At 56.8% G+C, this 137,773-nt stretch overlaps 5 protein-coding genes across 6 annotated transcripts; 2 read left to right on the top strand and 3 right to left on the bottom strand.

Annotated features, from left to right (window-relative positions):
• The first annotated feature begins 20,002 nt into the window (after window positions 1-20,002).
• Window positions 20,003-34,832, top strand: NELFCD (negative elongation factor complex member C/D). Its single transcript, XM_051835062.2, has 15 exons — window positions 20,003-20,149; window positions 27,484-27,602; window positions 27,808-27,917; window positions 28,601-28,710; window positions 29,434-29,541; window positions 29,901-30,053; window positions 30,411-30,541; window positions 31,823-31,988; window positions 32,144-32,278; window positions 32,572-32,711; window positions 33,276-33,390; window positions 33,676-33,771; window positions 33,841-33,981; window positions 34,245-34,374; window positions 34,453-34,832. The coding sequence occupies exons 1-15, from the start codon at window positions 20,063-20,065 to the stop codon at window positions 34,485-34,487; spliced, it is 1,776 nt and encodes a 591-aa protein (XP_051691022.1). The 5' UTR covers window positions 20,003-20,062; the 3' UTR covers window positions 34,488-34,832.
• A 50-nt stretch (window positions 34,833-34,882) lies between these two features.
• On the bottom strand, window positions 34,883-42,688 carry CTSZ (cathepsin Z). Its single transcript, XM_070051373.1, has 6 exons — window positions 42,393-42,688; window positions 41,946-42,109; window positions 38,002-38,181; window positions 36,248-36,398; window positions 35,824-35,986; window positions 34,883-35,335 (listed from the first exon to the last, which is right to left on the bottom strand). Exons 1-6 carry the CDS (start codon window positions 42,539-42,541, stop codon window positions 35,225-35,227), a joined length of 918 nt encoding a protein of 305 aa, XP_069907474.1. The 5' UTR covers window positions 42,542-42,688; the 3' UTR covers window positions 34,883-35,224.
• Window positions 42,689-54,980: 12,292 nt separating this feature from the next.
• TUBB1 (tubulin beta 1 class VI) lies at window positions 54,981-61,573 on the top strand. Of its 2 annotated transcripts, XM_070051372.1 has the most exons (5): window positions 54,981-55,220; window positions 56,093-56,301; window positions 58,219-58,327; window positions 58,675-58,785; window positions 58,879-61,573. In XM_070051372.1, the coding sequence occupies exons 4-5, from the start codon at window positions 58,725-58,727 to the stop codon at window positions 59,955-59,957; spliced, it is 1,140 nt and encodes a 379-aa protein (XP_069907473.1). In that variant the 5' UTR covers window positions 54,981-55,220; window positions 56,093-56,301; window positions 58,219-58,327; window positions 58,675-58,724; the 3' UTR covers window positions 59,958-61,573. The 2 variants fall into 2 exon arrangements, with proteins under 2 accessions (XP_069907473.1, XP_002721854.1); XM_002721808.5 differs by lacking the exon at window positions 56,093-56,301.
• Window positions 61,574-63,510: 1,937 nt separating this feature from the next.
• Window positions 63,511-66,515, bottom strand: ATP5F1E (ATP synthase F1 subunit epsilon). Its single transcript, XM_017337822.3, has 3 exons — window positions 66,286-66,515; window positions 64,720-64,845; window positions 63,511-63,662 (listed from the first exon to the last, which is right to left on the bottom strand). The coding sequence occupies exons 1-2, from the start codon at window positions 66,315-66,317 to the stop codon at window positions 64,722-64,724; spliced, it is 156 nt and encodes a 51-aa protein (XP_017193311.1). The 5' UTR covers window positions 66,318-66,515; the 3' UTR covers window positions 63,511-63,662; window positions 64,720-64,721.
• A 1,367-nt stretch (window positions 66,516-67,882) lies between these two features.
• On the bottom strand, window positions 67,883-77,199 carry PRELID3B (PRELI domain containing 3B). Its single transcript, XM_051835064.2, has 6 exons — window positions 77,041-77,199; window positions 73,112-73,280; window positions 72,037-72,126; window positions 70,769-70,839; window positions 70,548-70,650; window positions 67,883-68,444 (listed from the first exon to the last, which is right to left on the bottom strand). The coding sequence occupies exons 1-6, from the start codon at window positions 77,070-77,072 to the stop codon at window positions 68,325-68,327; spliced, it is 585 nt and encodes a 194-aa protein (XP_051691024.1). The 5' UTR covers window positions 77,073-77,199; the 3' UTR covers window positions 67,883-68,324.
• Window positions 77,200-137,773: the final 60,574 nt, after the last annotated feature.

The raw sequence follows: 137,773 nt of genomic DNA, 5'->3' as shown, positions 1-137,773 counted from the left end.
CATGCTTGCATCCCAGGGATAAATTCCACTTGGTCATGGCGAGTGGTCTTGTTCACATGGTACTAAATCCAGTTTACTTCTATCTTCTTGAAAACCTTTGTTCATCAAGCACATTGGCTGAAAATTTTTTTTTCTTGCATGGTTCTTTTTTAAAGGTTTATTTATGTATTTATTTGAAAGGCAGAGTTAGAGAAAGAGAGAGAGAGAGAGAGAGAGAGATCAAGCTTCCATCCTCTGGCTCATTCCACAAATGGCCACAACAGCCGGGGCTGGGCCAGTCCAAAGCCAGGAACCAGGAGCTTCTTCCAGGTCTCCCTCAAGGGAGCAGGGGCCCAAGCTCTTGGCCCGTCCTCTGCTGCCTTCCCAGGCCATTAGCAGGGAGCTGGGTTGGAAGTGGAGCAGCTGGGTCTGAAACCAGCACCAGAGGGGATGCCAGCAGCAGAGGTGGCATCTTAACCTGTCAGCCACAACGTCAGCCCCTCTTGGAGTATATTCTTGTCTGGCCTAGGTCTCGGGGTAGTGCTGGCCTCATTAAGTGCATTTAGAAGTGCTAACTCCTCTTCAGTTTCTGGGAAGAGCTTGAGACAGACTGATATCAGTTCATTACGTGTTTCGTAGAGTCCAGCACTGAAGGTATCCGGTCCTGGGTTTTCTTCGAAGGCAGACATTTATTACTGATCCAGTCTCCTTCCTTGTTTTTGGTCTGTTCAGATCTTCTCTTTTGATGGTTGTGCCTTAACAGGCGTGTTTTTGGGAATTTATCCATTTCCTTAGGGTACTTGGCTGGTGGGCAGTCAGTCTTTGATGATCCCTGGTTCTTTCTACGTAGTCGGTTGCCATGTCTTATCCTTGATTTCTGATTTTACTGATTTGCGATTTCTTTTTTCTTAGTCTGGCTAAAGGTTTGTCAATTTTGTTTTTTCAAAACCCCGACTTGCGGTTCCACTGATCTTTCGTGGTGTTCCCTGGCCTCGTGTTTCTTTGGCCTATGATCTTCGTTATCTCCACCCTTCTACTAACTTTGGAATTAGTTTATTTTCTAGGTGCAATGCTAGGTTGTTTATATGACTGGGTTGTTTTTTTTTTTTAGTTTTTACTTATTTTCATTTTATTTGAAAGGTAGAGAGACAAACAGAGACATGCAGAGAGAGAGAGAGAGATCTTCCATCTACTGGTCTGCTTCCCAAATGTCCACAGTAGCTAGGGATGGACCAGGCCAAAGCTAGGACCCTGGAACCCAATCTGGTCTCCCGTGTGGGTAGCAGGTACCCAACTACTGGAGCCGTCACCTGCTGCCTCCTGGGGTGCACAGAAGGAGAGCCAGGACCCGGGCCTCCCTCTCCATGTGGGATACGGGTGTCCGGTAGCACCTTAGGCGCTGAGCCAAGCGCCCGCCCCTCCTTTTTGGTGTAGGCATCCGCTGCTGTCAGCTTCACCGTCAGAACTGCTTCTGCCGCGTCCAGGGTTGCGATGGGTCCCGTTCCCATTCTCATTCCTCTCAGCACATTTCTAGATTGCTCCTTCGATCCGTTTATTGCTTAGCAGTGTGTGTTTAATTTCCATACACTTGAGAATTTTCTGGAATTCCTCTGATTGTTGTTTTTGGCTTCATACCATTGTGCTTGGAAAATACACTTGTTATGTTTAAGTCTTCTTGAATTTGTGAAGGTTACCCCGGGCGTGTTTTCTATTGCCGTGTGATAGAGGGTTCTGTATACGCATGTAGGTGGAGCCTTTAAATGTTAATATGAATAAAACCACAACAGCCTGAAGCATATCAAAGTCATGTTGGCACGACACTGAACAGATTGGAGTAGTGACTGTAGTAACAGTAACCCAGAGCCTGGGGCCGGCGCTGTGGCATAGCAGGTAAAGCCACTGCCTGTGACGCCGGCATCCCACATGGGCCCCGGATTGAGTCCTGGCTGCTCCGCTTCGGATCCAGCTCCGTGCTAATGTGTCTGGGAAGGCAGTGGAGGATGCGCCAGCTGTAAGCCAGGAGCCTAGACTCCATCCAGGTCTCCCACACGGGCGGCAGGGACCCAGGTACCTCGGCCATTACTGCTGCCCCCAGAGTGGGCCTTAGCAAGAAGCTGGAGTGGAGGTCAGCCCAGCACTCGCTGTGGGCTGCACTGCCCAGCTTCTGGGCCGGTGCCTGCGCCCAAGCAGTTACCGTCCTTTCCTGCGCTCACTGTGTATTTGAACAAACGGACAATGGGAGGAAGTTCCTTTCCCAGGAAGCATTCCAGGTGATCAATGGAAAAGGAAGGCTGCGAGGAGCCGTGGGCCACCTTCATCTCCCGGTGACGTAACGAACACAGACATGGAGCTGACGGGACTGTTCACAGCCGGAGAAGAGAAAGCAGACGCTAGTCACAGTTTGCCAAATGGATGTGCGCGGCACTGCCCACGAAGCCATCGCATCACCAAAAGTAGACTTGGACCTGATGACGCCTCCAGGCCCAAGCACCGGTGTTGCCAGCAAGACCGAGCAGAGAGAGATGTGGTAGCCACACCTGAGTGCCGTCCCCACCGTCCGGGTGGTGAGAGACGTTCCGATTTAGGGAAGAGGGAAGAAGGCTCAGGTAGCGGCAAGCTCGCTCGGAGACCTGGAGTCTGACTTCACTTTTCTTTAAGGCTAAAAGCATTTGTGAGAGAATTCAAGACCGAACCACCAGTGAGGAGCTGCCTGTTGGATGGTGGTAAGGGAAGGCTGTTGCTCCTTTCAGCTGAGATATGGTGTTGGGATACGTAAGAGTACGTATCTTAGAAGTGCACCTTCTGGGCAAGATACGCCAGGCCCTCAGAGGTGGTGGTGCTGCAGGGGTGCAGGAGAGGCGCAGGCGACCTTCAAGGAGCAGGCGAGAGGCTGCGATCACCCGCAAGGCTCGGATTTTCTACCAATCTACCCAAAGTGCAGCTTCCACGGTCAAACGGTCTAATTCTCGCGATGCAGCCCTGGCTGACGTAGTGCGCAACACCACCGTGCATCCGCCTCCTCTCGTTCCAGCCGGATCCGCGCTGCAGGATGCGGCTGCTCCAACGTCCCGCTCCCGCACCAGCTCTGTCTCAGCAGCTGCTCATCGGCGCTGCTGGAAGAGCACTCCACTCACAGGGCGGCTTCTTAACAACACAAATTCTCTCACGTTCCTCGGGGTTCCGGCAGCTGGGGAGGCCAAGACCAAGGCTATGGTGGTGTCTGGTGAGGGCCTGCAGGCTGTCCTCACATGGGGGACCAGAAAGGAAGGGCTTTGGGTCTCTTGTAAGAGCACTCATTCCTTGGGGCCGGCGCTGTGGCGTAGCAGGTAAAGCCGCCGTCTGCAGTGTCAGCATCCCATACGGGCACTGGTTCAAATCCCGGCTGCTCCACTTCCGATCCAGCTCTCTGCTATGGCCTTAGAAAGCAGTGGAAGATGGCCCAAGTCCTTGGGCCCCTGCACCCACATGAGAGACCAGGAAGAAGCTCCTGGCTCCTGGCTTCAGATGGGCCCTGCTCTGGCTGTTGTGGCCATCTGGGGATTGAACCAGTGGATGGAAGACATTTCTGTCTCTGCCACAGCCTCTGCCTATGTGTGTGTCTGTGTGTGTGTGTGTGTGTGGTGGGGCAGGACACAGACATCCAGACCATGGAAGGGTTCTTTGAATTGCAAACTTCAGTAACCTTTATTCAAAAGAGAGAATCACCTGTCTCACACAGCTCATTTTACAGGTGCTGAAACCTGAGATTAAAGACCCAAGGGTTCCCTCCCATCTCTCTCTGAAACAGGCCTCCCCCGGGGGTCCCCAACATCACAGGCCTCCCTCTGGGGTCCCCAACATCACAGGCCTCCCTCGGGGGTCCCCAACATCACAGGCCTCCCCCTGGGGTCCCCAACATCACAGGCCTCCCTCGGGGGTCCCCAACATCACACGCCTCCCCCGGGGGTCCCAAACATCACAGGCCTCCCTCTGGGGTCCCCAACATCACAGGCCTCCCTCTGGGGTCCCCAACATCATAGGCCTCTCTCTGGGGTCCCCAACATCGCATCCCTACCACTAAAGCTGCATCCTTGTCAGTGCCTGGCCCCCTCCACTGGCCACCCCGCCTCTGTGAGATGTCAGCTGGGCCTTCCTCACACCTGGGAGGTTGACGAAAACACAAACAATGCCACCCAGGCACCAACCGACTGAAAAGCAAATATAAAACTCCATAAAATACAGAAAATAGGAAAAAATTCTCTATCTAAAGACATTGAAAATATCCAAAGGCAGACAGGACCTGGAAGACAGTCTAATAACAAACAGGACTGGAAGGGGCAAAACTGTGCATTTGTAGGTTTTGTCCCCGCGCTGACAGCCCAGTCCCACAACCGTGCAAACCAAAGACTCATTGATCACTGTTCCGCTGGGAGAGCAGTGGGCAGTGTAAGATTTATTTATTATTCACCTACTGAAGATAGAAGTAGACAGAGTGTGCGATCTTCCATTCACTGTTTTCTTCCCTAAAAGACTGAACAGCCAGGGCTGGGCCAGGCCAAACCCAGGAGCCCGAACTCCACCCAAGCTCCCCTACGGGGACAGGGAGTCCTTGAGCCAGCAGCAGCCGCTCTCCCAGGTGCGTCAGCAGGAAGCCGGGTCAGGCATCCCCAGCAGCACAGGCCTGTCCAAGCAGTGGGGAATGTCATCGGAGATCCCATCAGGGCCCAGGAGCAGCAGACCTAGGTCAGATGCAGAGCCTGCCCCTCCCCTGATGACAAACAAGCTCCACTCGTGGGGGACGACGGGAGGGGAGCGGGGAGTTGGCCTGTGTTTTCCTGTCCTGCTGACTGCATCCCCAGCGGGCGCAGGCTGGGGCAGGACATGAAGCCTCAGGCCAGAAACACCAAGGACAGACCCTCATGCCCGCAGATGCCGGAACCTGGGTGGGGACAGAGACATGGGACAGGCCCAGCCTCACGGCAGCCCTCAGCAAATCTCAGAGGCCAAAGGGCAGAGAGAAACCTGAAGACAACAAAGGTCCTGGGTGCTGACGTGCGGCAGACAGAGGCTGTGCAGGGAAGGTGACCCCCGTCAGACCAGGCAGGGGCTGGCGTGTGCCATAGCAGGTAAAGCCGACACTGGGATGCCAGCACCCTTATGTGTCCCCTACCTGTCCATCCCAACCACTAAAGCTGCATCCTTGTAGCCCCTGGCCCCTGTCCCACTGCCACCCCCACCTCCGTGAGAGACAGCGGGGCCCTCCTCACTCCTGGGTGCAGAACTCCTCTCTGGCACACCCTGGCGGGAGAATCCGGATTCCTGCTGTGCCACACTGGCTCTCTATCCCCCGGGGTGATCCTGCAGTGTCCCACATACAAACACCAGGTGGATCCCACCCTCTCCTAGTGGACACTGGCCTTGTGTGAAGCCTTCCTGTGTGCTGTGAGGTTTTGTGACAGAAATCCTGGCAGATACAGCCATTGATTGGCACAATGCTCTTTGTCACACAAACTCCTTGAAAGGAAACGCTGAGTCCAAGGTCATACATGGTTTCCATTCCAGCTTGACTCCTTCACACTCAGAAATGGCTGAGGGTGACTTCAGGTGTGTGCGTGACAAGAGAACCAGGGGATCAGGAATTGAATGCATTAGGACGCAGCCTCCAAGGTCCCACAGCATCAACACTGCCATCAGAGACAGCCCATGGGGTCAGGGTCCTGGCAGGGTGGCTTGACCTTGACCTCCCACATCAGAGCACCCTGTCCAGTCCTGGCTCTCTGCTTCTGATCCAGCTCCCTGCTACTGAGCCTGGGAAGGGGTGGGGATGGCCCAAGTCCCTGGCCCCTGCCACCCACATGGGAGACCCGGATAGAGTTCCCAGGTTGCTGGGTTCATGGTCTCACTACCCCACTTCCAACCCAGGTCCCTGCTAATGTGCCTGGGAAAGCAATGGAAGTCAGACCACGATCCTGGGCCCCGGCCACCCATGTGGAAACCCAGATGGAGTTCCCACCTTGGCCTGGCCTGGCCCAGCCACTGCAGCCACTGGGGGAGTGAACCAGCAGATGGTTGGCATCTCTGTGTCTCTCTCTCTCTCTCTCTCTCTAACTCTGCCTTTCAAATAAATAAATGACTTCTAAAGAGGAGAAAATGTGAAGGTATAGAACTGCTTCTGAAACACACTGTGCTACATAGGAAATAAATAGTTCATCTTTAAACAGATCAATCGAATCTGAATCTGGTTAAACTCTAGATCAACACGTAAATGTGAAGCTAACATTATAGGCAGAGGAAATTGTTACAACATCCCATGGCCGATAAGATACATGGGACTCATGAAGGGACTTCAAAGAGTTTCAGAAAAATACAATGTAAGATGTCTATTTTAGTGCAAAAAAATTTTGGAATCCATTCATACCAGGAGTTTTCAAAAAGTTCATGAAAAATGCATATTGTTAAGCAACTATGCATCCCGGGGTCCAGCACTTGGGTCATCTTCCAGTGCTTTCCCAGGCCATATAGAGGGCCAGATCAGAAGTGGAGCCACTGAGACAGGAACTGGTGCCCAGAGGAGATGCAGAGGGTTAGACCACTATGCCACAGCTCCAGCCAAACAACGCGGACATCTTACTCTGCATCTAAGTGCCGGGCCAAATGCCCACCCTGTCTCCTGTTCTTAGGTTCCATGTTATTCTCTCCCACAGAGGAACCAGGGCTCCTAGGAAAAATGACCCTGTGGCCCCTGACAAATATAAAACTGCATAAAATAAAGAAAGAATGAAAAAAAACTCTGTCCGAGCCTCCCCCACGGGGACAGGGAGTCCTTGAGCCAGCAGCGGCCGCTCTCCCAGGTGCGTCAGCAGGAAGCCGGCTCAGGCATCCCCAGCAGCACAGGCCTGTCCAAGCAGTGGGGAATGTCATTGGAGATCCCATCAGGGCCCAGGAGCAGCAGACCTAGGTCAGATGCAGAGCCTGCCCCTCCCCTGGCTGACAAACAAGCTCCACTCGTGGGGGACGACGGGAGGGGAGCTGGAGTTGGCCTGTGTTTTCCTGTCCTGCTGACTGCATCCCCAGCGGGCGCAGGCTGGGGCAGGACATGAAGCCTCAGGCCAGAAACACCAAGGACAGACCCTCATGCCCGCAGATGCCGGAACCTGGGTGGGGACAGAGACATGGGACAGGCCCAGCCTCACGGCAGCCCTCAGCAGATCTCAGAGGCCAAAGGGCAGAGAGAAACCTGAAGACAACAAAGGTCCTGGGTGCTGACGTGCGGCAGACAGAGGCTGTGCAGGGAAGGTGACCCCCATCAGACCAGGCAGGGGCTGGCGTGTGCCGTAGCAGGTAAAGCCAGCACTGGGACGCCGGCACCCTTATGTGTCCCCTACCTGTCCATCCCAACCACTAAAGCTGCATCCTTGTAGCCCCTGGCCCCTGTCCCACTGCCACCCCCACCTCCGTGAGAGACAGCGGGGCCCTCCTCACTCCTGGGGACAGAACTCCCCTCCGCCACCCGCCCCGGGAATCCTATACCCACTCTGCCACACCTGCTCCCTCCAGGCAGGAGGTCTCATGCAGTATCCCGTGCACTCAAGACAAGGTGGATCCCACCCTCTCCTAGTGGACACTGGCCTTGTGTGAAGCCTTCCCGTGTGCTGTGTGGTTTTGTGACAGAAATCCTGGCAGATACAGCCATTGATTGGCACAATGCTCTTTGTCACACAAATTCCTTGAATGGAAACGCTGAGTCCAAGGTCATACATGGTTTCCATTCCAGCTTGACTCCTTCACACTCAGAAATGGCTGAGGGTGATTTCAGGTGTGTGCGTGACAAGAGAACCAGGGGATCAGGAATTGAATGCATTAGGACGCAGCCTCCAAGGTCCCACAGCATCAACACTGCCATCAGAGACAGCCCATGGGGTCAGGGTCCTGGCAGGGTGGCTTGACCTTGACCTCCCACATCAGAGCACCCTGTCCAGTCCTGGCTCTCTGCTTCTGATCCAGCTCCCTGCTACTGAGCCTGGGAAGGGGTGGGGATGGCCCAAGTCCCTGGCCCCTGCCACCCACATGGGAGACCCGGATAGAGTTCCCAGGTTGCTGGGTTCATGGTCTCACTACCCCACTTCCAACCCAGGTCCCTGCTAATGTGCCTGGGAAAGCAATGGAAGTCAGACCACGATCCTGGGCCCCGGCCACCCATGTGGAACCCCAGATGGAGTTCCCACCTTGGCCTGGCCTGGCCCAGCCACTGCAGCCACTGGGGGAGTGAACCAGCAGATGGTTGGCATCTCTGTGTGTGTGTCTCTCTCTTTCTCTCTCTCTCATCTCCCTCTTTGTAACTCTGCCTTTCAAATAAATAAATGACTTCTAAAGAGGAGAAAATGTGAAGGTATAGAACTGTTTCTGAAACACACAGTGCTACATAGGAAATAAATAGTTCATCTTTAAACAGATCAATCGAATCTGAATCTGGTTAAACTTCTAGATCAACACGTAAATGTGAAGCTAACATTATAGGCAGAGGAAATTGTTACAACATCCCATGGCCGATAAGATACATGGGACACATGAAGGGACTTCAAAGAGTTTCAGAAAAATACAATGTAAGATGTCTATTTTAGTGCAAAAAAATTTTGGAATCCATTCATACCAGGAGTTTTCAAAAAGTTCATGAAAAATGCATATTGTTAAGCAACTATGCATGAATTTTAACGCCAATACAAACTGATCTTTTAACTACATGTTTTATACTTTATTATTATATTTGAAGGCAGAGTGTCAGAAAGAGGGGGAGACAGAGAGAGAGAAAGAGAAATAGAGAGAGACAGAGAGAGAGAGAGATCTTAGATGTGCTGGTTCACTCTCCGAATGGCCACATCAGCTGGGGCTGGGTGCTGACGCCAGGAGCCAGGAGTGGCATCCAGGTCTCCCTGTGAGTGCAGGGTCCCGGCGCTGCGCCGTCTTCTGCTGGGTTTCCAGGCCCATCAGCAGGGAGCGGGGCTGCAAGAGGAGCAGCAGGACTCGAGCTGGGGCTCTGGCAGGATGGGGGCGCTGGGGCAGCTCTTAGCCCACTGTGCCACACTCAGCACCAATGTTCCACCAACTAGGAACACCCTTGTACGTGCATAAATGTGTGTCCCTGATGACATATGTCCTCTCTGTATAATTCCTTCACCATGGTGTGTGGGTACAAAGCCCAAATCAGAGGGGGCCCAGGATCATTGAGCAAAGCCAGTGGCCCTATCTTCGTTGGGTTTTTATTTAAAAGGTGCAGCTCCCAGCTGCCAATTCCCTCCACAGAAGCCCACAACAGCCACGACTGGGCCAGGTGAAGCCAGAATCCAGAAACCTAATCTTGTTTCCCACATTGGCTGGCAGGAACCCAACTCCTTGAGCCATCACCACTGCCTCCCAGAGTCTGCACTGGCTGGAAGCTGGAGCCAAGGAATGAACCCAGGCTCTCAATGTGGGCATCATGTTTTATTTTTTTTAAAGATGTTTATGCATTTGTTTGAGATTAGAGTTACAGACAGAGAGGGAAAAACAGAGAGAAAACTTCGATCTACTGGTACACTCCCTAAGTGGGCCCAATGGCCAGCACTGGCCTGGGCAAAGCCAGGAGCTTCTTCCAGGACTCCTCATGCATCCCGGGGTCCAGCACTTGGGTCGGCTTCCACTGCTTTTCCAGGCCATAGAGAGTGCTGGATCAGAAGAGGAGCCGCTGAGACAGGAACTGGTGCCCAGAGGAGATGCAGAGGCTTAGCCCACTACCCCACAGTCCAGTCCCCAATAAGGACATCTTCCTCTGCATTAAGTGCTAGGACAAATGCCCACCCTGTCCCCTGTTCTTAGGTTCCAAAAGTTGTTCACTCCCACAGAGGAACCAGGGCTCCTAGGAAAAATGACCCTCTGGCCCCTGACAAATATAAAACTGCATAAAATAAAGAAAGAATGAAAAAAAACTCCATCCGAGCCTCCTTCACGGGGACAGGGAGTCCTTGAGCCAGCAGCGGCCGCTCTCCCAGGTGCGTCAGCAGGAAGCCGGGTCAGGCATCCCCAGCAGCACAGGCCTGTCCAAGCAGTGGGGAATGTCATCGGAGATCCCATCAGGGCCCAGGAGCAGCAGACCTAGGTCAGATGCAGAGCCTGCCCCTCCCCTGATGACAAACAAGCTCCACTCGTGGGGGACGACGGGAGGGGAGCGGGGAGTTGGCCTGTGTTTTCCTGTCCTGCTGACTGCATCCCCAGCGGGCGCAGGCTGGGGCAGGACATGAAGCCTCAGGCCAGAAACACCAAGGACAGACCCTCATGCCCGCAGATGCCGGAACCTGGGTGGGGACAGAGACATGGGACAGGCCCAGCCTCACGGCAGCCCTCAGCAGATCTCAGAGGCCAAAGGGCAGAGAGAAACCTGAAGACAACAAAGGTCCTGGGTGCTGACGTGCGGCAGACAGAGGCTGTGCAGGGAAGGTGACCCCCATCAGACCAGGCAGGGGCTGGCGTGTGCCGTAGCAGGTAAAGCCGGCACTGGGACGTGGGCACCTTTATGGGTGCCAGTCTGTCCCTGCTGCTCCACTTCTGATCCAGCTCCCTGCTGATGGCCTGGGAAAGCAGTGGAAGATGGCGCATGAGCTTGGGCCCCTGCCACCCATATGGAAAACCCGGAAGAAGCTCCTGGGTTTGGCCTGGTCCAGACCTGACCATTAAAGTTATATGGTGAGTGGACCAGTGGATGAAAGACCCCTCTGTCTCTGTAACTCTTTCATATAAATCTGGAAAAAGAAAAATAAATAGATCCTCAGAAAAGCACAGGAGTGTCCGGAGTACACACTGTAGGTAGGTCATCAGTACGGTCATGGGGAACACATATCATGAAAACCTTATGCATGGATTTCAAAGGGCTTTTTCGCACCCAAATAAACTTATCTTTTAATCCCGTTTTCCTCAAACATTTTTAAGTACCCTTGTATTATCTACAATGTTCAATTTTTAACCAAAAATTTTTAGAATGTGCCTAATGCCTCCCACAAAAAACCAACCAACCAAACAAACAAAAAAATGGAAATCAAGACTGTCAGTAAAAATGGAATGTGATTGAATGCAGATGTTCTAGTTAGTCAAAGATGACGTCCAAGATATTAAGAAGACATTCAAAGAATTAAAGCAAACCGGGGGGCCACCTGAAGGCTCAGTGGGTTAAGTTGCCGCTTGCTAGTGGGATATGCCATACTGGAGTGGGGTTCAGGTCCCACTTCCTGCCTGCCTTCCGTTCCTGCCAGTGCCTCCAGGAAGGCACCAGATGATGGCTCAAGTGCCTGGGTCCTTGTCACGCCTGTGGGAGAACTCCAGGATGGGGTTCCTGGCTCCTAGCTTTGGCCTGGCCCAGACCCGACTGTCGCAGCCTTTTGGGGAAGTGTACCAGCAGATGGAAGATTCTCTGTCTCTCCTCTTCTCTCTTTTGCTCTGCCTCTCAAATAAATCTTTTCAAAAACAATAAGATATGGTGTAAATGAATAAGTATGGAATTATGATAGGAATATGGAAACTAACTTCTGGATATCCTAAAGCTCTAAAGTAGAGTAACTGAAATGAAAATGCCCCTAGCTGGGCTCAGTCCCATATCTGAGATGACTAACATGAATTCTAGGTTCAAAAAAGAGAAGCACTGGTGAAAGCTGTGGGGCAGGCACGGCTGATTAGGTATTTGATGACGGGGGCTGGCCACTGCTTGCGACACCTCATTCCGCGTCGAGTGCGGGCTCCAGTCCTTTTGATCAAGCTTGCTGATGTGCCAGGGAAGATTATCTGAACTGATAGTTACCGAAGCTTTGTTATTGTTACAATCTTGTGTGTGTTTGAAACTTTCCCTAATAATCTGAACAATCCACTCAGATGTGGAAATGTCCAGGACGGACTCCAGGTAAGTTTGTTACAGCGGCTTAATCACGTCATCATGCACCTGTCCACCCGCCACAGTGTCCCAGGCACCCTCTGCTTCCCTGTGATGTGCCACAGTGCTACCAACATCCACTTTCAGGATGGCAAAATGCCTGTTACAGATTCCCGAGACCACCATATGCCCCTCTGCCCTGGGGACGAGGCTACTGCTGTTGGCTCCAGTAGAAGGACAATTCCTCTCCCGTTCGGCCCAGCTGGGCTATAGACCTCCCCCCAGAACCAATCACTCCTCTGAGGGGCTGCTTCAGACAGTTTGTAGAGGGGCTGGTACAGTAGCACAGCGTATTAAGTCTCCACCTGCAGTGCCGGCATCCCATATGGGCACCAATTTGTGTCTCGGCTGCTCCACTTCCAATCCAGCTCCCTGGTTTGGCCTGAAAAAGCAGTAGAAGATGTCTCAAGTCCTCAGGCCCCTGCACCTACATGGGAGACCAGGAAGAATCTCCTGGCTCCTGGCTTCAGATTGGCTCAACACTGGCTGTGGTGGCCATTTGAAGAGTGAACCAGCAGATGGAAAACCTCTCTCTCTCTCTGTCCCTCCCTCTCTAACTCTGCCTCTTAAAGAAATACATTTTTAAATCTTTTAAAAAATAGTTTGTAGAGAAAGACTGAAATACAAATTTATTGCAGTGCAAAAAGATTTGAAACTCATGCAAATTTTTTTAAAGATTTATTTTATTTATTTGAAAGAGTTACTGAGAGAGGTAGAGACAGAGAGAGGTCTTCCATCTGCTGGTTCACTCCCCAGATGGCCACAATGGCCACAGCTGAGCTGATCTGAAGCCAGGAGCCAGGAGCTTCTTCTGGGTCTCCCATGTGACTGCAGGGGCACAAGGACCTGGGCCATCTTCCCCTGCTTTCCCAGGCCACAGCAGAGCTGGATGGGAAGTGGAGCAGCCGGGACTCGAACCAGCACCACATGGGATGCCAGCACTGTAGGCCAGGGCTTTAACCTGTTGCACCACAGCACCGGCCCCCACAAATTTTTTATATTATGCATTTTCCATAAGCTTTTAAGGCCAAGATTTTTTAAAAATTTTACACCAAAATCCACATCCTTTTGATTCCATTTTCCTTAAACTTTCTGAAGCACTCTTGTGTCTATGAAAAACACTGATAATGTCAGTTCCACTTAAAAACCCAGGGCTAGAAACATGGGAGACGGTTCCCTAAAGAAACCAGGGGGCTCTACGGCCATCCCACCGCGAACACGCCCAATCTCTCTGACCTCGGGAGCTAAGCAGGGTCAGGCCTGGTTAGTGCTTGGATGGGAGAAGCCACAGGGCTCAAGAGAAGGGGTGCGGACTGTGACGGAAACCACCGGTGACCTCACGGCTCCCATCCCCGTCCAGACGAGTCTGGAGCGGACACCTGACCGGCGATGCCACAGCGACAGCCACAGCCCTTGCCTGGGGACTCCTTAGTTTGGAGTTGCGCAGGAATCAGTCTTACCTTCATATCACAGCCGTGCGAGCCAGCGGCTGCAGGTGGAAACCGTGAGGCCAACCCCTTGGGGCCGGGGTGACACCGCCAGAACGGGGCAGAGTGCTAGCTTCCTGTCTGACCCTCCGGATCGAGTCCTGGCCGTGGTCAGGTCAAGCTCCGGCCTGCACAGACACCAGCGAAACTTTGGTTCCAACCACTGCACCCTCTCAGGCCAGGTTCTTCCCAGACAGACCACGGATGACTTTCCACGTGCAGATGATCAAGTAATTGTGCCAGAAGAAACGGCTAAGCAAAGGCAGGTGTGGGTCCTCGCACAGAGAACAACAGAGACTTCGGAGGGGGTCTCGCCCTGAGCCAGGCCCCCCCACCCTCCTGCCCTCATGGGCCATCGGCTAAGAGCTGCCCAGAGGGGCCCGAGGGAGTCGGACTGAAGGCTCTCACAGGTACAAGCCAGTTGAGGCCAAGGGCTCAGAGTCTGGGAGAGGGATGCCTGGGCCGGTCAGCAGTTGCAAGGGAGCCTGGTTGGAAGACCATGGCACCCGCTGCGGGGAGACAGGCCAAGAGAGGGGCCGTGTAGACAGTTGGGAGTCGCTGGAGCTCTGTGGACAAGTCTGGGACCAAAGACCCGGAGAGGGGGGGGTCCCAGTTAACGGCCCCTCCCCCACTTTGTGCTTTCCTCCCGGAGCCCCCCACCTGCTTCTGCAGGGGGAGGGGCAGGAAACCCCCTTGAAACACCCCAGAGCCCTCTGCTCCTCCCCACGGGTCGGCGACAGGACAAAGTGCTTAACCAGAGCCCAGCCTGCCGGTGTTCACTGGGAAGCCAGCTGGCCCGGGGGAAGAGAAAGTCAAATCCAGCAGCTCCAGCCACGGCAGCTGACCTGTCCCACCTACGGGGAGAGGGGGACAGAGGCAAGCCCGTGAAGGTCACAGGCTCTCGGGAAACCTGAGGCCCATCGCAGGACACCCCCCCGCCTCGCTAAGGCCTCATCACGGCCGTTCTGTTGTCCAGGACATCATGTCCAGCAATCAGGAAAAAATTACAAGGCATTCCAAAAAGCAAACCGAACAACCAAAAAAAAAAAACACAGCTTTTATTTAAAAAAATATTCCAAAGGCAGAGTGACAGAGAAAGGGAGAGAAATCTTCCATCCACTGGTTCACTCCCCAAATTCCTGCAGCACTGGAGGCCTGGCTATGCCAGAGCCAAAGACCAGGAACCCCACCTGGGTCTCCCACGTGGGTAGCAGGAACCCGACTACTTGAGCCAAGATCCCCCGCCTCCTAGGCGCGTGAGCAGGAAGTGCGTCAGAAGCGGGGACGCTGGGGCTTGAACTCGCGCTCCGACGTAGGTTATAGGTACTCAAGCAGCAGTTTAATCACTGCACCACAATGCCCACCTCGTCTTTTGTTTTTAAAGATGCGTTTGTTTACCTTAAAGGTAGAGTGACACACACGGGAAGAGAAAGCTTCCATCGCTTGGTTTGCTCCCCAAAGGCCCACAACAGCCACAGGTGGGCCAGGCTGAAGCCAGGAGCCAGGAACTCAACCGCTTCCACGTGGGTAGCGAGAATGCAAGTACTCGGGACGTAACCTGCTGCCTCCCAGGCACGTCATCAGGGAGCTGGGTCTGAAACACGGGGTGGCCTGACCTTGAACCAGGCATTCTCGTATAGGATGTGGGCCCCCAAGATGCAGTGCAACCCGCTGGGCTACAACGCCTGCCCCCGAAGCAGGCCTGGAGCAAGGCTCAGACTCAGACAGGGCAGAGAGGGTGGACTATCGGACTGGGGATGGAAAGCAACCATGATTAGCGCGCGCGCGACCCACGCTGCTGGGTCGATTAGGCAGCACGCAGGGACGGACGGCAAATGCAGGCAGAGGAAAATCCTCAGAAAGAACTACAAAGAAGTTGGCTTGAGCTCCAGGCCACCCTGATGGGCTCCGCAGGCTGGACACACGTCTCAGCTGCGCTCAGTCCTGTTGGCGGGAACTGATCAGAAACTCCGCGGCTTTACATTTCCCGGATCCTAATGGTAGACACTCTAAGTGACTTAGGGTCTCCTCTTTCAATGAAAATGTCAGCTCGTCCCTCCTGTTTGGATTCGTAAGGATGCCTGATGGCAGAACTAGCGTAAGAAAGAAGGGGAGGTACCAGGAGGCTGTGGGGACAAGGACAGTGGGCGGGGACGGGGGAGCCGGGCTCAGAAGAGCTGTCCAGACTCGGTTTCCCCTGAGTGCTCCTTGGCTGTGAGCCCCCTGCCCGGCACGTGGATCCCCTGTGTTTCTCCAGCACTGGAAGAGAGTGCGGCCATCAGCAGCCCCCGCGTTTATCTGTCCCCGCTCAGATCACCCCGTCCACCTGCGTGAGCTGGAATCACGGCTCACCCAGGCTGGATGAGATGCCCACCCCCGGATGAAGACCACGTGGCCCAGGGAAGTGGGGCTGCCCATGGCACGAGGTGACCGCTGGGAACCCACCGCGGGCACAAGGGTTCTCATGGATGGAAGAGGCCTGCTCAGACGCAGCTTCTCCTGTGTCCTTGGCAGCTCGGTGGAGAATGAAAAGCTGAAAGTTTCATTTTAAACAGGACCCGAGTCACTCAGCAGTGTTCACCAACAGGGCTCGGGAAGTGGAGAAAGCAGTGGGGATTATGAATTTCCATCAATCAAGTTGTATGTGGAGGTGAGAAATGTTGGATTTACAAAATTGCAGAGTAAAATAACTGAAAATGCTACAAGTGGGCTTTTTCTAGCAATTTCTTAGAATCGTGGGGAGCATGTGACCACTTGTTCAGAGCAGGTTTAGCAAAAAGAAGAATTAATTGGAAGAACCCAGAGCTGGGATCTTGTTGCTACAACGGTCGAGGGTCCAGCCAGTCTTCGCTGGGGCCGGCATTGTGGCGCAGCGGGTTAAGCCTCTGCCTGTGACGTCGGCATCCCAAATGTGGGCCTGGCTGGAGTCCTGGCTGCTCCACTTCCAATCCAGTTCGCTGTTAATGAGCCTGGGAAGCAGTGGGAGATGGCCCCTGCCACCCGCGTGGGAGGCCCAGATGGAGGTCCTCCGGCCCCCATGCCCACGTGGAAGACATGGCAGCCGTGACCCCACAGCTGTGACTCGGGGAGCCACCTGACCCCTCACCTTGGCCACTTCCTTTATCTGACCCCCAGCTCCAGCCCCACCTGGCTGCGGTACCCGACATGTCTCAATCCCCCACTTGGGGCAGGCGTCCACCCCAGAGGGCCCTGGTGAGGAAGGGGCGGTTCCAGGAAGAGAGCAGGGGCGGGCAATTATCGGAGAGGGCAGGGGCCCTCTCTCAGCCCACGTGCGGAACCAGCAGTGAGTGTCCTGTCGCAGAGCCCTCCCACAGCACAGCATCTGGGGGTGGCTCGTCCAGCTGCCTCACGTCCTTCCGTGGACCCTGACTCAGAAGACGGTCCATTGAACGGTCAACCTTGAACTCCAAACAACTGAAGTGAGAGAGAACAGAAATGAACCAGCTCATCCAACAAGGAAGGGCAGACGTCACCGGGGCTCCGGGATGACCTGTGAGCCCCCCCCCCCACCTTCCCACCTCTCCCTCCGCTCCACCCCTAGCCTCCTCCCCCTCTCCTCCTGCAGTCGCCATCTGTATTCACGCCACCAAACACAGGCCCCCGGGATCCATGTCCTACCCTCCCCACCACTTAGAAGCAAGAGGGCTTTCTCCAATTTGAGTTTGAACGGGGAGGGGGGGAGGATTATCACAGAAAATCTAGAACAAACACTAACAGAAAAAACCCAGGTACCCGTCACCCGTATCCAACACGTGAGCAGTCATGTGTGCTCTGTGCCTGCACCCCCTCCACGGAGAATTAAGAGCCCCAGATACCTCATCCCTTCATCTGCCCCCCCCCACATTTTACAGGGATTCTAAAGACATAATCAGGCATCGTTATCATGCCAAATATCTCAATATCATCAACATGTTCAGCCAATGTTCACGCTTCTGCAGTTGTCTAAAAGATGGAAAAGTTGGGTTTGCATCCGGGTACAAACAAGCTTCCTCGTGGCATTTGATAGGTGTCTCAGATCTACAAATTCCTCCTCAAAATGTTTGCCCCTTGTAGTTCATTGTTAAAATTATTTTGAGAAACAGGGCCGTGGGGTTGGCACTGTGGCGAAGCAGGCTGAGCTGCTGCCTGCGATGTCAGCGTCCATGCGGGCACCAGTTTGGGTCCCGGCTGCTCCACTTCTGATCCAGCTCCCTGCTAATGCGCCTGGGAGAGCGGCAGAGGATGGCCCAGGCCCTTGGGCCTCTGCACCCACATGGGAGACCCAGATGAATCTCCTGACTCGTGGTTTCAGCATGGCCCATCTGGGGAGTGAAGCCGCAGATGTGAGATCTCTCTCTCTGCCTTTCAAATAAATGAAATTAATCTTTTTTTTTTTTTTTTTTTTGGACAGGCAGAGTGGACAGTGAGAGAGAGAGACAGAGAGAAAGGTCTTCCTTTGCCGTTGGTTCACTGCCTCCAATGGCCGCTCCGGCAGGTGCGCTGCAGCCAGAGCACCGTGCTGATCCGAAGCCAGGAGCCAGGTGCTTCCTCCTGGTCTCCCATGGGGTGCAGGGCCCAATCTTTAAAACACACAAGCAGACGGGGCCACCTGCTCTGGGCTCCCCACATCTCTGCTGTCTCTGTGTCACCTCTGCCCCGGCTGCCCCCAAGTCGGGAGGTGTAGTTCACAGCCATAGGTGCCTCCTGTGGCCTCAGACCAGGGGAGCAGGGCTCAGCCTCAGAACTGAGGAAGAGGAGCAACTGGGACAGAATCCGGCGCCCGACCGGGACTAGAACTCAGGGTGCCGGCGCCGCAGGCGGAGGATTAGCCTGGTGAGCCTCGGCGCTGGCCAGAATACACATTCTTAATTATGCCTAACTTGTGTACCCAACCTTTGCCATTCCGAGGTCTCCAAGTCTTCGGCTCTGTTTGGTCTAAGACGACTGTGGAAGCTCCGGCTCTCAGGGTTGCTACGTGCATGGCCATCTGTTCTCTTCTGCTTTCAATGTACTTGTGCCTCTGCGTCGCTGATGTGTCTGTTACAGACAGCATATTGCTGCTTTTTCACCCAGCCTGGCGCTCTCTGCCCTTTGAGAGTCTGTTCACATTCAATGGAATTCCTGGCTGGGTTCATGCTGTCATCTTGCTACTTGTTTTTTATTTTGTTCTCCCTTATTTCTGTACTTAATGTTAAATGTGTCTTTGTGGGGCCGGGGCTATGGGGGGGAACCACGGCCTGCAGTGCCCGCATCCCATATGGGCACCAGTTCATGTCCTGGCTGCTCCACTTCTGATCCAGCTCTCTGCTGTGGCCTGGGAAAGCAGTAGAAGATGGCCCAAGTCCTTGGGCCCTGCACCCACATGGGAGTCCCAGGAGAAGCTCCTGGCTCCTGCCTTTGCACCCAACTGGGGGTGGTGGTGTCAGCAGATGGAACCTCCCCCTGCCATGTAACTCTTTCAAATAAATAAATAAATCTTAAAAAAAAAAAACAACAAAAACAAAAACAGGACATCAGGATATCAAGATCTAAGAGGCAAGAACTACAGAGCCAGGGCTGGCGCCCCAGTGCAGCAGGTAAAGCCGCCGCCTGCAGTGCTGGCATCCCATATGGGCACCAGATGCACCGAATATGGACCTGCCGCTTCCCACCTCCAACAGCCTGCAAGACCTCGCCATGGAGCACTCTGCTGGCACCCCTGGTCCAGCACATCCCAGTGGGAACTTGTTCTCATCCCTTCCAGAAGCTGCCCCACCCCCCGTCTCCACGGCAGCCGCCCCGAGGCACGAGGGTGAGTAGCAACAGCATCTTCCCTGCCCTGCGCCTTGCTCCCCACCCCGGCTGCTGTACCCCAAATCCACAGCAGCCCCCAGCCCCTTCTCAGCCCACCTGCAGTCCCACCTCCTCAGCCTTCTGCGACGTCTCCTAACTATGGAAAATGGGTTGGCTGGCGCCGCGGCTCACTAGGCTAATCCTCCGCCTGTGGCACTGGCACACCCGGTTCTAGTCCCGGTCGGGGCGCCGGATTCTGTCCTGGTTGCCCCTCTTCCAGGCCAGCTCTCTGCTGTGGCCCGGGAGTGCAGTGGAGGATGGCCCAAGTGCTTGGGCCCTGCACCCCAGGGGAGACCAGGAGAAGCACCTGGCTCCTGCCTTCGGATCAGCACGGTGAGCCGGCTCCCGGTGCTGACCCCGGCTTCCCGCCAGGGAAGACCCCCGGAGGCAGCGGTCACCGCTCCAGCACTGGGAGGCCTGGATGGAGCTCCAGCTCCCGCCGCCTGGGCCCAGCCCCGGCTGTCATCAGCACCTGGGGAGTGGACAAGCGGTCGTCACATCAATTGCATTTGAGGACTCTTAGCCAACGATTAGAGTAATTCACTTTGGGGCCCAGCTGCCCGACGAGGAAACGGGTGCTCCCGGGACCGCGAGCTGAGGCGGAGCCCAGGGGCCAGCTGGAAACTTCCAGCCGCAGTCAAGGCCTCCAGGCCCGGTCCAGGCAGGGTTCCTGGACCGACCCCCGGCGGCCGCTCGGCCCCGGGCGCGCACGCCGGCCAGGCCCCGCCCCCGCCGAGGCCCCGCCCCCGCCCGGGCCCAGGCGCGCGGCCGCGGGGGCGGGGCCGGGGCCGCGCGTGCGCGCAGGCGCCGGCGCCGCGCTGGCTCGCGGGAGAGCATGGCGGGGGCCGGGCCGGGCGCCATCATGGACGAGGACTACTTCGGGAGTGCTGCCGAGTGGGGCGACGAGGCGGACGGCGGCCAGGTGAGGCGGGGCCCCGGGCGCCCCCGACGAGGGTCGTGCGTCTGCGCCGCCGCCGCGCCCGCGCGTGCGGGGAGTGCGCGCGCCCGGCCGCGCGGCCGCGGTGTCCGAGCCGCGCGCGTCGCCACCGGCCCCGCCCGCCCCGCCGCCGGCCGCGGGCCTCCGCCCCTCGCTCGCTGGACGCCGGGTGGGGGACCCGGGGCCGGCCCGGCGCCGCGGCTTCCTGCCGTGGGGGGCGCGCGGGGCCGGGCGGGCTCCGGGGCTGGCGGCCCCGAAACGCCGACGTGCGGGGGTCGGGCCCGGAGGCTCGCGTTTTTATCAGAAATAAAGCTGCGGACCGCCGGCCAGCGTCACGAGTCCAAGGCGGGACTGGGGCTTTCCGTCCTGTGTGTCGGTGATCCGCGACCCAGCCCCGCGTCGGCTCTTCGGGCTGACCGAGAGGACTCTGGCCTTGCCCGCCCGGGGCCGGGGTGCGAGGGCGGCCGCCCCCTCCCCGGCGGGGGCCTCAGACCCCTCCCAGGCCTGCTGGACGCGCGTTCGTGGAAGATGGAGTTCCAAGATCAGTTTATTGTGCTGCAGAAATAAATGTGGGGTCACCCAACAGCTTTCCATAATGCTTGTCAAGAGCCTTTTTTTTTTTTTTTAGGAATCTGCTTATTTGAGAGTCGGAGTTGAGAGAGAGAGAGATCCATCCGCTGGTTCACTCCCCACATGGCTGTAATGGCTGCAATGGCCAGAGCTGGGCCAGGCGGAAGCCAGGAGCCAGGAGCTCCACCAGGTCTCCCAGGCGGGTGCAGGGCCCAAGCACCTGGCCCGTCTTCCGCTGCTTTCCCAGGTGCATTAGCAGGGAGCTGGATCGGAAGTGGAGCAGCCGGGACTCCAACCCGGCACTGCAGACCCTGGCTTAACCTGCTGTGCCACAGCCTTTGTTTCTGAAAAAGATTATTGGGCTGGCGCCGTCCCGGCTGCTCCACTTCTGATCAGCTCTCTGCTGTGGCCTGGGAAAGCAGTGGAGGATGCCCGCGTCCTGGGCCCCTGCCCTAAATGGGAGACCCCGAAGAAGCTCCTGGACTTTGGCTTCGAATCGTCACAGCTTCGGCCATTGTGGCCATCTGGGGAGTGAACCAGCGGATGGAAGACCTCTCTCTCTCTCTCTCTCTCTCTCTCTGTAACTCAGACTTTCAAATAAATAAATAAATCTTAAAAAAAAGATTATTTATTTGAAAGACCAGTGACACACACAGAGGGAGAGGGGTCTTCCATCCGCTGGTTCACTCCCCAGACAACTACAACGAAGCCAGGAGGCAGGCTGTCTGTGCAGGTCCCCCACATGGTAGCAAGGGCCCAGTGTTTGGGCCGTCACCTGCTGCCTCCCAGGCGCTAGCTTGGGGCTGACGTTCTGTAGAAGCAGAGCAGCTGGCCTTCGCCTGCCCTCAGCGTGGGAGGCCGGCCTAGCCTGCCGTGCCACACCCTGGCCCCTCTAACTTTCTGAAGACCTCGAGTACATGAATTTCCAGAACGGCTCGCACCAAAAGAAACCTAACCCTGGCGTTCCGTTTGCTGCAGACTTTGTGGAGCCGCTGTGTGCGTGGGATCTGCAGAACTGGTGCTTGGAGGGGATGAAGTGGGTTTACTTCTGGGACAGCAGGGTGGTGGCAAGCAGCGGCCCAGCGCTGAGTGGGAAGAGGCAGGGAGAACTCGGCCCGAAGTCCCTTGGTGCTTGGCTGGCCGTGGCGGAGCGGTGGTGGTGAGGGCTGCGGGGCGGGTCCTGGAGGGCTTTACAGAGCCCTGTCCAGTGGGGCTCATCCCGGCGTTCCGGACCGGGAGTGACGAGAGCGGGTCGGACGTTGTGTTCCTCCACAGCGTCTGGGGCTTGGAGTGGAGCAGGTTGGGTCAGAGGGAGCTCATGGAGAGCAGGGGCTGGGGGCTTTGATGCATCGTCCTCCCGCACGCCCCAGATCTCACCTTACAAATGCAGAGGTGAGAGGTCATGGCCTCGGGACCTGTGCAGGGTCACACAGCTGGGGAAGGAAGGAGTGGGATCCAAACCCTGTCCCTTGTCTCCATCGTCACTCCGTCACACTGCTGACGGCTCAGAGGGCCAGGTAGCGGGGCGTGGGTGTGAGTTAGCCCAGGTCCAGGTAGGGGGGCGTGGGTGTGAGTTGGCTCAGCTCCAGGTAGGGGGGTGTGGGTGTGAGTTGACTCAGCTCCAGGTAGGGGGGCATGGGTGTGAGTTAGCTCAGCTCCAGGTAGGGGGACGTGGGTGTGAGTTGGCCCAGGTCCAGGTAGGGGGGCGTGGGTGTGAGTTGGCCCAGGTCCAGGTAGGGGGGCGTGGGTGTGAGTTAGCCCAGGTCCAGGTAGGGGGGCGTGGGTGTGAGTTAGCCCAGGTCCAGGTAGGGGGGCGTGGGTGTGAGTTAGCTCAGCTCCAGGTAGGGGGGCGTGGGTGTGAGTTAGCTCAGCTCCAGGTAGGGGGACGTGGGTGTGAGTTGGCCCAGGTCCAGGTAGGGGGGCGTGGGTGTGAGTTGGCCCAGGTCCAGGTAGGGGGGCGTGGGTGTGAGTTAGCCCAGGTCCAGGTAGGGGGGCGTGGGTGTGAGTTAGCTCAGGTCCAGGTAGGGGGGCGTGGGTGTGAGTTAGCCCAGGTCCAGGTAGGGGGGCGTGGGTATGAGTTCGCTCAGGTCCAGGTAGGGGGGCGTGGGTGTGAGTTAGCCCAGGTCCAGGTAGGGGGGCGTGGGTGTGAGTTGGCCCAGGTCCAGGTAGGGGGGCGTGGGTGTGAGTTGGCCCAGGTCCAGGTAGGGGGGCGTGGGTGTGAGGTGGCCCAGGTCCAGGTAGGGGGGGCGTGGGTGTGAGGTGGCCCAGGTCCAGGTAGGGGGGGCGTGGGTGTGAGTTGGCCCAGGTCCAGGTAGGGGGGCGTGGGTGTGAGTTAGCCCAGGTCCAGGTAGGGGGGCGTGGGTGTGAGTTAGCTCAGGCCCAGGTAGGGGGGCGTGGGTGTGAGTTAGCTCAGCTCCAGGTAGGGGGACGTGGGTGTGAGTTGACTCAGCTCCAGGTAGGGGGGCGTGGGTGTGAGTTGGCCCAGGTCCAGGTAGGGGGGCGTGGGTGTGAGTTGGCTCAGCTCCAGGTAGGGGGGCGTGGGTGTGAGTTAGCCCAGGTCCAGGTAGGGGGGCGTGGGTGTAAGTTCGCTCAGGTCCAGGTAGGGGGGCGTGGGTGTGAGTTAGCTAAGGTCCAGGTAGGGGGGTGTGGGTGTGAGTTAGCCCAGGTCCAGGTAGGGGGGCATGGGTGTGAGTTAGCTCAGGCCCAGGTAGGGGGGCGTGGGTGTGAGTTAGCTCAGCTCCAGGTAGGGGGACGTGGGTGTGAGTTGGCTCAGCTCCAGGTAGGGGGGCGTGGGTGTGAGTTAGCCCAGGTCCAGGTAGGGGGGCGTGGGTGTGAGTTAGCCCAGGTCCAGGTAGGGGGGCGTGGGTATGAGTTCGCTCAGGTCCAGGTAGGGGGGTGTGGGTGTGAGTTAGCCCAGGTCCAGGTAGGGGGGCGTGGGTGTGAGTTGGCCCAGGTCCAGGTAGGGGGGCGTGGGTGTGAGTTGGCCCAGGTCCAGGTAGGGGGGCGTGGGTGTGAGGTGGCCCAGGTCCAGGTAGGGGGGGCGTGGGTGTGAGTTGGCCCAGGTCCAGGTAGGGGGGGCGTGGGTATGAGTTAGCCCAGGTCCAGGTAGGGGGGCGTGGGTGTGAGTTGGCCCAGGTCCAGGTAGGGGGGCGTGGGTGTGAGTTAGCCCAGGTCCAAGTAGGGGGGGCGTGGATCTGAGTTAGCCCAGGTCCAGGTAGGGGGGCGTGGGTGTGAGTTATTTGGCGGAACGCGCTGTCGCACCTCTGCAGACGTGGTAGCGGCCTCCCAGCGGCCTGGTGTGTGCTGGTGTCAGGCACAGCTCGGGGCCGCTGGGCCCAGTGCCTTCGCTCTGTGGAACGAGCACCGGAGTGTCTTGCCCGGCTTACGAAGTTGGGAGAGGCAGAGCCAGGCTGAGACCCCACTGGCGGGAGGACTTTAGGATCCTCACTTAGCCCCTTGACCCTGGTGGGCTCTCCAGATGTTTACCCGTGGCACTGCTAGGAGGAGGGAGGGAGAGAGGTGGCAGAAGTGTGGCACGAGCTGCACGTGGCGATGGTGAGCCCAGGTCTGTCCACTTGGTGCCCGATGGATGACATGTTGGGAGGCCCCTGTAACGCGAGGCCTGGGCGGCAGACGCTTCGAGCTGCTGAGTGCACGGTTGGGGTGAGCGGGATGGGCAAGCTTATGCCGGAGCTCGGATGGTGTTTTCCGAGGGAGATGGGAAACGGTAGGCAGGAGCGAGCCGTTGGATTTGTTGTCATGAAGTGGCTGTGGATCAGGGTGGGAATGACTGGGAGGAAGCAGTGAGACAGGTGGGGGGGCGTTGCTACTGCGGGCATGCAGGTCGGTGTGGAAGGCAGAGGCGGACTGCACGGGTCCACGAGAGCTGGGCTTGACGGGGCTTCGGGATGGGACGTGGGGGTGGGGTGAGAGGAGCCCTGGAGGGTGCCTCCCTGGGTGCCGGTGACAGACGGATGATGGGATCCTTCGGTAACGTGGGCGGTGGGAGAAGGCAAGGCCAGTGTTGGACGTAAGGAGTTGGGGGTTCGTGTGGACATCGCAGTGGGAATGAGGCCAGACTGAGCGCTCCAGTCGAGAGCTGAGAGAGGCGGGCTGAGTGGTGGAGGGAGCCAGCAAGTGGGCGGCCCCAGGGCGGACGGGGTGGGGGAAGCGAGAGCCTTGGCTTGGAGCCCAAGTGCACGCACACGCACACGCATGTTGGGGTCTTGGCTCCCCAGTTTTCATGGTGAGCACTACCGTGGAGTGTTAGTGCAGAGCAGGGAGCAAGTATTTCCCGGCTTCTCACCTCTGCTCTCACAGGGGAAGGCCGTCGTGGACAGTTCGTAATCGAACTTTGAGGCCGTGGGCCAGTAAAACTTCATTTACAAAACTACGAGGCCGGCAGCTCTGGCCCTGGGCCGGTTCTTAGCCGCAGTGTGGCAGGAAGGTGCTCGCTCCCGCTGGTCTCTGAGTCCTTGGGTGGAAACAGCCAGGTCTTGTTGAGCGTTTCCTTAGGTTCTCTAGGAAGTGGGGGCAGCGTTGGGCACAAAGTCAGTGTACCCAGGCCTTTGCTTGCGGTTAGGGTGCCAGCGTGGGGACTTACAGACCTGGGCTCCTTCAGCCCCCGTCATCGCGTGGCGGTCAGCAGGTGAGGACGCCTGCCTGGCCCGTGGGCTCAGTGACCTGCCTGAGCTTGCTTCCACCCAGAGGGGACACTGGAACCCCGTCGGGCCTGCTGACCTGAGACCCTTCCCAACAAGGACAAGGACAAGCTAGGATCTTCCCTTCCCAGCAGCACACTGGTGCCTTCAACAATGGCTTCCACTGATGTTGGGAAGCACTTGTATGAAGCAATAGTGCTGTGGATCGGCGAGTTAAGCTGCCACCTGCAGCACCAGCATCCCATATGGGCATGGGTTGGAGTCCTGGCTGCTCCTCTTCTGATCCAGCTCTCTGCTGTGGCCTGGGAAAGCAGTAGAAGATGGCCCAAGTGCTTGGACCCCTGCACCCACGTGGGAGACCTCCTGGCTCCTGGCTTCAGATTGGCCCAGCTCTGGCTGTTGCAGCCATTTAGAGAGTGAACCAGCAGATAGAAGATCTCTCTCTTTCTCTCTCTCTCTAACCTTGCCTTTCAAATAAATAAATAAACCTTTAAAAAGAGTAGTAGTGGGGGCCGGCGCTGTGGCGCAGCAGGTAAAGCCACCGCCTGCAGCACCAGCGTCCCATATGGGTGCCAGTTCAAGTCCTTGCTGCTCTACTTCTGATCCAGCTCTTTGCTATGGCCTGGGAAAACAGTAGAAAATGGCCTGAGTACTTGGGCCCCTGCACCTGCATGGAAGACCCTGAGGAAGCTCCTGGCTTCTGGCTTCAGATCTGCTCAGCTTCAGCCGTTGTGGCCACTTGGAAAGTGAGCCAGTGGAAGGAAGACGTCTCTGTCTGTCTCTGTCTCTCTCTGACTCTCGCTTCTGTCTCTCTGTAACTCTGCCTTTCAAATAAATAAATAAATCTTTTTTTTCTTTTCTTACCCATGTCCTAAAGCATAAGTCGCCTTGTTCCTTATTTCAGCTTCTTGGCTAAGCAGGAGAGCCTGGTCACACTACATGTAATCTCAGGGCCTCGAGGACACCAGGACAGGTGCGTTGTCATCAGCGTGGTGACAAGCAGTGGCACCTGACACCAGAGATCTGCAGCTCTCTCATGGTTTTGTTGTGGGAGAGGTGGGGCCTAAATTCCCATTCCAGGTCCTTGCCTGTTACCCAGGGAAGCCACATATCTAGGTACCACCACATATTTGGTACACAAAGCGATAACGTTTATTTAAACGGTGAGAAAGCACGCACATGGGCAGGCCTAATTCAGGATTAGAGTGGGCCAGGAGGGGAGAAGTAGAGGGACAGTGCCTCAGCATCCTGTCTGCTTGTCTGGAGAGAGAGAGAGAGAGAGAGAGAGAGAGAACACTCAATAAATAAATATTTTTTTAAAAAATAGTGAAAAGATCGTAACGGCTAGCATCTGTTTAGCTTTTACTGAATTTCGGGGGTTACGCTTGGCTCTTCAAAACTCAGCTTGTGGAGTTCCCAGGATCCTCACAGCTGAAAGGGGCTTGCCATTGTCATCTTTATTAAGCAGGAGGAAGTAGACACTCGGGAGTTGGTGACGGGTGACTGTGGCCGGTGGTTTGCCAGGGTGGGGCGGCCTCACAGACCCACTCGGTGTGACTGCAGATGCCCCCCCCACACACACTTTTTTTTTTTTTAAAGATTTATTATTTATTTGAAAAGCAGGAGTGTGAGGGAGAGAGAAATAGAGACCTTCTGTCTGCTGTTTGAGTTCCCCCATACCCACAACAGCTAGGGCTGGGCCAGGAGCCAGGAACTCCATCCTTCGGTTGGCAACAGCTCACATACTTGAGCCATCATCCTCTGTTTTCCCAGGCGAATTAGCAGGAAGCTGGATCAGAAGCAGAGCAGCTGGGGCTCGAGCCGGTGCTCCGAGAGGGAAGCTGGTGTTGCGGGCGGTGGCTTGACCCGCGCCGCACACAGCGCCGGCTCCCCGGTGCCGCCTTCTCAGCTGCGCGCTGCCTGTCCAGCCCAGTCCTTGAGGTTGTCTGAGACTCACAGGAAGTAAAGCGTGGCATACGTTTGGGAAAGGCAGCGTCCGCAGAGTGAGCCGTGGGCCGCCAGGGGTGACCGGCAGCGCCCACAGCGCCCACAGACTGCAGGGCTGACGGCTGTGTCCTGGCGTCCCAGCCGCAGGAGGACGACTCCGGGGAGGGCGAGGACGACGCCGAGGTGCAGCAGGAGTGCCTGCACAAGTTCTCCACCCGGGACTACATCATGGAGCCCTCCATCTTCAACACCCTGAAGAGGCAGGTGCCCCGCGGGGCGGTGGGCGCGGGGTCCTCCCGTGCCAGTTGTGTAAGCTGCCCAGAAGGTGCCATGGCGAGTAAGGGGCTGTGAAGCCTGGGGGGCGCCCTGCCTGCACCACTCGTGCCCTGCCCCCCTTTGGCGCGGCGCTGTGTGCCCGGCCGCCTGCTCCACGCTCAGCGCCATGACCGCCGCGTTGCCTCCCAGGTATTTCCAGGCTGGGGGGTCTCCGGAGAACGTCATCCAGCTCCTGTCTGAGAACTACACGGCCGTGGCCCAGACGGTGAACCTGCTGGCCGAGTGGCTCATCCAGACAGGTGCTTCGCTGGGCCCGTGGGCACCCGTGGGCCGGTGTGGGGAGGGCCTGCTCTGGTCCTGGTCGGTAAGGCTTGCTTGAGTAAGAGCTGAACTTTTGGCCCATTTTTGTCTGCTGGACTCACCTTTGAGTCCATAACTGAGCTTTATAGAGCCTGCAAACGTGTTCTCACGGGGCGCTTGTCCCAAGCGTGTTGTAGAACTGGGGTCGCGCAGCGCGTCAGGGTGCTGCTCCCAGGCGGTCCGCTGCGGCGAGCAGTGACTAGTCCCTGGCCGTGGTCGTGGCTTTAGCTGCTGCGATCAGAGTGGACCCGCACTGTCACTCCACTGAGCGGGGCGCCGGTGCCATCGCTGAAGCACGCCCCGTCCAGGGGCTCGGCGACTCACCGCTGTGCCAGGGGTCAGATCCGAGTGTGCGCCTCGTGCCTGGCGTCTGGTCTCTCCTGCCGGGCGGGGCTGTTTATCCAACCTCCTCCCTGTCCGGTTTGGCCATTTGTCCTTGTCCTTGGGCACTCCTGGGGATGTTCCAGCCCCTTCGGTGCAGACGCGCCCTCGACTGTCCGTCCCGTGCCGCCGTCGGCTCTCACCGTCGAGTGTAGTTCATCACCGCCGGAGCAGTCCGAAGCCTGCCGAGACCGAGTGGTCAGAGCAGCTGCAACACGCGAGCTGCTGCCGCCTCTTGCAGGTGTCGAGCCGCTGCAGGTTCAGGAAACTGTGGAAAATCACTTGAAGAGTTTGCTCATCAAACATTTCGACCCCCGCAAAGCAGACTCCATTTTCACTGAAGAAGGGGAGGTGAGTGAGTGGTGCTTTTATTTTGTCTAACGCCAGTTCCTCGGGCCTTTGGCTAATCCACGCGCACAGTGCCGTGTGGCCCGTTGTGTGAGCTCCGTGAGCTGAGCACCAGAGCCGGCGTGGGAGGCAGACTGGCACATGGTCAGAACGGGCGCCGGCAGGGCAGGGAGTGGGGAGCGGCCGGGCACAGCAGTGGGAGACGCGCTGGAGTGCACCCCCAAGGGGCAGGCACTGAGGATGGAGAGACCGCGGTGAGGGGAGGCAGACGTGGTGTGAGCCGCGAAGGCCGGAGAGCAGGAGGAAGTTGTGGGCGGGGCCTGGGGCTGCGGTCAGCCCACGCCTCATCAGACAGCCTCCTCCAGAGCTGCTGTGCGCTGCCCGCGGCCAGAAGCAGCCACGGGGCCTGGCGCTGGCCCAGCAGAGTGGCAGGATCTGAGTGCAGCCCCCAGCGCGTGAGCCACACAGCAGGTAGCTGGGACATTTTTCACAACATGTGATGGGCAGAGTCACCTGTGCTGTGTCCGTGCCAAGGGCATGCAGCCGGTGTGGCACCTGCGTGGCGCACGTGTCCAGGGGCCTCCTGCACGCAGCACCCGAGTGGCCGTGACTGGCCCTGGGCCATGTCTCGCTGGGGGCTGCTCCACTGGAGTGTCCGTGACTGCTCGGATTAGGTGGTCGCCGCTCCGGCTAGCGCTGGGCCTCTCGTCCTCTGTCCACCGGCAGACCCCGGCCTGGCTGGAGCAGATGATCGCGCACACCACGTGGAGAGATCTCTTTTACAAACTGGCTGAAGCCCATCCGGACTGCCTGATGCTTAACTTCACCGTCAAGGTAGGGAGAGTTCTGGAGTTAGGGAAGGGTCAGCCGCCCCTGCAGAGGCCGGGCCTAGGCTGCGCCTCCGACCCCGTGGAGGGAGGAGTGGGCAGGGGTGTGTGATGTGTGCTCTGAGCAGCCCTGAACGAGCCTCGCGGGTCCCTGTGCTTGATAACTCGAGGCAGGGGGCCGAGCCTGGGCCATGAGCCGGGTCACGGTGAAAGGGGAAGGGGTGTGGGGCCTGAGGCCAGGGCCTGCCCGTTCTGCTCACCACAGACAGAGACGAGCCTCCCCTGGGTGCCACGTGTGGGCGCCACGTGTGGGCACCACGTGTGGGCACCACGGCCGCACCTTGACCTCTTGTGTGTGCGTGGTAGCTCATTTCCGACGCAGGCTACCAAGGGGAGATCACCAGCGTGTCCACAGCGTGCCAGCAGCTGGAAGTGTTCTCCAGGGTGCTCCGCACCTCTCTAGCTACGATCTTAGACGGAGGAGAAGAAAACCTTGAGAAGAACCTCCCTGAGTTTGCTGTGAGTCCTTTACTGCAGGAGCCCCAGATCAGGGCCCTCGTGTTTCAGGCATGAACGCTGCCTCCCTTCGGGCAGGGTGGGGGACGTCCGCCCGCAGGCTGTACAGGCCCCGGGAAATCGTTTGTTCTGGCCCTGCCAAGGCAGTGGCAGGTGGCACCCGAAATTCAGTACATCTAGAGCAGGCAGATTTTTAAATTAAAAACTTCGTATGGCCACGGATGAGGTTGTAAATACAGATGGTACAGGCCCCACAGCACCCCCCCCGCCCCGGCCCCCGAGAGCCTGCAGGCAGCAGGTGCCCCGGCGTGCGCTTGCCAGGGCTGCGCGGTGATGCCCACGCGCTCTCCAACCTTGCAGAAGATGGTGTGCCACGGGGAGCACACCTACCTGTTCGCCCAGGCCATGATGTCCGTGCTGGCGCAGGAGGAGCAGGGCGGCGCTGCCGTGCGCCGGATCGCGCAGGAGGTGCAACGCTTCGCCCAGGAGAAGTGAGGCTGCGTCTCTGCCTGTTCTGCCCCTCCCCACTGTGCCCCTCAGCCCCCTCCCCCCCCAAAACTCCCCCCCCAGCGCGAGACGCGCAGCCCGAGCGTCCGCTGCTCCTGTCCTGACGCCTGGCCGAGCTGCTCTGTAGCCAGTGGAGCTGGAGGCGTCGGGAGCTCGGGCTGCCGGCCGTGGTGTGGGTGAACATGTGTGACGTCTCGACTATTTTTCGGTTCCCTGGGTTTCGGGACCTGCGTGTTCAGATGTTGGGATTCATAATTGCAAATCATGTTGCAGTCTTAAAATAATTATTCAGAAATGTAATTGTTAGGTTGTAGCCCTGAACCAATTAGCTCTTACTAGCTTTATGTTCTACTGCTAATGGACTTTTTTTTTTTTTTTAAAGATTTTAAAAATTTATTTGAAAGGCAGAGAGAGAGAGAGAAGTCTTCCATCCACTGGTTCACTCCCCAAATGGCCACAGTGGCCAGAGCTGGGCTGATCTGAAACCAGGAGCCAGGAGCTTCTTCCAGGTCTCCCACGCGGGTGCAGGGGCCCAAGGACCTGGGCCATCTTCTGCTGCTTTCCCAGGCCACAGCAGAGAGCTGGACTGGAAGTGGAGTGGTCAGGACTCGAACCAGTGCCCATATGGGATGCTGGCACTGCAGGTGCTGGCTTTACCCACTATGCCACAGCACCAGCCCCTACGAGTAGACTCTTACTAGGGTATTTAAAGTGTGTGTGACCCCTTTTACCACTGCGAGGGCTTACTTGAGTCATCCTTTCCCTGTTTTCTCTCCGTGTGGGTCGTCCCAACGCCGGTGAATGACAGAATTGTGAAAGAACAGCGGTCCCAGCAGGGCAGAGCACTCAACACAAGAGAGGGGCCGGCGCCGCGGCTCACTAGGCTAATCCTCTGCCTGCAGCGCTGGCACCCCGGGTTCTAGTTCTGGTCGGGGCGCCGAATTCTGTCCCGGTTGCCCCTCTTCCAGGCCAGCTCTCTGCTGTGGCCTGGGAGTGCAGTGGAGGATGGCCCAAGTGCTTGGGCCCTGCACCCCATGGGAGACCAGGAGAAGCACCTGGCTCCTGGCTTCGGATCAGCGCGGTGCGCCGGCCGCCGGCCGCAACACACCAGCCGCGGCAGCCATTGGAGGGTGAACCAACGGCAAAGGAAGACCTTTCTCTCTGTCTTTCTCTCTCACTGTCCACTCTGCCTGTCAAAAAAATAAGAAAAAAAAGAGGGACAGAGCCGCCCCTGAGTGCCCGGGGCCGTGTGTGTTTCCCTGCAGGGGCCACGATGCCAGTCAGATCACGCTGGCCTTGGGCACAGCTGCGTCCTACCCGCGGGCCTGCCAGGCCCTCGGCGCCATGCTGTCCAAGGGGGCGCTGAACCCCGCGGACATCACTGTGCTCTTCAAGATGTTCACCAGCATGGACCCCCCTCCCGTCGAGCTGGTAAGCCGCGGCGCCCCAGCCCCGAGTTCTGCCTCCCCTAAGGGGGTGAATGGGACGCTTCTTCCCGGCCCTCTCGCACTCTGCCGCACAGGGCCCGCGGGATGGCTGGGGCAGGGCCCCTCACTGCCGCCGTCCCGCCCCCGCCTGCTCCTCAGATCCGGGTGCCCGCCTTCCTGGACCTGTTCATGCAGTCTCTCTTCAAGCCCGGGGCCAGGATCAACCAGGACCACAAGCACAAGTACATCCAGATCTTGGCTTACGCCGCGAGTGTGGTGGAGACGTGGAAGAAGGTACTGCCGGGCCGGGCTGTGTGCTCCGCCCCCGGGGAAACTGGGCTGCGGGATCCCTGAGCCCGCTCGTGTCACAACGTCGGCGGTGTGCTAGGACAGTGCCGGCGGGGTGTCTCCGCACGGATTTCCCCAGCCACAGGCGAGCGCCAGGCTCCCTGCGTTCGGGTTTTGAGCCCTGCTGAGGCCCGGCTTCAGGCGGGGCAGGTGATTCGCAGAGGAGCGGCCGGAGGCACCCGCGGGGGGCAGGGCCTGGGCGCCGCCGCATCCCGCGTCCCCCGCCTTTGCGTTCGCAGAACAAGCGGGTGAGCATCAACAAGGACGAGCTGAAGTCCACGTCGAAGGCCGTGGAGACCGTGCACAACCTGTGCTGCAACGAGAACAAGGGGGCCTCCGAGCTCGTGGCGGAGCTGAGCACGCTGTACCAGTGCATCCGGTGCGCCGGGCTGGCGGCCGCGGGTCCCCGCGCTTCCCGCGGAAGCCTCCGAGACGCTCCTTTCGTGCTTTCCTCCTCTTTCTTGCGTGCACGGGACCTGCTGACGGCGTTAGCAGCCTCGTGCCGTTCAGGTGTTCGGTGAATCTCACCGAACATGGGAGGGCCAGCGGGGTGGTGCACCAGCGGGAAGGAAAGGGAGTCTACAGTGCACGGCAGACCGACGGCGGGCTGCGGGCGTGGGGACAGCCTGCGCCCACGCCCGTGACGGTGTCCTGCCGGCAGCCATCCTCTCGGGCCTCGGGGCCTCCCCGCCGCTGTGTGCCGGGGGCGGGAGGGGGCTCGCCGAGGGCTCTGCGTGGCCGTCTCCTCTGCAGTCAGAGGCGGGGGGCGCGCTGCAGCCGGCGGGCTGGGTCGCTGCGAGCTGACTGCTGGCAGAGCACCCTGGAGGGGGACCGGGGGCAGCTGCAGGCTGTGCGTCCTGAACTCCCCAACCCAGGCACGCCCTCCGCGTGGGTGTCGGGTTGTTCTCTGCCCACAGGAAGCTTCTGCCTTGTTTGCTTATAGGTTTCCCGTGGTAGCCATGGGTGTGCTGAAGTGGGTGGACTGGACCGTGTCAGAACCAAGGTACTTCCAGCTGCAGACCGACCACACGCCGGTGCACCTGGCGCTGCTGGACGAGGTGAGGGGCTGAGGGCGGCCGCCAGGGCTCCAGGGGGTTCAGAGCTGCTCCCACCTGCCCTGCGCGGTCCAGCGTCATGGCCGCACAGCCCTCTCAGTTCCCTTCAGGTGTCACTGCGGGCTCAGGAGTGGCACGGAGCTGGCCCGCCCTGGCTCCGGCACCCGGCGCCTCCGTCGCGGCGATGAGCCCTTTGGCCACTGTGGCGGAGACGGTGGCTCCCTGTGCTCAGGGCGAGCCCGGAGCGCGGCCACGGCGCTGAGCGCAGCTCCCCCGGTCTGTTCGCAGATCAGCACCTGCCACCAGCTCCTGCACCCCCAGGTGCTGCAGCTGCTCGTGAAGCTGTTTGAGACCGAGCACTCCCAGCTGGACGTCATGGAGCAGGTGAGCGAGCCCGGGCGCCGGGCTGGGCGAGGGCCCCGTGCTCACCGCCCCTCTGCCCCTCCCCCGTAGCTCGAGTTGAAGAAGACGCTGCTGGACAGGATGGTGCACCTGCTGAGCCGGGGTTACGTGCTCCCCGTCGTCAGCTACATCCGCAAGTGTCTGGAGAAGCTGGACACGGACATCTCTCTCATCCGCTATTTCGTCACTGAGGTCAGCAGCGCACCGCCGTTCCCGCTTCCTGCTCTACGCGGGCTGCGGCCTCGGGCTCAGCCTAGCGCGTTCTGTGCCCGACCGGGGACTGCTCTCTGACAGTCACGGGGATGGCAATGGCGGACGGCCGTGACCAGAGCCGTGCCTGCCTGTCTTCGTGGTGGAGAGGGGAGTTGGCACCAGGGAAGGGGGGGGCCCTCTCCACGCTGCCTGCCGTGGGTGCCGGCGCCCGCGGGCGTACGTCCTCATGCGTGTCCTCACAGGTGCTGGAGGTCATCGCCCCTCCCTACACCTCGGACTTTGTGCAGCTCTTCCTCCCCATCCTGGAGAACGACAGCATCGCGGGCACCATCAAGACGGAGGGCGAGCACGACCCTGTGACGGAGTTCATAGGTGAGCGCGGCCACGGCCCCTGCCGCCAGCGGCTCCGCTCTCGCCTGCCCTTCCTAACGCGGCCTCTCCCTGTCACAGCGCACTGCAAATCCAACTTCATCATGGTGAACTGACTGCCGGGAGCACCGCCAGAGCCAGAGAACATTCCGGGGGGCTGGCCGGGGAGGACCCTCGCGTCCTGGGAGGGGCGTCCTGGGGAGGAGGTGGACAGCTTGGTAACGACAGAAAAGTGGAAAACGGCTCCTGAGCGCTCCTTCCTTTGTCCTGAGCCCAGCGTAGGACGAGGCCCCGGTCCCTGTGGGGTGGAGCCAGCTCTCAGCCCCAGGGTCTGGGAACTCAGAAACCAGGGTGATTCCTTGAACTACTTTTGAGGTTGACTTTTCTCCCAGGAACCCCGTTTGTCGATGCTGTAACTGTTTTAATTTGCTAGAATAATAAATCAGTTTTTAAAAAGCCGACATGGGGGGGTGGTGTTCTTGGGTAAATGAGGCACACACAGGCTCGGTCCTCGTGTGAAACTGGGTATTTTATTTGTCACATGGCAGTTGGGAAGTCCCCGATGAGTGGACTGTTCCACCTCTGAAATGCCCAGTGCGAGACACCAGGCCCTCTCTCCGAGACCTGGCGCCCCGCAGTGTCCTGTCGCGGGACGGGGCTACCAGGTGGCTGGCTGTCCCATGCAGGTACCTCCTGCCACGCCCAGCTCCGCTCAGTGCGCGGCCAGTGCCTCTTTCGAGGTGTTCAGGCCTCCCAGCCACCCCAGTCCTCACCGGGCGCTCGTCACGACGGGGTCCCCTCTGTAGGGCTCACGCCTCACTGCCCTGGAAACCGCCGCTCCCGACGCACGGCCCTAAACGATGGGGTCCCCAAAGGTGCAGGTCTCCTCGATGGCCAGGTTGTAGCTGGCGCCACGGCCGCCCTTGTAGCTGCTGGTCACTATCCTCATCCAGCCCCTCTCGCCCTGCAGGGGGGGGTCGGCCGTCAGCCCCTGCTCCTCGGCCACCCCTCCCCCTTCCCTGGGCCCAGTCAGAGCTCTGTGAAGTACCTGACCTGGTTAATGTTCAACAGGGCCCTCTCTGCCAAGAGCTAATCAATGCCACAAAACACGTTGCCTCTCCTGCTGGTGACGGTCTGCACAAACGCCCCGGTGACCACTTCCCAGTTGCACGGGTCCCAGACTATTACTGGTTAATAGCTGGCAGTTCACTTACCGTCCCTGAATTTCTGACCAAATCAAAAGCATTTTAGAAAAACCTGCACCGTACGAAGGAGATGGGTGTAACAGGAGAAGCAGCTCCCACCCCGCCCTCGGGGCACTTGGCAATGTCCGGGTGGCTTCAGTGGGCGTCTGGGGCCGACTGCACCACAGGGCGCTGGTCCCCGGGGTCTCGTGCCAGGGCTGGAGCATGAAAGCTGAAAGGGGCGGGAGCCGGGGCCCGACAGCCTTACCCACGGTTCACCCCAGGAGTTGCGGACAATCCAGTACTCGGTCCCGTCGCTGACGCCCCAGCCGGCCACGGAGATGATGTGGTTGATGAAGGGCTTGTCGGAGTACTCGCTGTAGATGCCGCCGCTGTAGTTGGCCATCTTTTCCGTGGCCATTATGCCGCAGCTGCGAGCGAGCAGTCGCGTGAGCCCTGGGCTGGAGGACTCACACGCTCTGAGCCCATCATGAGCCCGCCAGCCTCCATGACCCCTCGGCGAGTTCCATGCACGCCAGCCTGGGGGCTCCCGAGGGGCACAGCAGTGACCGGTGGCACTTGTGGGAGGGGAGGTGGTGTGGCAGCTGTTGTGAGCACAGCTGGCCCCCAGGAGCGAGCAGAGGACACAGGCAGCGTGCACCTCCGGGGACCCTGGCTCCGGCTCTGCTCACCTGATGGGGCCGTTCGCGTAGATTTCAGCCATCATCTTCTCTCTCCCCGAGAGGGAGCCGTAGTCGCCCACTCTCCAGAGGGTGTAGTTCTGCACGGGGTGACACTCCTTGAACTCCGTGCACGTTCCACACAGGTTGAACTTGTCACACTCTAGGGCAGAGCAGGGAGAGCTGGCAGGAAGCTGCAGCCCACAAAGCCGCGAGCCCGGGCCCCTCCAGCTCCCAGGCAGCACTCGGCTCTTAGCTGCTGGCTATGAGAAGCTCCTCCCCAGGGCCTTGGCAGAAAATCTGACACATGCTAATTAGCGCATAGTAGGCGCGAAGAAGTTCAGCCTTCCTTCTCCTTTAAAGGCTAGGGGAAGGACGTTTCCACGTTACAGCTAAAACTTGAGTGTAATCAACCCCTTCACATTAACAAGAATTCTACTGGGGCCGCTGCCTGGGCCGTCGGCATCCCACATGCCAGCCAGTGCCGGCCTCGCTGCTCCACTTCTGATCCAGCTCCCTGCGAGTGGCCTAGGAAGGCAGCGGAAGATGGCCTAAGTGCTTGAGCCCCTGCACCCACGTGGGAGACCCGGAAGAAGCTCCTGGCTGCGGCCTGGCCCAGCCCCAGCCATTGCCACCATATGTGGAGTGAACCAGCGGACAGATCTGTCTCTGGAACTCGAAAAAGTAAATAAAATCTTAAAAAAAAATTCCACTGCCAGCTAGTGAATAAATGGGCCAATATGTTGAGTTTTTTTAAAAATAGCATTTTCGGGGGGGCAGTGCTGTGGCACAGCAGGTTAAAGCCCCAGCATGCAGTGTCAGCCTCCCGTATGGGCACTGGTTTGAGTCCTGACTGCTCCACTTCCGATCCAGCTCTCTGTTAATGTGCCTGGAAAACAGCGGGAGGAGGGCCCAAGTTCTTGGCCCTGCACCCATGTGGGAGACTCAGAGGAAGCTCCTGGCTCCTGATCGGCTCAGCTCTGGCTGTTGCAGCCATTTGGGGAGTGAACCAGTGGATAGAAGATCTCTCTGTAATTCTGTCTTTCAAATAAATATTAAAAAAAAAAAAAAGGCATTTCCAGAGCTGGTGCTGTGGTGTAGTAGATTAAGTATCCGCCTGTAGTGCCTGCATCCCATATGGGCACCAGTTCAAGTCCCGTCTGCTCCACTTCTGATCCAGCTCCCTGCTATGGCCTGGGAAAGCAGTAGAAGATGGCCCAAGTGCTTGGGCCCCTGCACCCATGTGGGAGACCTGGAAGAAGCTCCTGGCTCCTGGCTTCGGATCGGCACAGCTCTGGCCTCTGCGGCCACTTGGGCAGTGAACCAGCAGATGGAAGACCTCTCCCACTCTCTGTATCTCTGTCTCTCAAATAATTAAGTAAATCTTATTAAAAAAGAAGAACTTTTGTCCTTGGATACCAAATGCCCAGTGCCCGGCACAACCAGAAAATGGTGTGCCTGTGGCCAAGCTTGCTGATTCAAAGATAACATGTTTATTGCACATCGGCAGGTTTCAGATGCGCTCCGTCTTTCAGGTTGGGTCAGATCAGAAGGGCTTGGCCTCAGCCCAACAGGGTCAGTTTGGGGTTCAGGTGGTGGGGGGAGTTCCACAGCACCTGAGTCGGTGGTCAGCCCGGGCACCCCGGAGTGCAGCCAGGTGTCCTGGCACGGGCAGCCCGGGCGCCCCGGAGTGCAGCCGGTGTCCCGGCACGGGCAGCCCGGGCGCCCCGGAGTGCAGCCGGTGTCCCGGCACGGGCAGCACGCACCTTGGTCCTTGGCCTGGTAGTTGTTGCAGGTCTCGTCGGGGATGCCGTGGCGGTGGGCGTACTCCCACACCGGCAGGTCGTTGCCCCCCTCGCAGGAGCCAGCGTTCCCACAGTCTAGGACGTGCTGCACCGACAGCAGGGTGGAGGGCCACGCACCCTTCCTCTTGATGTTGATGCGATCTGCCAGGGCCAGCGGCACCCGGTCAGCGGCCACCCGGGCCAGCGGCACCCGGTCAGCGGCCACCCCCGCCCACAAACTGCTCCGATCCCACAAGGGTCCACCCAGGACCACTTCCTAGGAGTAGATGTGACCCCACCTGCTCAAGGTACACAAACCCAAGTCCCAAGGTCCCGCCTTGCTTCCTTCCCCAAGAGCTGCACCCCCGCCCCGCCTCCCCCCACTCCCGCTCTCACTAACAAGTTCCGGCTAAGCAAACTGGCCGTCTGCATACTAAGCCCCGCATCTACTGGAACCCCAACACGGGGCCCTGCAGCCCCCACCCACCAATCTCTCCACCGTTCTCGGCTCCCCCAGGATCTCCTGTCCCCTAAGCTTCTGTCCCTTCCCACCTGCTCTGTCCAGGTCCCTGTCTCCGCCCAGCCATCACCTGCCCCCCCCCCACCCCCCTCGGAGCACCTCTGCCTGGGCACCCCCAGCCCTGCCAGTGCAGGGACTTCCTGCCGCTTCCCCTCTCCCCTCCCGCAGGGGCACCCGGTGACAGCGGCCATGGCGCAGTGGCAATGTCCAACTGGTCCAGGGCTGGCCTCTCTCTCCACACATCAGTCACCGCGTTGTGACGCGAGGGATGTCAGAGTCGGCCATGACTCCAGGATGCTCTCACAAGAAACCGGCTGGCCCGGGGAGCCGTGCAGGCAAGGCCACGCCGTTCGGCCCCAGCGTCCGAGCCTGGAGGCGCCTGGCACCCACGCGAGAGGGGAACGGGCAGCCGGAGGTCGGGGTGAGTTTAGGCGACAGAGCAGCCCCTGGGACCAGAGGCTCGGAGTCAGGAGGTGGCAGAGATGGAGGAGAAAGGGCCAGGGAGGTGGAGGCAGGTGAGCGTGGGCCAGGCGCCGGCCGTGTCACAAGGCAAAGCCATGAAGCACAGCCAAGGAGACCCGGAGCTGACCACTGCCCCCACGCCCCAGCAGCTCCTGGCGGGACCAGGGCCCGTGCGGTGGGAGGGGTGGGGAGAGGGAAGTGGAAGCAGCTGCCTCCCCTGGGTTTGGCGGGGGCGGGTGGGAGGAGCAGGGCCAAAGACTCCTGGCTCGATTGTTCAAGGCAGAGAGTTCTCTGAGCGGGTGAAGGGTGGGCTCCCGCACACCGGGGGGCCTTGGGCACAGCTGCGTCAGGGGGCATGTGCCCCGGCCCCTGGTAGTCCACTCGTACGGGCTCGGTCTGCCCCGAGGAAGAGGAAGCAGGGCCTTGGCTGCTGCTGTAGAAGATGCCAGCGGGGCCGGCGCTGTGGCATAGCAGGTAAAGCCGCCACCTGCAGTGCTGGCATCCCATACCGGCTCCAGTTGAGACCTGGCCACCCCACTTCTGGTCCAGCTCTCTGCTGTGGCCTGGGAAAGCAGTAGAAGATGGCCCAAGTCCTTGGGCCCTTGCACCCACATGGGAGACCAGGAAGAAGCTCCTGGCTCCTGGCTTTGGATCGGCACAACTCCAGCCATTGCAGCCATCTGAGGAGTGAACCAGCAGATGGAAGACCTCTTTCTCTCTCTCTCTCTCTGTAACTGACTTTCAAATAAATAAATAAATCTTAAAAAAAAAAAAAAAAAAAGCCGCTGGAAGTCTAAGGAGCAAGAATGCTGGTGGGTGTCTGCTGGGTTGGCCAAGCCCAGAGCTGATCGAGTTCCTGGCCATCCCCTCCCTACCCAGCCGCCTCTTAGAAATGCAAAACCCAGACTGGCTCAGAGGCCTCCCAAGCCTTCTAGTTCCTCTAGTTCCTCTCCCCACCCTGGCTCTGCCCCCTTTCACTTCTCCTCCCAGGAGGGTTCCCAGAGCCTCCTGCAGTCGGCCGCAGCCCGCTGGTTCCCAGGCCCTGGTGAGAGACAGCGGAGACTCCGGACCCCAACCCCTCACAGTGTCCTCCTAAAGAGAGGCCGTGGCCCACTCCCGGATGTCACTCACACCTTGGTCCAGGCTCCTCCCCCCGGAAGGCCAGGGCCAGGCAGCCAGGGTGTGGGTGGGCCTGGAGACAGAGGATCAAACGGGATGACACACAACAAGTGCCTACCGCGAAGCTTTGGCAAGTGGCAGCAGCCCCATGTTGCCAGCCCTTTTAACCCAGGCCGCACCTACAACAGGGCTGACCACCAAGATACCAAAGCCAGGAGAGAAAGCCTCAGCTCCCAGGCTCTCCCGGGGCCAAAGTCCCAGCCCCTCCCCCAGTGCCACTCCAGGCTCCCCCACACACACCCCTCCATCGCCGCAGGTGGGCCTGGGGCTGGTTGCGGCCCTCTCTGGTAGCTCCCTCTCCAAGCAGGTGCAGAGCCTGCTCGCAGCGTGGGCCTCCCTCTCCCTGGCAGGCAGCCAGAGGTTAAGGTTCGGTGAGAGAACCAGCTGCGCAGGGACCAGACAGTGGGTCAGGAGGGGCCCCGCAGGCACCCTGACTCCGCCCTCTCGGCCCAGGGCAGGGCTCATCCCCAGGGGAACTGCTGCGGTTTCACTTCCGCGTCCCGGAAGCAGACTGAGGCTCAGTGATTTCTGCACCCCTCGATCGGCCCCAGTGGCTGAGGTCACATGCTCTGCGGGAGGGGCGCTGCCAGCCACTTGTCACTGCGCTTCAGCCCTGGTCCTGTCTGTCACCCAGGGGACACCTCGGAGATGACCCGGCCTGTGTCCATCAGCGGTCCAGCATGGGGCTGCAGGACCTGGAGCCTGGCTGGGCAGGCCTGCAGTGATGGACGGACTCTCCCTGCTCACAGTCAAGTGCAGCTGTCCGCCTGCCATGGCGCTGGCCTGTGGGTGCCAACTACGGAGCCCCAGGCCCAGGGCTACCACCTGCCATGGCGCTGGTCTGAGGGTGCCAACCACGCAGCCCCACGCCCAGGGCCACCACTTGCCATGGCGCTGGCCTGTGGGTGCCAACTACGGAGCCCCAGGCCCAGGACCAGCACCTGCCATGGTGCTGGTCTGAGGGTGCCAACCACGCAGCCCCATGCCCAGGGCCCCCATGGCGCTGGTCTGAGGGTGCCAACCACGCAGCCCCACGCCCAGGGCCCCCATGGCGCTGGTCTGAGGGTGCCAACCACGCAGCCCCATGCCCAGGGCCCCCATGGCGCTGGTCTGAGGGTGCCAACCACGCAGCCCCACGCCCAGGGCTACCATCTGCCATGGCGCTGGTCTGAGGGTGCCAACCACGCAGCCCCACGCCCAGGGCCACCACCTGCCATGGCGCTGGTCTGAGGGTGCCAACCACGCAGCCCCACGCCCAGGGCTACCACCTACCGTGGCGCTGGTCTGAGGGTGCCAACCACGGAGCTCCAGGCCCAGGGCTACCACCTGCCATGGCGCTGGTCTGAGGGTGCCAACCACGCAGCCCCACGCCCAGGGCCCCCATGGCACTGGTCTGAGGGTGCCAACCACGCAGCCCCAGGCCCAGGGCCGCCCACCTGCCATGGCACTGGTCTGAGGGTGTCAACCGCGCAGCCCCAGGCCCAGGGCCCCCATGGCACTAGTCTGAGGGTGCCAACCACGGAGCCCCACGCCCAGGGCTACCACCTGCCATGGTGCTGGTCTGAGGGTGCCAACCACGCAGCCCCAGGCCCAGGGCCGCCCACCTGCCATGGCGCTGGTCTGAGGGTGCCAACCGCTCAGCCCCAGGCCCAGGGCCCCCATGGCACTGGTCTGAGGGTGCCAACCACGGAGCCCCACGCCCAGGGCCCCCATGGCACTGGTCTGAGGGTACCAACCACGGAGCCCCAGGCCCAGGGCCGCCCACCTGCCATGGCGCTGGTGCTGCCGTGGGCCCAACAGGAGCCGCAGTACTGCGGGATGTGCTGGTTCCTGGTGACGCTGGCGTAGTTGACACCGTCCACGTTGCGCCAGTCCCAGTTCTTGGGCAGATCCGACGGGGACAGGTACTCATATGGCCGGGGGTATGTCCTGGGGAGAGACCACCACCACCACCAAAATCAGCGCCGGGGCTCCTGGGGCACAGCACCGGCTCTCAGCTAGAGGCCGTCGGGACACCTAGGGCGCAGGGCACCCCCAGAAGGAGGGGACCAGAGCGCTGGCAAAGGCCGGGGAGGCAGAACCTGCCCGGTCTATCACGGCTCCCCTGACCTCAAAGGGGGACCCCCAGACGGAAGGGGCTGGGCCCGACCTTCCCAGGTCTAGAGGGGTAGCGCCCCGGTTCCTGGACCCTGCGGCCCCAGGGGAGGCCCACCTGCGTCCCAGCCGCGACAGCTGGTCCCCCCGCAGCGGCCTGTGGCAGGTCTGGCCCGGCCGGAAGTAGAGGGCGGCCCGCGCCGCGCCGGCCAGCAGCAGCAGCAGCCGCAGCAGCAGCAGGGTCCGCACCGGCCCAGACGACGCCATGCTCACGCCCCGGTCCCGGCTCCGTCGCGCTCCGGCTCCTGGCTCCTGGGTGCCGCCGTGGACTCCAGACGCCGCTCGGGCTCCCGCGCCGCCGGCCTCCGCCCCGCACCCCAGCCCTTAAGGTGGCGGCAGCGCCCGGCCCTCCCCCGGGGCGGGGCCGTCCCGCCGCGGCGGCTCCCGCCCGGCCCCGCCCGGTGACCCCGGCGCCCGGCTCCGCCCACCCAGCCCCCCTCCCTGGCCCGGGGTGCCCGAGCTCAGGGTCACGCTGGAAGTCACGGGCCGAGCCTCGCGCCGCCGCCCGCTCACCTGAGCGCGGGGTCAGGGGACCCTCCGGGTGGCCCGGAGCCCAGGTCTTCCCCAGAGGCGGGGAGCAGGGTCCCCACAGAACCGTGCCCCGCCGGGCCTGCTGACAGCCACTTCCACAAAGCGCAGGCGGCGACGGTGGGCGGAGCGCCTTCTAGGAGAGACCCCGGGAGGGTCACTGGCTTGGGCGCATCAGTCACCAGCGCTGTGTCTCTGGAGAATCTCACGAGGCTTCCAGCTCACAAGACCTCACGGCCCACGAACTAGGAACCGAAAACAGAAGCAGGGGGCTCCCCGGGCCCGCCTGGCCTCCCGCTCGCCCCTTGAGCGGCGCCTCCCCTGTGGTGTGTGGAAAGGGCCGGTCATCTTGGCCTGGGGTCTCCTGAGGCCTTGGCTTTGGGGTCCTGGGTTCTGCTGGTGCCCAGCGGGCCACCGCGACCAGCTGTCCCCACCCCCTTGCTCCCCGAGCCGGGAAGCCATAAGCAAAGTGAGCTCTGCCTGGCAGCCCAGAAATTCCCATCTCTGAAAAGCAGTCCCGGGCAGTGTGAGGTTTTTCTTCTTGGGAAGTCCCTCCCTGGAGCCCTCAGCCTCCCGTGCTCATCAGAAGCTGTGTGGGGTGGGACGAGGCTCCCCCGGGGTCCTGCCAGGCCTCCGGCTGCCCATTCAGCCCAGCTCGTACCCTGGCCGTGGCCTTGCAGCCTTTGTCTGCAGGGGCTTCCCAGCTCGCGCGTTGGCTCCCTGCCCGTGTCCAGGAGCGGAGGGGACAGGGTCCCCTGTAGGAGGAGGAAGGGCCAGTCACAGCGGTCACTTGGCTCGGAGCATCCACTGAAGGGACTGGCTGAGGACCCCGCTTACTAGGGGGCAGACCCTGCGAGGGCTGATACCAAAGCCAGGCGCTCGCGAGCGGGGAGCGTTCGCCCCGGGCTGGGCGGGCCGCCGCCCTCTGTGCAATGGGTGAGAATTTGCCTCAGTGCTAAGTTCTTCCAGGTCGTGGTGTTGGCAGGCCCGGCTTCTCTGAGGACACGCTTTAGTTTTCCTTCCTTCTTCTTTCTTAAATGATTTATTTATTTAAAGAGTGACAGAGAGGGACACACACACCCACACTTCAATCCATTGGTTCACTCCCCAGCTGGCCACAGTGGCTCAGGCTGGGCCAGGCTAAAGCCAGGAGCCTGGAACTCCATCAGGGTCTCCCACGCGGATGGGAGGGGCCCAAGGACTCGGGCCATCCTCTGCTGATTTCCCAGGCGCATTAGCAGGGAGCTGGAGCGGAAGTGGAGCAGCCGGGACTTGAACCGGTGCTGGCGGCACAGGCAGTGGTTTAACCCGCTGCACTGGAGCCCTGATGCTGCCTCGAGAGTCTTAGAACAGAGCTATGTGTGTAGAAGTTTTCATGACAGGCGACACGACCTGTGACCCCTGCAGTCACACACAGGGCTCCCAGCTCCAGACAAGGGGCCCACATGCTCACTTGGCCCTGGGCCCTATAAGCTGTGTGGCCGATGGGTAATAAGAGCCTGACCTGCCTGATGGGGAGCGGGCGGCCGGCAGGGCTCCCGAGGTCGGGTCACAAGGCACAGATTAGCCGCCTCCCTGGGGAGCGGTCTCAGGCAGGTAAGGGCTGGACACCGGGAAGCATGCCCCCCTAACCCGGGGGGCTGGGAAAGCAGGACCTGGAGAGGGGCCGGGCCGCCCGCCCTCCGTGTGAAACCGTGACGTTCAACCAAGAATGAGCAAGTGAAATCCGCCCGCCTCCAGCAGACCCCAGGCCCTTCAGTTCCAGGCTTGTCCCCCCGGCAGACCACTGGCTGTGTGGCCTCCAGGGCTTCCCAGCCCTGTTCAGGGCCCCTTTAGCTCCCATCCTGCTGCTGCGCCAGGTGCGGGGCTTGGCCTCAGCTCCTCCGGAGGGCGCGTGGAGGAAGTGCGAAGGTTGCTGGCGGCGGGGAAGCACGGGGCACCCTTCAAAAGCCTGCTGGCCTGGGCGCTCACGAAGGTGGAGCTTGTCCCCAGGGCTGTCTTCTCATTAGACTCACCTGCTCGGCAGCCTGGGGACCTGCCCGGTGTGTTCCTCCTGACAGGTGTCAGTGAGGTCATGTGCTGGGTGGTGACTCACCCGCTCGTCTGAGCCCCAGACGGGCAGGCTCAGCCCAGGCCCTGGAGCCCTTCTGCCCGAGAGGCCCCCCTGGCCTGAACTCCAGCCTGGCCAAGCCCCAGCCAGCGTGGCAGCTGTCTGGGGAGTGACCCAGCGGATGGGAGGTCATCCACCTCTCTCTCTCCCCTTCTCTGTGACTCTACCTCTCATAAAGGAGTAAATGCATCTTCTTTAATGAAAAGCAAGCAAGCAGGCACAGTGAGGCCGTGTGTTTCCTCTCGAAGATGACAGGTCGTCCCTGCTCCTGGAGGGCAGGGGACTGAGCCAACGACATTCCGGGGGAGCCTGCAGACTCCTTGGATCCTTGGCACAACTTCGTCAGGTGGGGCGGGGGAGTAGGCACTGTCACCCCATTTTACAGGGATGCAGGGACTCCACAGGAGCCAAGAGGCCTGAGTTAGCCTCGGCTCCCAGGAGGCCGGCTTGAATCTAGTAGTCTCTCTCTTTTAAATCCCAGCGTGCCCTGGCAAACATACAACCCAAGGCCACAGACACAAAAACCTATTCATTTCTAAAAATAAGGTTGGTCTTGCCCCTCGGCCTGATAAAGAGCAGGGGCCACCGTGTTCGGCGGCGAGGCTGGAGCGGGCCCACCTTCCCCACCTGGGGCGGCGAGGGCCCTCGCTCGCTGGGAATGGCTTCCAAACCCCTTCTCCCTTCCTGCTTTGTGCCGCATTGTCTGGCTCCCGCCTCAGCGAGAGGCACACATTTCCTATTATTGCACATTCCCGAGTCAGCCACATCCTGGATACCAGCGTTTGTTTGGAGGGAGTGGACAGCGCGCGGGGGGCCAGTCTGGCTTTGCGGGCACTTGGTTTCCTCGCCGGCTGCAGGGCCTCCCCCTCGTCCACTCGGTCAATGGGTCAGGAGCTCGTGGGAGCTCCCGGATGCCTGCGCTGCAAGGGCCTCCCCGTTGAGTGGCTCGGGCGTGCCGCTCGCCCCACCCTGGCCTGGCTGCACCGTGGCCGGCTGCACGCTCTTGCTTGGCTGTGGCCGTGGCCGTGGCTCCCTGGGGTCCCATTCGTGAGGTTGGCCTTGTCAGCATTAGCTGTGGAATACACGGCTGCAGCCTGGGGTGCGGCACGCACGGCACACACCCTGCCCCCTGCTGCCGTCACCCTGTGAATTCACCAGCAGGGTCTCACCGAAGGGGGGGCTTCATCGTCCCCTCTGAAGTCAGGCCGTCAGCACGTGTTGAGGCCTCTGCTCCCAGCCTGGGTGCACAGCAAGGAGCCAGGTCCCTGCCTGCAGGGAGCTGAGGCTCTGTCCCGGGTGCCGCGGCTCTGCAGAGCCTGGTCTAGAACCGCCCTCGAGGGCAGCCGGCGAGGCCCTGCAAGGAAGCCTCACGGGGAAGGACGGGGCTGTGCTGAGGCCCCAGCGTGAGCACACGGTCAGACGTGGGGACCCAGAGGAAGCCCACGGAGGCCACAGCTGAGCTGGGCAGACCACCCCCACCCCAGCCCACAGCTGCAGGGAGCCCGGTGCTCCCAGCACCGCCACAGTGGGGCCCCACGTCCCCGCCCGTCATTGCCTCTTCCCCCACCAACTGGCCGGAAGCTGTCCTGGCCTCTTCCACCTGCCTCCCCGCTGCCCTGCCCGGTGGCCTCTCGGCCATGTCTTACTGGTGTGTGCGTTTTTGGAGGCACCCGGAACACACCTGCCATCTAAGAGGTCCTGGTTTTGTTAGGTAGGAAGTCAGTTATGAGCTTACGTGTGTGTGACATAAAGGCCTAAAGAGAAGACGTCTGTGTCCAGCATCTGCATCTGCATCTCAAAGTCACCCTGACAATGCTTCAGGGGCAGCCCGGCCTTCGCATCCTGCCCCGCCCCCTCCTACCTGATAACCTGCCAGGTGGGGGCCCCGCCCCTTCTGCCTGACAGTCTCCCACAGTCTCCCGGTGCAGCCCAGTGTCTGCATCTCAAACACCCTGCTCTGATCCCCATTCTCCAGGGGGGCCTGCTCACCCTTCCTCTGAACCCAGGATGGCGCCAGCTAGGCTTCCTCCTGTCTGATACCTTCAGGGGAAAACTCAGATAGGGGCTTCTTAATATTTACAGCCATAAAGTCCTTTGTTTCAGGAGGAGGTGTGTGAAGACAAACACCCATCTCCTTAAACCCCCGGCCTCAACGGGACTGCGCGCTCAGCCCTCTGCCTCTCTGCTGAGCCCACCTGGCCTGGCCAGGTGTACTCTCTCCACTCAACCATGGAACCTCTACCCCCCAGTCTCTCAGGCTCTGTCTGGAGAGGTGTCCATCCATCCTTACGGATGTCCCTTCCCTAATAAACCTTGCTATTTTACCTCCCACTACTCTCTGTCTCACGCCTGAATTCTTTCTTGCGCGAAGACAAGAACCCTGCAGTTTCTCCGGTAACAGTTTTACCAGGAGAGTGGTGGGGGAGATCGCTAGGAGAGGGGTGTGTGCTCTCACAGGGCCCTCGAAGGCCAGGGAGGGAGTTGCCGAAGACAGAGGTGGGGAGGGGGCGGGGCCAGGAGGAGGGGAGGGTGATGTGAGTGCTGGGGCTCCCGCGATGCTGCTCGGCCCCCACCTGCTCTTGGCAACTCGCCGGGCCCCGGGATCTGCCATGCTGTTTCGGTTCTGACCTGAATAGGCTTCCATCTCTGCTCCTAACAAACAGGGTGAACCCCCCCAGCTCCAGAGGGGTGGCGCTCTGTAGGCTACATGAGGGGGCCAGGGAGAGAGCAGGAGGGTGGGAGGCTGCTGTCACCCCCAGGTCCCTGGAGGGCAGGGCCCACGTCTTATTTCCTTCTTTCCTCCCTCCCTTCTTTCCTTCCTTTCAGGTTTATTTATTTACTTGAAAGTCAGAGTTACACAGAGAGAGGAGAGGCAGAGAGAGAGAGAGAGAGGTCTTCCATCTGCTGGTTCACTCTCCAGATGGCCGCAATGGCCAGAGCTGTGCCAATCAGAAGCCAGGAGCCAGGAGCCAGGAGCCTCTTCCGGGTCCTCCACGTGGGTGCAGGGGCCCAAGGACTTGGGCCGTCCTCCACTACTTTCCCAGGCCATAGCAGAGAACCCACATTTCTTTTAAAGATTTATTTATTTATTTCAAAGTCAGAGAGAGAGAGAGAAACAGATCTTCCATCTGCTGGTTCATTCCCCAGATGGCTGGAATGACCTGGGCTGGGCCAGGCCAAAGCCAAGAGCTAGGTTTGTTCGGAAAATGGCGCCATTTTATCTGTGGCGCGATCTACACCTGATTTACATCCTGGGCCGCCATTGCTGGAAGCCTGGTGGCCACATGGCCCAACTACCTGTGTCAGCTCCACCCCCATCCTAATGGGATTCGCTGCCCGCCCCCTGGCAAAGTTTTAAAAGGGCCCCTTCCTGATCACGTGCTCTCTGGGCTCCTCTCCTCTGCTCTCCTCTCCTCCTCTCGTCTCTCTTGGCTTCTCTCTTCTCTCTCTCCAGCCTCCTCTCCTCTCTCACTCCCCTCTCTCCTCTTTCTTACTCTCCTTCTCCCTCCTCACCTCTTCCCTCTGGTCTGCTGGGTTTTCCCCAATAAACCCTTTCCCTTACTCCGGTGTTTGGTGTGTTTTGTGATGGCCTAACAGAAATACATAACAAGGTTCCTCTGGGTCTCCCACGTGGGTGCAGGAGTCCAAGGACCTGGGCCATCTTCCACTGCTTTCCCTGGCCAGAGCAGGGAGCTGGATCGGAAGTGGAGCAGCCGGGACTTGAACTGGTGCCCATGTGGGATGCCGGCGCTGCAGGTGGCCCCTTAACCCAGTACTCAGTACCCCTTAACTCAGTACTCCTATCTTTCTGAGATCCATTAAGCCCCCTGGACAGTACTCAGCCAGGATTTGTTGGACAAGCGGACGGATTTCAGAGACTCGCACGGGAGTGGTGTTGTGCACAGAAGTTTACATTTCTGTTTGATTTCTGCTCCAGGTGCTGTCTGTGCCACAGAGCAGCGCTCGTCAGAAGCTGCCCACTCAGGGGGGTGGGAAAGACGCAGCCCATGTGTCCGTCCCCTGCAGGGCCGCAGCCGTGGGAAGCAAGGGCTGGCGTGCGTGTGTGCGTGTGTGCGTGTGTGTGCGTGTCTCCTCCCGCACAGCGGAGATGCCACAGCCCGGGGTGCCGAAGCAGTGGGAGGCGTTCCCACGGCTGGGCTGCAGGCTGGGCCCTGGGAGCCCGCGTGCTGTGGCGCCACGAGCGTTTCACCTGTAGGGGAAGCAGCTCGGAAGTGCTCCGTGGAGCCGCGGAACCTGGCTCCTCTCCTCTGGCCATTCTGCCTCCCAGAACTGGCTTTCCCGGTGAGAGGCAAGAAAGGGGAGCTCGGCTCCCCCGCGCACACGCCGACTCACTCGTGAGGGCCCCCCGGGGGTCACTTTCTTGCTGAGACATTTGGGAGAATTTCGGCTCCTGAATCACAAGCACACACTGGAGCCAGCAGTCTTCTCGGACTTGCTCAAGGAACTCCAAGAGGCAAGTGGAAAACCGGGGACGGACCAAGTCAATGCCTCTCAGTACTCTGCTTTCCCCCTAATTATGCTTCGTTTGCCACACGGAGCTCCTGCTGACTGTGGGAACGGCTGGGGCAGCACCGGGGAGGTCTGGAAGCTGCTGGCTGCTGACCCTGGGTTTTCTTATCTTCCTCGCCCTGGCCCCGCACTAGCCGCCGGTGTCATCCGGGAAAAGGCGTGCTGCCCAGAAGCTGCGTGCGCACCGAGGTCGTGGAGCCGCCGGGGGAGCTGGCGTCTCGGGCAGTGGGCCTCCTGCTGCCCTCTGCCCGCCTGGGCAAGTCTTGCCGCAGCTGTGCGCCGGCACCCAGTCGTTGCTAACCCGCCTCTGGGAGTCACGGATCTGTCGAACGGGCGGCTGCGGGTAACCCACCCCCACTGCAGGTCAGGGCCCGGCGTCCCCGTTGTCCTGGCAGGGGAACAGAGTTCAAGTGATAGCAGCTTCTCCAAGGGGGCACCAGGCACCTGTGCCCCGGAGAGGGTCACTTCCCTTGGCACGGCCCGTGCGCCACGGCCCTGGCACGCACTACACCGGCAGTCGGAGGGGGGGCTCTTTCCTTGGAAGAGGACGGGAGAGCTGGGTCCACACGGGCTGCGTCTCCCACCCCTTGGTCTGCCCGGCTGTTTTGGTGCCGATGGCCCGCTGGGCCGGTAGCCACTCCAGCCAGGGGTGGGGAACAGCTGGACCTGTCCACACAGAGAGCCCCGTTGTCACTTCCCTCCCTAGACTTGTCGCTTGTCGCCCTCTTGTACAGATGAAAAAAATCCAGGTTCCGGGAGGAGCTGGGCCCGCCGGGCGCCCAGGCTCGGCTCGGCCCCTCCCCTGCCCCAGAACCTGCCAGCTCTCCCGTGTCTGCCCCCACCCCCCCCCCCAGCCCCACGGCCAAAGCTCAGCACCCGAGACTGAGTAAACAGTGCTGGCGATACAGGAATCAAAGCAAACAGGACTTCTCTTTTCTCCCCCCTTTGCCAACTGCCCCATTAACAGAAAAACCTTTTAAGCTCCCATCTGGAGCCCTGGCTGTTTCCTCTCCCTAAGCAAACTGAGATGACCAAGAGGAATTTGCCCTGGGGAGGGAGCTCGGCACACAGGGAGCCTAGCCTGCCCCTGCGGCAAAGGCGAATTCAGAAAGAGCAGAAAGGCCCCCGGCCCAGCCCAGGGGACCCCTGGCGGGAGGCTGTGGCCCGCCTGGCTGCGCCACCTTCCCGGAATAGCTCCCTGCGGTTGGAATCCACAGCCGCCCCCAGTGACCAGGTTTCACAGTTCGCACTTTCAGCCTAGACCACCTCCTAGGGAACGGAGGAGGAGTCCTTGGGCGCCACGTCCCTGCCCTAGCACGAGACGGCCACGCGCGCGAACCCACGCCTCACTGGCTGGAAGGAGACTTGCTGTTCTGAGCATCGCTGCCCAAGTGCGCCCAGCTGTTGGCGTGCACTTAACAAACATTTACCGAGGCCCTGCGTGGTTTCAGGCACGCTGGGGACTCAAAGGTGACGTGACACCGGCAGCTCCTGGCTGGCGGGGAGATAAGGCATGCGTCTAAGTAGTGGGCAAACAGGGCCCAGCGTGCCCGCAGTGGCAGTGGCCGTGGCCGTGGCCGCGGTGTCTCCGGCAAGGGAGCTAGCTCCCTTTGCACTTCGCAAGTGTCTGAGAATGGAGGGCTCAGGAGCACAGGCCTTGGCCCCGGAGGGAGGCTGGACAGGGCCACCACGTGTCTGGCTGCCGACGGTGCTTTCTGTACGTGCCAGGGCGCTGCAGCGAGCCGCCGGCATCTCCCAGTACCAGTACCAGGAGCTTTTGGTGCAGAACAAGTCTTCTTAAGTGCACACACGGCTTTTCCCTCCCTTCCTTTCTTTGAAAGACGGTGTGACCGAGGGAAAGGAGACAGGCAGAGAGGTCCTCCATCCGCTGGTCCACCCCTCAAATGGCTGCAACGGCTGGGCTGGGCCAGGCCGAAGCCAGGCGCCAGGAGCTTCCTCCTCCAGGTCTCCCACGCAGATCAGGGGCCAAAGCTCTTGGGCCGCCCCCACCCCCACCCCGCTTTCCCAGGCCCATCTGCAGGGAGGTGGATCGGGCGGGCAGCCGGGGTTCTGTTATGCGAGGCCGGGGTCCCTGGGGCAGCAGCTCACATGGTGAAACAGCGGAGAAAATGAGAAAATCTTACTACCTCAGGTCTTTGCTTCCACGTGGACAGGACAGAGATGTAGAAGCAAGATTTGTTAGAGCCAGGGACCTCCGGCCAGAGCGGCACGGAGGGGGCTGCAAGAGGAAAAACCCGAAGGAGCCGGTGGTGCTGGGGTTTTTAAGCACAATTTTGGGGAAGAAAAAAACACTTGACATTCAGTTCCAAGGTGGGGACAAAACCCATCAAAATCTTCTGTCTGGCCACCAAGAGCCACCAGAAGGGTGCGGGCCTGATTTGGTTTACAGTAAACAGGGGGCTCAGGAGGAATTACCCTCCCTTGCGGTTCTCCTAAGATTGGAAGCTTTTCTTTTCTTTTTTTAAGATGGTTCACTCCCCAATTGGCTGCAACGGCCGGAGCTGTGCTGATCTGAAGCCAGGAGCCTCCTCCGGGTCTCCCACGCGAGTGCAGGGGCTTGGGCCATCTTCCACTGCTTTCCCAGGCCGTAGCAGAGAGCTGGATGGGAAGTGGAGCAGCTGGGTCTTGAACTGGCGCCCATATGGGATGCTGGCACTTCAGGCCAGGGCGTTAACCCGCTGCACCACAGAGCCAGCCCCAATTGGAAGCTTTCAAGGCGTGGGTAGGCAGGCACTTCGACCTTGCTAAAGATTTTTTTTTTTTAAGATTTATTTATTTGAAACTCAGAGTTACAGAGAGGCAGAGGCAGAGGCAGAGGCAGAGGGAGAGGCAGGGGGGGGGGGGGGAGAGAGAGAGAGAGAGAGAGAGAGAGAGAGGTCGGTTTTCCCTCCACTGGTTCACTCCCCAATCGGCTGCAATGGCCGGAGCTGAGCCAGTCTGAAGCCGGGAGCCAGGAGCTTCTTCCGGGTCTCCCACACAGGTTCAGGGTCCCAGGGACTTGGGCCATCTTCCATTGCTTTCCCAGGCCACAGCAGAGAGCTGGAATGAAGTGGAGCAGATGGGACTCGAACCAGTGCCCATATGGGATGTCAGCAGTGCAGGCCGGGGCTTTAACCGGCTGCGTCACAGCACCGGCCCCAGATTTTAACCTTTTATGCACCAAAATAAACGTATCTTTAAATTCCATTTTCCTCGAACGTTTTGAAGCCCCCCTGTCCTATACATATCCCCTGAAAACAAGGTCTTTGGCTTACGTAACCACATACCACACTCCAGGTCAGGACACAGGACCAGGTCCCGATATTCAGTCTGAATTTAGATTTTGATGACTGTCCTAGCAAGTCCTTTGGGGCAGCCCTTTTCCTGGTCCCAGATCTGGCCTGGGGGCACGGGGCACGCTGCGGGCGCTCGACAATGGCGGCAAGGAGCCCCCAGCCCCCAGCCCTGTCCTCCGTCCCCATCTCTGGATTCCCTTCTGCTTAACCCCCTCCGGACGCAGCCCCAGGCCCCCCCCCGCCATGCCGTCAGTAGCCCTCCTGCCCTGTTCCTCACCTCACACCTTGGGCCCCACCAGGCCCGATGGGGAGTACACCGAGGTGGGGCGTCAGGATCGGGGCACGGCGGAGGCAGAGACCCCTCATGGACCACGGGGAGCCAGGGTGTCAGGGTTTGACTCCTCCACGGCAGCCAGGGTCGCTGGTGTGGTCAGAGGCGGGAGAGCGGGGGCTCTGAGCCAGGTCGGCCCTGCCTCTGGGTCCACACCCTGTGGGGTGGTAGTCAGAGCCAGAGGGGCTTTTCCCAAATAAGCCAGTTCAAGGGAGGGTGCTATGCCTGCATCCACCTGTCATTCCTGCCGCCCAGCCCAAGGCACACCTGGCCGGTGGTCCCTGTCTGCGACTGCTCCATGGAGGGACCTGCCGTGGAGACTCTGAGGAGCGGCTACAGAAGCGGGTGCTCCCGGGCTGCCCTTGTCCCCAGGGCCGTCAGGAGTGAGACCTCTTCCTGTCCCCGCCCCCGCCCCCCGAGCTCCAGGGGCACAAAGCAGCCCTTCACCGGCTCTGCTGTCTCACAAGCCCACACTCCTGCTGCTTCTCCATCCTCTCCCGCCTTCTGTGGAAGCCGGTCTTCCAATTCCTGGGGGAGGGGTACTGGCCCTAGAGCCACCACCTGCTGGTCGCTGCCCGCCCCCCTCCCCCCGGCAGGGACGCTGAGCGGGCGTCGGGCAGGCAGCCCCCCACTCAGAGGTGATGCAGTCTGGGGCTGGTTTTGGACCTTTGCTGGGAGCTCAGGGGGCTGAGGACCAGCAGGCAAGAGAGCCGGCTTCCGAGTGCTGGGCTGTGCCGTCGGGGTTCCCCTTGGCGCTTGGAGACTTGGACGGGGAAATTCTGACAAACAGCAAATCACAGGCACCGTGAGAAGAGCAATGGGGCAACAGGGCAGAGGGCCGGAGGGCGCTGGGGGCACCGGAGCCCTGCAGGTGCGGGGCGGGGAGGCGGACGGTGGCAGGGCAGCCTGCAGAAGAGCAGGGGTGGCGCGTGAGGGTGGGGACCCAGCGTCCCGGTGCGTCATTCCCCAGCTCCCTCGTGGCACACGGCTCAGAGCAACAGCGTGGAAGAGGCACTGGGAGTGTAGTTGGGGTCAGGTTGGGAGAATCCTGGCTGGAAGTCGAGCTGGGGAGTGTGGATTTTCTCTCTCTCTCCCTCTCTCTCTATTAATTTATGTGAAAGGCAGAGTTACAGAGAGACAGAGAGAGAGAGAGATCTCCCAACCGCTGGCTCACTCCCCAAATGGCCACAATGGCTGGGGCTGGGTTAGATCAAAGCCAGGAGCCTGGAGCTCCACCTGCCTCTCCCACGTGGGCGCAGGGCCCCAGCACCTGGGCCATCGTCCGCTGCCTTCTCAGGTTGCATTAGTAGGGAGCCGGAGCGGGAGCAGGAGCGGGAGCGGGAGCGGAGCAGCCAGGACTTGAACTGGTGCTCGCGAATGGGACGCTGGAGCCGCAGGCGGCGGCCTAACCTGCTGCACCCCCACAGCCACAAGCGTTTGTCTCTTGTGGTTTCTCCGGCTCCTAAGGATCTGTCACCTTCACACGTGGGCCAAGTTCATAAAGCGACCTTTTCTTAATATTTTATTATCATAAATATCAGTTGTTTTCCTGTTAATGCTTGCAGGTTAAAAATAAACACTGGCCAGCCGTGTTCCCCCAGTCACCCCAGGCCGCGGGTGACTTTAGGTCCACACCTAAGGGCTGAGGACAGGCCCAGTGATGGGATGGCAGAGCCCGTGGGGTGGGGGTGGTCTCCCTGGGAGCCGAGAGCCCTGGGGCAGCGCCCAGGGGCCGGCAGGGCAAGGCCTGCGAATGGCGCCAGCCCTGCGCTCACACCCCAGGAAATGAGTGGGCAACATTGTGGGCTGGGAGAGGAAAGCACACCCCCTTCCACATCGGTGATAAGGGGAGAACAGAGCAGCGCTGGGGCCGGGCTCTGGGCTGGACACACCCTCAAGGCCTCTCTGGGAAGGTGGCCTGGTCAGCTGGTCCACGCCTGTGACGACCAGGGTCGTGCGGGGCTCACAGCGGTGACCGGCGGCTCTCCCAGCCTCAGGAGTCCTTGCAGATCCTCCGCTTGGCGCAAGGCAAGGATGCGTGAAATCGTCCACATCCAGATTGGCCAGTGTGGCAACCAGATCGGAGCCAAGGTGAGTGAAGCCGGCCGGGGCTAAGTGCCTCGTTCTTAAACAATGTCTTTGGAGAGACTGTAGTTACCTGTGGGTGATGCACACGCCCCCCGTTTACTGTCGCCAAATCTGTGATGAGCCTCCCGGACCTAACAACAGAGCAGCTTCCCGAAGCTTCGCTGGCAGAGGTCTCCCAGGGGAGGGAGGCGCCGTCTCGCCCTCTCCTCCCTTCTTTATGGTGTAAAGTACAACAATGAGAATAATGACAACTCCTGTTTTATTTCACCTGTGATGGAGACTGAAGAGGGAAACCTAACAAAGTTTTTGTGTGCAATGACAGAAACAATTCGAAAATGTCCTCTGGAATATAAGTGGTATTTCTCTCCTCCGGTTTACATTTTCCGTAGAGAACCTTGGACTCGCTTGCTAACACCTTAAGAAAACAGGTGCCTGCGCACAAGTCTCCCACCTTAGTTCTGGGGTCAGCAGCGGTGCTGGAAGGCACCTGTCTAACTGTGTTCTTGTTGTCGACAAGTTTTACTGGCATGGGTTGCATTAAAAGCCAGGGTGTGAAATGCCTGCCTTGAGACCTTAGTTTGGGGTAAGCTGGCGGCGCCGTGGGTTAAGTCGCTGCTCGGGACACCGGCAGTGCTGGTTGGAGTACCTGTTGCTGTTTCCAATCCAGCTCCCTGCTCACAGGCCTGGGACGCAGCAGACGATGGCTGAAGTGCTTTGTGCCTGCCACCCACGTGGGAGACCTGGCCGGGGTTCCTGGCCCCTGGGTTTTGGTCTGGGCCGGCCTTGGCTGTTGCGGGCACTGGGGGAATGAACCAGGGGATGGAAGGTCTCTCTCTGTGCCTCTTCCACCCTCTCTGTCATGCTGCCTTTCACAGAGATAAATATGTTTTAAGAGAGGAACCTTGGGATATCCAAGAGAGGAAACAGTCCAGGTGTCCGGCAACAGACAAAGGGAACAAAACACGCGCTGCCCACACACCTGGACACTGTGCAGCCTGAAAGAGGGATTTGAAACGTTTCTCCGTGAAGTGTACACAGAATGTACCTTCTGAACCATTCTTAGGTGCACACGCAGCAGCACTAGGCAAGTACTGCGCATCCCACCCCAAAGCGTTTCCATCTTTCTAAAGCGAAGCTCTGCACCTGAGTGCCAAGGCCTCATCCCCACCCCACCCGGCCCCCAGCCCCGGGCCCTTCCCCCTCTCTAGGAAGCTGGTCGCTGTCAGCGCAGCCGCGCAGGCTTCCCTCTGCGGCTCACCCCAGCGGAGGACACCCCACTGCGCTGGGGGCCGCCTTTGGCTTATCCACCCGTGCCCCGGGGACACTCGGGTTGCTTCCTCCGCCCGGCTATCGCGGGGACACTGCCGTGACAGGAACGGAGACGTGCTCAGGCCGGGACGGAGAACCCTGGGTCACCCTTCCGGCCCGCAGTGACAATAAGGCCCACAATTAGCCCCCGGAGCAGGGGAGGCCCCAGCCCCCCGGCCCCACCCCCACTCTGCAGTCAGAAGATAGCGTGGAGAGCGAGTGCACGGGCCAGATAGGGTGTCGCCAGCTGTGGCAGGGTCGGGGCCACACTTCAGACAGACGTGACGTGCAGCGTCTGACAGCCTGGGTTTCTCTTCCCCTCCCTGGACAGCGCTGGTGGGGGGCTACGAAACAGAGGCCAAGGCCGGAGCGGGGCTGTCGCACAGGAGGCTGGGAAAGCACACGCGCAAGCGTGTTAACCGCGCTTCCATCTGCGCTCCCCCGGGGTGAGCAGAGGGGCTGCCGGCACTGCCTCCACACGGTGTCTCTTCACAACCACACGTGATCGCCACGCAGGAACACAGCGTGCAGTTCTGAATCCTGCGTCCACCTGATCATCAAAAATACACACTGCCGGGGCTGGCGTGGTGGGGGAGCAGGTTGAGCCGCGGCCTGCGATATCGGAGTGCCATTTCCAGTCCTGGCTGCTCCGCTTTGATCCAGCTTCCTGCCTTTGGGAAGATGATGGGAGGTGGCTCAAGTACTTGGGCCCTGCCACCCACCAGGGAGGCCCAGCTGGGAGTGCCCGGCTCCTGGCTTCAGCCTGGCTGAGCCTGGGGCACTGCAACTATCAGGGGGAGTGAACCAGCAGATGGAAAAAATCTGTCATTCTGCTGTTGAAATACCCACATAAATAAATCTTAAAAAAAAAAAAAAACAAACAAGAAAAACACAAACAAAAAAACCCAGAAAACCCCCATATCACTTAAAATTGTGCACAGAAGTACTAATTATACATTTTTGGGAAGAAGTTCATGAAAAGAAATCCCCAAAGTGAAATGGGATATTACTGTGGAATTGGGTAAGAATTCAGTTTGTGTTCTTTTAATAGGATCCACACCCTGCTAGCCTGGAGCACTACAAGGAGAGATGAGCTACACCACAGCGTTAATACAGGCAATGGGTTGGTTTTCACAGGAACAAAATCTAATTTGAAATCTTACAAGTTCGACATTTTATTTATTTTTGTTTATAAAGATTTATTTATTTATTTGAAAGTCAGAGTTACACAGAGAGAGGAGGAGAGGCAGAGAGAGACAGAGAAGAAAGAGAGAGAGGTCTTCCATCCGCTGGTTCACTCCCCAACTGGCTGCAGCAATTGGAGTGGAGCTGAGCTGATCTGAAGCCAGGAGCCAGGAGCTTCATCCTGGTCTCCCACGTGGGTGCAGGGGCCCGAGGACTTGGGCCATCTTCCACGGCTTTCCCAGGCCACAGCAGAGAGCTGGATCGGAAGCGGAGCAGCCGGGTCTCGAACAGGCGCCCATATGGGATGCCAGCTCTGCAGGCGGCGGCTTTACCTGCTATGCCACAGCGCCGGCCCCCTTGACATTTTATTTAAGGTGTTTGGGGGGTTTGGAATGCTGCCACCTGGTCAACACTGAATCACGCTGTGGAGTAGTCGTTTACGCAGGGCCGGGCCCCGGCGCCCCCACTCTCGGCCTCCCCAGCACCGACCTCCTGCCTCTGCTTTCAGTTCTGGGAGGTGATCGGCGAGGAGCACGGCATCGACGCAGCGGGGAGCGACTGCGGGGCCTCTGCCTTGCAGCTGGAGAGACTCAGCGTGTACTACAATGAAGCCTACGGTAGGGCAGCGCCAGCAGCCTGGGGCTTGGGCAGGCAGAGGGCACAGGCTCACAGGACAGCAAGACGCCAAAGCCACGGTGGCGTGCACAGCGGAGCAGCAGAGCCCGAGAGGCAGGGCCGGGGCAGAGGCGCTGAGCGGGCCAGCAGGGCAAGCACAGCAGAGCCATTTCCCACAGGCAGGCGCAGGGTCTGTCGGGGGCGACTCAGCAAGCAAAGCAGCCGGGGACGGGGGATGGGGGCTCTGTTCTCCTTTTTATCTGACCAGCGTCACAAGGATCTATTCTGATGAAACATTAACTTCTGGAAAAACAAGAGTTTGCTGACTTCTTCCTATTTTTCTACACAGGTAGGAAATACGTGCCCCGAGCAGTCCTGGTGGACCTGGAGCCGGGGACGATGGACAGCATCCGGTCAAGCAGGCTGGGGGCCCTCTTTCAGCCGGACAGTTTTGTGCACGGTAGGTTTTTCCGGAAGGTTCCGGCAGGCAGAGCTGAGGATGCCTCCTGCTGGTGCCCTTCTCGCCTCACCTCTCACCTCCTCCTTGCCACAGGGAACTCTGGGGCTGGCAACAACTGGGCCAAGGGCCACTACACCGAGGGAGCTGAGCTGATGGAGACCGTCATGGACGTGGTGAGGAGCGAGAGCGAGAACTGCGACTGTCTGCAGGGCTTCCAGATCGTCCACTCCCTGGGCGGGGGCACGGGCTCGGGCATGGGCACCCTGCTCATGAACAAGATCCGCGAGGAGTACCCCGACCGCATCCTCAACTCCTTCAGCGTCATGCCCTCGCCCAAGGTCTCGGACACGGTGGTGGAGCCCTACAACGCCGTGCTGTCCATCCACCAGCTCATCGAGAACACGGACGCCTGCTTCTGCATCGACAACGAGGCCCTCTACGACATCTGCTTCCGCACGCTCAAGCTGACCACGCCCACCTACAGCGACCTCAACCACCTGGTGTCCCTGACCATGAGTGGCATCACCACCTCCCTGCGCTTCCCCGGCCAGCTCAACGCCGACCTGCGCAAGCTGGCCGTGAACATGGTGCCCTTCCCGCGCCTGCACTTCTTCATGCCGGGCTTTGCTCCGCTCACAGCCCAGGGCAGCCAGCAGTACCGGGCCCTGTCCGTGGCCGAGCTCACCCAGCAGATGTTTGACGCCCGCAACACCATGGCTGCCTGCGACCCCCGCCGGGGCCGCTACCTGACGGTGGCCTGCATCTTCCGTGGCAAGATGTCCACCAAGGAGGTGGACCAGCAGCTGCTGTCCGTGCAGACCAGGCACAGCAGCTGCTTCGTGGAGTGGATCCCCAACAACGTCAAGGTGGCCGTCTGCGACATCCCGCCCCGCGGGCTGAACATGGCCGCCACCTTCATAGGCAACAACACGGCCATCCAGGAGCTCTTCGGCAGGGTGTCCGAGCACTTCTCGGCCATGTTCAAGAGGAAAGCCTTCGTGCACTGGTACACGAGTGAAGGGATGGATGTGAGCGAGTTTGGGGAAGCCGAAAGCAACATCCACGACCTGGTGTCTGAGTACCAGCAATTCCAGGACGCCACGGCGGCCCTGGAGGACGAGGCCGAGCAGGAGGCCGAGGTGGAACGAGATGCGGAGGACCCTCAGCCGTGAGGGAGCACCTCGGGGGTCCTGTCGGGCCCGCCCTGCACTGCAGCACGCCGACGCACCTGCTCTGGCACGGGCACTGCCGCGGGAGGGGGCGGGGGAAGGGCTGATGGGCACTCGGTCTCCTGCTGACATCTGCTAACCAGAGTTTGATATTCAGTGCACACTTGATTAACTTCTCATTGTCAAGTGAATTTCTGAGGGTACTGCAAAAAGTTCACGGAGAAATGGAATTCAAAGATAAGTTTGATGCAAAAAAAAAAAAAAAAAAAAAAACAAACCCACACTGAAATCCAGGCGTAGCTTCTTTAATGACACTCATCTCCCAGGAGCTCTCTCAGGCCCTTGCCTGGCTCCTGTGCCAGGCGCCCAGGCCGCGGTGTGGGTCTGCAGGGAGCCGGGGCGGTCCGTGGATGTCCTCCCTCGGTGCCCCGGGGCTGCCGACACCCTACCCCCTCCCTCTCCTTGGCAAACACTCCCGGGCCCCTCGCCTTGTCTTTGTTGGTCCCCACCAAGGCCAGCGACGACCAGGACCAGCACGTGGGGAGCCACAGGGTCAAATCCTGTCCCTGTGAACAGCTATGGCCCCCTCCCCACCCCAACCGAAGTCCCTGACCAAAAAAAATACAGAACAAGACAGGCCAGCCAGGAGCACTCCAGCCCGGTCTGTGCTTCTGCATGGCCCCCTTCAAGCCTGCGCTCTACGGGTTTCTGGCGAGCATGCGACTCCCAGGACCATTCACGGCCACCGTCGGTTTGGCTTTTCACTTCCATTCAGCGATCACCTCCCCCCCCGGCCCCGGCGGCCACTGCCACGCGGGAACAGGGCAGTGGCTGCGCTGTCCTCCTCAGTCCAGGGCACGTGTCGGGAGTTTGTGGAGTCCAGGTCAATTTGTAGAAGTTGCCATGAATGTTAGCGTGACGACGCAGCTTTAACCATCCGTGACCTTAATCGGCTCACGCAAGACAGAACCAAACACCCAAGGGCAGTCAAATCCCCCGCCACCCCTCAGTTTGCCTGTTCCGCCCTGCGGCACTGCCACCCTGGCCGGTGCCGTGGGGGTCTTGGTGGCCTCCTGGCATTGCGGCCGAGTCCTCTGGGATTCACCGGCCACCAGCGCTGGGAGGACGCTCCCTCGCCGCGGGAAGCTGGCTCTCTTCTGCACGTGCGCCATGGCCATCAGCTGTCACGCATCCAGAGACTGCTCTGCACAGGCGCACAAGTGACTAAAACACACAGCAAGGATGAGCCTCGCCGTCGGCATCACCAACGAGCCTGCGACGTACAAATTAGACACAACGCGCTGCTTCTGGCCCTTCCTAGAGAGAGATTGTGGAAACTCGGCTGTCACACTCGGGCTCGGAGCTGGGGCTCCCGAGATGCTAAGAGGCCTTACAGGCCTGAGGCTGCAGAGCTCACAGCCCCGCTCAGACCAACGAGGGGACTGGACGCCAGGAAAGGCGACGCGAGCCTTTACCAAAGAGCTGCTGCCGGTTCCCAGGGCTGCAAAGATGTGTGCTCGCAATGGTCATCGTTAAAGTGCAGAAAACCCACTTTAAATGGCTAAATCGCTTTATTTCAGGCTAAATAAAGTCCTCTTCTTGGCGCCTCGCCACCCAGACTGATGAATTTTAGTTACTGCATCTCACCATCCTACTCTTTCGTACGGTAGATTTACAACACCAGCGGACGGGACGGGAAGCCAACGGAAGCCTGTCCCTGCTGATACTGGCGAGGTTACTGCTAGTGGCAGGGCTGCCACGGCGACATCGGTCTCAGACCGAGAGAGCTGGCCTGACCCCTTCACTCCGCACACAGGACCCCACGTGAACGGAGCCATTACCCAACACCAGAAACACGTCACCCCGCTAGTCAGGGACGGGGCGATCACCCAACACTGAGCACTCCCCAGCCGGTGAGACCCCCACAGCGGGCAGCTGCCCAGCAGTGCCGGTGCAGGGCGTCCCCCATGCGGGCTGTTTTCCGGTCACGAGATGAGACTTTGCTGGATGACAAATCTGCTGTCACAGCCTCCGCGTCACAGGCCCTGCCCCTCTATCTCCGCCTCATTGCCAGCCGCTCCCGAGCCCACAGCCTGGCGAGCTGCTGGGTTCTAAGTGAGGCAGCCTTCGCCTGTCAGTCACTTTGTACGTGTGGCACTGACGAGGCCCCGCAGCCCTGGGTCGCGCGTGTCCCGGGACCATCACCCGGGGGCCCGGCACTGAGCTGAGCTGCCCTGGCTTCCAAACAGCAGGACAAAGGCCCAGGCGGACCCCAGGGGCCCTCACCCCGCCCCGTCCGAGGCACTCCATCTGCTGCTTCCCTGTGTCCTGTATTGAGAACTGAGCAAAACCCACAGGTCAAGTGTGGAGGGCAGGAAGTCGTCCCTAGAAGCCAAGAACAAAGACACATTCTTGGGCTCGCGCTCGGCATTGCCCAGCGGCCCTGAGGAGCTGTAGGGCGCTCGTGCGCCACGGTGAGAGACAGTCTAGCATCCGTGTTTAAGCCTGCTGTCCTAAACGTCTTCATTTTTCCAAGCACTTAACTGCACAACGGTGTTTCACTCGGCCAACCACTTCCAAGTTTTAAAGACAGCGAAAGCAAAACACTTGCAGGAATTCTTCACCCCTAAGAATTTAATGAAGGAGGCCGGCGCCGCGGCTCACTAGGCTAATCCTCCGCCTTGCAGCGCCGGCACACCGGGTTCTAGTCCCGATTGGGGCGCCGGATCCTGTCCCGGTTGCCCCTCTTCCAGGCCAGGGAGTGCAGTGGAGGATGGCCCAAGTGCTTGGGCCCTGCACCCCATGGGAGACCAGGAGAAGCACCTGGCTCCTGGCTTCGGATCAGCGCGGTGCGCCGGCCGCGGCGGCCATTGGAGGGTGAACCAACAGCAAAAAAAGGAAGACCTTTCTCTCTCTCTCTCTCACTGTCCACTCTGCCTGTCAAAAAAAAAAAAAAAAAAAAAAAGAATAATAAAAAAAACCACAAAACGCTTGCAACGAGCGTGGCCCAGACCCGCAGTCAGGAATCCGCGATTTCATTCCAGCTCGGCCATCGGCTGCACGGCCAGCCACGGAACGGCTCTGCCTCACCGCCTAGGAGGGACGCTCCGGAATCTGCACTCATCCGCGGACAGCGACGCGGGACACAGCGGTGCTCAGATCGGGCCCAGGGTCCACAGCCCGCCGCAGGTTCCAAGGGGACGACAGACAGAGGTGCTGTACCTGTGCCTGGAGGACTTCCCCACGGGTCACCAGCTAGGCAGTGCCACGCGGGATGCCACTGCCTGGACACGGACGGTGGGGCTGCCGGGGCGACCATGCACCGTGCCACCAACGGAGGGTTCAGCACCGAGGGCAGCGGCGCCTGGAGGACCAGGCAGCGTCCCGGACACGACGCCCCCGCCCGGGCTCCGACCAAGGTCTCCTGCGTCCCTTTGGTCCCTCCACGTAATCCCCCCTCCCCTCCCATAAGAAACCCCGGTTCCCGCGGTCAGCAGGAGCCGCGCAGCTGTTCCCAGAGACAGGAAAAAGCCCGACAGAAACCAGAACCCAGCAGTGAGTGACCGCGTTTCAGTTTATTGGTGTTGTCAATTTATGAACAAGACAGGACTTCTCCCCCATGGAGTGAGCTCTTCTCCCTCTGCCGTGACACGCGCCACGCGTCTTCCCTGGACTTGGGATCGCAGCAGCTCCAGCTCCCGTCAGGGTCTGGGGGAAGAGAAAAGCGCATGGTTCTCGGTGTTTTCGTAAAAATGCACCACGGACACGAGACTCCTCCCTCCAGAGAACGGCACAAGGTTCACGCAGAACGCGCGTGGCTCAAACGCCCAACCTTAGCCCAGTGTTTAGCGTTTCCCTGCTCAATATAATGAAATGCGCCCTTAGCCAGACAACCCTTGTCTTAAAGACGCAACGTCGCCCTGTGCTGATGGGCCGATGTGCCAGGGCTGTGTTCTCGGAGCGACCCCAAGGCCGCCGCAGGGTCTGGGGTGCTGTCGGCGCTGCGGCAGGGAGGGGCCGGGTGGTTTTCCTCAGCTCACTGTGAAACAGAACAACGCAACGTAAAACGAGGCCTCGTTACTCAGGAGGCGAGCCCTAGACGGGCTACACACCCCGCCTCCAGACCCGTGAGGGAAGATTTACTCGGGGAGACAGCTCTGCCGAGGACGGCACCGCTGGGCGTCGAAGCTGCTCGGCAGCAGATCAGGAAAATCAACCTGAAAATCACCCCGATCACCTGCCTTGTCGTCTTTCAAACAGCACCGCCGAGACAACAGCTGGGACCGCTCGAGCGGCCTGCGGCAGCAAGCCCGGCTCGCCCCCTTCCCCGGGCCACGCAGCCCCTCGGTCGGCGTCTTCCGAGGGGAGGGACCAGGCCTCTGGAGCAAGGCGGCGTCCAGGGCGGCCCTGCCCGTGCGCACAGCCCAGCACAGCTGTCACTGCTGCCCTGAACCTCCCGGGCTCCAAAGGCACTCACAGGAGCGCGGACTTCATCCTCCAGATGGTCTGATTTTGTGCAGACAAATGAAACAGCTCTAATCACAGCGCGACGGCGCTGTCCCTAAGCCTCGCTCAGGGACCTGAGAGTCAACGTGCAGTTGCTTCCGCCTGCCAGGGCCTGAGGGCCCTTCTCCCGTCACCACGGACGTGCCGGTGTGCCGAGACCACCCCCAGGAACGAGCTTGCAAGCGCACAGAACCCAGAGCGCGCGCGGTCTCTGCGGCCTCTGCAAGCCACGGCCCCGCCCAGTGCGCCAGGGACTCACGGTCACTCCTTCTTCACTTTCACAATCTTGACGCTGCTGCCCGCGGTCTTCTCCGCGTTCGCTCTGAACTCGGTCTTGAGCGCATCCCTCACGGCCTTGGCGCAGATCTGGGAGTACCGGATGTAGCTGGGGAACCAGAGACGCCGAGTTAGTGGTCGGCGCCGGCCGGACCGCCGCGGGCCTGTCCCTCCTCCTCTGCTTTTCAGCCTGCTTGGACTAGACTAGACTTCAAAGCGGCCAACGCCAAAGGAGTCTGGACACAGAAGAGAACCGGGAAGAAATGAACCAAGGTCACCAACTGGCGTCTGGCTGGGCGATTTCGTGCTCCATCCTGTGTCTTTTTTAAGATTTATTTATTTATTTGAAAGTCAGAGTTACACAGAGAGAAGGGGTGGGGGGAGAGAGAGGGAGAGAGAGAGAGAGAGAGAGAGAGAGAGAGAGAGAGAGAGAAAGAGAGAGAAAGAGAGAGAAAGAGAGAGAGAGAGGTCTTCCATCTGCTGGTTCACTCCCCAATTGGTCGCAACGGCCAGAGCTGTGCTGATCTGAAGCCAGGAGCCAGGAGCTTCCTCCAGGTCTCCCAGTGGGTGCAGGGGCCCAAGGACTTGGGCCATCTTCCACTGCTTTCCCAGGCCACAGCAGAGAGCTGGATGGGAAGTGGAGCAGCTGGGACTCGAACCAGCGCCCGTATGGGATGCCAGCTCTGCAGGCAGTGGCTTTACCTGCTACGCCACAGCGCCGGCCCCCGTTCTATGTCTTTAGTGTGTACGAATTTAAAGTGAAAGATTTGAAAACACTTTTGAAAACCCACAGGGAAGACAGATGGGAACCTCGGCAGGTCTGCAGCACCCACGGCCTCGCTAACCTCAGGATTCTGTGAGCTACGGAGGCCAGAGAAAAACCCGGCTCGAATGGAGCCGAGACCTCATCCCAAGGCTTCCTGGACACACTGGACGCTGCCTCGCTGCGGACAGCCCCTCACCTGCGCCCCCACGCAGCCCGTGTCCCTGGACGCACTGGACGCCGCCTCGTTGCGGACAGCCCCTCACCTACGCCCCCACGCAGCCCGTGTCCCTGGACGCCCCCTCGCTGCAGACAGCCCCTCACCTGCGCCCCCACGCAGCCAGTGGTCCTGGACACACTGGACGCCGCCTCGCTGCGGACAGCCCCTCCCCTGCGCCCCCACGCAGCCCGTGTCCCTGGACACACTGGACGCCGCCTCGCTGCGGACAGCCCCTCACCTGCGCCCCCACGCAGCCCGTGTCCCTGGACACACTGGACGCCCCCTCGCTGCTGACAGCCCCTCACCTGCGCCCCCACGCAGCCCGTGGACAGCGGTGCCGCGTGGAGCCCCGCCCTGTGCACGCGTAGCCCCGCCCCCGTCTCCCAAACGCCCGCAACGCCGGTCAGGCCTCACCCCTACAGGACTTCCCAGCAGGGCCGCTCTCGGGGGCCCGGCCGAGGCGCCCTTGCCCAGGGTGACGCCATGTTGAGGCCGGCTGGCCAGGCGCGTGCCCAGCGCCGCGTGCCCCCACACCGCAACGAGGGGCCTCCCGAGCCCGCGCCCACCTGAGCCCAGCCTGGCGCCAGTATGCCACCATGATGTCGCGAGAGCGGGGCGCGTCGGGCCGAGTCGCGAGAGCCGGCAATGTCCGATGCACCTGGCGCCCGGCGGCAGGAAGGTCAGGCCCAGGAAGCGGAAGGGGCGGGACGCGCGGACCTGCCAATCACCACCTCTTGCCCGCCCCGCCGCCGGGAGCCAATGGGGGCGCGCGGCCCGGGCGGCGGGGCCAATCCTCGGCGGCTCGGCCGGCGGAGCCTGCCTATTGGCTCGGCGGCGCCCCGGCCTGGGCCTGCCGGGCTTCCGTAGAGGCCGGGGGCGGGGGGGCGGGCGTCGCGCCGCGTCCCCGGAGTCCCAGTAACAGCTCCTGGAGCCCGAGGCGGCGCCTCGCCCGGGCCTCTGCCCTCCACCCGTGTCAGTGAAACAGCGCCACCCACACCCACACCCGCTTTTATCGGGTCCTTGGCGCGGGGCTCCGGCTGCGGGCGCGGAAAAGCGGCTGAGCGCGCCGGCCGGGGCGCGTCCCCTCCCAGAACGCGCGGGAAGCCGCAGCACCGCTGCAGGCCCTGGCTCCGTCCAGCCGCGACGCGTGGGCTGCGGGCCGCGGGGTGAGCGCCCGGCCGGCCTGGGAGCCCGGCGTCCGCGGTCCACGCAGACACTGACCGCTCTGCAAGAAGCCTGGCGGGGGCGGCGGTCTCCTCACAGCCGCCTCGGACGCAGCCCCCCGAAGTCTGTCCCGGTCTCCGAGCCCCCCGAAGCCTGTCCCCGGTCTCCAGGCCCCCCGAAGTCTGTCCCCGGTCTCCAGGCCCCCCCAAAGTCTGTCCCGGTCTCCAGGCCCCCCCGAAGTCTCCCCGGTCTCCGAGCCCCCCGAAGTCTGTCCCGGTCTCCACAGCCCCCGAAGTCTGTCCCCGGTCTCCAAGCCCCCCCGAAGTCTGTCCCGGTCTCCAAGCCCCCCATAAGTCTGTCCCCGGTCTCCGAGCCCCCGAAGTCTCCCCGGTCTCCAAGCCCCCGAAGTCTGTCCCGGTCTCCAAGCCCCCCATAAGTCTGTCCCCGGTCTCCAAGCCCCCGAAGTCTGTCCCCGGTCTCCACAGCCCCCCGAAATCTGTCCCCGGTCTCCAAGCCCCCCCCGAAGTCTGTCCCCGGTCTCCAAGCCCCCGAAGTCTGTCCTGGTCTCCACAGCCCCCCGAAATCTGTCCCCAGTCTCCAGGCCCCCCCGAAGTCTCCCCTGTCTCCGAGCCTCCCGAAGTCTGTCCCGGTCTCCACAGCCCCCGAAGTCTGTCCCCGGTCTCCAAGCCCCCCCGAAGTCTGTCCCGGTCTCCAAGCCCCCCCATAAGTCTGTCTCCGGTCTCCAAGCCCCCGAAGTCTCCCCGGTCTCCACAGCCCCCCGAAGTCTCCCCGGTCTCTGAGCCCCCGAAGTCTCCCCGGTCTCCACAGCCCCCCGAAGTCTGTCCCCGGTCTCCGAGCCCCCGAAGTCTGTCCCCGGTCTCCGAGCCCCCGAAGTCTCCCGGGTCTCCGTCCGCAGCTGCCCTCCGGCATCCGCCCCCCACCCGCCCCGTGGCCCGCCCAGCCCAGCCCAGCCCGCGGCAGGACGCGCAGTCAGCCCGCTCCAGAAGGACCTTTACTAAGAAAACTTTGGCAAATCGCATTTTCCGTTGGAGTCATATTCGCAGTGCTAAATGTTCACTCCAAAAATATCATTTAAGTACCAAATCAGAACACTGGCTTCTGGCAGAGCAAGTTATTTTACACAAATGAGCGTCTTTACACTGCAGAGTCTCTCGGTGAATTCCCTCCCGCAGGCTGCTGGGTCCGCGGCGCGGCGCGGCGCTGTGCTCGGGCTTGGTCCACAGCGGGCAGAGCTCCAGTGTAGACGCCTCCGGAGAACCGAGACTCACTGGACAGTACCGACCTCGGATGGTCCTGACAGCCCTGCACCTAAGTCATAGTCTTACTCCAGCTTGTTAAAAAATTCTACCTAAAATGCAGTTGCACTTTTAAATAACAAATAAATACATCGGCCGGAGAGCTGGGCCCGCCGGGGACGCCGTCACTTCTCCGCGAACGCCGCCGCCGCCATCGGGGCCCTGATGCTCCCTCTCGCCGACGCCGCCAGCTCTTCGATCTCGGCGTTGAGTCTATGGATCACCCACTCCATCGCTTCTCGGCCCTAAAACCCAACGCGCTGAGGTCAGCCAGAGGGCAGAGGCTCGTGCGGGCCCACGCAGCAGGAAGCGACGGGCTGCCACAGGCAGCTCACCAGCCCACTCCGTCCTAACATTTACCAAAAGCAGAGGCCTGGGCTGGCCTGACCGTGAGCGGGTTTCTACTCCGTATGCGAAGTTCCCAAAGCAACCCACCGCGAGTGATGCGATGCCTGTCTCAGGACTGGGGCAGCCCCTCTGGCAGGCAGGTCCAGCCCACTCCGTCTGCATTTTAAGCAAAGCCCTCCCGGCCCGCGGCCCTGTCCCCCCTCCGCCCTCCTCGCGGTGCCGTGCGGCTCCCTGAGGACAGGACAGGACAGGGCTCTCGGATTCAGGTCCCAGGGCCCTGGCACGTGCTCCCCTGCGCCCCTTCATCACCAGGCCGCCCCCACCGGGCCTCGGCACTCCCCGGGCAGTCTCCCACCTTCGGGCACGCTGCCCGGTGACGGGGCGGGTGGTCACTGTGGCCTCCCGCTCAGTTCCACGAGGGCAGAGACATCTGTTTGTGCCTGCCTCTGACTGCTGAGTGACAGTGAAAGGTGTCCTAAAATAACACCTTAGGCATCTTTCTCTAAGCTTACCTTGGATTTTTATCTATTTTTTTAAAGGTTTATTTTTTACTTATTTGAAAGGTAGAGCTACAGAGAGCAGAGGAGGGAGAGAGAATATTTTCCATCCACTGGTTCACTCCCCACATGGCTGCAATGGCTGGGGCTGGGACAGGCCGAAGCCAGGAGCCAGGACCACCTTCTGGGTCTCCCACATGGGTGCAGGGGTCGAAGCACTTGGGCCATTCTCCACTGCTTTCCCAGGCACATTAGCAGGGAGCTGGACTGGAAGTGGAGCAGCCGTCCTGAACCGGCACCCGTATGGGGTGCCACATTGCAGGGAGGACTAACCTGCTGTGCCTCAGCGCTGGCCCCGTTATTTTTACTGTTAATTTTTAGTTTTTAACAGATTCATCACGTTCCACAGATACACTTCCAAGAGAACGACGACACTGCCTTCCTCGCTCCTCACCTGTTTTAAATCATGTTTTCTCAGTAGCAGAGACACTCCACGGGGCAAAACTGGTTCGTGGGGAGAATGGAGACAAGCTCTCTCACACATAAAGCTCACATGCATGTGCGTGGTGCTAATCTCAGGGCAGAAAATGTTTACAAAGGCCCGAAGGGAAGCAGCCGTGAAAAATGGCTGAGGGAGCACGTCCAGCCATGGCGCCCAGCTGTACGGGGGCGCTTCCTGTGTGCTGGCTCTGGGCCAGACGCCTTCTATGTTATCTTGTTTACTGCAAGCCAGCCTGGGAGATGGGCAATCTCCACTTCAAAGACGGGAAACTTGGGCACAGAAAGGCTAACTCAACTGCTCAAGGTTGAAAGGCCGGTCAGAGTTGGGGCATGGTGTGCTGGACACCAGAGCCTGCCAAGTCCTCGAAACTGCCCGACGCTCCGTGGCTTCTCACTGCAGAGGGCAGTCAGGCCTGAGCCCCCGGGAGTGAACCCCCACTTCTTTGTTGGCACTGGAGGGCACCGTGCCCCACTGACTTTGTTGGCACTGGAGGGCACCGTGCCCCACTGACTTTGTTGGCACTGGAGGGCACCGTACCCCACTGACTTTGTTGGCACTGGAGGGCACCGTGCCCCACTGACTTTGTTGGCACTGGAGGGCACCGTGCCCCACTGACTTTGTTGGCACTGGAGGGCACCGTACCCCACTGACTTTATTGGCACTGGAGGACACTGTACCCCACTGACTTTGTTGGCCCTGGAGGGCACTGTACCCCACTGACTTTGTTGGCCCTGGAGGGCACTGTACCCCACTGACTTTGTTGGCCCTGGAGGGCACCGTGCCCCACTGACTTTGTTGGCACTGGAGGACACCGTACCCCACTGACTTTGTTGGCCCTGGAGGGCACTGTACCCCACTGACTTTGTTGGCCCTGGAGGACACTGTACCCCACTGACTTTGTTGGCCCTGGAGGGCACCGTGCCCCACTGACTTTGTTGGCACTGGAGGACACTGTACCCCACTTACTTTATTGGCACTGGAGGGCACCGTGCCCCACTTACTTTATTGGCATTGGAGGATATCGTACTTGCCATCAGCCCTTCCAGGTAGCTGCTCAGGCTGACTCCTTTCACAGTGATTATGGCCTCTTGAGTTAAGACAGTTCTGGAACAAAAACACAGCCACACTGACTTAGCTGACCTTCCACTTTTTCCAAAAAATTAGATTAAAAACAAATTGAAAGTCTACATAAAATAAGCTTGTTAAAACACTGTTCACTCACTTTTCTGGGTCCTGAGGATGTGGCTTGTATATGAGTCTCTCATCTACTGAAACCATATTTGTAAATGAAATCTAAAGAATGAGGGGGAAAATTCAGATCATTTTAGAAATAAAAATTAAAATGATTTATCAAACTAATACAACCAAAATCTTACAAGCTACACATATAAAACAACAAAACCAACTATTTACCATTTTGATATTACTATATGAATAATTCCAATTTCAACTATTACTTTTTATTAAAAAGATACACTTTAATTAAAAATATTTTTTACAACTTAAAATATTTTTTGATGACACTTTTTTTAAATTATTTATTTGAAAGACTTACACAGAGAAGGAGAGGCAGAGAGGCAAAGAGAGGGGTCTTCCATCCGATGGTTCACTCCCCAGATGGCTGCAATGGCCGGAGCTGCACCGATCTGAAGCCAGGAGCCAGGAGCTTCTTCCAGGTCTCCCACGCGGGTGCAGGGGCCCAAGGACTCGGTCCGTGTCCTACTGCTTTCCCAGGCCACAGCAGAGAGCTGGATCGGAAGTGAGCAGCCAGGACTCAGCCCAGCACCATATGGGACATCGGCACTGCAGGCGCGGCTTTACTGGCTATGCCACAGCGCTGGCCCCCACTTACATTACAATTAAAGGCTCAACGACTCCACTAAATAAGGAGTTCCACAAACAGTCACAGTCCAATAGGAAAGTGGGCAAGGGCTATCAACAAATACATACAATCAAATGAAAAGATGTCCAATTTCACTCCCATTAAACACATACAGATGGGGGCCAGTGCTGTGACGTGGTAGGTTAAGCCTTTGTCTGCAGTGCTGGCATCCCATATGGGCACTGGTTGGGTTCTGCCTGCTCCACTTCCAATCCAGCTTCCTGCTAATGTGCCTGGGAAAGCAGTGGAAGATGGCCCAGGCGTGTGGGCCCCTGCATCCACATGGGAGACCCGGGAGAAGCTCCTGGCTTTGGATCAGCTCAGCCCCGGCCGTTGCAGCCAGCTGGGGAGTAACCAGCAGGTGGAAGACCTTTCTCTGTCTCCCTCTTTTGTATGCAAGTACAGTATGATCTCAAATTCGCTTTGCTGAGTGCCAGGCTTTGCACAGCAGAGGCTCATGAAACTGACGAGGAACGCGTGGCATGGTGTGGCGTGGCGTGTGCTTCTGGGCTCTCCAAAGAACAGGTTCATTGACACGTCAACCGTGGCAGGCAGAAAAAAATCAAGCCAAACACATCAAAGTGAAAACAAAGAAAGCCAAAACTTACATTGGTAGATTTGAGCTCCATGGTTCTCTCTACAGGGTCAACCACAGAATGTTCTTGCACATATGTTTTGGTTCTTGCTGCACCAATAATCTAGATAAAACATCCAGAATCAGTCATCAGGAGGGAAGATTTCCTACCCAGGGTGTCAATATCTTATTTGATTATGTGCTACAACATCCTGAACCAAAAATCTGTTTCTTAAAAAAGAGGAGGAAGCAGGCAGTCAGAGAGGAGCCTATCTGAGGGTAACAGAACTCACGTAACGCGGATACACTGAGAACTTTCCCAGGGCAATCAAGAAAGAGCAAGTACAAGGCACCAAGCTGAAACCGCTAAGGTGGGCAGCACGGCGTCCACACTGGGAGCCGTGGGCCGCTACGGTGGGCAGCACGGCGTCCACACTGGGAGCCGTGAGTCGCATGCTATCTAGAACGAGAAGAGCGCCAGAGTTATCCATGCTCACCTTCCTAGGGCAGCCCAGGTAGAGGGCAGCACGGCTCCGTTCTCCAGACAGAAGCACGGTGCACACTGGCACCGCAGGGCTGCCCCCGCCGCTGAACACGCTCTTCCCTTTTCCGAGTGCACCCCGCCTCTAGGGAGACCCGCACCCCGACTGCACCGCGCCTGCTCCTCCATACACTGGCGTTCCCCTCACAGGCCGCCAAAGCCTGAGCGCTGGTGCTGCACCAGGCTGTGGCAGCCGACCACGTCCTCGACCACCCTCCCTCCTGTGCACAGCCCACCGCTGACCGCAGCAGCAGTGACCAGGCAGGAGCAGCCTCCTCTAAGTCTCGTTACTGCCTGCACGTTGCAGGCCAAAGCAAGACAAGCAGAAGGCAGCTCCTCGCAGGCTTCGGGGTTAGCCGGCTTCCTTTAGAAGGGTTCGCCGGTGCCTGCATGAAGACTGTAATAATATTTCCAATTCATTATACACTCCTAACTCAAGTTTACTGTAACACAATTTGAACTGATGCAAAAATGACATTCCGAGGCAGCTCCCACATCTATTTGCAATTATAATGTGGTTTGGAAACTTCTCCGCGGCGGTGCCATTTCCGGGGGAACAGACACGTACAGACTTCACGACAGAGGGCAGGCCCCACTCGGTGCTCAGCAGCCTGTGGCTGTGCAGCCTTCCGGACGGGTCCACGTGTCTGTCCAGCACGTCCACTCCAACCACGCTCGGGTTCATCGGGTTCGGGTACTTCTGCATTGCAGCCGTTGTAACGGTTTCCCATGGGTGGCTACCAACACAAACCAAAACGCATCACTTAAAAACATGCATATGAATAAATAATTTTACAGTCCATCTAATTATCCGTTACAATGGAGGTTTAATTAGTTTACCCAGGGAAAACTGCTTTCTGAAACATTAACCAGGTATTCGGGGAGACTGACTGACGTCTGAGACGTGGAGCCAGGACACAGGCCTTGTAACACTGGCCATGTGAACTGTAGTCTAGAACAGTACGGGCCTTTGACCAATCCTGCCCACTTACCATTCTCCACTTTCACATGTTAACTTTGTTTCCAGGAAGAACCACTGATTTATGTTCTACTGAAACTAGTAGCAAAACTATCATTATGCCAGCTATTCTTGTCTGATCCCGATTCTATGAAGCTATAAAAAAACAAGGGTAAAAAGACCTGATAAACACTATAAACCCCTACAGGATCACAGAAACGGCCTAAAATGTCGTTGATTTAATTATTAAACTCTGCAGATCAGTGTCATAAATAACAGTGGCCTTTCTAGGCAATATCCATAGCTTTTTTTTTCTCCAAACAAGTGAATCCGATTTCTGTTTTGAAAAGGTCACTTGATACAATAAAACGCTCTTACAGCACTGCTAATGTGCTTCTCTCTAATAGTCCCTCTTGATACAACAAGCATTTACTCATCGCCTGGCACTGGTGCAGTGAGTGTCGCCCGGTGTGAGAACCTGCCGCAGCTTCGTTTTTTTAGTTTTCTTGAAAAAGGACACGCGCTCAAGGGATTCCAAATGTCATGCACTTGTTCACAGCTTCCGTGAGAAACAAGCTCGTACAGAAGATTGAACAGCCCTCACTGCTGTGGTCAGCGCTGACCGGGCCCCGTCCACAGCCGGGTTCTAACCTCTGCGGCGGCCTGTGTGCGCTCCGGACTTCGTTTACAGAGCAAGACAAGGCCCGGGCACGATGCTTCGTGCTTCAGTGACTGCTAAACCACACCACGTTACGCTTTATTTTTCTAAAAGCAAAACAGGTGGATCCCAGAGCTCAGGCTGACTACTACACATCTTGTTGACAGAGGAAAACTCACTCCCCTGATCTCATTGAACCTGGACTGGTGGCATAACTTCTTAACGTTTTAATTTCTCTGTCATGCTGTACAAATCAACTTCATTTCGTTTTTCATCTCAAGCCCGATTCAGCCATCCATGCAGGTGTGTGAGTGCAGCTGCTTCGTAAGTCTAAACAGCCCCCACGTGGACGTGACGGAGGCCAAGCCCCTGTTTCCAAGGCGGCTGTCTGAAGTGACATCGGATGAGCCCGTCCCCCTCTCCACCTGGCCACACACCATGGTCCCCACCCTCCAGGGAATCAGTCCCTGCGGCTGCAGGGTGGTCACGCATCACTCGTAACTCAGTCCACCTCTGCTCTCTGAGTCAACCTGGAACTAAGACTACGAAACGCAACCAGCTCCAGCACCAGAACGGGCACTGGAAGGGGCAGTCTTCTGGCTTCCACAGTCGCCGCGCCCAAGCTCTCGCTCTGGAGGAGGGCGCACAGTGTGGCCGCGTGACCTGGCCCACGCGCTCACCAGCGCTGTGAGAACACAGCAGCTCCACCAAGGCAGCAAGCGTGTCCTGGCTTACTAGGCTGTGGCCAACCCCAGGCACCGTGGCTGGCACACGTAGGGCGTGCCTACACTTCCAAGGAATCGGTAAATGACTTCAAGGGAGTGCCAACTACAGCCTACGCCTCAGGAGGAAGCAGCGGAAAATCAAGTGGGCAACAAGGACGACTCAGACGTTGCCACAGTAACACCTGAAGACGAGAAATGGGAGAAAAAGGGGAGATGACGGCTTTAATCTCCGGTATCTTCAAGTCTGCGGCGGGCGGGCAGCCATGCCAGGAACACCTGGAGCTCGAGGGACAGACAGGGCAGGGCCTTCAGCTTCAGCCCAACATCGGAGAGAGCACAGACCAGGGCTACCTGTCCCAGAGCCCGGGCGGCCTGGGCCTGGGTGTGTGTCTTCTAGGGAGGGGGCCCAGAGCCCGGGCGGTGTGGGCCCGAGTGTGTCTGTCCTCTAGGGAGGGGGCCCAGAGCCTGGGCGGTGTGGGCCTGGGTGTCTGTCCTCTAGGGGGAGGGCCCAGAGCCCGGGCGGTGTGGGCCTGAGTGTCTGTCCTCTAGGGGGAGGGCCCAGAGCCTGGGCGGTGTGGGCCTGGGTGTGTGTCTTCTAGGAGGGTCCAGAGCCCGGGCGGTGTGGACCTGAGTGTGTCTGTCCTCTAACGGGAGGCCCCAGAGCCCAGGTGGCGTTGGCCCGAGTGTGTCTGTCCTCTAGGGAGGGGGTCCAGAGCCCGGGCGGCGTGGGCCTGAGTGTGTCCTCTAAGGGGAGGCCCCAGAGCCCAGGTGGTGTTGACTGGAGTGTCTGTCCTCTAGGGAAGCCCAGAGCCCGGGCGGCGTGGGCCCGAGTGTGTCTGTCCTCTAGGAGGGCCCAGAGGCGGGCGGCGTGGGCCCGAGTGTGTCTGTCCTCTAGGGGGAGGCCCCAGAGCCCAGGTGGCGTTGGCCCGAGTGTGTCTGTCCTCTAGGAAGGCCCAGAGCCCGGGCAGCGTGGGCCTGAGTGTGTCTGTCCTCTAAGGGGAGGCCCCAGAGCCCAGGTGGTGTTGACCGGAGTGTGTCTGTCCTCTAGGGAGGGGGTGCAGAGCCCGGGCAGCGTGGGCCTGGGTGTGTCTGTCCTCTAGGAGGGCCCAGAGCCCGGGTGGCGTGGGCCCGAGTGTGTCCTCTAAGGGGAGGCCCCAGAGCCCAGGTGGTGTTGACCGGAGTGTGTCTGTCCTCTAGGGAGGGGGTGCAGAGCCCGGGCAGCGTGGGCCCGAGTTTGTCTGTCCTTTAGGAGGGCCCAGAGCCTGCACCCAACCTGGAAGGCGGCTGTGACAAAGAGAGACAGGAGATGTAAGCGCGCCGCGGACCCCGAGTCATGGCAGCGTTTCGAGGCCCTCAGCGCAGACAGGGCCTGGCCAGGCGTGCTGGTGCTGGCGACGCTCTTTGCCCCAGAACCATCACAACATCCGGGAGCGAAGAAGCCGCTGGCGCTGACACCTGCGTTCTCCACCGGGAGCGTCTCGGTGCGCCTGATCCACGGCCCCCAGAGTTTCAAGCCTCGAGAGGCCGAAGCCAAACACACCACAAAGCTGCAGGGCTGCAAACCGCGTGGCGGCCACGGCACCACCAGCAGCAGGGCCGACGGCTGGGGAGCCGGGGCACGAGGTCAGCTGGGGCAATGGCTCGCCAGGCGCACGCCCGGGAACAGGGTGTGGAACCCGCGGACGCAACCGGGGTAGGCACGGCCGCGAGCACGTGGCGGCCGGCAGGGCGGACCCGGGGCCCCACGCCCAGGCCGGTCCGGGCCGCGGCCCCACGCCCAGGCCGGCCCCACATCCGGCTCTCCCGCTCGGGGCCGGCGGGCCGCGGCCCGGCTGGGCTCTGCAGGGCGGCTGCGGCAGCCCCGAGGGCGGCCCGGCCTCGTGCTCCGCGACGGCCCCTGGACGCCGGAGGGCGGTGGGGCGGGGGCGGCCCGGAAGTGGCCCGGCTCGGTCGCCCGCCCACCGCGGGGGCCGGCCCAAGCCGAGGGAGCCCTGGGGTCGTGACCTTGAGCCCCCGCCCTCCCAGGGGAGCTGCTGGGGGCTGGGGCTCGGCTGTCCCCAGCCAGGCCCCAACGCCTGGAGACCTCCCGAGGGCCGCCTCGGCCTCGCCTCGCCCCCGAGCCCGCCCAGCCCGCCCGCCCCGCGCCGCAGACTTACTCAAAGACGTGTTCCGAGGTCCAGATCTTCATGGTGCCGGCGGCCCGCGCGATGTCCGGGCGGCGCTAGGGCACAAGGAGGCAAAGAGGCTACACCTGCCCCCGCCCCACCCCCGGCGCCCCGCCGGCCGCGCAGCGCGCAGGCGCCGTCGCGCGACGCCGGGGACGTCCCGACGCGCGGCCCCACGCCCTATCGCGGCCCGGGGTTTGCCCCGGCCTTGCGCGCGGCGCAGCGACGCCCCGCCCCTTAGCGCCGACGCAGCGCGCCGGCGCAGTCCTGGGGCGGCGCGCGGGGCGGCCGGCGCCGGCGCTGGCGCTGTGCTGCGCAGGCGCAGTGGGCGGCTCGCGGCGCCGACCTTTGCGCGCAGTTGGGCTGCGCCCAGGAGGCGGCCGCGGCCTGGCGGGGCCTGCGGTCGGTCGTAGGCGGCCCACTGACACGGATCAGCCTTGGAGCGCTCTGTGGGGCAGCTGTGGGGGGCGCCGCCCCAGAAACTGCCCTACAGCTCCCGTCAGCGCTGTGCGCTGGTTCCTCCTGCGATGAGGACCCCCCCCCCCACCCAGGATGGGCGCCCGGCCGGGGTCGCCCCAGGCGGCGGGCCCGAGGGCATGGCCGGCAGGCATGGCCGGCAGGCATGGCCAGAGGCCTGAGAGAGGCCTTCCTGCTCCCTGGGGTCGTCGCGGGTTTCCTTTTTCCCGCTGAAGTCCTCGCAGGCAGCGGTGCGGCCCGTCCGGCTCAGCCGGGGTCCCCGGCACCTGCTGTCGCAAATGTCAGAGCTCACGCGTTGGGGGGTGAAAGACTCGTTCGTGTGGACGGACGGACGGACGGACGGACGGAGTCATCGGGCTTCCCTGCGGCGGTGAGCGCCGCAGGGCGAGGCCCGCGCTCTTGGGCAACGGGGCCCCTGCGCCGACGACCACTCCTAGTTGCGCAAAGGAGACGGTGACTAAGACGAGGGGCGCGGGGGTCGCCCGCGGGTCCGCGCGAGACCTCTGCTCACGCAGGACTTGGCCGCTCTGGGTGCGGGTGCGAGGGACGGAGCCTTGCATCTGGCTTCCTAGAATCTGGGCAGAGTTGCCGCCTCGTCTCCTGTTCTCAGCCTGTTCGGTGGTTTAAAAGGGAAACAACAAATACAAAGCCAGGTTAATTCAGGAGCGAGGATAGTTTTTCAAAATAGCCGAAGTCCTTTCTAGAAAAGAAAAGCAGGAACGCTAGACAGGAAGGAATGACAAGGTTGGTGGTTGCCAAGTGCAATTTGAGGTACCTGGGACTATTTTTTGAAAAGCCTGCAGCGCTTAGAGTAACTTCTCGAGGTGGTAGCGCGAGGCGGTGAGATGCGAGGGAGCCGCTGTGTGTTAGGAACGCTGGTGCAGGCCCCATCGCACAGAACGGCCTGCCCCGGCTGTTCCTGGAGCTCCCTGGGGCTGCGCACTACCCGGCGTTCCTCGTCTGTTTGTTTGAGAGAATGTTATTTGGCCCCGTAGTTCAAGATTTCTGGTTTTTGAAGTCAAGAAAATTGAGTGACACCTGCCCCCCTCCCGGCACACAAGGCTTTCTCCTCACTGCATCGGTAGTGGTGGGGAGTGGGGGCGTGGAGAGCAGAGCCCAGGGACCCCAGGTGTCTCCTCTGTGTCTCTCGGGGTAGCAGTTATACTCCTTCCTTGGATTCGGAGAGCAAGACTTAAGAGACACAGAGAGGCGACAATGAATGGCTTTTAGACACGGAGGCCTGGTGTCAGAGATGCCATTAGTGAGTCATTAGCTGGGTTGGACACGAGCTAGATGACTGGCTCCACGGCCTCTGCCCCAGGGGTGACACAGTCCCCACACACCCGCTGAGGTCTCTGCTTGGAATCCCACCCAGCCCTGAGCGGGGAGGGAAGAACACAGGCCTGACTCCTGCCTGCCAGGATCTCGGGACTGGCCGGGCAGCCAAAGTACAGGTCTGGCAATAGGTACAGAAGGCTGAAGGGAGGGCTGTGCTGCAGAGCCAAGAGGCGTGGGGCCGCGAGGGCAGCCTCTGGGGAGCGTGGTGGGTGGGCGTCTGTGGACTGCGGAGCCCAGGAGGAGTTGGCCGGAGGGCTGGGGTCAGGGACTGGGGTGTGGAGAGCAGAGGGCCACACCAGTGTTAGTGGGTCCCAGAGAACAAGCAGGTGGAGTCTCGCACTGTGACATTGGCTGGCCCTCAGTTCCCCTCCTGTGCACCCTGACCCGCACACCGTCTTCACCACGTGCACTGTGTGCGTCCCACCCATCCGGTCATCACTCGAGTCTTCAAACACCAGGGCGGTAGGCAGCCTTCCCTCCTCACCCGTGGGTCCACTTTTCACGGATCCAGGCACCCTCAGTCAACGGAGGCATGGATATGTGAGCGTGTTAAATGGGAAATCCCAGACGCAGACCGTTCCCGAGGTGTGCACCCTTCTGCCTTGCCCGAGTCTGCTCTGTGTGTGCCAGCTGCCCCGCAGTCCTGCCATGGGCACTGTAGGCCGTGTGGTTGTCAGAGCTCCCTCAGCCCTCGGTTTCAGGTATCCACACATGGCCCGCGGGTGGGGACGCACTGCCGTGATGGGTGGCTTGTTTTTGTGCCTGGTTCCTGTCACAGAGCTCCAAACACCCTTGGAACTTCCTGGACTCTTCGGAGGAGGATGATAACGCTTGTCTTGATGTGCCTTAGGCTAGGGATGCTGCTCAGTAGCCTGCAATGCACGGGACGGTGACGGCAAAGAAGAATCCGGCGCCAAACCTCAGTCCCGGAACAGCGCGGTGACCCTGGGGTCTGGCTTCCTATCTGCCTTCAATCTCGTCCTTCCATTCCTCAACTCAGCTGACCCTGTACCAACACCAGTGACGCGCTGTCCCTCAACGGGCCACTCATCCACACCCTTGACCTTTGCACGTGCTGTTCTCTGTGCCCAGAAGGCACGTTCCCCTCGCCTGCCCCAAGAGTCTTACTCATGTCTCAAGGTTCTGTGGAAATACCCACTCCCAGGGGCCCCACTGACGCGTCTCGCCCCTGGCTGGGCACAACGCCTGTCTCTGCTGCTCTGGGCCTGCTGGCATTTTTTATGGCCCGCGTTAGGAAACGTTCTGGCTCAAGGGCTATCTGTGTCCACAGCTGTGATGTGAAGTCCTGTGCGATTTCTGTGTTAGAGGGCCAGGGCGCCTCTTTAGCTTTTTATTTTCAAAAAAGATTTACTTATTTGTTTGAAAGTCCGAGTGACAGAGAGAGATAGAGAGAAAGAGATCTTCCATTTGCTGGGTCATTTCCCAAATGGCCGTCATTTCCCGAGCTGGGCCAGGCTGAAGCCAGGAGCCAGGAGCTCCATCCGGGTCTCCCAGGTGGATAGCAGGGTCCGAAGTACTCGGCTCACCGTCTGTTGTTTGCCCAGGTGCATTATTAGGGAGCTGGGTGGGAAGCCGAAGAACCAGGACTCAAACCAGCACTCCAGTATGGGGATGTTGAAGTCACAGCAGCGGCTTAACCCGCTGTGCCAGCAGCGCCAGCCCTCAGCTCTTCATTGTTGGACCCCTTGCTATAGTCACACAGGGAAGTAAGAATCATCAAACCCTGGAAACATTCACCCCGAACCGAATTCTTACAAACTCCGTGCCTGCTGAAAATGCCAACCAGCTCCTTATCTGTTGAGCTGAAGTCCTTGCTGGTTGTCCCCAAGTCTCTCTGGTTGTCCCCAGGGCTTCAGAGGTACCGCACAGGTTAGAAACCAGAACCTCCTGGGAGAGAGGCAGACTTTCATCAAGTTGATGGGACTGACGCTCACCAACGCCACCATCATCTCTCAGCCAGGCCCGAGTGGGACTGAGGTGGTCAACACGTGAGAAAACGTGACGGGCATGGCTGCCAAAGGAGAAGCGTGCCGGGATGCGGTGGTTTGAACAGGGCAGGTTGGGGGGTGGCCAGGGAGGCCCCTGAAGGTTTGTGTGACCATGGCCACCACCTCAGCTGGGCTTCACAATTCAAACACAGTGGGGAAAATGAAGGCAAAAACTAGCACTGGATTAATTCTCTGTAAGAATTTGCATAGTTACAAGTTTAATCCGAGTTGTGTGTATCATAGATACATGTCATCATATATGTGCACGTGTCACTACGTGTATGTCTATGTAGGTGTGTATACAGATTTACTCTTATAGTCTGAGCTCTACTTTTACTTCTCGCTATTTACAGCCAGCGTTGGGGGTGGTGTTACGTGGAGTCACGTTCAGTGGACTTCCTGGGTGTGGATTATTCACCCCAAATGTGAACTCCAACAACTAGGAGACTCAGAAAAAAGACAGGAAGCCATTCGGGTGTCCTACAGCAAGGGCAGGGTGGCAGCAGGGACGGGGGAGTTGGACCCTACACACACCCCTTGGGCATGCTCTTGCCTCCCAACCTGTGACGCAGCTGGCCGTGGGAGAGCCAGAGAGAGGTGGCTAGCTCAGTGCCAGCTGCAGCTTCTGCACCCCTCGGGTCCCCCTACCTGAGGGTTTAATGGCCCAAGAAGGGCAACCAGAAAGCTGGAGGGCTCAGAGGCGGCTGCGCCCCCTGGGCCGTGGAGCTCACCCACTTGTTCCTCCCCATTTTACGAATCTCACATTACTTCCAATTTAACAAGAATTCAGAGTCGAATTCAATTTTGTTCCCATTAGTGACTGAAGATTTCAGGAAATGGTCCAGAATTTCCTATCGCTAAGATTTCCCCCTCTGTTTTCTGTTTACCTAAATATCTAACCAAGTTATTCCTACATTGCTGTCATAAGAAATGAATCTCTTCTCCTGGGAGGGCTTTGATTCTTCCCGTCATTCCTCAGCCTGAGAAATTAAGGGCAATTTCTTAAAGCTAAATCAATTTGTCTTATTAGCAGTCTTCCCATAACCAGGTAGTCCAAATCAAAATTAGCTTTACTCTCTATGCTAAGAGCTTTTGCATGAAGTCTCTTTCGCTCTCTCTCTCTTCCTCTCTCTCTCTCTTCCTCTCTCTCTCTCTCTCTCTCTCTCTCTCTCTCTTCCTCTCTCTCTCTCTCTCTCACACACACACACACGGTATAAAACTTGGCTGGTGTTTGGCACAATGGGTTAAGCCACCACTGCTTTCAATGCTGGCATCTCACATCAAGGTGCTGGTTCTTGTGCCGGCTACTCTGCTTTCCATCTGGCTTCTTGGGAGGGTGGTGGGTGATGGCCCAGGTATTTGGACCTCTGCTACCCACGTGGGAGACCTGGATGGAGTTCTGGGCTTCTGACTTTTGACTTGGCCCACCTCTGGTTGCTGGGACATTTGGGGACGGAATCAGTGGATGGAAGATCTCTCTTTCTTCCTTGCTGTCTCTCTGTGTCTCTTTTACTTTTGTTCTCTCTCTCTCTCTGATGCTCTTTCAAATAAATAAATAATTTTTTTTAAAGAAGTGGCTAGAAATACTTACAGGATAATAAAAATGTGATCATTGCATGCGTAACCTGAGGGAACGGCTTACTTGGTAGGGTCCAGTCGCTGGTGTAATATCAGAGCATGTCCACTGACAGCCACCAGGCACCTGGAGACCCAGGAGGGCTCAGACTAGCCTCTGGATGGACACAGATATGGGCTGTGTTTTTCTTTTTTTCCTTTCATGTCCTCGAGCCGGTGGGGTGGCGATCTGGGCGCCAGGACTTGCTTAATTAAGTTTACAAAAGGGACAGGCCTGGCTCTTGTCGCAGAGCTTGGCAGTTCTCTCCATCTGGCCTGGGGCAAACGGGCCACTCCAGAAACCTTTGAAGTACCCTGGTCCACGAGAGCCTTGGAGACGGGGAATTACAGCTGCCTGCTGGCCTGGCACAGGTTCAGCCGGCCCGTTGTCGTGTGGCTTCCTCTTGCTGGACATCACCTGGGGGCCCTGCAGATAGAGTGTTGCAATGTCCAGCAGCTCAGAGGCAGGGCACAGCGCTTCCTGAGCACAGTTAAGCTGCCCATGCTTTCAAAGGACCCAGTGTCCCCCCTTTCAAGCCCCTGGGGCCCAGCCTCTTCAAAGATGCGTGCTCAGGCAGGAGCCTGGGATCCATGAATATCTTATCTTTCTCCAGAGCATACCACACGGATTCTCTCATTTGACAGTGTGACATCTTGCAGAGTCAGGAAGTAGGGGCAATAATTCCTGTTTACAGCTGGAAGATGGAGGTGGGCCGACGTCCGTGCCTCTCCCCTCCGAGTCCTGGCCTTTTCCACTCAATTACGGAGCGGGGAAGAGGCGGCACCGCAGCCACACACACCTGTGTCCTGCGCTGCCCACGCTCCCAGGTGCTCAAGGGAAGGCCGGAAGAGGCAGAGCTGGGCCTGGGTTGTTCAGAATTGGAGCTTGACCTGCTGGCTTACCTTGATTCATTCTGGAAGTAGGTGGGCGTGATACAATGTTGCGAGCATAAGTGGAAGTGCTATAAAGTGCAGTAAACACTGCTGGATTCGCTCACAGAATCTGGGGGACAGTCAGCACTTTGCTTTATCCTGGTCTTCCATTCTGCAGCAGTGTGACATTTTACGGACATTAAAAAAAACTGGTATTCAAAGGAAACGTGAAAGGGTAGCAGGAAAGTCGGCTGTCGCCGTGAGTCACCTGGTGAGGACTGACCTGGCCCTTAAAAAAACACATGATTTTATCACAGAGTCTGAGCTCCCAGGACAGGACGCAGGATCCCGTGGGATACAATGAGGAACTTAACATCTGGTGGGCAGAAAGTCCTTGAATAGGACCCCTTTTCCAAGGCCCGGGGAGGCACTAAGTGCTGGCCAGGAGGTGTGTGTGGGCCTGGCAGGTGGATCCTGCTCTGCTTGTGCTGCTGCTGTGTGGCCAAGCTCGTTGGTCCGGTTATTTCAGGGAAGGAAGGACTGGATGGCTGGCATCAAGGTGGAGACCAGAGCACGGGACGAGCAGGCACAGCCTCGCACCCCTGCAGGTCTCGCTGGAAACCCTACAGTCTTCTCCTCCCATCCTAAAGTTTACCCTTTTGAGCTCTACTTGTGCATCTCCGCCAGCTGCAAGGAAGGAAGCCTCTGTCCCGTTTAGATGCTCCTGTGCGGCGTTGGGACTTTGTTAGGAGGTGTTTGCCCGTGCGCTGTGAAGGAAACCGATGCTACAACCTAGGCTATGAAGCGAATCGCACACGGGGTCAGCGGGCTCCAGAGATCTGCGCGAGTGCAGGGATGTGATGGTCTCAGCTCTGGCGAGAGACAGAAGGGACACCAACCAGGCCATCACGTCCAGACAGACGGTCTGTTCAGAGCGTGTTCTCAGTGTGTGCGGTCCAGGCAGACAGCAGTTGCTGAAAAGGCGTTTGCCAAGTGAGCGAAAGAATCAACAGAAAGCAAACTTAGCCTTCGTGTTAGGGAGCACCTGGCTTTATTCACCAATGGGACCAACAACAGTGTGGAGAGTGGGGGAAACTGGCTTGGTTCTAGAATTTGTCTCTTGTGAGACATAACCTGAAGGTCCCCAAGTTAGAAAGGACACTGGGGTGCGAGCAGAGAATGAGCGAGTGCCCGGGTCTGAGCGGTGCCTCCCGCCAGCTGCACGGGTTCCCCGGGCCCCCGGGTCCCCAGGCCACGTCTAGGGAGACCGGAGCAGAGAGGAGCCGAGCTGCACCCCAGCTGGCAGTCAGAGCAGGCGTGGAGGGAGACTTGTGCCTGCAGCCCAAACTGCCTTCATTTGCTAAAACAGCTGTTTGCCTGGGCCTAAGGCGGAGGCAAAACTGCTGAGCCGTACGTCCTCAGTAAATCAGCGCGTGGCCTGTGAGAGAAAGTGCCTGGGTGATTGGAAAAGAACCAGCTGCCCCCGCCTGCTGTGTTTGTTACCTTTGTGCCCCAAGTTGGTTTAATGTCAAAAATGCACCAACGTCCACCCTGCTCTTTCCGCTTCTGTTTTTTCATCAAAGAACTATTTGCCGAATGCATGTGCTGTAACCACTGCGGAAGAGAGACAAGAGAGACGTTTTCGTAAGAGGTAGGATTGTGAAAGGCGAGCACTCAGTGTGATGGAGAGCACCCCCTCGTGTGGATTGTGTGTTCCGGGAAACAGCTGTGCTGGTGTTTGCGAGGACCTGCAGGCTGGGGATCACCCCGGAATCTCCTCGCCGGCGCGGGGCCAGCTAGCGCGGGGAGGGCACCGGAGGGGCCAGGCCCTGTGTTGAGAATCTCCGGAACGCGGTGCAGGAACCCCACCATCCGCGTCTCCCATCTTCCTTCTCTGACTGTCACGCAGCGTGCCTGCCCTCGCAGTGTCGTTTCTTCCAGTGGCGTGCGCTGCGATGCTGAGGCAAAGCGCGAAGCCTCTGCATCAGCCAAGTGGCACCTTCAGCCGCAGGCGGCAACACGGTTAATCAGCACGTGAGCTGGTTGGGTGACGACAGAAATTATTCTTTGGTAATTGTGATTCGTTTCAGAAGTTAATAAACTCAAAGTTTTTTTTTTTTTCAAAATTAATTGAAAAATATAAAGTCAATCATTTTCTATCAGTAAATGGTCACTTACAAACAATTGTGGAAATTTAAGTTAAAAATAGCAGAAAATACAAAATATCTAGGGAAAATTCGTTTTTTAAGATTTTATTTATTTATTTATTTATTTGACAGGTAGAATTACAGACAGTGAGAGGGAGAGACAGAAAGAAAGGTCTTCCATCCGCTGGTTCACTCCCCAGATGGCCGCAATGGCTAGAGCTGAGCTGATCCAAAGCCAGGAGCCAGGAGCTTCTTCCAGGTCTCCCACGTGGGTGCAGGGGCCCAAGGACTTGGTCCATCTTCTACTGCTTTCCCAGGCCATAGCAGAGAGCTGGGTTGCTGGATTGGAAGAGGAGCAGCTGGGACTCGAACCAGTGTCCACATGGGATGCCGGCGCCGCAGGCAGAGGAATAACCTACTGCGCTACAGCGCCGGCCCCAGGAAAAAAAAAACTTAACAAGAGATGTATAGGACCCCAGATGAAGGAAATAATGAAATTATTTGATAAATGAAAAGGAAACTTAAATGAAACAAGAGATACTATGCTCCTGGGAAGGAGGAGTGAATATTTTGATGTTGTTAATTCTCTTTAAATTAGTTTAATGAAATCCCAATTCAATAGAATCGGTGCATGCATGCATGTGTGTGTGTTTTAAGATTTTTTTATTTGAAAGGCAGATTTACAGACAGGGAGAGAGAGAGAGAGAGAGAGAGAGAGGCCTTCCCTCTGCTGGTTCACTCCCCAGAAGGCCACAACTGCAGGAGCTAACCCTATCCAAAGCCAGGAGCCAGGAGCTTCCTCTGGGTCTCCCACGTGGGTGCAGGGGCCCAAGCATTTGGGCCATCTTCTACTGCTTTCCCAGGCCACAGCAGAGAGCTGGATCGCAAGTGGAGCAGCCGGGACTAGAACCAGCACCCATAAGGAATGCTGGTGCTTCAGGCCAGGATTTTAACCTGCTGCACCACAGCGCCGGCCCCTCTCATATTCTAATGGAGGAATAAATTGGGGCAATCTTTCGGAAGAGCAGTTCCTATGAAGAGTCCTAAACATTCATGTGTCTACTCAAAAGGAATATTCAGAAATTTGGACAAAGATGTAGACCATAGGATTGTCTGTAATGTCACTTTGGAAAACCCTTAAATGTTAAAAAAATTAGATCATAAAGGAACACAGGCAGTATTTCTTTTCTTTTCTTTTCTTTTCTTTTAGTTTTTTGAAGGTTTATTCATCAATTTGAAAGGCAGAGGTAGAGCAAGATCTTCGATCCAGTGGTTCACTCCCCAGATGGCTGTGACGGCCAGGGCTGGGCCAGGTAGGAGTCAGGAGCCAGAACTTGTTGGTCTCCCACATGGGTGCAGGGGCCCAAGGATTTGGGCATCTTCCACTGCTTTCCTGGGCGCCTTAGCAGGGAGCTGGCTGGAAACGGAGCAGCCGGGACTCGAACCTGCAGCTTTGCCCCCACAGCGGGCATTTGGTGCAAGGCCGGGGCCATGGGTGGCAGGAGGCTGAGGCTGCCCTGGGGGCTGCTGTGTGCCCGGCTCCATTGGCTGTCTCTGTGTCTGCCCGGCTCCCACTTCCATCAACGCCTTTGCAAGAATGAACCAGAGTTCCCTGGGTTGTTGAGCGGCCTCGTGTCTCCATATGCAGCTGTGGTGATGGAGATTCTGCACGTTTCTCGGGAAGGAAGGTACTGAAGACCCCTTGTCCTGCCTTTTTGGCGGCCTCAAAGGACGTTGAAAAGCAGCCTTGCTCGGGCACCCGTCAGCAGGTGCACCGGCACCGGCAATTTTGGTATTGATGAAGAATAGCACTGATTCCTGGATCCGGTTCACCCTGGCCACCAGCAGCCGCCTCTATCAGTCTCCCCGCCACAGCGGTTTTGTTTCTACCAGGCACACGAGCAGTTATGAAGGTGGGCTTTAGTAAGAGCTAACAGCACTCTGGTTAGTGCCGTTGTTAGGGCTGTGACATTTCCCAGAAATTAGTGCTGGATGGAGAAGGCTTTAAGTTGTGCTTCTCGGGCCGGCGCCGCGGCTCACTAGGCTAATCCTCCGCCTAGCGGCGCCGGCACACCGGGTTCTAGTCCCGGTCGGGGCGCCGGATTCTGTCCCGGTTGCCCCTCTTCCAGGCCAGCCCTCTGCTGTGGCCAGGGAGTGCAGTGGAGGATGGCCCAGGTGCTTGGGCCCTGCACCCCATGGGAGACCAGGAAAAGCACCTGGCTCCTGGCTCCTGCCACCGGATCAGCGCGGTGCGCCGGCCGCAGCGCGCTGGCTGCGGCGGCCATTGGAGGGTGAACCAACGGCAAAGGAAGACCTTTCTCTCTGCCTCTCTCTCTCTCACTGTCCACTCTGCCTGTCCAAAAAAAAAAAAAAAAAAAAAAAAAAAAAAAAGTTGTGCTTCTCATTTGTTCAGGACGCATTTTCCCGCCAGAATCGGGTGAGAAAGTCCTAGAACAAGGAGATGGTGCTTCCACGGTCCGTGTGGACAGTAATACTGTAACTGAACAACAGTAACAGCGGCCTTTAGAGAAAGGGTATTCCATGAACTGTTCATTAAAAGGTAGGATCTGGCTTTTGGAACTTTATTTTCTCAAGTCCTTCACTAAATGGAAATAGTACAAATTCTATGGTTTATTGAAATTATAAAAATGACAGAACACCGTGGATCGGGCAGAGGAATGGCAGGAAAACAAGATGAGGTTTGTATATGGCGTTTTGGCACAAAAAGGAACGTGATCAGCATATTTAAAAATTGAAGGTAGCCAAAAATATTGTACAAGAATAATAAGCCTCGCGATCCACACCTGTGAGATGGGACCCAGCGTTCCATGGGGAGAACAGCGGCTGCTGAGCTCAGAGCTCACAACCTGGGGAGGAGACATCTGTGCAGGCGCAATCTGCAGACCTGGGGTGTGCGTGTTCCCTGAAGTGGCGCCAAGGATGCCGGGCAGCCTCTCCCCTCCTGTTCCTTTAAGAACACTACCAACATGGCTGAACACAAAGGAAAGCATTGGCTATGAAATGACCACTCACGTGAATCGAATTAAAAACTTTTTGTAGAAGAAACTGGAATAAAAAGAAAAGCACGTGTGAGACACACACGAAAAGCCCGAAGTGTCTCCAGCGCTGTGGTTGCTGTGAGTGACAGCTTCACAAAACGTCACGCACACAGCCTCAACGCCGAGCAGCGACAAGATACAGCGATGGTAACAGATATAGGAAGCAAAGTTTGCAATAATAATACCAAGTAATTAATGATTAAACACACTAAATGAAATAAATGGGTGGTTCTACAAAGATAAATGCAGTGTAGACTTAAAATATAATCGTGAATTTATATGCACCAAATAACACGGCAACAAAACACACAAAGCAAAGGATTTAGGGACTTCAGGCAGACGCTAACGACAGTTCAGGTATAGGGCAGCATTAGATTCCTTACCACCAAGATGGCGACAGGCCACGCAGAGTCTGTGTCTGGACATTAGATTCACTTTCTCTAGAGTCACTCAGCACACTTACTTGTCTTAACTCGGTAGTTCACCCAAAATTAAATGAATGAGTCTCACCAACTGTTTTATAGACTACATTCCGACCAAGCTAAGACTGAAATTTGAAATTAAAACCCTCAAGGATCAACAATTGCAAATTACTGTGATATTTTAAAGTTTTGTCCTAACGAACAATGGGAAAATCAAGAACTTAAGGAAAGACAATTTAGAAAACATTACTAATAATATACTATGTATCAAAATCTATCAACATTAAGGCTTAGAGAAGAGATGAGAGCTTTGAATGTGTTTATTATTAAGATGAAAAAGATAAGTAAATTAATTATTTAATATAACATCTGAGAGATTAAAAGAGCATAATGAGGAAAATAAAAAGATAAAGCCATAAATTGAAAAGCGGTAAAATAAGCAGTACAAAAAAGCAAGAGCTGATTTCTTGTGGTTTCAAAAACAGACCATCCTCTGATAAATCTAATCCAGAAAAAAGACACATAAAAATAGAAATTAGAAGGGCCACAGAAACTACAGAAATGAAAATTTTAAGAAATAAGTAACTGTAAGCATGCTATTATTTTTATAATCTTAAGAGAATGGATAATTCCACATAAAAGAAAAGTTTCTATAGTTGATGCAAGGAGAAGAAGGTCTTCATAGATCGACAAGAGAGGAATAAATTCAGAACTATTAATATTGTGTGTAAAAGGCTCTAATTCTCGTAGTGACACATATTTTAAAGCAATAAATAGCATTGTGTTCCAAGGAGTATTGCTGACAGAGACACACCAAATACACCACTGAGGAGGCCACGCATTCCAGAGAACCAGCCAAAGCAATGAAAACAGAAGGCCCATCCAAACGACACCGGATTATAGACGCATCTCGGAAATGCAGGGGCGATTCAGTCACACCCGTCTAAGAAGACATCAGTGACTTGAATGAAAATCCATACATGGCCGTTTCCATAGATGCTGAAAAGTACTGAGTAGAATTCAGTGCACACGCCAACGACACACATGTTTTAAAAGCAAGGAATAGAAGTGTATTTTCTTACTATATTAATGGTTTTTTAAAAACCAAGAGACATTATAGTCAATGGACAACCCTAGAGATATTTTTTTAAATCAAAAGTTAAGATGGTGCTTTGATTTAATGTTGTTTTTGGATATTTGTTCAATAAAACGAAACCAAAAATTGAGATAGAGAAGAAGATGTACTGGGCTCATGGAGACAAAATATCCATTTTTCAGGTGATTAAAAAAGTGTAAATAAACCTGCTGAAAGTTGCTGGCTGTAGCAGGAAGTTCTAAAATGAGTGGTATTCCTGTGTATGACCAGAAAGCATAAAATCTATAGAAATAAGCTTAACGAGGATGATGCCTGAGAAACAACAGAGAAAAATTTACTGGAAATTACAAGGGAATTTCTGATGGAACAGAGAGCCATGCAGTGTCCTAAAGGGAGCTCACCTCCTAGAACGGCAAGGTTCCCCAACTCCAGCTGACACCTGCCACTCACTCCAGCTGACACCTGTCAATCCAACTAACACTGTCACTCCAGCTGACACCTGCCACTCACTCCAGCTGACACCTGTCAATCCAACTAACACTGTCACTCCAGCTGACACCTGCCACTCACTCCAGCTGACACCTGTCAATCCAACTAACACTGTCACTCCAGCTGACACCTGTCACTCACTCCAGCTAACACTGTCAGACACATTTAGCAGAATGAAAAAACGTAGCTAAGTCATTACAAAACCCATGTGGAACAAGTGGACATTCGAAAATATAAACTATTTAAAGCGCTGGAGATTGGTCTAGCTGGCAGAGGTAGGTCTACCAGGAAGCAAGGGAAGCTGGTGGCCTCACAGACTTGGGAAATAAAAATCAAGTAACCATATTTTATTTCTTCTTGTCAAATTACATAGACTCCGGGTGCCACAATACTTGAATCTACCATGCCAGACATAGAATTATTGTATATGCCCGTGATAATTAAAAGATGACCCAAGTGGTATAGAAAAATAAATCAATGGTACAGAAAAATAGATCAGTGGAATAGAAAAGTTGCAAGTAAACTGAATGATGTGTAAGATTTAAATATACGAGACAGTATCAGGAAAACAGCGATAACAAGGACAGTGTATGGTGTTGAGGGCGATCTCGGGGGCGCTCAAAGTATCAACAACCGGTGCACAGAGCGGAAGGAACAGGCGCTTGGGGCATTCCCAGCACATGCTGCCGTCCCCGTGTGCGTGGACGAATACCAGCCCTGGCAGAAATTAGAAACTTGGGAAATACATTTTAGACCCATGCCCTCTCCAGTATTGGACTCCAGATGGACTGGTACATTCTATGTAAGCTGTTTGTCTCTAAGCGGACTTTCTGAAGGACGAAGCAATAAAAGAGACCAAGCATTTGCCTGACTGGGCAGCATATCGTTCTTACAGGATGAAATGGAGCAGACTCATGAAAAGGAAAAGCCATTTGGGGAAAAAAAGGGGGCTCAACTATGAAAGAGTCAATATTTAAAGAAGCCACTTCACTATATACCGATAATATGGAGAGTCTGATAAACAAAGTCCTGAGGGGTGCGTTTACACAGGAGCGAAAGTCAACAAATGCAGGAAAAGGTGTTAGTAGTGAAAGGAATGCTGAGTAAGACGGCAGGGGGCGCTGTGAGAACTGCTCACCTTTGCAGAAACGCTGACAAAGGTAGTAACCTGTTGAGGGCAGGTTTTCGGGTCACTGGGCTGGTCAGCAATCTTCTTTTAAACAAAGAAATACGTTATCAGCTGTATAAACATAGAAAACTAAAGTGGTTCTGCCTTTTTGCTTCAACCCCTTCCGGAGGAAAAAAGTAGCACATGGAAGAAAACACGGAATTTTTGAAAGAGATTTATTTATTTATTTGAAAGGCAGGATTACAGAGAGGCAGAGGCAGAGGCAGAGGAGGGGTGGGAATCCTGCATCCGCTGGTTCACGCCCCAAATGGCCACAGGGGCCAGAGCTACACCAATCCGAAGCCAGGGCCCAGGAGCTTCTTCCGGGTCTCCCATGCAGGTGCAGCGGCCCAAGGACTTGGGGCATCTGCTACTGCTTTCCCAGGCCACAGCAGAGAGCTGGATCGGAAGTGGAGCAGCTGGGACTCAAACTGATGCCCATATGGGAGGCCGGCGCTGCAGGCAGTGGCTTTACCTGCTACGCCACAGTGCCGGTCCCAAAACATGAAATTTTAAGTTGGCAACTCTGGGTCTGGATCCTCATTGTAATATTCAGGAGCTGGGTGATCCTGGGAAGCAATTTCATGGCCGTGTGGCGCTTGATTGCCCTGTGTGCAAAGTTGGGGTACCGGACGGACCCCGAGGGGGCAGGCTAGGGCTCCGTGCAGCGGCGTGGCCATTGGCCGGGAATCTCTGTGGCTTCCCAGTGCTTCGCTCTGCTGTCCGCGAGCCTGTTTCCTCTCTTGTAGTACAGGACAGCAGTGCCTGTCTTCCCAGCTTGTTGGGATAATTAAAAAAGGATTCATTCATTCATTCAAGCAACCAGGCCCACAGGCGCTGGCCACACTGCAGCAGGCAGCCGTTCCCTCGCCAGCCAGAGCCGAGGCCAATGTGGGCTGGTCACACGGGCCATCGCCTCCGGCCTCGGACCAGGAGCTCGCTGTAGCGGTTAGGACCGTGCCGCCAGAGCTCACGTCACCTCCGCCTTCCTTGTCTGTGTCCTCTGGCTAGAACAGAGGCTCAGATTAGTTTCCATCCCCTGGCTGCACGCATGCCTGCATAAACGTTTACAGGAGAGTAATTTGTTTTAATGAACAATCTGAAGTCACCTCAATGCCCAATATAAGAGAAATGGCTAAGAAATGGCGATTGTGCTGTGTCAATCCGCAGATGGGTTTGCAGCCGTTCCAATGAGAAATTACCGGGATCATGGAAACCACAGCGGAATATTGGCTCCAGCATCACACAGGGGGCCACGGGCGCGTCCCAAACAGCACACACTGAGCGAGCAGCTGTCCAGGCTCTACGCGAATGCGGACGGACGGCCATTTGTATCCCAGCCGGGCATCCTGGGTGAATGTTAAGACTTGCTTCAGGGATGTGAAAATACCGTGTTAGCAAGAAAATGAAAGCAACCAGAAGGAAGATGGCTGCTATGCAAAGAGAAAAATAAGTGATTTGATCTCATTTCTTGTCCAAGTGTAAGTTTCAAAGAGTGGAGTGGGGAGGTGTACCTGGGCGTGCACCTGCTTGGCCTCCACTGACAGCTCATTAAAGATGGGGGGCGTGGAGGGGGAATGGTTTGGAGGCACCCTGTGAGGGTGGACACAGAATTAACAGACGGCATTCTCTATTCCATTGGGGACCCCAGTGTCACTGATGGGAAGGGGCAAAAGCTGTGGAGACTAAGAGCCCCTGTTTAGATGGCGTTCAGAGCTGGTATTTCTGAGGCAAACCAAGGGAGCAGACTTCTCTCTGTTCTGTGCTGGATGGCCTAAATGGAAGAGAATCGCCCGAGAACCGTTACCATAACACGTGTAACTGCGAATCCGACGCCGCCAAAGCAATGTGCACCATTTCGGTTTTTCTTTCCAGCAAGATCAACAAAGCCACACAGGTAAAAGCAAGCGGAAGGGCGGCCTGGCCTGGGAGAGGTGGGCACGTGTGTGGTTCCAGCCCCGGTCCTCGTCCCTGGCCTGACCCTCCGTGCCCCTGTCCGCCAGAAACTGGATGCGTATTTACATAGTCCTCTCGTGGCTCTCCTAACTCCCAAGGCACAGACGCCGACGCCTGGCATAATTTCTCTGTGTTTTCTTTTCGGCTGGTAATCTATCTGAAGTGTTCTCCACACGGCCTCTGAAATTGCTCCAGAGACAGGAGACAGGCACGACGCTGCGTGCCGGACCCAGCCAGGGCCCGCGGCCGTGTGGGCGTTGAGTGATGCCGCGATCCAGGGTGACTCATGGTGATTTAGGGAGTGTGGAGGAGGGCGCTGAGGAGCAGGGCTCCGGCACCACAGGAGATGCAGCAGGTCAGGCATTGTGACGTCAGCCCGCGCTCGGTTTTAAAAATAGTGAGGCTCCTCTGTGCATCACAATGCTTCTGTGGGGAGGTTAGATGGCTTTGGAAAATGAGAAGCGATTTATGTCCAACCCTGAGACAAGCAGAAGTCACCAATCCAAATAGACTCAGAAGGGCTTTAAGAATTCAGAAACTCATCCACACTTCCCAGGGAACTCGTTTTGTTCAGTGTGGGGACTAAAGGAAATGATGGGGGGGAGTGAATGGCAGGTGCCGCTCCCTTCCGCGTCTCGGGGTGGGTGGGGGGCGGCCCTGCCGGAGGAGGCCTGGAGTCTGCTCTCCGGCAGCTCCAGGCTTTCTGGCTTGTGCATCAGAAGACGGGCACGCTGTCAGAGTGAACCCCAAGGCACGCCGGATCCAAGCGTGTGCGAGGACCACGTGACACACCAGGTGTGACGGCCCGGCCCCAAATCCCACCTGACCTCAGCAAGACCCACTTCCGCTGAGTCAATTCTCTTCCTTCTCCTGATGGACAGGGGAACGATGTCAAGTCGGCGACTCCAGAATATTCTCCCCTCTCCCAAGAGCATCCTTGTCTGTGAGTCCATGGAATGAAGTGTAAAATTCTTTCCTGAATGGTTCTAGACAAGCAGATAATCACAAAAGTAATAGTTAAACCATGCGAAAGCTAGGCACGCACCTGACACTGAATACATGCGGAAGCTTCAGGCTGTAGAAATCAGCACTGCACCACCGCAGCCGTCACTTCCGGAAGCTGAGGTTTTCGCTTTGTTTTGTAGGGACGCGTGAGCTTGTGGAATAAGTGTAAACACAGGGGTTACCTACGGAACAACAAGTTTCCTACTTACAGAACCCAAGCAAAGCTTAGTAGTTAAATGCTGTAGTTCTTTGGAATTTTTAATTTTAGTCTTTTCATAAAATTAACATATTTTTAAAGAATGATAAATTGGGGCCGGTGCTGTGGCACAGCGAGTTAAAGCCCTGGCCTGTAGTGCCAGCATCCCATATGGGTGCCGGTTCTAGTCCCGGCTGCTCCTCTTCCGATCCAGCTCTCTGCTGTGGCCTGGGAAAGCAGTAGAAGATGGCCCAGGTCCTTGGGCCCCTGCACCCACATGGGAGACCTGGAAGAAGCTCCTGGATCCTGGCTTTGGATCGGTGCAGCCATTTGGGGAGTGAACCAGAGGATGGAAGACCCCTCTCTGTCTCTACCTCTCCTTGTAACTCTTTCAAATAAATAAAATAAATCTTTAAAAGGTTCAGGAGGCTAGAGATCCTTATTTTTTGCCCCTTCAAATGGCTTGGAGCAACTTGATAATAAAAGAAACAAGTTAATGTCAGTTCCTCTTCTCGGTCTTACCTGTTATCCATCTGTTGCCGTACAACATGAAATGAAGTTGGAGATGGTGACTTTAATGAGATACTCCTGATTCTTCCTGGTTCATTCCAAGTATATTTTACTGACAGAACCAAACCTCCGTGCGGAGTTAAATATCACACCACAGGGTTACAGGAAGCAGACACACCTTCTCTCACCTCCTGGTTTCCTCTCTGGCACGTGTACGGTCAGTAAGCAGCAAGCAGGACACAGCTACAGGTACAGTTTGTGCTGTTTGGTTCAGTTCTAATACTTTATTTATTTAAAAATAAACTTTTAAATTGTCATTTCTTATTCATTTGAGAGGGAGAGAAAGGGAGAGAGAGAGAGGGAGGGAGGAAGGGAGAGAGAGAGAGAACACGTTCCCGTCTGCTGGTTCACTCCCCAAATGCCAGCAGTGGGCTGGGCCAAGGCCAGAGTTAGGAGCTGGGCATACATTCTGGGTCTCCCACGTGGTCGCAGGAGCCCAGCCCTTGAGCCACCACCAGGACCTCCCAGGGCCTCCAGGAAGCTGGAGTCAGAGCTGGAGACCGGAATGAGACGCGGGCACCGCGATGCAGTGTTGGGGCGTCTGCACTGCTGCACCCCGGTTCTAACGATTTATGTCCACACAGCAGCTCGACGACAGCCAGGAAACCTGAGCTCGGCTTTCGTGGAAATAAATACCAGAGGTTGCCTTACAGCTTTGAAAAGAAAGCCGTGCGCCTGTGAAGACAAGTAAAGATGCTGCTTAGAGGCCACTGCGTGGCAGGGAGCTTCCACACTCGCGCTCTGATTACCGCCACGCTAACTCATAGTGGATAGTGGGACGAAAGAGATAATTGTATCTTCAAACGAGGTCGCGTGGCTTCTTGGGGGAACCACCCGCAGAGCACCCGGAGCAGACAGGCAATGCCCCTGTCTCTTAAGAGGATTCAGAAGCCCAGGACCCACTTGTGATAAACAGGTAGCCCTTGGCTTAAGGAATGTGGGGTGCGCTGTGGTTTAGAATGGTCTGACTAGGAAGTAATCTTAGGGAAAATCTCGCCTCCTTTACAAGGTATCCTGAACAGTCAGTTCTATATATTAGACGAAATTTTGCAATCTTTAATGGCTCGAGATAAATAGCAAATATCCTGCCAGTGTGACAGAGTAATACTTTATCCTTCCTGGAGATAAAATATTCATCAGAAATATTAAAAAAAGTTTTAGAAGAAGATAACATCCTTCAGAGACCGCGACGTATCATCGACTGTGTCTGCCGTGAAACAAAAAAGTATCCGACGTCAGAGAAAGCAGAAAGACCACAGATCAGGAAGACCAGGGCGTCACTAGAGCACACGGAGAGATCGCCAGACACCAGAGCTAGCAAGCAGCTGCTTCCAAGCACAGCGCCTGAGATCCATGCGCCAAACGACACAGACGCACAGGTAGGCCAAGAGAAGGGGGGCGAGGTGCTTTAAAACGAATTCGAACTTGAAGCTTGTCATGCTGGTCATAGTCCCTGACAGCACGGTGCCCAGGAGCGGGGCCGAGTTCTCCCAAGCCTGCTCCTGACCTCAGAGGTGGCTGGCCGGAGGCTCCCCCAGCACTGCCCCTCAGATCCGCGCGCTGCATTATCTATGTTACATGTAAGCAAAAACAGGGAAAAAATCTTGAGAGGCTTTTATGTTTGTGCGTTAAATGGCTCCAAAGGGGCACGTAACCTCTGTCTTTTACCTAAAAAGGCTAAAATATGGGGCCGGCATTGTGGCGCAGCAGGTTAAGTCTCCACACGTGACCCGGATCCCATATGGGCAGTGGTTGGAGTCCCGGCTGCTCTGCTTCCGATCCAGCTCCCTGCTGATGCACCTGGGAAAGCAGCAGAGGACGGGCCAAGTGCTTGGGCCCCTGCACCTGCACAGGAAACCCGGAAGAAGCTCCTGGCTCCTGGCTTTGGCCTGGCCCAGCCCCAGCTGCTGGGACCATGTGCGGAGTGAACTAGCAGATGAAAGATCTCTCTCTCTCTCTGCCTTTCAAATAATAATAACAGAAATGCTACACTACTCCATGTAATCGGCTTTCAGTTATGGCAGTTTTGGGACCCTCATGGTCTCCCCGAATTATCATTGATGCCAGCCACAACTGAAACAGGAAGAGGTGGCGTGGAAGCCTCAGCACTGACAGGTGGCGATTCAGACATGGTGGTTTCAGAATCTGCCGCTGACTTCTGGTCTTGCTGTGAGGCTAATTGATCCACATGAATTAGTGAGTGAGCTGTCCAGATGGACCAATCCATACACGTCTGTTAAAGTCCCTACTACGTGTCCGGGCTGTTGAGTGACAGCTGGGGCTGGGGCGGGGGAGGGGCTGGCAGGTGTCTACCTGCAGAAGCAGCAAGATTCTTCATTGACGGCTTTCATTAGACACTCACGCGCAGGATATCAAACTTGCAGAAGTGTTTCTCGCATGAAAGATTTCTGATAGCGCGTCCCTTGTTTCAATTTCCTGCCCACCCCAGCCACTGCTGTCTGGGCGCCGTCCCCCCGACATGTGGGGTGACCTGCTGTGAAGCACCGAGGCCCAATGCTTTTAACGCCAGCAGGCTGTTTGTTTCTTTGGTTTTCTACGCTGTATTCAGTGTTCCGATTCTCTGAGCGCTCAGAGCCTCGTCTAGGCTCCGGGTAAGGGTTGACAGGGCTGCCGCAGGCCCGGGACGCTGGCTGGCTGCCACGTGTATGGCCGGCACACACCAGAGCCCGGTTCGGTTCTCGCCCCCCGACTTGCTGCAGGCGTATTCTGTCTGGATTCAGTGCAGAACTCCCGCGGGAAGGACGCGTGCAAGGCTCCTGAGGCTCGAGGGCCAAGTGCAGCTGGCCGCCTGTTTCAGCACAGCCCATGAGTGTGCATGGTTGTTATATTTTATAATGATAAGGAGAGAAAAATCAAAAGGAGAGTAATGCTTTGTGACACATGAAAATTATATGAAATTCAAATTTCATTGTCTGTCGATAATTGGAGTGGAGCTGTGTGCAGGTGTGCCTGTGGCCTTGGCTGGTGACGCTGCATAGTGGGATGGCCCCACCGGGACCCTCTGCACGGCGATCATATTCACGCTCTGGCCCTCTGCAGAGTTGGCCCATTGCTGTAGACTCAAGTCCTGACCCCCAGGACCCAAGGGTGTGACCCTGTTTGCAGATGACCAAGGTAGGGGGGTTCCTGGACCAACCTGTGCTTATAAAAATGGGGGCACTTGGACTCAGACACACACATGCACATGCACACGCACATGGGCACCTGCAGGGAGAATGCTACGTGACGATGCAGCCAGTGCTGGGGTGATGCTTCTACACCAAAGAATGCCAGCAGGAGCCGGGATAGAGGCCTGGAACACGCTCTCTATCCGAGCCCTTAGAAAGAAACACCCCAGTTGCACCGTGACCCCGGGCTCGCGGCCTGCACAAACCCCCAGACAGCACATTTCGGGGCCGCAAGCCCTCTGTCTGCCACTGTGTTCTCGAAGCCCCAGCAAACTCACAGGCTGGCTCCTGGTCGAAGGGGAAGCCTTCTCCGCCGAGGCTGCCTGTGCCCTCTCCAGCTCGCTGGGTTCCGCAGAGCGCCGGATTCCCACGTGTGCCCGTGAGCTTCTTCCCACTACCACCACGGCAGGGCCATTAGGAGTAACCGGTTCTCTGTCTTGGTGGTACAATCGTGCAGTGGTGCCCTGGGAAGTGCCCCACGGGTGACACACACCTTGTTTCTTGCAATAACAAATGAATCAGGAGCTGTCAGTTAAACTCCCACCTGAGCCAACTTCTCATCGACTCCTGTTCAAAAGTTATAATTTCTAAAGAGAGACTTTCTTTGAAAAGAGAAAACAAGGCTGGTTGCATGCGATTTTCTTTCTACCAATATTTTCAATAACGTGCACCAGTGGGAGCACCCAGTGGATCCCTGGGATTTAGGGGAACTTAGTTTTTCATTTCAATACTCCAAAATAATGACCGGAGGAAGCCAGTGTTTGGGCTCCTTTGAAGAGCATTTGAAGGAACCGAACGTGCTTCCCAAAGAGGACTCAGCGAACGTAGGAGCTGTTCATGCAGCAGGATCAAGGCCTGGAGACGCAGGAAAGGTGAGCTCTGGGTGCTCCTGCACTTTAAGAACTGTGCTTCGGGGTTCTCTGGTGAGCACTTCTGCTTACAAACACTTGGTAGCTGAATATCGCCCCGAAACAGATCCGTCCCAGACAAAGCTCCAACTCCTCCTGGAACAAAAGATTTATCGAGCAGTGTCGAGATGTCCAATTCTAATTCTGGTGCCATGGGAACAAAAATATACTGAGACATAAACTTTGACCTCCGTGAATTTATGGAATTCTTTTTAGCTTGCTTGCAAAGATTGGAAAATTGTATAGTCACAGGCTATGGCTGGAAAGACTTGAATGGGAAGTTGATGTTCTGAGCAGGCAAAAGTCGTTACAACTGTCGTGAGACCAGGCCTGGTGAGGGAGTGGGGGTGGCCAGAGTCCCAGGAGGCCCAGAGCACACGCTGGCTGCACAGGGCCTGCCAGGCTACCTGAGGGCAGGAACTGTGTTTCGTGCACGTTTTAAAGTCACTGGTGGGGTCTGCACTGTGGCGTAGTGGACTAAGCCTCCATCTGCTGCGCTGACGTCCCGTGTGGGCACTGGTTCAAGTCCTGGCTGCTCCTCTTCCAACCCAGCTCCCTGCTAATGCCTTGGGAAAGCAGTGGAAGACGGCCCAAGTGCTCAGGCCCCTGCACCCGCGTGGGGGACCTGGAGGAGGCTCTGGCCGTTACAGCCATCTGGGGAGTGAGCCAGCTGATGGAGACCCTTTCTCTCTGTCTCTTCCTCTCGCTGTCAGTAACTCTACCTCTCACATAAATAAATAAATAAATAAATAAATAAATATTTTTTTAAAGTCATTGGTGCCTGGTGCAGGGCTCAAAACTATCGACCAATTGGATGAACAGCTGTGCGAAACCTGGCAAAACCAAAACAGATGCCACAGCTGGGATGCAAGGAAATCCCTGAACCAGATGACCGTGTCCCCGGACGCTGGTTCCCAGCAGTCATTTCTGACAACAAATCCCAAAATGACCAACCCACAGAATTTATTTAATTTTACAATGCAGAGCTATGTGGTGGTTTTTCTTTTTCTCTTTTTAAAGATTTATTTATTTATTTGAAAGGCAGAGTTATATATATATAGAGAGAGATCAGTTCTCTCCGGTTCACTCCCCAGATGGCCACAACAGCTGGGGCTGGGCCAGGCCAAAGCCAGGAGCCAGGAGCTTCCTCCAGGTCTCCCACGTGGGTGCAGGGCCCAAGCACTTGGGCCAGCTTCTGCTGCTCTCCCAGACACATGAGCAGGGGCAAGATTGGAAATGCAGCAACCAGGAGTTGAACTGGTGCCTCTATGGGATACAGGTGCTACAGAGGGCGGCTTAACCTATTGTGCCACAGCACTGGCCCCGGTTTTATCATTATGAAAGGATGCAGTAGAAACAATGTTGTTACAGTTGGACTTCATTCTAGGACATCAGGATTCTCAGAGAATGGCTATGGGCCATTCTCAGGGTGGGTAAGGCCAGGGCACAGTCAGAAAACCAACAAAGCTGGGGGGCTGGGAAAGCCGAGGCAGCTGAGGGGACACCTGTCTTGCAGGCAGAGCAATGGCAAGTGACGGTGGGTTCCCCATTCGGCGATCTCTCGCTCTTCGAATTGAAAGGACCAACGTCCAGTCCAAAATGGCTCCAGCAAAACACGGGAATGAGGCACCTGCCACAGGACACCTGCCAGTCTCACCTCCGGGCGTGCTCGACTCAGGGCTGCAAACGCAGCATCAGACCTTCGCCTCTGGGTTTGTTCTCAGCCTGAGTGCTCCACACGTGGCACGGGTGACCTTGATCCTCCCAGCCTGAGTGCTCCACACGTGGCACGGGTGACCTTGATCCTCCCAGCCTGAGTGCTCCACACGTGGCACGGGTGACCTTGATCCTCCCAGCTCTGCGGCCCCAGTTAAGTGGGAGCAGGTGCAGAGCTGTGGCTGACCCTGTGGCAACGAGAAAAGCCAAAGGCATTGATTCTGTCTTCATTTAAAATGCTGGTATTTCGTTCTTCGTATTTTCTGTATTAATTTAGAATACAGATTGCATGGACATATTATTTACCTCGATTCCTGACATTTTGACACCTTTTATATTTGGTGCCAGGCAATGCTTTGCTCTTTTTCCAGCCCACGCTGGCTGCACCCCCAGGTCATCAGCTACCCGTGTTCCCACAGCTATGTCACGGCTGGATTGGACCACCTCTCCCTTGGCTTTATTGAAGTATCACCCACTCCCCGGGGGCCCCATACCTGGGACTGGGATCTTATTTGGAAATAGGGTCTTTGCAGATAAAAATCAAGTTAGGACGGACGGAGTCACTGTGGGGAGCCTGACCCCCTTGTGAGAAGAGGAGAGCGCCATGCGAAGATGGAGACATGCGGGGAGAAGATGGCCAGGCGGCAATGGAGGGTCTGCAGCTGGAACACTGGGGGTTCTCGGGGACCACCAGGAGCCAGGGGAGGCAAGGACGGAGGCTTGCAGCAGGGTTTAGAGGCAGCACGGCCCTGCCGACTCCTTGATTTCAGCCGTCCATCCTCCAGACCTGGGACGGAATCAACTTCACCCTCTTGGTACTTTGTCACGAATGCAGCCCCCGTCCCCGGACCCTTCCCTGGGGTTGACGCTCTGGAGCCGTGCCCTGGCCCCTCATCACCATCCTCATGAGGTCTTCTGTCCACAGCTGAGCTGTGGGCATGACCGCTGGCTCCACCTGCTGCTCCCAAGGAGTGACAGCTCGGAGGGGCCGCTGCCCAGGGAGCACCCGGGGAGGAGTTCAGAGCCAGGGGAAGGCAGCTCCAGGCTGTGGCACTTGGGGGCACCTCCTCGGGGACACGGGGTGGCACTGAGGGGCACCTCCTCCAGGACACGGGGTGGCACTGAGGGGCACCTCCTCGGGGACACGGGGTGGCACTGAGGGGCACCTCCTCCAGGACACAGGGTGGCAGTGAGGGCCACCTCCTCGGGGACACGGGGTGGCACTGAGGGGCACCTCCTAGGGACACGGGGTGGCAGTGAGGGCCACCTCCTCGGGGACACGGGGTGGCACTGAGGGGCACCTCCTTAGGGACGTGGGGTGGCAGTGAGGGGCACCTCCTCGGGGACACGGGGTGGCACTGAGGGGCACCTCCTAGGGACACGGGGTGGCACTGAGGGGCACCTCCTAGGGACACGGGGTGGCACTGAGGGGCACCTCCTAGGGACATGGGGTGACACTGAGGGGCACCTCCTAGGGACACGGGGTGGCACTGTGGGGCACCTCCTCGGGGACACGGGGTAGCACTGAGGGGCACCTCCTAGGGACACGGGGTGGCACTGAGGGGCACCTCCTAGGGACACGGGGTGGCACTGAGGGACACCTCCTAGGGACATGGGGTGGCACTGAGGGGCACCTCCTAGGGACATGGGGTGGCACTGAGGGGCACCTCCTCGGGGACATGGGGTGGCACTGAGGGGCACCTCCTCGGGGACACGGGGTTCTCCTGGGCAGGGAGGACACAGCTTGGCAGCTTTAAATGGACCTTGACTCTGCCCGGTTCCTGCCTGGGGGACATCTTGCTCTGTCTCCCTGCCGTGCCCCTGCTCCCCTCCTCCCTGTCTCACCCCACTCCCCTCCTCCCATCTCACCCCTGCTCCCCTCCTCCCCGCCTCACTCCCCCCTGCTCCCCCTCCTCCCTGTCTCACCCCACTCCCCTCCTCCCATCTCACCCCTGCTCCCCTCCTCCCCGCCTCACTCCCCCCTGCTCCCCCTCCTCCCTGTCTCACCCCACTCCCCTCCTCCCATCTCACCCCTGCTCCCCTCCTCCCCGCCTCACTCCCCCCTGCTCCCCTCCTCCCATCTCACCCCTGCTCCCCTCCTCCCCGCCTCACTCCCCCCTGCTCCCCCTCCTCCTGTCTCACCCCTGCTCCCCTCCTCCCGTCTCACCCCTGCTCCCCTCCTCCCCGCCTCACTCCCCCCTGCTCCCCCTCCTCCTGTCTCACCCCTGCTCCCCTCCTCCCGTCTCACCCCTGCTCCCCTCCTCCCTGCCTCACTCCCCCCTGCTCCCCCACCTCCCCATCTCACCCCTGCTCCCCGCCTCTTCCTGTGCTCCTCCTTCAAGCTGCATCTTGCCACCCAGAGCGGGAACCTCTATCCTGCAGCCGCTCCCCTCTCTTCCACCCGCTTGCATCCAATCAGCTGTCAAGTTCTGACTTTCAGCCATGGTCACTGCTGTGGCCACTGGGCAAGTTCAGATCTTCAATCCAAAGGCAGCCAGGGTCTCAGAACTAATAGCTGGAAGGTCCTCCCCTGGGGCCCTTCCGTGGCGATGCATGGGCTCTCGGTCTGTCAGAGGGTGGCCGAGCCCAGCCGGCCCCTGAGTGCTTCCTGGCTGAATGAAGAGTGAGAGCGCCCAGACTTCTCCCAGGCAGCCTGCTTCTGGTGGCACAGATCTGTTGAGTAGTGGAATTGCTATGCGGGGTTTATAGACCTCTTTTATTTGAGAGGAGGGACCACGGCAGGAGACAGAAGGGCAGCAAAAGATGAGCTTAGGGAATGCAACTCTTAGGGACAAGCGTAGGAGGGCAAAGAGGAGGCCCCCTAATTCGTACCTTATGATACGGACAGGAGGAAGGCTGGGAAGGTTCTTCCCATTGTCACTGGTAAGCAATGAAGAAAGATCCAGAGAGCGGATCAAGTCCGAGACGAAGCAGAGTCGAGGAAAGCGGCACGGCGTCCTCCCAGCACGCGGAAACGCACGGGAGGCAACTGAGACCGGTTCGGACACGCCCTGCTGGAAAGGGGAATCCGTTTTCTCGTGGACTCCACCAAGAAGTTATTTGCATCCACGGTGATCGACTCGGGCATTGCTCTTTGTTCCTATGAATACTTAAGAACCAAAGTGAAGCCGGTGTGGCGAGGCAGTGCACGGGGAGCCTGCGGGGGGCAGCTTGCACCGGAGGGCAGTGAGGGCTCCCGGGCAGCCTGCCCACCTGCCCACACGCAGCAGCCCCTCATGCATGCGCAGATTTCCTAGCGTGGGCCCTTGAAGCAGGAACTTTCGTGCCTAAACTTCGGTGCGCATCTGTTACATACACTTTATGCCGGTCAGCTCAGGAGAGCTTCTGAGATGGGAAGATCTGCCAGGAGTCCAGCAGCCTTCAGGCACCGAGAACTGGAGAGCGCTGAATTCCTGTGCTGAACTCCGAGGCTGCTGTCAGAAACTTGGCTGCTGAGTTCCACATCTCTCATGCAAACTGGGTGGCACTCGATTTCATTTCCACTTATTAAGTCAATTACCTGAAAAATAGACACCAAATTACAATGTATACTGTTTTTTTTTCCCCACTCTGTAGAGAATCAAAATGTCACAGGTAGGTGGGATACAACAGAATTTAAAAAGTTTTCTGCTTATGAATGATACATTATTTCAAATGACTCATAGCACTTGTTGAAATAAAGTATCCAACCTGGCTGACTCATAACAACTCTGGCGCTGGAGTTTCAAATAGAGTTTCCGTAACAGCTGAAGTTGACCCAAGGGGTGCATTGCAGAGTTATCTTGACCACAGCAACGCACTAGTGACCAGGCTATCGATCATTCTAACACGCCACGCCATCACAGGTAATGTACTCAATTACCCAGCCCCATCTGCCATTTCCATAGAAACCATTTTCATAACTTCAACAGAATGCTCTGGGATACGTTGTAAAACCTTTTTAAATGCAGCTGCATTGTCAAGTTCTAATGAAAAAGTAGAGGGCTCTTTATTTGCCTGCAATTTTGAAAATGGCTTCATTTCTTCTCCAAGTACACGCAAGACGTTTTGGATAGTTGAAGAATACGGCGTTTCTTAAAAACATGGTGTGACAAATGAGAACGGGAATGAAAAAGCCCACCTGGATGGCTTTATTTGCTTTATCTTCTTTTGCATCTCCGGAACCTGAAGAGCTCAGACAATGGAGTCCCCACTCGGGTGCCTTTGGAACGAGAGGGTACTAGAAGAGCAAGATAGAGCCCTAATTATTGAGGCCTGACTCACAGCGGCTCGCAGCCGGGTTCTGCTCACCGACTTCTAACACCTTTCTGAAAAGCCAGGGGCCCTCACCTCTCCCGCCTTGCTCTGCTCACCGACTTCTAACACCTTTCTGAAAAGCCAGGGGCCCTCACCTCTCCCGCCTTGCGGCAAGGCGGGAGGCGGGCAGGTCTGCTTCGCCCAGAGGCGGGCTGAGTGCTCTCGGGCTCCGTCTTCGACTGTGAAAGAGGCGATGCTAATGGATTTCTGTGAGGAGGGGGAGCAGGTGGCTGTCCTTCAAGTCCTGAGTTCTCAGCCTGCAGCTTGGCGCTCATTACAAACAGCTTTTCCAGGTGCAGGGCCTGTTAGTATTATTATTTTTCCTCCCAAAGAAAACTTGTATGCCAGAAGCACACAAGTTTGACGAATTTTCCAGTGCTTTAACGTAGTCATCTTTCCTTTCCCCCCATATTTCCTGAGGACCTACTAAGTGTCGCCTAGAGGAGCCCCAGTCCCAGGGTGCAGGCTGCATGGTGCACTCCATTCACCTTATTAATCAGAAAGCCTGAGTGATCTAAGGGTGTGGTGGGGAAACAGGAGGTCAGGTGGCCAGCGAGGGAGGGACAGGGCCTGGCTGAGGCTGTGACACCTGGCCTGGGACAAGAATTGGGCCCCCAGGGAGCAGGAGGGGGGATGGGGCTGATGGAGCTGAATGACGGGGCGGGGGAGGTGGTCTATGCAGAGGAAGGAGGAGCCACGTTCATACTCATAGCCTGCCCCCAGCTCCCCACCCCCCCAGGGCGAGAGCTAAATGAGGTTCAGGGTCTGATGAGGATTGGGGACAGCAGGACATGAGCAGCTAGCCCTGTGTGTGTGTGCTCCTTAGCGTGGCCACGTCTGTGTGTACAGGTGTGGCTGGCCATGCTGGGGCTTGTCTAGGAGGCCCCAAATCTCCATGCTGCCTGTGTGTTCTCACAGAAGACAGTCTGCAAGCTGAGTCCCTCCAGATGTGGGCCAGTGCACGGCCTGAACACCTGCGCCAAGCTGTCCTGGCACTGAAGGAAGCCTCAAGGGTGGGGTAGGGCCCTGGCTTGTGCTGTTGGCGGTGGCATTGCCCAAGTAGGGAGAACTGGGGGTCCAAGTCAGGAGGCAAAGAGGATGACTACTCCCCCTTTCGTCCTAATTATGTGGCTCATGCCCCACCCCCAGTTATAGCATGTAAAATGCCACAGGGCACTCTGCGGTCTCTCCAGAACCAGCGTGGGCTTGGGCGGGACGAAGCCCACAGGGCCAGTGGTGAAATTGCTTAGGTTTCTGCTGGGCCTTACTCATTTGAGCCTCAGCTTGGACATCTGTGAAGTGGGCAGTTTACCTGGAGAGCAGACTCCTGGGCTGCGACCCGCGTCTCACCTCTGTGACTCCAGGGTTTGCGTAGCCATGCTCTCCCCTGAGAGGGAGGGCATCTCTGTAAAACAAACCTGAGGGAGGGAGGGAGGGAGGGAGGGAGGGAGGGAGAGAGAGAGAAGAAGAAGAAGAGGAGGAGGATGAGGAGGAGGGGAGGGGAGAGGGGAGGGGAGAAGAGAGGAGAGGAAGAAGTGGAGGAAGAGGAAGAAGAAGAAGAATGTTCATCAGGTTGGGGAAGGAATTTTGATTCTGTTTATTATGACTTTTAAAAGTAGGTTGAGGGGCCGGTGCTGCAGCTCACTAGGTTAATCTTCCACCAAGTGGCACCGGCACACCAGGTTCTAGTCCCGGTCAGGGCGCCGGATTCTGTCCCGGTTGCCCCTCTTCCAGGCCAGCTCTCTGCTGTGGCCTGGGAGTGCAGTGGAGGATGGCCCAAGTGCTTGGGTCCTGCACCCCATGGGAGACCAGGAGAAGCACCTGGCTCCTAGCTTCGGATCAGCGCGGTGCGCCGGCCATGGCGGCCATTGGAGGGTGAACCAACGGCAAAACGAAGACCTTTCTCTCTCTCTCTCTCACTGTCTACTCTGCCTGTTTAAAAAAAAAAAAAAAAAAAAAAGCAGGCTGAGGGGACCGGTGCTGTGGTGTAGCGGGTGAAGCCACGGCCTGCAGTGCCAGCATCCCATATGTACGCTGGTTCTTGTCCCGGCTGCTCCACTTCCTGTCCAGCTCTCTGCTATGGTCTAGGAAAGCAGTAGAAGATGGCCCAAGTCCTTGGACCCCTGCACCCATGTGGGAGACCCAGAAGAAGCTCCTGGCTCCCGGCTTCGGATTGCCCAGCTCCAGATGTTGTGGTCAATTTGGGAGTGAACCAGTGGATGGAAGATCTCTCTCTCTCTCTCTCTCTCTCTGCCTCTCCTTCTCTTTCTGTGTAACTCTGACTTTCAAATAAATAAATAAATCTTAAAAAAAAAAAACTTCAGGTCAGGCATTTCACTCTGCTGGACCTCTGTTTTCTCGCCAGCAAAGTAGGGCTAATGCTAGCGGCAGATTCAGTGGGCTGTCAATCACCCAGTGCCCAGAAGTCTGTGGACACCTCCCAGACATGAGCCTGGGTGCACCACCGTGACATCAGCACGCTCGGGCCACGTGGCTGGCTCAGGTGTGCATTTCCCACTTCACCCAGACTTCCGCAGTCCAAACCCAGCATGGCTGAGCCAGCGCCTGTGTGCCGTGCCTGCCCCGCCTCGGTCCTATGCCGGGGCCACCAGGCGCTAAGCTTGTTTTCTGGAAGGTTGAGGGATAACTCTCCATCTCTGCCCCCAAGAAGGAAACCCAGGTGGGAGGGGAGGGAAACCCCCTGACCCCAGTTAGCACCATCCAGACAGTGACTGTGGATGCAGACAGCACCCAAAGGGTCCAAGTGACACAGGAAAAAGAAGCTGACATTTTTTGGAATGCAGTCTATGCAAGCAGGAAAGCTGAAATTTTTGCATTGAAAGAGCCCATTCTGGGGTCGGCGTTGTGGCACAGCAGGTTAACACCCTGGCCTGAGCGCCGGCATCCCATATTGGCGCCGGTTCTAGTCCTGGCTGCTCCACTTCCAATCCAGCTCCCTGCTGTGGCCTGGGAAAGCAGTGGAAGATGGCCCAAGTCCCTGGGCCCCTGCACCCATGTGGGAGACTGGGAAGAAGCTCCTGGCTCCTGGCTTCGGATCAGCACAACTCTGGCCGTTGCGGCTGACTGGGGAGTGAACTAGCGGATGGAAGACCTCTCTCTCTCTCTCTTTCTCTCTCTCTCTGCTTCTCTTCTGTCTGTGTAACTCTGACTTTCAAATAAATAAATCTTTAAAAAAAGAAAAGAGCTCATTCTTTCCAGAACAATTCTATCTTTCTCTTAGTGATAGAACAGGGAGTCATGTGATTTCCCTGCTTCTTGTTGCCCTTTTTTTTTTTTTTTTTTTAAACAGGCAGAGTAGACAGTGAGAGAGAGAGAGAGAGAGAAAGGTCTTCGTTTTGCCGTTGGTTCACCCTCCAATGGCCGCCATGGCCGGCGCACCGCGCTGATCCGATGGCAGGAGCCACGTGCTTCTCCTGGTCTCCCATGGGGTGCAGGGCCCAACACTTGGGCCATCCTCCACTGCACTCCCGGGCCACAGCAGAGAGCTGGCCTGGAAGAGGGGCAACCGGGACAGAATCCGGCGCCCTGACCGGGACTAGAACCTGGTGTGCCGGCGCCTCAAGGTGGAGGATTAGCCTAGTGAGCCGCGGCGCCGGCGCCCTTTTTGTTTTTTTTTAAGATTTATTTGTTTACTTGAGAGGCAGAGAGGGAAGCCAGAGAGAGGTCTTCCATCCTCTGGTTCACTCCCCAAATGGCCACAACACTTGGAGCTGTGCCAATCCAAAGCCAGGAGCCAGGAGCTTCTTCCGGGTCTCCCATGTGGGTGCAGGGGCCCAAGGACGTGGGCCATCCTCCACTGCTTTCCCAGGCCACAGCAGGGAACCAGACTGAAAGTGGAGCAGTCAGGGCGAACCAGCGCCTACATGGAACGCCAGCACTACAGGCGGGATCTCAACCCACAGCGCCAGCCCCTAAGTTTCCCTTTTTACCAACTTTCCCTGAAGTGTGGAAATAGAGATGTTTTTGTTTGGATAGCTTTATGTTAGTGACGATCTGAAGCCGTAGAAAAATGCTCAACAAAAATACCCTACGTTGTTTCATCCTGGTTAAATAGATCTCATCTTGACATACTTTGCGAATAAAAGGACGAGCTCTTATTAATGAATTTAAGCAAATTATATTCTGTTAACGGAGAATTTAAATGCACTGTTCTGTATTTTGTTAATGAAGTATTTAAGCACCGTGTGGGTTCCTTTTCTTGACACAATATTTCCCGTACGAACTCGCCTGTTTTCTGAGTTTTCAGAAGCCACGTGACTTCATTGTGGTGCCATGATTGCCTCAGTATTATCTCAACTAAGAGGCTGAAGTCTTTGGACAGAAGCTGGGGAGGTCCCTCCGGAGAGGCCGCCTTGTGTGCTGAGCCTGGCGGAGCGGCTTCTCCCTGTGTTACTGTTTCGTGGGAAGTAATTGCCCGTGGATGCGATGAGCTCGTGTCAAAGCTACCCGTGTTCTCACTGCACTCTGTGGCTGCCCTGGGCGCATCAGGACACATAAACCTGATTTTTCACCCAGGTTTATTATGTTACCCACAACTTTCCTTAATACAAAGTATTACACGCTCATTATGAGATACTCAAATACGGAAAAGATTTAGGTGCAACATAATGTCCCACCCAGGGGTCATTACTGATGATGTTTTTTGTTAAAAAAAAAAAGTTTTCTGGCCGGCGCCGCGGCTCCCTAGGCTAATCCTCTGCCTTGCAGTGCCGGCACACCGGGTTCTAGTCCCGGTCGGGGCGCCGGATTCTGTCCCAGTTGCTTCTCTTCCAGGCCAGCTCTCTGCTGTGGCCCGGGAGTGCAGTGGAGGATGGGCCCTGCACCCCATGGGAGACCAGGAGAAGCACCTGGCTCCTGCCATCGGATCAGCGCGGTGCGCCGGCCGCAGCGGCCATTGGGAGGTGAACCAACGGAAAAGGAAAACCTTTCTGTCTGTCTCTCGCTGTCCACTCTGCCTGTCGAAAAAAAAGTTTTCTCTAACAAGTCTTATAGAATCTTTCAGTCTATATGCAAAGATCTTCAAAAAATTCGTAGTGAATGCCTTTCATGGAAAAACTACAAATAGATTTCCAAAAGACAAAATTGCACCAAAATAAGCTTGTCTTTCAATTCTCTTTTCCACCAATTTTTGAAGTATCCTTGTGTAAATATGATACATTTATCTATAAAATTTCTTTTTAGCAAGTAAACCAGTAGAAGCTGTGTCCATTCCTCCCTGCCTACTTTTCTACTTCTCCCCACGCCACACGCAGGGCGTGGTTTCCCTTGTAATGAAATAGTCCTCTCTCCGTCATCCTTTTGTTACACTGAGCGAACATTTGCACAACATGGCATTAACCATTAACCGTCTTACACTGAAAAATCCATCACCGTTTGGTGAATTCACACTGTGGCACAACCATGAGCTCCATCTAATTCCAAAATATTCTCATCACCTTCAAATGCCATCTCTCTTTTTAAAAATTTCTTATTTATTTATTTTCAACTTATTTGAAAGGCAGAGAGAGAGAGAGAGAGAGAGAGAGAGAGAAAGATCTGTGTAGCCATGTGCTGGTTCACTCCCCAAACGTCCCACAACAGCCAGGGCTGGGCCAATTGAAGGCAGCCTGGGTCTCCCAACCACTTGAGCCGCCACCGGCTGCCTCCAGGGCTGCACATCCGCAGGAAGCTGGACTGAGGAGCGAGCAGGACTCGAACCCAGGCGCTCCGACATGGGGTGTGGGTGTCCGAGCAATGCATTGACCCGCGCCAAGCTCCCACCCTCACAATCCACTTCCCATCCAGGACTTGCACTTCTCAGGCTGTTGAGCTCTCAGGGGTCCCTGAAGCAACCCCCATGGGAACTGCGGAGCTACACTGTATCCCTAAAAGTGGATTTGCTGGAGCAAAAATGAGGCCAAGGGCCAGCGCCGCGGCTCACTAGGCTAATCCTCCGCCTTGCGGCGCCGGCACACCGGGTTCTAATCCCGGTCGGGGCGCCAGATTCTGTCCCGGTTGCCCCTCTTCCAGGCCAGCTCTCTGCTGTGGCCCGGGAGTGCAGTGGAGGATGGCCCAAGTACTTGGGCCCTGCACCCCATGGGAGACCAGGAGAAGTACCTGGCTCCTGCCGTCGGATCAGCGCGGTGCACCGGCCGCAGTGCGCTGGCTGCGGCGGCCATTGGAGGGTGAACCAACAGCAAAGGAAGACCTTTCTCTGTCTCTCTCTCTCACTGTCCACTCTGCCTGTCAAAAAATAAAAAAATAAAAAAAAATTAAAAAAAAAATGAGGCCAAGGCTTGGACATGTACTGAGAAATCACCTTCAAGAAATACCCATTCCGTGTATATTTCCTGTAAGTTCCTCACTGCAGAATATCTAATTATCTAACAGCTCTTAAAGCCCAGCCACAGGCCTGTCGCCTTGTGCTACGCCGTGAACTTGCACCTGTGGGCTTTGCCTGTGTCCTACAGACACCCAGCTCCACGCCCTGAAACGCTCTGGGAGACAGGACGCTTTCTCACACGTGAAGCCTTGAACGCACACAGCTCAGTTTCACGTGCAGGACAACAGAACCACTGAGTGGCTCAGGCTCAGTGGCCCGGCTTTGGGCAGAGCTTGCTGGTTCTGATTAGATCTGACAGCTGGGTCGTCCCTTGTGCGGCCGGACGCCACCCTTGCAACAACATCCCTAGTGCTCCAGAGGCAGCATCCGCTGTGCCCTCGCTGTGTGAGCGTCTTCGGGTTGGCCTTCTTGACCCTTCCCGAGGAGGTGACAGCAGGGGCGGCCCGGGCCTCCCTTCGTGGACCACAGCCAAACTGCTGTTGGCGGTGACGACCCGGCTCCCAGCTCACCCCGAAAGGCTTCATATAATGGATGATTGAAGAAATTACATCCTACAGGCAAGGTGGATACAACTTTAATTTTTTAAGTATTTTTTTTTGTTATTTCTGGGACACTATGCCCAAATTTCACTGCAGGAGTTTGGCTGTGCCCACTTCCAGAAAAACGCAGTCTAGAACTTGTGACAAGGGGCAGCCAGGTGGTGCAGGGGGTGAGACGCTCCTGGGGATGTCCAGCTCCCATATCCGAGTGCCTAGTTCAAGTCCTGGCTCCACTGCCAACTCCAGCTTCCTGCCACTGCACACCCTGGACGGAAGCAGGTAATGGCTCAGATGCAGGGGGACCTTGTCACCTGTGTGGGAGACCCAGACTGAGTCCAGCTCCCAGCTCCAGCCTGGCCAATCCCGTGTTGCAGGCATTTGGAGAGTGAAGCAGAAGATGGAAGATTCTCTCTCTCTCTCTCTCTCTCTCTCTCTCTCTTCCAAATAAAATAAAAGTATAAATAAATAAAAGCAAAATAAAATAAGTAAATAAAAATATAAAGTAAGTAGATAAAGTTTTTTAAACGTAAGCTAATAGGTTTTTGTTTGTTTCAGAGTGTGGCAATGAAGCTGAGAGTGCGTTGGTAGTATAAGCCCTTGCTTTCAGTACAGAGGGTCCCCTTCCCCTGTATTTAAAGGTGCAAAGGGATCCAGCCCCTCGGACCACTGGAAAGCGTGAAGTAACTTGTTCGCGAGAGCTGGGGAAGACACAGGGACCCGGGGGGCATTTTCAGCCGGGATGCACCTTGTAGACGACACGGTGCTCGCGGTGAGCAGAGAGCGCTTGCCCAGGGAAGAGCCCTTCTGACTTAATGTGAGGACAGAGGGTTCCTAGCCCAGATGCTCTGCGTATTAGCACGCCTCCTGCGGGGTCCTCAATCGTCTCTGTCCGGGAACCTAGACGGGGGAGACGCTCTGCGGGCTAAAAGGGAGAGCACGCGTGCACAGCGCGTCGGCGTCACCTTCTGGGACCAGTAACTCTCGGGTCAATAACCAGTCGTCTGGCTTGGATTCCAAAGCAGTTTGCTCTCTATTAATATGAAAGAACAATTTCAGTTATCTGCATTTGGGGGTCTCTGTTTGTTTTGTGTTATAATTTGGTCTCAATTTTTAATTTTTTTTTTTTTTTTTACTTTGAATCAACATCTAGTGATTCTGCACAGTTCCGGGCACAGGGTGATACTGCAATGTGTGTACACAATGTGTAGCGATCAGACCAGAGCAACTGGCCTGTCCATAGCCTCAGATACCCCCTGTGCTGGGAACATCAGAGTTCTCTCTCCTAGCTCTGACTATTTGGAAACATACAGTTAATTGCAGTGAACTCTCATTATGTGGGAGTTATTTCTCCCATGCAACTGCAGCCCTGCACCGTCCTCATCCTCTCTCCATCACCCCTGCCATTCCTAGCCTCGTCCCTGCACCCTTCCACCATCCTCTCTCCATCACCCCTACCATTCCTAGCCTCACCCCTGCACCCTTCCACCATCCTCTCTCCATCACCCCTACCATTCCTAGCCTCACCCCTGCACCCTTCCACCATCCTCTCTCCATCACCCCTACCATCCCTAGCCTTGTCCCTGCACCCTTCCACCATCCTCTCTCCATCACCCCTACCATTCCTAGCCTCACCCCTGCACCCCTCCCCACCCTCTCTCCATCACCCCTACCATTCCTAGCCTCTGGTAGCTGTCATTCCACTCTCCACTTCCACGAGGAAAACTTTTTCAGACTCCCTGCGTATGTGAGAACATAATTTGTCTTTGTGTGCCTGGCTTATTGCAGTTACCGTAACGTCCTCCACTTGGATCCAAGATGCTGCAAATGACAAGGCGCTGCTCCCCTCGTGGCTGGGTAATATCCCACTGGGCATGGAGGCTGCATCGCCTGGGCCCACTCATCCACCGTGGGCACCCAGCTGGGCCCCGAGTCTTGGCTGTGGTGATAGTGCAGCCAAGATGGCGCGCGGGCGGCTCTCTCCCCCACACGCCGACTTCAGTTCCTTTGCTGAACACCAGCAGTGGCAGTGCTGGGTCACACGGCGGTGCGCGTTCTAGTCTTTGGGGCAACTTCCACGCTGTTTTTGATGAGGCTGTACCGAGCCGCATTCCCCCAGTGGTGTGGGGGACTCCTCCTGCCCCGCACCCGCCTCTGCATTTGGTACTCGGGGGGGTGGTAACAGCCTCTCACTGTGGAGGGTTGATAGCTCCTTGTGGCTTGGATTTGCACTGCCCTGGAGTCTTGACACTGCGCACTTTTTCCTACTCTTGTTTCCTATTTGTGTCTTCCTCTGGGACGTGTCTATTCAGTCATTTTTCCAATTAACAAATTTTTTTAAAGATTTATTTATTTTATTTGAAAGGCAGAGTTACAGAGAGTCAGAGAGAGAGAGAGAGAGAGAGAGAGAGAGAGAGAGAGAAAGGTCTTCTATCCGCTGGTTCACTTCCCAGTTGGCTGCAACTGCTGGGAGCTGCACTGATCCGAAGCCAGGAGCCAGGAGCTTCTTCCAGATCTCCCACCTGGGTGCAGGGGTCCAGGACTTGGCCATCTTCCACTGCTATCCCAGGCCACAGCAGAGAGCTGGATCAGATGTAGAACAGCCGGGTCTTGAACTGGCGCCCATAAGGGATGCCGGTGCTTCAGGCCAGGATTTTAACCCACTGCGCGGCAGCCCCGGCCCCTGCTGAGGTCTTATGTCAGGGAATGGGGATGACGTTTCTCTCCGCCACAGCAGGGAGAGGGAAAAAAGCGATGAGGACCAGAGATAGGTTTTGGGGGACTTCCGCCCTCCAGTGGGGAAGAGGGGTGGGCAAGGGTGCTTCCGGGAGGACTGAGTGCCAGACTCAGGTTTGGGGTGGGGGGAAGGCGCGCCCAGGGGTGCTTGCTGTTAGCAATCAGGAGCCTTTTAGGAGCATCTTCAGCTCCGAGGGGGGATGGGGTGGGGTGCAGAGGTGAAGTCCCGGATCTTTGCAGGGGCCAGGGACAAAGGGCGCCAGGGAGCTGGGAAGGGGCAGAGTGCAGAGAGGAGCTGGTTCGGGCCAGGATGAGGTCAGCAGAGGGAGGCTGAAGACAGTTGACGGCAGGAGATGTGGGGCGACGGTGCAGGCCGGAGCCGGGCTGGGCAGAGGGCAAAGGGAGAGCCGGGCTCCTCCAACGGGAGGGAGCCTTGATCCCCACCACAGGGCTAACAGAGGAAGACTGGCAGTGCTAGGCTATGCCACCCGGGGCAGGATGGGAGCTGAGGGACTGGGAAGACCCAGACGGGTCTGCGGGCAGCCTGGTGGGCGTCGCATGCTTGCTTTGTCACTACACGTGGAATCACTTTGCCCCGGGCTGGCAGTGCCAGCTTTTGCATTCAGGATAATTTCATAGAGCCCCCAGGCCCCACTGGCCCTAAGACAAGTCAAATGGGTGAAATCAGTAAGCACACCAAGAGAGAAGGAAAATAAGTAGCCAGGTGGACGGTCAGACGTGGCAGAAACCCCGATTGTGGGGTGCGCCCAGGGGACGATGCAGCACGAGCCAGTTTCCTGGTCGAAGTCATTTAAAGTTGATTCGAGGATGGCCCGGGTGACCTGCGATGCCGGGAGCTGTCCTGGGGGCCACATCTCAGCTACAAGCAGCACCGGCCCCGAGAGAGGAGGGGGCTGGGGGGCTTGGCAGAAACCGTGGCCCAAAGCAGCTGTGCAGCCCAGCTGGGGCAGGTGGACTTGTAGCTCTGACAGGCCTGTACGCCTGTGTGGAAACACAGAGCAGTTACCTCCCAACAGAGCTCCGTCCGCAAGTGCTCCCTCTCAGTACCGCGTTTCATCTCCCCCTACTTGGGAGGCTTTCGGAAAAAAGCGGGAGTCTCTCTGCTGTCGTGGCCGAAGGCAGAGTCTGCCGACGGGCGGGAGCGCCGCCTGACACCGCGAGGCCTGGCTTTGCAACATCCATGGCTTTTGTCGGTTTTGAAACTGATTCTGGGCACTGGGACATAAAACAGGACCCAAAGCAGATGCCAACGTCTCATCAGTTTTTTTTTTTTTTAAGATTTATTTGTTTGAAAGGCAGAGTTACAGAGAGAGAAGGAGAGATAGAGAGAGAGAGAGAGAGAGAGAGAGAGAGAGACAGAACAAGAGAGAGCGCAAGATTGATGGGCCATCTGCTGGTTTACTGTCCAACAGCTGCAAGGACCATGCTGAGCCAGGATGAAGCCAGGAGCCAGGAGCCTCAGTCAGGGTTCCTGTGTGGGTGTCAGAGACCCAGGACTGCTCTCCCGGGCCACCGGCAGGGAGCTGGATCAGAAGTGGAGCAGCCGGGACCCAAACCTGTGTCCACGCGTGATGCCAGCATTGCAGACAGCGGCCCCTACTGCTGTGTCCCGGCACCGGCCCCTCCTTAGACTGTAACCTTCCCTCTCGATCTCCCTTGGAATTGAGAATTGACTCATCCGGAATTCCAAGTGACACCTGCCACGTATGTTGGAAAGATGGCCGGTTCCCAAACCCCTTTGCTTCTTCTAGCTACAGACATAGGCTGCAAATAAAGTCTTACAACCAAGAGATGTACGGGAATGCTTAGGAAATTATCTTTCGTTTACAGAGAGTGCGGACGACCATTATTTTTCTCCTTGCTTCATTTTGAAATTTCTCGCAGTGCAATCTCACTGTTTGTTGAGGAAGACAATTCTAGAACAAGTCCAGGTCCTGATTTCCAGCGCCTGTCACTGTGTCACCCTCGGCCGTCAGGTCAAGGAGCAGTTGGGATGGACATTTTCTGGGGCAGAATCAAGGCATAATTGCATCTTCGAGAGACTCTGCTTGAGACACAACCTTACTTCCCCGCCGCATTCGGAAGACTCACAGAGAATCGGTCGCTCAGTGGGACGTTAGCTCCGGGTCTGATTTGTCACGCGGGGAAGGAAGGTGGGATTCCCAACAAAACCTTCTCCGTGAGTGCAGATTCAGCTACAACCTCATGAACCCAAAAATCACAAAAGGAAAACTTCCGAGATAGCAATCTTGGTTCCTGGGAGTTGCATCCTCAGAGCGATGTTTAAACATTGAGACGCAGTGGCAGAAGCTGCTCTGAAGACTGAGGCCGTGATGACCGGTGCCACGAGACGGATAGGGGACAAACAGCAAACTGAATCTGATTGGACCACCCTGCCTTCAAAAGCCCAGTTAAATGAAATGCAAATAATGTAAGCATGAATCAGCCAGAAAGCTCTAAGCCTTCGAATAGAATCCATGCCATTCTTCAGAAGGCTTCACATAGAACAAGGCACACATTCGAGTGGACTTTTGAAGGTAAGTATTTTTCTAAAACTTTGAAATAACCACCAGGCTGGTGCCGCGGCTCACTAGGCTAATCCTCCGCCTGCGGCGCCGGCACACTGGGTTCCAGTCCCAGATGGGGCGCTGGTTCTGTCCCGGTTGCCCCTCTTCCAGGCCAGCTCTCTGCTGTGGCCCGGGAGTACAGTGGAGGATGGCCCAAGTGCTTGGGCCCTGCACCCCATGGGAGACCAGGAGAGGCACCTGGCTCCTGGCTTCGGATCGGCTCAGCGCCGACTGTAGCAGCCATTTGGGGAGTGAACCAACCGAAGGAAGACCTTTCTCTCTGTCTCTCTCTCTCTCACTGTCTAACTCTGCCTGTCAAAATAATAATAATAATAATAATAATAATAAAGAAATAACCACCAGACTAGATGGCTGGGAAAGTAAGAAATCCTGCAAGCGTAGAATGCTATTTTTATTTATTCTAATGTCTATTAGGAGGTTAACCAGATAAATAAAAAAAAAATGGGTGGTCAATTTTTGTGCTAATCTGCAAAAGTGACTTAGACACCGTGTGACAAGGCACACGTGTGTGTCACTGATGCCTTACCCAGATGCAATCACAATTTTAATATTTAATAACTTTCTAACTCTTCTTTAACAATCAATCAAGAAAACACTAATACTAGCAAGATAAGAGTGAGACCGAGGACTCCATACTACTACCAGATATTCTAGCTATGCAGAGAGGCCTCGGAAAAGCTCATGGAATACACATGTTATGGAAAAACTATGTGTTGGGGCCGGCGCTGTGGTGCAGTGGGTTAAAGCCCTGGCCTGCTGTGCTGGCATCCCATATGGGCACAGGTTTGAGACCCAGCTGCTCCACTTCCGATCCAGCTCTCTGCTATGGCCTGGGAAAGCAGTAGAAGATGCGCTAGTCCTTGGGCCCCTGCACCCACGTGGGAGACCTGGAAGAAGCTCCTGGCTCCTGGCTTTGGATCAGCTCAGCTCTGGCTGTTGTGGCTATTTGGGCCACAGATGGAACCAGAAGATGGAAGACCTCTCTCTCTCTCTCTCCCTCTCACTGTCTGTAATTCTACCTCTCGAATAAAAAAATAAAAAAAATAAAAAACTATGTGTAGATTTCAAAAATTGTTTGCACAACATAAACTTATCCTTGAATTCTGTTTTTCTCTCTCTCTCTCTTTTTTTTTTTTTGACAGGCAGAGTGGACAGTGAGAGAGAGAGAGACAGAGAGAAAGGTCTTCCTTTTCCGTTGGTTCACCCTCCAATGGCCGCTGCGGCCGGCGCACCGCGCTGATCCGAAGCCAGGAGCCAGGTGCTTCTCCTGGTCTCCCATGGGGTGCAGGGCCCAAGCACCTGGGCCATCCTCCACTGCACTCCCGGGCCACAGCAGAGAGCTGGCCTGGAAGAGGGGCAACCGGGACAGAATCCGGCGCCCCGACCGGGACTAGAACCCGGTGTGCCGGCGCCGCAAGGCGGAGGATTAGCCTAGTGAGCCACGGTGCCGGCGAATTCTGTTTTCCATGAAATTTCTGAAGCGTCCTCCTGTTTCTCAGGAGTGTTTCCCATATAGAAAGCGCTGATGGAGAAAACTGCCAGCAGAGAAGGTTTGCAAAGAAGGGCCTGCAGCCAGCTCTGGCCCCGCCGGTGTCCTGCAAATAGCTTCACTGGGACCAGAGGCGTCTGTGTGCGCAGTCACGCGTGGCCGTGGCCACCCTGGCACCACGGCAGCAGCGTCCGGCTGCAAAGCCCAATATGTCCTCGCTGGCTCTGCGGAAAAGCCGGCCGGCCCTCGGCTCACAGAGCCGCTCGGCGTAGTCACAGTTTAACGTGTCCTTGCATATTCACACATCATAGTGAGTTAGCGAATTAATTAATGCTGCTTCTCTTCACTTTTCCACACTCAGAGAAATCATGTGTTTGTTTTGGAACTTGTGGCTGATCAATGCTCAAAAACAAATAAGCGAAATCATTCGTCAGAACTAAACACTCCGCAAGTTATTTTCACAAAATTAAATGAGGCAGAGAATAAACAGGACAGACACTGGATAGCATAAATGATGAGATCCCAATTTGAAGCTGAAGACTGCCCTCGGGCTGCTGAGGCGACAGCACTTACTCAGAGGGGATGATGGAGCTCTAGGGGGCATACTCGCCCCCCCCCCCCCCGCCTGTGAACCACACTGTCCCCGTCACGGGTGTCGCCGCAGTGTGAGTGTCGCCTTGCACAAGTCCTGGCCGGGCGGGAGGTGAGCCCTGGGAGAAGCCGATACTCAGGGACAGAGCAGGACTTTATTTTATTTTTCTTTAAGATTTATTTATTTATTCAAAAGGCAGTGTTAGACAGATAGAGTTGTCTTTTTTTAAAAAAAGATTTATTTATTTATTTGAAAGAGTGACACAGAGAGAGGAGAGGCAGAGAGAGAGAGAGAGAGACAGAGACAGAGAGAGAGAGAAAGTCTTCCATCCACTGGTTCGCTCACCAGATGGCCTCAACCGCCGGAGCTGTGCTGATCAGAAGCCAGGAGCCAGGAGCTTCTTCCAGGTCTCCCACGCAGGTGCAGGGGCCCAAGGACTTGGGTCATCCTCCACTGCTTTCCCAGGCCTAGCAGAGAGCTGGATCGGAAGTGGAGCAGCCAGGTCTCAAACTGGCGCCCATATGGGATGCCAGCACTGAAGGCCAGGGCGTTAACCTGCTGCACTACAGCACCAGCCCCGATGTCGTCGTCTTCTTCTTTTTAAGAAAGATTTTATTTAATGAATCCAAATTTCATAGATACAATTTTAGGAATATAGCAGTTCTTCCCCCCATACCTGCCCTCCCGCCCCCAGGGAGAGAGGTCTTCCATCCGCTGGTTCACTCCCCAGATGGCCGCAACAGCCGGAGCTGGGCAGATCCAAATCCAGGAGCCAGGAGCTTCCTCCAGGTCTCCCACGTGGGTGCAGGGGCCCTAGGACTTGGGCCGTCTTCTACTGCTTTCCCAGGCCATGGCAGAGAGCTGGATCGGAAGTGGAGCAGCCGGGACTTGAACCGGGGCCCATTTGGGATGCCAGCACTGCAGGCAGTGTCTTTACCTGCTACGCCACAGCGCTGGCCCCAGAGCTGGACTTTTGATTCCACAGGTAAGTCCTAGCAGTTTCTGAACTCAAGATAGAGCTGTCGGCAGATACGTGGTGAATGTCCTCTGAAATATGATGTATTGGTCATAAGGGTTAAGACAAAATTACTTTCAGTGGCCAAAGCAAAATCTCAAAACAGAGATGAAATGAGTTGGACCTGCTCGTTCAGGGGCCAAGGATGCCCTGGAATGGGCCATTGTGTCAGTGGTCAAGATGACCACCAGGGGGCGCCTTGTTTCTAAGATTTCCCTAGGGTGTTGGCTGGAGTTGTAGGGCTCCTGGGTTGGTCAAGTGTCCTCCTGGAGATCTTTAGATCTGGACACTGACCAATCCACTCTGAGCCTCAGCTCCCCACGCCTGGGCTTCAGGGGCCCCGGGGAGCCCCGAAGCACAGGGGGCTGGTTTTGACCCCGGATCTGGGCACCTGTATTTTAATTAAAGTGGCTTCCCACCCACGCAGTCTTCACAAACCTGCAGTCAAGTGGAGACTGGGTCTTTTTTTTATGTGAATTATGCTTGGTTAGGATTGAGTCCATGAGGCGCCCTTTGTGGGAAGCCAGGGAATGTACCTGGGGACCCGGGGACCTTGCGTGGCTTGCCCCTACACACAATGTGTGACCGTGGGCCCAAGGCGTGACCTCCTAGGGCTTCAGCTGTCCTAGGTGCTACTTCTGCAGGATTGTTAGGGAGATGAGGTAAGATGGTGCCTATCACACGTCTGGCACGTGATGGGCCCTGCACGCTTCAGATGGTATTAAAAAGAGAGAGAGATAGAAAGGAAATCCAGGGGTTGGTGCCGTGGCTCAATCCTCTGCCTACGGTGCCAGCATCCCATATGGGCACCGGTTCTAGTCCCGGTTGCTCCGACCCAGCTCTCTGCTGTGGCCCGGGAGGGCAGTGGAGGATGGCCCAAGTCCTTGAGTCCCTGCACCTGCATGGGAGACCAGGAGGAAGCTCTTGGATCCTGGCTTCAGATCAGCACAGCTCCAGCTGTTGTGGCCATTTGGGGAGTGAACCAGTGGAAGGAAGATCTTTCTCTCTGTCTCTGTCTCTCACTGTAACTCTACCTCTCAAATAAATCAATAAATAAAATCTTAAAAAAAAAAGAAAGGAAATCCAGGTCTTCACTCTCACTCTCACTTCTGTTTTTTTTTTTTTTTTTTTAAGATTTTATTTATTTATTTGAATGTCAGAGTTACACAGTAATGGCAGTAATGGCTGGAGCTGCGCTGATCTGAAGCCAGGAGATTCTTCTGGGTCTCTCACGCAGGTGCAGTCCTTGGGGCATCGTCCACTGCTTTCCCAGGCCTCAGCAGAGAGCTGGATCGGAAGTGGAGCAGCCGGGACTCGAACTGGAGCCCATGTGGGATGCATTGCAGGGGCGGCTTTACCTGCTGCACCACAGCGCCGGCCCCCCCTCCTGCTAAATTTCTTCTTTGTTTCAGTCCAGCTGTCACCTGTGAAATTCCTGCTGAATCTTGGGTTGTCCTGTAGGCTGAAGGACGGCGCTTCCTTCCAGCTCCAGGCTAGGCCACCCTGAAGGGTCTTCCTGTCAAGTCTCCGTCCCAGGTGGACATCGAGCCCTGCCCGGGGTCGTGCAGTCACCGGCCCTACCCCGCTCTGCAGTTTCGTGGCCCCAGAGGAATCTCCGTTCATCAAACAGTTCCTGCTCCTTTGGCCAGCCCCAGGCTGGTGCTGCCGGAGGCTGGCTACCTCCAGGGCTTACCTACTGGGGTGTTCACACAGTGGGGTTATTTCCCACGCGGCATTTTGTGTCCAACTCTTGCCTTAGCAAATCACTTCTGAGGCTCGTCCAGATTGTCAGGTGTCAACGCTTCATTCTCTGGTACGTACGTGTCTACCACCATTTATCTGCTTACCAGTGGAGGAACATTTGTGTCGAGGCCGGCGCTGTGGCGTAGTGAGTAAAGCTGCCGCCTGCAGTGCTGGCATCCCATAGGGGTGCCAGTTCTAGTCCCGGTTGCTCTACTTCCTGTCCAACTCTCTGCTGTGGCCCGGGAGGGCAGTGGAGGATGGACCAAGTCCTTGGGCCCTGCACCCGCGTGGGAGACCCAGAAGAAGCTCCTGGCTCCTGGCTGTGGATCAGCACAGCTCCGGCTGTTGTGGCCATCTGGGGAGTGAACCAGCGGATGGAAGACCTCTCTCTCTGCCTCTGTCTCTGTATCTGTCTTTGTCTCTCTCTCTCATTATATGTGTGTAACTCTGACTTTCAATAAATAATAAGTAAATCTTTAAGAAAACATTTGGGCCATTTCCACCTTTTTGGCCATTGTGGATAATGATGCTACGATATGTGTCGAAATTCAACTTCAGTTATCCTGGAGTGGAATTTCTGAATCACTTGGTCATCCTATGTGTAACGTCTTGAGGGCCACCTGCTGCTCCCCGTGTTTCAATTGTCTGTCTTTTTGTGGTTCAGCTGTAAGAGTTCTTTATATATTCAAGTCCCTGGATCCTTATCAGACCTGTGATTTGCGAATGTCTCCCTGCTCTGTGAATTACGATTTTGCTTTCATGAAAATGTCCTGTTTTTAAATTTTTTGAAGAAGGTTACTGAGATATAATTGATAGACACAAAAACCCCATTTCCAGGTATTCAGTGCCATGGGTTTTGGGAAATGGCCTAAGGCCTGCACACGGTCACATTGCTACCACCACAAAGAGGTCCTTGTGCCCTTGTGAGGGTACCGCTCCCCCAGGGTACTTACTGTGGAGGTACTGCTCCACCGGGGTACTTACTGTGGAGGTACTGATCCCCCGGAGTACTTACTGTGGAGGTACTGCTCCCCCGGGGTACTACTGTGGAGGTACTGCTCCCCCGGGGTACTACTGTGGAGGTACTGCTCCCCCGGGGTACTACTGTGGAGGTACTGCTCCCCCAGGGTACTTACTGTGGAGGTACTGATCCCCCGGGGTACTACTGTGGAGGTACTGCTCCCCCGGGGTACTACTGTGGAGGTACTGCTCCCCTGGGGTACTTACTGTGCAGGTACTGCTCTCCTGGGGTACTACTGTGGAGGTACTGCTCCCCCAGGGTACTTACTGTGGAGGTACTGCTCCCCCAGGGTACTTACTGTGGAGGTAATGATCCCCCGGGGTACTTACTGTGGAGGTACTGCTCTCCCGGGGTACTTACTGTGGAGGTACTGCTCTCCCAGGGTACTTACTGTGGAGGTACTGATCCCCCGGGGTACTTACTGTGGAGGTACTGCTCCCCGGGATACTTACTGTGGAGGTACTGCTCCCCCAGGGTACTTACTGTGGAGGTTCTGCTCTCCCTGGGGTACTTACTGTGGAGGTACTGCTCTCCCTGGGGTACTTACTGTGGAGGTACTGCTCCCCCGGGGTACTTACTGTGGAGGTACTGCTCCCCCGGGGTACTTACTGTGGAGGTACTGATCCCCCGGGGTACTTACTGTGGAGGTACTGATCCCCCAGGGTACTTACTGTGGAGGTACTGATCCCCTAGGGTACTTACTGTGGAGGTACTGATCCCCCGGGGTACTTACTGTGGAGGTACTGCTCCCCCGGGGTACTTACTGTGGAGGTACTGCTCCCCTGGGGTACTACTGTGGAGGTACTGATCCCCCAGGGTACTTACTGTGGAGGTACTGCTCCCCCAGGGTACTACTGTGGAGGTACTGCTCCCCTGGGGTACTTACTGTGGAGGTACTGCTCCCCCGGGGTACTTACTGAGGAGGTACTGCTCCCCCGGGGTACTTACTGTGGAGGTACTGATCCCCCAGGGTACTACTGTGGAGGTACTGCTCTCCCCAGGGTACTTACTGTGGAGGTACTGCTCCCCCGGGGTACTTACTGTGGAGGTACTGATCCCCTGGGGTACTTACTGTGGAGGTACTGCTCCCCCAGGGTACTTACTGTGGAGGTACTGCTCTCCTGGGGTACTTACTGTGGAGGTACTACTCTCCCCGTGGTACTTACTGTGGAGGTACTGATCCCCCGGGGTACTTACTGAGGAGGTACTGCTCTCCCGGGGTACTTACTGTGGAGGTACTGATCCCCCGGGGTACTTACTGTGGAGGTACTGCTCTCCCGGGGTACTTACTGTGGAGGTACTGATCCCCCGGGGTACTTACTGTGGAGGTACTGATCCCCCGGGGTACTACTGTGGAGGTACTGCTCCCCCGGGGTACTTACTGTGGAGGTACTGATCCCCCAGGGTACTTACTGTGGAGGTACTGCTCCCCCAGGGTACTTACTGTGGAGGTACTGCTCTCCCTGGTGTACTACTGTGGAGGTACTGCTCCCCCAGGGTACTTACTGTGGAGGTACTGATCCCCCAGGGTACTTACTGTGGAGGTTCTGCTCTCCCCGGGGTACTTACTGTGGAGGTACTGATCCCCCGGGGTACTTACTGTGGAGGTACTGATCCCCCAGGGTACTTACTGTGGAGGTACTGCTCCCCCAGGGTACTACTGTGGAGGTACTGCTCCCCCGGGGTACTTACTGTGGAGGTACTGCTCTCCCTGGTGTACTACTGTGGAGGTACTGATCCCCCAGGGTACTTACTGTGGAGGTACTGCTCCCCCAGGGTACTTACTGTGGAGGTACTGATCCCCCGGGGTACTTACTGTGGAGGTACTGATCCCCCAGGGTACTTACTGTGGAGGTTCTGCTCTCCCTGGGGTACTTACTGTGGAGGTACTGCTCCCCTGGGGTACTTACTGTGGAGGTACTGCTCCCCCGGGGTACTTACTGTGGAGGTACTGCTCCCCCGGGGTACTTACTGTGGAGGTACTGCTCCCCCGGGGTACTACTGTGGAGGTACTGCTCCCCCGGAGTACTTACTGTGGAGGTACTGATCCCCCGGGGTACTTACTGTGGAGGTACTGCTCTCCCGGGGTACTTACTGTGGAGGTACTGCTCCCCCGGGGTACTTACTGTGGAGGTACTGCTCCCCCGGGGTACTACTGTGGAGGTACTGCTCCCCCGGGGTACTTACTGTGGAGATACTGCTCCCCCAGGGTACTTACTGTGGAGGTACTGCTCCCCCGGGGTACTTACTGTGGAGGTACTGCTCCCCCGGGGTACTTACTGTGGAGATACTGCTCCCCCGGGGTACTTACTGTGGAGGTACTGCTCCCCCGGGGTACTTACTGTGGAGGTACTGCTCCCCCGGGGTACTACTGTGGAGGTACTGCTCCCCCGGGGTACTTACTGTGGAGGTACTGCTCCCCCGGGGTACTTACTGTGGAGGTACTGATCTCCCCGGGGTACTTACTGTGGAGGTACTGCTCCCCCGGGGTACTACTGTGGAGGTACTGCTCCCCCAGGGTACTACTGTGGAGGTACTGCTCTCCCCGGGGTATTGATTGTGCAGTGGCTCCTCCCCCAGGATTCACCTGCTGCAGTGTTGGGTGCTAGCTTGGGTGCTGAATGTCCTCCACAGGCCCAGGTGCTCAGGGTTTGGTCCTCCAACCTTACGCTACCGGTACTAAGAGGGCAGAATCCCACTCCAGTTATGCTGTGTGGAGTGACCGTGGGAGGCTGGCCTCGTCAGGGGGAGCGCCGCGCCGTGATTCAGGCATTAGTAAGCGACCACACAAGCGTGGATGAGACTCGTGCCCTCCCTCTCCCGTGGAATCCCTGTGCGGCTCTGCTCACAAGACCCTGACTCCACGGGCCCAGCGAAGCAGTGGACACAAACCTCCGTTCTCCATAAAGGTCGTTGCCAAGGTATTTTATTTACTTATTTTAAAGATTTACTTATTTATTTGAAAGGCAGAGATACAGAGAGAGAAGGAGAGAGTGAGAGCGAGAGCGAGAGAGAGAGAGGTCTTCCATCCTCTGGTTCACTTCCTAGATGGCTGCAATGGCCGGAGCTGAGCCAGTCTGAAGCCGGGAGCCAGGAGCTTCTTCCTGGTCTCTCACGTGGGTGCAGGGGCCCAGGGACTTGGGCCGTCTTCTACTGCTTTCCCAGGCCACAGCAGAGAGCTGGATTGGAAGTGGAGCAGCCGGGACTCAAACTGGGCCCATATGGGATGCCGGTACTGCAGGCTACGCCACAGTGCCAGCCCCTGAAATATTCCTTTAGCAATGTTCTTTTATAAAAACAAAAGGGACGCTTGATTTTTTAGTTTTTAAGAGGTAAGGACATTATTTAATGAAAGAACTGGTGCGAGCCAGCACCGCAGCTCACTAGGCTAATCCTTCGCCTTGTGGCGCCAGCACACCGGGTTCTAGTCCCGGTCGGGGCGCTGGATTCTGTCCCGGTTGCCCCTCTTCCAGGCCAGCTCTCTGCTGTGGCCAGGGAGTGCAGTGGAGGATGGCCCAAGTGCTTGGGCCCTGCACCCCATGGGAGACCAGGAGAAGCACCTGGCTCCTGGCTTCGGATCAGTGTGGTGCATCGGCCGCAGCGGCCATTGGAGGGTGAACCAACAGAAAAGGACGACCTTTCTCTCTGTCTCTCTCTCACTGTCCACTCTGCCTGCCAAAAATAAAAAATAATAAAAAAAGAAATAAATTAAAAAAAAGAAAGAACTGGTGCGTGCACGCCACAGTGGCCTTGCTCTGAGCACCTGCCGGTGCTATGGACGCCAGCCCTCGGCTCTGTCCTCCCATGCAGCTCTCGGTGTCGTGCTGAGTGTCGTGGGCATGCGCTCGTGCATGCGCGGCGTGCGGCCATCCCGCAGGCAGTGGTCTTGGTGTCGATGTCACTGCCCACACGGTGCTGAAGTGACCTGTGTGCCCCACCTCCGGGGCTGGGACAGTTTGGTTATCTATCATCTATCTACTGTCTATCATCCATCTATCTATCTTTTTATCTATCATTATCTATCTATCATCTATCTACTATCTATCTATCATTATCTATCTATCTACTGTCTATTATCATCTATCTATTTATCTATCATTATCTATCTATCTATCTATCTACTATCTATCTATCATCCATCTATCTATTTATCTATCATTATCTATCTATCTACTATCTATCTATCATCCATCTATCTATTTATCTATCATTATCTATCTATCATCTATCTATGTATCTATGTATCTATGTATCTATCATCTATCTATCTATCTATCTATCTATCTATCTATCATCTATCTATCTATTAGCTGTCTATCATCTCTATCTGGCTTTGTTTCCTCAATGTCTCTGTGGTACTTAAACCAAAGCCCACTCAGCACCTGTTTCCAAGGCCCCGGGCTGTACCGCCTTCTGCACTCAACGTGGCTTGTGAGGAGCAGCTTCCGTGGGCTCCCCCTCCCTTCCCAGTGCCCCTGAGCTCCCGGTGCCTCTGCAGCTGCCCTGGTTCGAGTTACCTTCCCAGTGTCTTTGAACTAAGCAGACAGTGCTCAAGCCCAAGTTCTGATGAACAAAGGAAAAAGTAGTCATTTCCAGGTAAGCCAATGAGTATTTGCTTAATGATATTGGGATGGGTGTTGGGCCGGAGCGGCTGGCTGTGACGGACATGGTTGAGCCGGTTGTTGAACGGAGCGCATCAGCCCCTGTTCTGACGGTCTGACGGGGGTGAGGGTTTGGCTTCGGTGTGAGTTCTCCCGGGCCTGATAACTGTGTTGTCGTTACACTGGAGACCGCAGCTTTTCTCCGGAAATGCACACTGGGGAATCTACGGACAAAGGGGTCGGTGGTGGATACAGTTCAGTCTCACATGGGTCAGACGGAGGGAGATTTATGACCGTGGATGTGGCACATTGCTAGCAGTTGGTGAGTTTGGGTGAAGGGGATTGTGAACTCTTCTACTACTCTTGCAAATCCAGTGAAAGTCTAAAATTATCGCTAGGGCTGGGGGTTTGCCGAGCGGCTTAGGTGGGACTCGAGGTCCTTGCTCCTTAAGTCAGCGCCTGGGTGAGTCCTGGCTCTTTCGCATTCCAGCTGCCTGCTACTGTCCACCCCGGGAGGCAGCAGGTGCCGGCTCACGCATCCGGGTCCCGGTCAGCCACATGGAGTGGAGTTCTTGCCTCTTGGTCTTGGCTTGGCCCAGCCCTGGCTGTTTGAAGATATTCGGGGAGTGAACCAATACAATAAATAAATAAAAAATTAAAAAGTTAATAAAGGTTGTTGTGTCTAAGAACATGAGACCTTCAATAAATCGTGAAGAAGGGGCATAGGCAGCAGACAGACCTTGCTCATTGGAGAAGCCCCTGCCTCCCACGGACTGTGACTTCCTGGGGGAAACGTTCAAAGGCCCCTCTATTTTCTTTTTCCGTAGACCTTCTTGGTGGCCCGAGTCTTCCCGTGGCTCCTGTGGTCGTATTCTCCCAAGTACGGTTGAGTACTGCTGTGTCCAGGGCGCTGGCAGGGCTGCAGACGTCTGGTTTATGGTAATGCAGGTAGGCAGCCACGCAGAGGTGCTTCTGATCTGGGAAATCGTGGACTTCAAGGGAAATTGGAGATCTTCATGTCCCCACCACCCGCTCACCTCCCCTCCTGCCCAGAGCACAGTGGCTTTCACCTCCACACCAAACTGTTCTTGGGAGCACCACCGAGACTTCTAGTTGCTAGTCCAATGGATGGGTTTCAAACTTTGTCTTACTAACCTCTCAAGAAGGTGGGAGACCTGGGACAAGAGTAACAGCAAGAATGTGTATAGAGAGGCCGGCATTGTGGCGCAGCAGGTAAAGCTGCCACCTGCAACACTGGCATCCCATTTGGGCACCGGTCCAGTCCCAGCTGCTGCACTTCTGATCCAGCTCCCTGCTAATGTGCCTGAGAAAGCAGCGGAAGACGGCCCAGGTCCTTGGGCCCCTGCACGCACTTGGGAGACGGGGATGGAGTTCCCGGCTCGTGGCTTTAGCCCGCCCCAGCCCTGGCTGTTGCAGTCATTTGGGGAGTGAGCCAGTGGATGGAAGACCTCTCTATCTTTCCCTCTCTCATCTCTCTCTTTCAAATAAATACAATAAATCTTTTTTTTTTTTTTTGACAGGCAGAGTGGACAGTGAGAGAGAGAGACAGAGAGAAAGGTCTTCCTTTGCCGTTGGTTCACCCTCCAATGGCCGCTGCAGCCGGCGCGCTGTGGCCGGCGCACCGTGCTGATCTGATGGCAGGAGCCAGGAGCCAGGTGCTTTTCCTGGTCTCCCATGGGGTGCAGGGCCCAAGCACCTGGGCCATCCTCCATTGCACTCCCTGGCCACAGAAGAGAGCTGGCCTGGAAGAGGGGCAACCGGGACAGAATCCGGCGCCCCGACCGGGACTAGAACCCGGTGTGCCGGCGCTGCTAGGCGGAGGATTAGCCTAGTGAGCCGCGGCGCTGGCCTTAAATACAATAAATCTTTAAAAAAATTTAACCAGAGCTCATCAAGCAAGGCAGGCTCTGCTTTAGGCAGATTTAGGTGATTATCAGTCAATTCATTTTTTTAAAAAAAATTATTTACTTGAGAGACAGAGTTGCAGACAGAGAGAGGGAGAGACAGAGAGACAGAGATCTTCCATCCACTGGTTCACTCCCCTAATGGCCGAGGCCAGACTGGGCCAGGCTGACGCCAGGAGCCACAGACTCCAAGGGGCCTCCCCCAAGGGTGGTGGGGACCCAAGTCCTCGGCCTATCCTCTGCCGCCTTCCCAGGCACCTTAGCAGGAAGCCGGATCTCTGAGACCCCAACTCTGATGAGGGATGCTGGCGCTGGGACCTGGAGCTTAACCGGCAGAGCCACAGGCCGGCTGCGCCGACACCTTTCCAAAGCTGGGATCCGCCCGAGCTGCCACGGAGGGCGGCCCAGGCCTTTGGTGGACTTGCTGGCCTTCATCCTCCCTTTACAATTTGGCCATCCAAGCTTCTTGCTTTTCCCTAGAAAATTCATGGACCCAGTGCACCCCCGACACCTGCTCCGCACCCCACCTCCTCACCCCAGGGATTTTTTTCCCTCGCACGTTTGCCCTTTGGTCCAGGACTCGGGTTCGTCGCCTGTCACTCTGTGAGAGCGTCCCGCCCCTCCTCACCCGCACCGCGCACTCTGTCTGCAGAGCGGTTGTGAGCCAACTGCTCGGCGGCCCCGTCGTGTCTGCGGTACGGGCAGAGCACCCAGCCCATAGGAGCTGCCCGGCCAGCACTGGCTACTCCACAGAGTGGATTCAGTTCAGCTGAGTGTCCCCGGACGGGAAGACGTGGCAGTCCGGTAGACGGAGGCATTTGTGACTTGCGACCTCTCGTACAAACCTGAAAGCCCTCATGGTCAAGGGCAGTGCTCTCTCAACACCAAACCCCTTCCTTGTTGGCCAGCCAATGGAATGTTCTGTCCCGGTCCCACGGACACGGCCCCATCTCCTTGCTAAGGGTGGCCAGGCTGGGAGTGAGACTGAGTGAGACCGAGTGGAAGCGGGTGGAAATGATTTCTGTTCCGCTTTGGAGACGGAAGCGGCTTTTCCAAATCCTGAACTTCTCGGTGCTTTTCACCACCTCCCTCTTTTCAGCTCTTACTCCCGAATTCAATTTGAGTCATTTGGGAAACCTGAAATGTCCTGAGTTATTGGACGTGGCTGCAAAGTGTGCTCTCAAGGATGCCCTTGTAACTTTCCACGGGCGCTCTTATCCCAAGTCCCGCGAAGGCGCCAGTCCATCAGGGTTACCCCACGTGCACAAGGAAAGCTGTCCGGGCTCTAATTTTATCTCTAATGCCACAAACAGCCGAGTGGCACCATTTATTATTTTACATACGTCAGCGCTGAGCCCACATTCTTTCCCAGTGCTGCTCAGAAAGCCTCCGTGGACCGAGACTGTTCTATGGTTTGGGGAGGGAGAGAGGCCCTGGGGAGGGGGAGGGAAACCCCCGCCCCACCGGCTTCGGCCTCCCGCCCCACCGGCTTCGGCCTCCCCGGCCGCGACATCTGGCTGAGGAGCCGGGAAGCCAGGCCATGTGGGCCTCTTCTCCACGTGGCCGTACGCCTTTTTCTTTCCTCATTTAGAATGTCTTTGGGAAAATTAGAAATTGTGAGTGTGCATCAGTCACCATTAGGAGAACTTGTACAGGAATTTACTCTCTAGTGACGCGGCTTGGAGAGTGGCCGGTATCCATGGGCGCTTAATAAATGTTAGCGCGAGGCCAGGCACCGATGGAAATTGATGCTAAGTGGGCCACCCGCTTCCTGCGGCTCTAATGAAAATAACACTGTATTTAGCATAATGGCAAGATGGAAAATCCGCTTCCTTCTCCCAGCCATATTTTAACTGCTATAATATTATAATATGATTCTCTCTTGTTTATCCCCTTATTTTTTATTGTTAAAATTTTAATTTGGTGTGCAAATGTAATTTGAATACTGCCCAGAGCTCTCCAGAGACAAGGTGTGATATCCATTCTGCAGAATGGAATAACTGCCATTGTCGCCGTGTTGGGTGGCAGCTCGGGATGCCCGTGCGTCTGCCAGCCCCTACCCTCACCTCCAAACGCGCCACCTCGAGCAAATGAGAGCGATAGCAACGAATGCTTTTCCTCTTCCAGCGTCAGCTACCAGAGTGGAAAATCAACTTGTTATCTTTTCTTGCCATATTTTGTAGGGTGGAAATCTGGTGTTTAAAAAATATTTGGGAGTAAATAGCGCAGTTTCTTCTTTGTATTCAGCGCTGGGCTGAATTTTCGGGCAGGTAAGTCAACCATAAAGCTTAATCTTTTCCTGTCTGATGTTGGCTGCTGTGCTCGGGGACGGATCCTATTCCTGTTGCCGTTTTTGCTCGTTTGTCATCCTCAGCCCAGTGAATTCTCTCGAACTTCAATCCACAGCTAATTTACATTCCTGGTATTTGACGTCCTTGGATGAGATCAGAAATGGCAAACAACTTTGAGAACTTTCTGCTCATATGGTTACAAATGTTTTGCCTGTTGGATGTTTTTGGTTTTGCTTCATTTATAAGCTGATATTGTGTGTGTTTTTTTTTTCTTTTTGCAAAATAGACTTTAATTTTTAGAGCAGTTTTTGGTTCACAGAAAAACCGAGAAATACAGAGATTTCCAATGTGTCCCTTGTCCCCGCACTTACGTAGCCTCCCCCAAGACCCCACCCCTGCCCCTGGCCCATCTGTTATAAACGGTGAACCTGGGCTGATGCGTCGTCACCTAGGCTCAGAGGTTTACCTTAGGGTTCACTCTTGGTGTTGAGCATCCTGTGGGACAAACTCACAATGCCACGTGTCCCCCGTTGCAGTATCGGACGGTGCTTTCCCGGCCCTAAAAATCCTGGGCACTGTTTACCCCGCCCTTCCCCCCGCGGCTGTCTCCCTAGTTTCGCCTTTTCCAGAATGTCAGCAGTTGGACTTGTATCGTGTGTAGCCTTTTCAGATTGGCTCCCTCCGTGGCTCAATGGCTGATTTCTTTTTAGCAATGAATAGCATTCCATCATCTGGGTATAACAGTTTATTTATCCATTCACCCACTGAAAGACAGCTTAGGGACTTCCAAGTTTTGAGAGTTATGAATAATACTGCTGTCCATGTCCACGTGCAGGTCTCCATGTGGACATAAATTTTCAACCCTTAGGTAAATACCAAGGAGCACGCCTGCGGGGCTGCATGGCAGGGACGTGTTTAGTTTTGTAAGAAACTGCCCTACTGTCTTCAGCATGGACCCTTGGCAGTCCCAGTAGCGCTGAGCTCCTGTTAAACACTCCCATCAGCACCTGGGGTTGCCAGTGGTTTGGATTTTGGCCATTCTAGTCGGCGTGTGGTGGTATCTCATGGTTTACTTATTTTCATTTTTAATTGTGAGACAGAGAGACAGAGAGAGACAGGTGAGGGAGATCTTCCATCCACTGCCTCACTCTCGCAAACGTCTGCAACAGCCAGGGCTGGGCTTGGCCAGAGCGCGGAGCCCGGTGCTCAGTCTGGGTCTTCCACGTGACTGGGAGGGACCCAGGGCTCTGAGCCATCACCTGCTGACTTCCGGGATTGCGTTAGCAGAAAGCTGGTTTGGAAGTGGGGCGTCTGGGACTCGAACCCTGGCACTCTGATATGGGATGCAGGCAAACACTGCCCCAAACGTCTGCTCCCTTCCCTAACAACCGCTGGCCTGGTGCGTCTCGTCATGTGCTTATTCACCGTCTGCATCTTCCTTAGGGAGCTAACTGGTAGGATTTTGGCCCATTTGAAATGGCAAGTTGTGTTGGGGCCGACGTTAGTGGTGCAGTAGGTTAAGCCACCAGCCGTGACCCTGGCATCCCATAGGAGCACTGGTTCAAGTCCCAGCTGCTCCACTTCTGATCCAGCTCCCTGCTAGTGTGCCGAGCAACACAGGGGAAGATGGCCCAACTCCTCAGGCCCCTGCCGTCCACAGGGATATGCAGATGGAGTTCCAGGCTCCCGGCTTCAGCCTGGCCCGGCCTCAAGTGTGGCGGCCATTTGGGGAGTGAAACAGTGGATGGAAGACCTCTCTCTCTCTCTCTCTCCCTCTAACTCTACCTCTCAAATAAATAAAATCTAAACTGACAAATACCAATTGCATATGTTTACTGTGTACAATATGTGTTTTTTATTTATTTGAGAGGTAGAGTTATAGACAGTGAGAGGGAGAGACAGAGAGAGAGGTCTTTCTTCCGTTGCTTCACTCCCCAAATGGCAGCAATGGCCAGAACTGTGCCTATCTGAAGCCAGGAGCCAGGAGCCAGGAGCTTCTTCCTGGTCTCCCATGCAGGTGCAGGGGCCCAAGGACTTGGGCCATCTTTTACTACCTTCTTGGGCCACAGCAGAGGACTGGATTGGAAGAGGAGCAGCTGGGACTAGAACCGGTGCCCATATGGGATGCCAGCACCGCAGGTGGAGGATTAACCCACTGTGCCACAGCCCTGGCCCCACAGTACGTGGTTTTAAAATGTGTAAAGATTGTGGAATAGCCAAACCACACTAATTAGCATATGCATTACCTCACATAGAGATTTACATGGACTCAGCAGTTTTCAAAATTCATCGCTACAGACCATAGCCACCCTGTGTCCACATCTCGTCCTTACTCCCTCTCTAGCTGAAATCGTGTGTCCTGTAACAACATCTCCCAGGCTCCCCTGACCGCGTGCCCAGACCCTGGTAACCGCGGTCCGACTCCACGTCTCTGAGTGGAGCTTTATCAGATGAGACGTGTGAGTGAGATTCTGCGTCATTTGCCTTCTGCCTGTCTTATTCCACTCAGCACAGTGTCCTCCAGGCTCGTCAGTACTGTAGCAATGCCGCAAAGACAGAGAGGATTTCTCTACCTGTCCACCTGTTGTTGGACACTTTGGCTGCTGCCACGGCGTGGCTGTTGTGGATAAGTGCGTACACACGGGAATGCGGCTGTCTCTTTGATGAACTGGTTTCGTTCCCACGCGTATATATTCCAGAAGAGACATGGTGGGGGGATGCAGTAGTTCTACTTTTCGTATTTTAGGAGCCTCTGTTTTCCATAATGTCTGTACTAATTTATGCTTCTACTAACAGCGTATAAGGTTTTCCATTTCTCCACATCCTTGCCAGCATTTGTTATTACTATTACTAGTTTTTAAAAATTTTTAACTTTATTTGCTTGTAAGGCAGAGTGAGAGAGAGCAAGAGGGGCAGATGGAGAAAGGACTTCTATCTCCTGGGCCAGTCCTCAAATGGCTGCAATGGCTGGGGGCTGGGCCAGGCCGAAGCCAGGAGCCAGGAGCTTCATCTGGGCCTCCCACATGGGTGCAGGGACCCAAGCACTAGGACCATCCTCCGCTGCTTTCCCCGAGCACATCAGCAGGGAGCTGGATTGGAAGTGGAGCAGCGGGGACTTGAACTGGTGCCCACGTGGGTGCCAGTGCTGCAGACGGTGGCTCAGCCTGCTGCATCCCAGTGCCGGCTCCTCCCCTTTTTGGTCTCTGATGCTGGCTGTCTAACAGGTGTGAGATGATACCTCATTGTACTTTAAATTGCATTTACCTGACGATCGTTGGACACTTTTTCATTTACTCGTTGGCCATTTGCATGTCTTCTTTTGAGAAATTCCTGTTCCAGCCCATTGCCCAGTTAAAAAAAGTCGGGTCATTTTCTTCCTGCTGTTGAGTTGAGTTCCTTATATATTTTGTTATTGACCTCTTATCAGAGGTGTGGCTTTTTTTTTTTTTTTGACAGGCAGAGTGGACAGTGAGAGAGAGAGAGACAGAGAGAAAGGTCTTCCTTTTTCCGTTGGTTCACCCTCCAATGGCCGCCGCGGCTGGCGCACCGCGCTGATCCGATGGCAGGAGCCAGGTGCTTCTCCTGGTCTCCCATGGGGTGCAGGGCCCAAGCAGCTGGGCCATCCTCCACTGCACTCCCTGGCCACAGCAGAGAGCTGTCCTGGAAGAGGGGCAACCGGGACAGAATCCGGCGCCCCGACCGGGACTAGAACCCGGTGTGCCGGCGCCGCAGGTGGAGGATTAGCCTAGTGAGCCGCTGCGCCGGCAGATGTGTGGCTTCTACATGTTTCTCTCCCCCTGCTGGCTGTCTTTTCGTTCTGCTGACGGTTTTCTTGGCTGTGCAGAAGCTTTTCAGTCCAGCTGTTTTTGCTTTTGTTGCCTGCACTTTTGCGTTGTATCCAAAAATTCTTTGCCCAGACCAGGAAGTGTCCTCTTGTGTTTCCTTGTAGCAGTTTCACTGTTTCAGTTTGTTTAGGATATTTCAGATGGGTTACACAGAGAGAGGAGTGGCAGAGAGAGAGAGAGAGAGAGAGAGGTCGTCCATCCGATGGTTCCCTCCTCAATTGGCCGCAATGGCTGCAGCTGCACCGATCCAAAGCCAGGAGCCAGGAGCTTCTTCCAGGTCTCCCACGCGGGTGCAGGGGCCCAAGGACTTGGGTCTCAAACTGGTGCCCATATGGGATGCTGGTGCTGCAGGCCAGGGCGTTAACCCACTGCACCACCGCGCCGGCCCCTGTCTGGTTGGGTATTAAGATAATGCTGGCCTCATAAAATGAGTTAGGAAACATTCCCTCTACTCCCATCCTCCAAAAGTGACCAGGGAGTACTGGTGGTGTGATTTCTCCCTTTAATGATTGATGGAATGAACCAGTGAACCCATCTGGTTCCCTCTCAAAGGGTGAGCCGGATACTTGCCGGACCCTTCTTCTTTCTCAAATAGCTGTCTGTGTTCCAAAGGATCTTAAGACATTAGGGAGCACAGAGCATCCTCTCTCTCTCTCTCTCTCTCTCTCTCTCTCTCTCTCTCTCTCTCCCTTTCTCTCTCCCCCCTCCCCCCTTGATGGGAGGGGTCAGCACACAGCCTCCCTGTATAAACCCTCAGATTCACTCCCCTCCTGCCACACAGACCCCTGCACATGCAAAGCGACTTTGGCCCCCCTCGGTTCCTGTGGGGGCGTCGGGGGTGATTATTGTTGTAAATAACAGCTCTACCTCTGCTTGCTTTCGGGATAAAAGTGAGCAGCTCCGGGTCTTCAGTGCTCTTCAGACAGCAGGTGGTAGGATTCCCGTGACCTGTGTGGCTATGGAACCACAGATGACCTCCCACCACAACCTTGTTTGACTTTGACTTTGTCAAAGTGCAGAGCCAGCCAGCAGGGCAGTTATGAAGCTCATTCACGAGTCAGGAAGGTGGGGCCCTGCGAGGCGAGGGACTTGGCTGCCTGGAGGCCAGAGGTTCTCCCCCGGGACCCCCGGCAGTGTCTAGGGGCAGCTCTGGGGAGGCATCTGGGGGGTAAAGGTCAGGCTGTTGCTTCCAACACCCTGCCGGATGGCCCGCCACAAAGGTCAGTGTTGCTAAGGTTACGTGCGTGTGCTATAACCTTTTAGAACTTTCCTGCCCCAGACCTGCGATTTTCTGCCCGTGGCCACTTCTCCGCGGCGACTTCCATTTGTCCTGATTAAAAGCAGAAAACCAAGCTGCCAATCACGCCCTGCCAAAAGTGCCCGTGGCTGTGGGCGCCACGTTTGGAAGTTCCTTTAGCACCTAACTAATCCTGCGTTTACTACAGTGCTGG

This window comes from Oryctolagus cuniculus, chromosome 11, assembly GCF_964237555.1.
Source record: "Oryctolagus cuniculus chromosome 11, mOryCun1.1, whole genome shotgun sequence".
Classification (NCBI taxonomy): domain Eukaryota; kingdom Metazoa; phylum Chordata; class Mammalia; order Lagomorpha; family Leporidae; genus Oryctolagus; species Oryctolagus cuniculus.
Note: the sequence above shows the minus strand (reverse complement) of the source record. Positions and strands in the feature narration are given on the sequence as shown.

What these genes read in the sequence shown, in the direction of transcription:
- NELFCD (XM_051835062.2), top strand. Translation starts at nt 20,063, where the DNA reads ATGGCGGGGGCCGGGCCGGGCGCCATCATGGACGAGGACTACTTCGGG. An exon ending in CGAGTGGCTCATCCAGACAG is followed by an intron (nt 27,918 to 28,600) that starts GTGCTTCGCTGG and finishes CGCCTCTTGCAG; the next exon opens with GTGTCGAGCCGCTGCAGGTT. An exon ending in CCCTGTGACGGAGTTCATAG is followed by an intron (nt 34,375 to 34,452) that starts GTGAGCGCGGCC and finishes TCCCTGTCACAG; the next exon opens with CGCACTGCAAATCCAACTTC.
- CTSZ (XM_070051373.1), bottom strand. Translation starts at nt 42,541, where the DNA reads ATGGCGTCGTCTGGGCCGGTGCGGACCCTGCTGCTGCTGCGGCTGCTG. An exon ending in CAGCACCAGCGCCATGGCAG is followed by an intron (nt 38,182 to 41,945) that starts GTGGGCGGCCCT and finishes TGGCCCTGGCAG; the next exon opens with ATCGCATCAACATCAAGAGG. An exon ending in CTACCAGGCCAAGGACCAAG is followed by an intron (nt 36,399 to 38,001) that starts GTGCGTGCTGCC and finishes GCTCTGCCCTAG; the next exon opens with AGTGTGACAAGTTCAACCTG.
- TUBB1 (XM_002721808.5), top strand. Translation starts at nt 55,164, where the DNA reads ATGCGTGAAATCGTCCACATCCAGATTGGCCAGTGTGGCAACCAGATC. An exon ending in GTACTACAATGAAGCCTACG is followed by an intron (nt 58,328 to 58,674) that starts GTAGGGCAGCGC and finishes TTTTCTACACAG; the next exon opens with GTAGGAAATACGTGCCCCGA. An exon ending in GCCGGACAGTTTTGTGCACG is followed by an intron (nt 58,786 to 58,878) that starts GTAGGTTTTTCC and finishes TCCTTGCCACAG; the next exon opens with GGAACTCTGGGGCTGGCAAC.
- ATP5F1E (XM_017337822.3), bottom strand. Translation starts at nt 66,317, where the DNA reads ATGGTGGCATACTGGCGCCAGGCTGGGCTCAG. An exon ending in TGGCGCCAGGCTGGGCTCAG is followed by an intron (nt 64,846 to 66,285) that starts GTGGGCGCGGGC and finishes CTGGTTCCCCAG; the next exon opens with CTACATCCGGTACTCCCAGA.
- PRELID3B (XM_051835064.2), bottom strand. Translation starts at nt 77,072, where the DNA reads ATGAAGATCTGGACCTCGGAACACGTCTTTGA. An exon ending in ACCTCGGAACACGTCTTTGA is followed by an intron (nt 73,281 to 77,040) that starts GTAAGTCTGCGG and finishes TTGTGTTGGTAG; the next exon opens with CCACCCATGGGAAACCGTTA. An exon ending in TATCCTCCAATGCCAATAAA is followed by an intron (nt 68,445 to 70,547) that starts GTAAGTGGGGCA and finishes GTTGGGTTTTAG; the next exon opens with GGCCGAGAAGCGATGGAGTG.